Genomic DNA, 121,896 nt, shown 5'->3' with positions numbered 1-121,896 from the left:
TCTGGCTCTGGGGTCTAGCTGCTCAGGTTTAGATCCCTGGTCTTTCTTTACAGTGTGATCTTTGGCCAATGCCTTTCCTCTCTGAGCCTTCATGTCCTGTGCAAGATGCTGAGGATCAATCCCTTTGCCTGACTCAGGTGGGCCTCCAGAGTGATGTAGCACCTGCCCTGTGGTGGTGGCCTGTTCACAGGTCTCAGTGTGAGGCTGAGCCAGGATCACCAACCTTTTTTTTTTTTTAATATTATTTTTGTTTCTTTGTTTTTATGTGGTGCTGAGGATTGAACCCAGGGCCTCCCCGCGTGCAAGGCAAGCGCTCTACCACTGAGCTACCATCCCAGCCCCTGGATCACCAACCTTGTTAGCCATGTTTACTGAGGCTCCTTCCAGCAGGCTCCTGACCCACTGGAAAGATGGCCATACTTGGACTCTGCCTTCCCCTGTGAGCTCACATTCTAGGCGGAGGAGGCAGAGAATAAGCATGAATAAATAAGACATTTCAGACAGTGGTCAGAGTGCATTATAGAGAATATAAAACAGAATGGTGGGACAATAGGTAGAAGGACAAGGGACAAGGGGGCTGCTCTTTTGGGATGCCAGTGGTGGGTGGGGGAGTGACATTTCATCCAAGAGATTTGAATGAAAGGAAAGAGCCAAACACCTGAGGGCTGGGAGAAGTGTTGGCGGTGCACATGGATAAGGAAGCGGGCCAGCATGGCCGGGGTGTGGGAGCCATGCTGAGCCCTGCAGCGCCCCCTGAGTTGGAGCTGGAGCTTCCTTCCCTTCCTGGGGAGCTCCAGGCAGGGCAGGGATAGCAGGAGGGCACAGCTGGCCTAGCAGGAGTTCACCTTCACTGGCTGCTTCTTCACATGTTTTCTGGAAGGCACTCCACTTCCTTTCTTTAGAACCATAATCCCCTTGGTTGACTTTAATAACCAGCAAGAACATTTTTCAGGCTGTTTAATTTTATTAAAACATTCAAATTTGATGATAAATAGTGGCATGGTTGCTTCAAGCCTCAGATACAAGACTTGCTCAGCCATGGACATATTATCGACACCCACTGTCATCCCCACCGGGAACTCCCCCCACCAAGATGTAGTGGAAGACTGTAAATAATCTAATTATTTCTTGTACTTTGGTAAATATGCCAAGAACACCGTAGCTCTCTGAGACCCACACGGAATATTAACTTGGTGGTTTTTCTTTTTTCTTTTCTTTTTTTGAAAAGAAGAATGGATAATAAGTTAGAGCAATTTGAGCAGGCTGATTGAGACCCACACAATCTCAGGGAGGACAAGGGCTTCCCTCTAAAAGCATCGTTAGCCTCAGAGTGACTGTTGTTCAAAATCTGCAATAAGAGCCAGAGACAGGAACAGGGAAGAGGAAGGAGAGGGTGAATCAGCCGCACACAGTCCCCCAAACCCTTGAGCCCATCAGGATACCAGTTAATTTCACAGTGTACAGATGAGGCCCTGGGAACATAGGCAGGGTTCCTGAAGAGGCACAGCCTGTCCCCACCGTGATGATAGCCCTCTCTGAGCTGAGAAGGACACCAGTATATTAGCACCACAGCGAGGGGGCTGGGAGGGGCCGACTTTCCTGGGTCCTGGCCTCCATGTGTTGCCATGTAGCCTGGTGATGCTGAGCTCCCCCTGGGGTGGTCCCAGAGCTGTGTACTCGGAGGTTCCCCCCCCCCGTCAGTCTGGCACAGGGAATCTGGAAGGCCAAGGACAGCGGTGCAGGGCTAATTACAGAGCATGTTAGCGCTGCTGCTAGCATTAGTATTAATTACTCTCCAAAGACTGGAACGCTGCTCTCCTCCACAGACGTGCCCCCGGCATCCAGCCCAGTGTTCACTGGTGTTCTGCATGGGCGAGGGAGGCTCGGAGGCTAAAGCATACCAGGGGAGGCCACATTTCTCAGCTCAAATGGAGCCCTCTTTGCTTGCACGTGGCTCTGGAGAACTGGATTTATCCACACGAAGTGTTGACAGCTTGAGGTCTGACTCGCAGAAGCACAGGCAGATGCAGACAAATGCCAGCAGTCAGAACTCAAGAAAGACAAGTGGCCCCCTAAGAGACAGGCCCTTTGCCAGGAAGCTGAGAAGCTCTGGAAGCCCGAAGTGGCATCTTTAATTCATGGCCCCGCTTTGAGTTTGTATTGCTAAATTTGAATTAATAAACTTTCAACAACAGCCTGAAGGCTTAGCAGAGCAGTGAGCGGCACTGTCCCTAGGCACCATCTCAGGCTCTCGCTCCCATCTCAAAATCTCAAGGGCCAGGAAGGGAGGGGCAGGGAGCTCTTGGACAGTGAGCCTCAGGGTGGTCCTCTGGCTCCAGCCTGCTGGGAGACCATCCAAACAGGAGCATGGGTTTGTCTGAAAAGCCATGTAGCCACAAACTTGACAGCCATATCCCAAAGTGTGATCATTGGCCCCAACTTTGCAGGTGCCCTTGAGCTCATGTTTTGGGCCTCTGGGACACAGGCTGCCCTCTGAAGCCCTGGGGCCACGTGGCCACCACAACAGAGAAGTACTGGTCCTTCCGGAGGTGGCCGAGTCTAGAGAAGGTCTGGTAGTTAAGAGGATGTCATGGCCACTGGAGGAAGGCCAGCTCCGGGAGTAGGAGCAGCAGGGCGAGAGGGATGTCAGGAGGACACGGCCCCCCTCCACGGGGCTGCAGGGACCTGGGGGCGGCTCCAGCCTGCCCCGTGCAGAGCACCAGGGGTGCCTGGTAGGAAGTGGGGCGCTTCTCGGGGGTGTCTGGACTTGACCCGTCGGTGGGCCTCTGTCCGATGAAGAGCAGGCTCTGCCCGCGGGGGTCTTGCTCCATCTTGAAAAGCTCGTACTCCACGTGGGGGAGCCTGATGCCCAGCGGCAGGCAGCCGTTGGTGACTGTGACGTCCCGCTCGGCACCCACAGACCAGGCCCCGGGGCCCCCGCAGCTGCTCGGCTCGGAGAGGTTGAGCATGGCCGCGGTGACCTGGTCCATGGGAGTCACATGGGCTCGCGTGACCTCGAACACCAGCTCGGTGGCGCCGTGGACCCTGGCAGACGGCGTGCCCCTGGAGTAGCGGCCGGCGGCGAAGACGGTGAAGGTGGGCCGGCGGCAGGCGGGGTCCGAGAAGTGGCGGTAGTACCCTTCCCAGGAGCGGCCAGCGCCGTGGAAGGTGAAGAGCCGCGTGAGGAAGAGCACAGCCGGGCGCGCCTCGCAGCCCGCGCTGGCCCAGCGGCCGCCCAGGCGCAGTGGCAGGGCCACCGGGGCGGGCAGCACGGGCGGGTGGCGCTCGTCAGCGCGCGCAATGAGCTGGCAGGCAGGGCAGGGCCGCGCGTGGTGCTGGCAGGGGAGGAACAGAGACCTCATTTGAGGACTTAATGACAAGGTGGGTGAGGCCTGGCCCCTCGGTGCTCAGCTCCCTCCCAACCTGCTTACCTCCTGCCAGAGGGTCTCACTGCTGACCTGTGGCACCAGTGAGCCGTCCCCTGCCCAGGATCTTAGCCTGCTGACTTTCCTACCTGGAGCTCCCAGGGGAAAAGTCTGCAGCTCTTCTGCAGGTTTCAACTCAGAAGAGGTCCCTGAGGGGTTTCTCCAGACCCAGCGAGCCCCTCCGAGGCTGTCCCCCTGTCCCCTTTTGTTCTCCTCTCCCTGCTACTTTCTCCTGCCTCCTCTGACCCTCTTCCTCCATGAGTAAGCACCAAAAAGCTGGGTCTCTCTCCTTGTGCCCAGGGCCTAGCACAGTGCTTGGCTCACAGCAAACATGCTTGGTGCATGAATGAGCGAGAAATGCATGGAAGTCCCCGTGGGCCTTGTGTCTTGGGGTTTAGAAGAAGCTGTCTCCTTCACACCCAGCCCCTGAAATGGGACCACTGATGCCCATCTTGTTTCTCACTCCTGGCTCTTTGAGGCTAGAGCTATGCTAAATGGCTCCTGCAACCACTGCACAGGAAACCAGAGGCAACTGAGACCTAGAGGGTGGGCGGGGAGGGGTCTGCTCCAGCTGCCCTGGCAGGAAGGGGTAGAGCTGAGCTGAAACACAGCCCCGCACAACTTGCTTGTCTGCACAACTTGCTTGTCTGCACAACTTGCTTGTCTGGGTCTACCTCAGTGTAGTTTGTATCTCCTCATGAGGAAAGAGTACTTTTGTCTTTAGAGATCTCACCTTGGAAGGTGAGCACCCTTCCATCACCCCTTGGACAGCGAATGTGGCAACCAAGATCAGAAGCCACAGCTGTGCTTAGGAACCCTCATACTGGAGGTGGTGCCAGGGGGGTAACTGGGAAGTCATCAAGAGCTGCTCAGAGATGTTCATTCCCGTGCAATTTTCAGTGGGAAAACCAGTCACACCAAGTTTTCAGCCCTCTGTTGCCCCAGGCCATGAACTGATTTCCTCTCTAAGGTCTTATTTACAGTTGTCCAGCCTTACAGATTCTCCAGAGGTTGGTTTACAGTAAAACACGTCAACAGGAAACAGACGCTAAATCAAATTGTGTGGGAGTAGTCAGTCTGAATTTTGGAGCGAAAAAGCTCAGTAGAGGCCAAAAAGGAACCAGATACACATATCTTCTTTTTTCTTAAAGGGAGCTGCCCAAATTTAGCCAAGAGCATCATTCTGAAAGGTCAATGGCTTTGGATCAGCCACTTGTCAAAGCTGACCAGGGAACTAGCAAACACTTTTTTGCTAGTTCCTAAGGGAACTTGGGGTCTGGGTCCAAGGGAAAGGGGGCATTTTGAGGACCTGGCTATGAAGTTAGCTTTAGTATATATTTTCATGCAAAAACCCTGAAAGATTCCTACACATTACAGTTGGGTGAGTTTCATGCCAACCAAGTGGCATAGGAAGTTCTGGTTTAGAAAGAAAATACCAGATGACTGAGGGCCAGGGCTCTTCTTGTTTTGGATTGCCATACTTTAAAAGCTATTACTTAATCCTTATTGAACCAAACTTTCCCTGGTTTCCATAATATAGGAGACTATACCATTTTTGGCTTGGGGGATTTTTTGGGGGGGCACTTGGGGATTGAACTCAGGGCACTCAACCACTGAGCCATATCCCCAGCCCCATTTTGTATTTTATTTAGAGACAGGGTCTCACTGAGTTGCTTAGCACCTTGTCATTGCTGAGGCTGACTTTGAACTTGTGATCCTCGTGTTTCAGCGCCCCCCCCGCCCCCTCCCCCCCTCCCCCCGCCCCCCCCCCCCAGCTGCTGGGATTACAGGTGTGCACCACTGTGCCTGCCTTGGCTTGGGGGATTATATATATATATCTCAGATGTTGATGGACCTTTATTTTATTCATTTATTTATATGTGGTGCTGAGAATTGAATCCAGGGCTTCACACATGCTAGGCAAGTGCTCTACCACTGAGCCACAACTCCAGCCCAGCTTGGGGGATTTTGACTCAGAGTTTGAAGACACTTTGAAAAGCTAGGACATGACTGCAAAAATGTTTGCAACAGAAAAAAGCAAATACAAGAGTTAGCCTGAGTGTTGGTTATTGGGATGCTGACTGCTAAGTCTCTACTCTAATTGAGGCATTTTAACCTGAATTCCAACTTTTGTCACACTAATGTACATTGACAGGACATAATGCTTTACATCAAAATAATCCCAGAGCTGCCCCCCCACGGGGGTAGGTGGGGGTGCTAATTGGCAGAGACAAATTGAGAGTCAGCAAGCTTTCAAGGTGAGAGAGCTGAACGATAAGGCATTTCTTCTGTGGGAGATGTTGAAGGGTCCTGTCCCCCATAGACCATTTCCCAGACATCCTTCTGCAGTGCTCTGGAGTCTCACGTGTTAATATACAAGGCCCCCAGCCAGCAGAATCCACACTTGTGTGGAAGCCAAACTCTTACTGGCCTGTGCCTGTTACATAAAGTTATTTCTCAAACAGCACATAACAGTTTCTAATTAACCCCCAGAGGTGACACCAGGCTCAGATGATTTTGGTTGAGTGTTGGCTGATTGATTAGGATTCTATATACAGGCAATGAATTTGGGGATCAAATTGGTTTTAAATTAACTTCTAAAAATGTTCATGTTTACCATCTGGTTTGGGTTGTGGGCAAGGCTCAGGCCCCAGAGAGCATAAGGTAATGACTAATTCGTTATTTGGGGATTTATCTGCAGCATTTCCTTATTTGAAATTGTCTCCCCCCTCAGAAGGGGGCTTGGTGAGCGGACATTTAATTTTATGCCTGTACATCTGGCACTGTTCGGCAGTGTCCACGTTTCTGTGTCTTGCTTCTCAATCACATTTCAGGCTGCATGGGCCACCAGGACTGGCCAGGCAGCAGGGAGGGCAGGGACAGCGATGGCCCCAGAAGTCTGCCTGGGGCCAGGTGAACTGGTTAGCCCCTGTAGCCCTCAGGGGTCTGCCTTCTCCCTCTTGATGGTGGCGGGGGGAGGCAGCAAGCCACTCGCCGCCTTGCCCTGGTTTGCTAAGTGGGATTGAGCGGAGCAGTCTGGAACATTGGTGGCCAAAAAGGGAATGATTTTGAGGTCACTCGAGGAACTCTGAGGCTGATTTTCTGATTACGAGAATTTTGTTGGGTTCCTTCTCTGCTCCCCAGATCCTGGGTTTGGGGGAGGGGGTGAAAGAGAGATGGGAGAGTAGCTGGATTTGGGGTCTGTCTCATCCCCAGGGCCACCCCTGGGGACTCTGATAAACTGTTGTTCCCAGGGGTGAGAGGTTTCCCCATCTAGTTTAGTTCCTTGAGTGTCAAATACACAGTAAGCACTCAGTATGTGCTAAATGATGTGAGGGTGGCCTAAGAGTTCAAAGGGTACTTGGCAGGGATGCTGAGCTCCTCCATCCTCCCCTCCCTCTTCATCTGCACTTTCAGAAAATGCTGAGTGCCTTGGACCGAAGTTCCTGACCCAGTGTCCTATACTAATTTCACATCCACTAACTTTTAACCTTTCTTCTTGTTGTGATTGTAGGCAGCAAACCCCAGTAGCATCTGCTGAACCTCTGTCACCAATGTCCCTCGATCAGTGTCACAGATACAGAAAGTATCATTGACATCCATCACTGCTCAGGCATGAGGGTGAAGAAAGAATTCCTGTTCTTCGTGCTCCCGTGCCACACATTCGGGTTTTAAGATTGAGGAACTATTTTAATGGGGTGGGTTTCCATTTAAATCAGGTGCACTTCATCTTGTGTTTTTAAAGACAGTTTTTTGCGGGGAGAGAAGCTTAGGATTCACCTGCACCAGAGAGGTGGATCTTGGAGACAGAAAAGGTCACAAGGACCACCCTTGTATTGGCTATGTGCCAGGAATACATAATGCAATTAAGATTAACTTTCTTTCTGTTTGATTATCAGGCCAAAAAAAAGGCTACTAAGACTTCTCCAAATTAGGGCGGCACCTTTGAAATGGCTTCCTTTATAATCTATGTTGATGGGCTTCAGGGAAGTTCACTCTGGAGTTGGGGCTGCATCTCACAGAAATCAGTTCATTTTAGACTGGGCCTCCCCACCCAGAATGCAGACCATGAGGATGCATGTTAGAAACATAGGACCCCAGACCCTGCCCAACCTTCACTCTCTCAGATGCCCAGATCCGGGGGGCAATATTGTTGCAACTCCACCTAAAGTTAGCGTGAGGGGGTGTGTCTGTGGCTCTGCTTCCAGGTCCAGGGAGAGGTCTACAATGAGATCCTGAGGGTGGCATCCAGAGGGTACGCAGCAGCCCCAGGAGGAAAGGGGAAAAGATGCCCCTTCGGTTTATTCCTGAGCATCTGTTGGCCAGACTCTGTGCTTTGGCCCCACCCTTGTGAAGCGTTTTGTGCCACAGTGAAGAGGCAAAGGAGAAGGGGAGAAGGGCCAGCAGAGCTCCGGGTTGGGCTCTGTGCTAGAAAATATGTGAAGTGGGGATTGGAAGGGACATTTGAGCTGAGAAAACCCGCCCCGTAAGAATAGAAATGAGATCAGCAGGGCCCATGAGGACCAAGTCTGGAGTGCAGGGACTGTGGAAGACCAGACAGGGAAGACTGAACATGTGTCCTTCTGGAAATAGCCAATGGCCTTGTGAAGGCCTGGAAAGAGAAGTCTCAAGCAGGGGCCATGGCATATCCAAATTCCTGAAGCCAGGGTCAATAATGGGCACTGATGAGACAGGGCAGAAAGGACCTTTGGTAGAGACCAGGTCATGTAGGGCCTTCTGGGTGGGCCCAAAGTTCCCCGCCCAGGGCCCCAAACTCACCAGGGCACTCTGCAGTGGGCGCTGGTAGCCGGTGGGCCTGTAGTAATGCCTCTCCGCCCAGGTGGTGTGGACGTCCCCCAGGTACAGTTCCTCCACAAGCTGGGGTGCAGCCCGGGGCTGTGGTTGCAGGCTGCGTTGCACACGGACCAGGCTGAGCTCATGCATGTTAAAGCCCAGTGCTACCATGCAGTCCCCCTGGGTCCGGGTGCTCAGCAGCTCATACAGTGCCCCTGGCAGCCAGGCCTGGGCTGGGGGCAGCCTCCCCATGCAATCCTGGATGGCTTGGGTCTGATTGAGGTGCCTGATGACATCGAGCAGGGCACGGTGGCTGTGGAAGGCGATGCCCACCTTGTGCAGGTGGTAGTCGGCCTCAGTGGCACCCCGAGTGACCCAGGAGGCCCTGCGCAGGCGGACTTTGCCCTTGATGAGCAGAGAGTGGGTTGGCTGCTGGCAGGAGGCATCTCCATAGTAGAACTGGTAGGCCCGGAAGAGGCGGTTGGGATAGAAGGTGTAGGAGCGGGTGAGGAACTCTGGGCCTGGTCGCACCTCACAGCTGCCGTGGGGAGGAGATGGGTGCTGGGTGGAGAGGTGAGAACGCGTCCTGGGGCCCTCTGTCCTCTGGGCTGGGCTTGGCCTCCCCAACCTCCACTTCTGGCCTGGCCCCCACAACCTCAGTTTCCCTGGCTTGTTTGGGTCAGCCTTACTGCTGGGGTGAGTTAGGACCTTCCACCCACTGTCAGGTGGCCTCCACAGGATCTTTCTAGTTCCTCTTTCATCCTAACCTCAGGCCTAACAACAGGGGGCTTTTGCAACCACCTCGGGACCTGCTGCTCTGTGAGGTCTGGCAGGCTGTGTCCTGTTTCTTCCCAGTGAGCTCCGGCACCCCCACCCTGTGTCCTGGCCAGTGAATGAGAGGTTCAGGAACAAGTGATCAGACAATACATAGCTTCAATTTGGTGGGCCAGATGGTTCTGTGGCAGCCACTTAAGACTGCAGTTGTAGAGCTAAAGCAGATGTAGATATCATGGAAGTGCATTGGCCTGGTTGTGTGCCAATAAAACTTTCTTTACAGAAGCAGGTGGTGGGTAGGCCTTGGCCCCCAGGCTCAATTCTACTGGTGATGCAAACAAGTTCAGAGTGGAAGGGTAGGAAAGGAAAGCCACCTGGCTCCCAGACCCACCGCCATGCCCCCGGCTGGGCAGGGTAGGCCTCTGGGACTTCCCCACTGGGGCTCAGGTGGGGCAATGGGTGGATGTAAACCGCTCAACTGGAATCCAACCCGTGCCCCTGTTTTCTTGGTATTTTATAACGGGGCTGTTGGAGCAGAAGAAATATGTTGTCACCCAGCAAGAAAACGGTTTCCCTTTCTTTTCTTTCAATCTTTCTGCTACTATCAAGGATAAAGGAGCTGGCGTGACTTTAACACCAACCTCATTTTTTTTTTTTTTTCCCAGTGAGGAACAGACTTGGAGCCTTAGGTAGGCCATGAATCTAGAGCAAATCTAATTATGTTGTTTTGTTTCATTGAGTTTCTTTTTACAGTTACTTCTTATTTATGGCAAGTGGCTCTGTTCTTCATATAGGGGTGATATTGTGCTTCCTTTAAAAATAATTATATTAGACTGTAAATGTGTACAGTTTACTGTATGCCAATTATACCTCAATAAAGCTGTAAAAATGAATGATTATGTTTAAGTAAATAAAGGGAGTTGGTTTAAAGAAAAATAGCAAATGAGTACCAAAACAGGTGGTAGTTAAAGATGGGGAGGGGCGCCCACACCTCAAGGGCCACTGACGAGGCCTGGGGAGTGGAGAGATTTGCTCAAGGGATGCAGCAGGTCACACTGGATGTCTTGGTGGTCCCAGACTCCAGAATCTTTTCCACATTCCTCCCAGAAAGCAACAGGGCTTGCCTTGAGAACAGATCAGGGAACTTTCTAGGAAGAAAGTTCTGGAAGAAATTCTAGAATCTGTTTTCTGACTCATCCCTTGGGTTCTCCTATGTCCCCTCCCCATTCCTTGGTTCGGCTTTAGAGTGGCCTTGACAGTGTTGCCTGGACCCCACCTGGACTAGGGAGGGCGGAGGAGCCAGCCCCGGAAAAGCCTGGGAAGAGTTTGAGTGGCTTTGTGGAACTCCCAAGGCTCCTTCCCCGCAAAGCACTACCAGATGTTTGGCAGTGGGGTTTCTCCATGAGCTCAGGAGGCATATGGAGGACACAGAGAGTCCAGTCCTTGACCCCAGAATGGGACTGACCAGGGGCACATCAGGAGGGATGTAGGAGGAGGAGGCCACAGCTGTCCTACTTTCTACCCCAGCCCTGGGATCGGGGAGCTCAGCTGGCTGCAGCAGGTTTGTGGGCCACAGATGAGGGCCCAGTACAGAGTCCAGGGCTTCAGAGTGGCCACCAGCCTCTGAAACGTCAGTGGAGCCTGTCGGTGAGGAGACCAGCATGGGAACACCAGGCTCTTTGGCCTGCCACTTCCGGCCTCAGGGCCTTTGCCCCAGCTGTGCCCTCTGCTGGGCTTCTCTCTGGCTCTCTGGAGGGCAGACTCCTTTTCTTTCAGCTCTCAGCAGAATATCACCCCCTATAGAAGGCTTCCAGGTCATTTGCTTTACATCCTTGGTTTTATTTCCTTCGCTGCAGATCTCGGCACCATCTCAAGTTGCTATCAATTGTTTCTGTTTGGATACTCAGCACATGCCCCACTGCTGAGCCCTTGTGCCCAGCTCACAACAGGAACTCTCTAAGTATCTGGATAATGGGGCTCCATGTGTTGAATTAATGCATCTCCCGTCCTGCTGTCATCGGCAGGGGTGTGATGTCCCAACAGTCCCTGCCCCCAGGTGCCATCTGCAGAGGGGAGGTAAAGCCATGTGCTTAGCACCTACCAGACCTCTTGGGAACTGGGTACACTGTGTGCACACATATGGACACTGAGGCTCGGAGAAGAAGTCCCTCAGCCTAGGGGTCTGTGAGGACTTGGGGGTCTCACCCAGTGGAGATCCAGGGGCCATCAAGGCGGGGGGGCAGAACTGCAGTGATGCGCATGCCTTCAGGCGTGGGTGGCTGGCAAGGGGGCTCCCAGCGTAGGTGGCCACCTCTTACTTCCCCGGTCACTTCTCTGGTGCCAGCTGCAAACCAGACAGATCTGGATCAGAGATGTGTACACCCCAGATACACCATCTGCCTTCCCTACTCTCCACCTCCACCCAGGGCTGTAGCTTGGGAGGCCAGAGGAAGCCCCATAGCCTGCCTGCACCTCTACCTCATTCCCCAGGGTGACCATTCCCTTTTCCCTGCCCATACCTCCACCTTGTCCACCAGGTTGTCCAGCACCCCTTAGACTGCCCCAGTTCTGGAGGTACTCTGCATGTTGGAATTCCTAGAATCAGTTTTCTGACTCATCCCTTGGATTCCCAGTTGTGACCACCCTGGAATGCAGGCCTCCTTGAGGGAGGCTGGCCCAGATTCTTGGGCTGGAAAGCCTCTGAAAATTCGGCTCTGGGATCCAGACTCCTAGAAGCCCTGCCCTTCTGCAGGCCCCCTCCTGGGCAGTACTGGACAAGGAGGACTGAGATCTGAGGAGCAAGGGCAGTGGGACCTCAGTCCTCCCCCAGAGCAGACCTCACTGAGGAACCCAGGTTCTGCTCCACCTCTCCAGCCTTGCTGCCCACACCAGGCCACTTATTCCCTGTCCTGTTCCAGTGCCAGGTCTTTGGTTTGTCCATCTCTATCTGTGGGACCTACACCAGTGCCAGCTTGCTGGGTGGGTGGTGAATGAGTGTGGGCATGGCCCACCAGCAGAGGCCCAGTGCCCATGTAGAAGGCCACCTTGCAGCCTCATCCCTAAGCCTAGGCAGGAATTAAAATGTCTTAGAAGGAGGTGGTCAGAGGGTGGTTGTGAGCAGCAGAGTCACTGAACTGGGCTCCAGGTCCTCTTGGGGAATCCCCCATGTGCTCTGCCCTGACCCTGCAACAATTGAGCCAGGGCGTGGGATGGCTACTATGATTTCCAGGAGTTGTTATGAGGTGCACCCAGGACCTTCAGCTGCTAAAGAGCAGCAAGTCCCTCAGAAACTGTCATCCTCACTCAGAGGCTGAGGCAACCCAGATGGCAGGATGCTGTGGGAAGCTTGGCAGGAGCAACATCCGAGCATTGCAGCATGGGGCTGTGCTCATGGGGCCCGACCCTGGCCAACCGGCTGCTGCAGCTGCTGTCCTGTCTTGTCCTCCTCTGAGCAGTGGCTAAAGTGGGTCAGGAGCAGCTGAGTCTCCAGGGCTTCAGCCCAGGGGTGAGACTTTGCCAGGCAGGGCCCTGGGAAGGGTCATGAGCTGAGAGGTGCCTGGTCAGCACATTCTGCCCTCTTCCCTGTGAGTGTTTGTACTTTCCCATCTGGGTTTGGGGGGCCACGAGGCCCCACACTGCCCTCTTGGAGCTATGTGATTGGAAACAGGGGCCCCAGGCTTGCCGTGCCCTGGTGACCTCTCAGAAAAATGAAGTGGACCAAATTCCTCTGCCCCCGGGAGGTTGGGAGTCCCAGTCAGGGTCCATGGGGTCCCCAGTGCCCAGCTGAGAAAGCAGAAGTCAGGCTGCTGATGACAGGGACGATGACAACAAGAGTGGACTTCACGCACGTGCGCACATCATCCGATCTGAGCTTCACGGTCCCCAGAAGAGCCAGAGTGTGGTCCTTCTCCTCGAGCAGGCCAACGGGCTCATCCAGATGGGCCCAGCAAGATGGGGATTGTGACACTCACGTGTGACAAAGCCAGGACCCACACACAATGTTCTCCTGGTCAACCGGCCCCTCGGTTTCAATCAGCCAAGCTGGAGAAATGGAAGAAAAGAGCCAACCCAGGCCAAGGTGTCCTCCCACGGACATGTTGTCGTGAGAGTACCCGGGGCTGCTCAAGGCAGCAGAGCAAAGGCCTTGGAAGAGAGAAGCTGGCTGCTTTGCGTGGCCCTGGCACAAGGCTGATGTGCCGAGGGGAGCCTGAGCCAGGATGTGGGGGCCAGTGAGGCATCCACATTGGCCCTGTCCTAGTGTCACCCCCACCCCCCAGCCTGCACTGGGACAGGCTGCCTCAAGGTCGGCACCTCGAAGGTTTGGGTGCGTCTTCATTGGAAGACGCCAGGTCCCCCGGATTCAATTCTGCAGGTTAATTTGAACATCACCGGTGTCAATGAAACCTGTCTGCAAGTGTTGATTTGAAGAACAGATGGAAGCAAGGCGAAGAAAAGGATCAGGAGGGGTCAGCCCGACTCGCCTGGTAGGAAAACCGAGCTTGCATCTCGGAGCGAAAGAGCGGGTGGCCCTGCAAATTATATTTTCATTGTTTCATGAAAATCGGTGTCTTGAGAAAATGCTTTCTGTTCCAAAGAAAACAAGCCTCCCCCGACCCCGCACCCCTCCTGAAGGTACCAATGCCGTTTTGTCACGAATCCTCAGATACTGTGTTCCCACTAGCCGCGTTTTGGTTCCTCTTGTTTTTCTGGGAGAAATTAGGATTTAATTATGTTAGCAGATTGTGAGATACGGTCAAGCCTCGCTGTCTTCAGAACACGCACACACAGCACAGGACACGACCGTGGACCTTCTTTGTGAAAACACCCGGGCCAAGCACAAAGCCGCCTCTTGGCCGCGGGCGAAGCCTCGACTTCAAGGTTGCAGAGATAAGCTTAACCAATTAGCAATGACTCCGTGACATTAGCTCAGTTGCAGCTTTTGGGGTGGACTTTGATTTTCTTTTCTTTCTCTCCCCCCTCCCTTTCTCTCTCCCACAGAAAAGTCCTAACTAGATAAACAACTGGAGGCAGATGAGCTGGGGCTGGGCTGCGCAACTTCTTGCAAGGACCTGATAGACGGAGTTAAACACAGGGACCAAATTGATTTTTATCAACCATGGATTTTTAATTAACAGTGGTGTCCACTTACTGCCATTCATTATTTACTGTTTACTCACTAATTAAAAATTATGCTGCTCTTGCACTCATAAGAGCAGGGACATTTGAAATTAGATAGCATCGTTCAAATTACCTGCAGAATTAAATCTAGAGTGCCCAATTGCTCAGACCAGACTCCCAGAGCTGGAAATGTGATCTGCTGTGGTCCACTGTGTGGTCGTGAGTCATAGCAACAGGGACAGGCCACTTGGACATATGGAATCTGCCTAGGGATTCAGGGTTGCGGACACTTGCTGAGCTCCTACTGGGTACCGGTGCTTGGCTAAGCTTATCACCAGGGCATCATCACCATGGTGACGGAGCATGTACCGTGGGAGTCGCCTTGGTCAGAGGCTGTTTCTGCGTCATGGCCATGACCCCTCCAGCAGTCCCAAGGCAGGTGGCGTGTCGAATGCGATGCTGTATGGAACAACGGATCTGCACAGCCACCCACCACGTGGGTCTATTGATGCCCCCTGGTACAGACGAGGAAACAGAGGTTCAAAAGGGTGGGAGGACTCGGCTGTGGTCACTCCTCGGGCAGCTGCTTCTTGGACAATTAAAGAATGCAGCAAATCACATCTAACATAAAATTTACCACTTTGACCATCTGCAGGAGTATACTTCAGTAGCATTTAGTACATTCCCCACACTCTGCAACCACCGTCTCGGTCTAACCCAGAACCTTCCTATCCCCTGAAAGGAGGCCCACACAGCAAGCACTCCCATGTCCCTCTCCCCATGGACCATGGCAACAGCATGGTTGCCACGGACTGGCCTGTTTGTACAGGCCCTCCTCTTACTTGCCGTTCACAGCGATGCTGGCAGGTCAATGTAGTCATCCCCCTGCTACAGAGGCACCCAGAAGGCTTGGAAAGCCACGCCCTGTCCAGGTCCTCTGTTGGATTTCCTCCCAAGACCTGAAAGCAGGAGGCTTGGCTCAGGCAGGGTGGAGGGCGAAGGGTGGAGTGGGGTCCCTCCCTGAGCAGACGCAGAAAGATCAGCTCTTCGGTTGCCTTCCTTTGGGGGGCAAAATGGCATAAAAGAACCATTGCCCCCTGTCCTAACAGGTTGGGGCTGAGGTTGGAGAAGTGCAGCTCATGGGAGGGGGTGGGCGAAGGGGTTTAGGTGCCACCCCGATTCCTTCACACCCCCGTGGCTACGCGCCCACTTCCAGGCTGTTAGAAAAGCTGCTGTGCAGAGCCCACGTTACTGAGCTTGGAAAGGGGGTCCTCTGAAGGGGACTTTCAAATGTTAAGTAATATTTTAAAAAAACCATTTCATAAATCAATGTGTGAGTGGTGGATGTGGGAAGCAGCCTGAGGGCATCGCAGAGGAAGAGAGAGCTGAGGGAGTAGCTCTTACTTCCCAGGAGAGCACAGAACAGCCTGTGAGTCCCTGGAGCTACTGTGACAAATGACCACAAACTGGTGTAAACAATAGGAATTCCTCTTCTCTGGCCTGGTGTGTGGAAGTCTAAGTTCTGAAACCCACGCGGGCAGGGCTGCCCTCCCTTCACCGCTGCCTGGGGAGGGTGCTTCCCGCCTCTTCCAGCTCTGGGTGGCACCTCCTTCTGGTCTCCGCCTGTCTTCCCACTCTGTGTGTCTCCTCCTGTCCACATCTCCGTATCTAGTCTCCCTCTCTTTTCTCATGAAAAGGCACCACTCACTGGTCAGACTCACGGGTTCAGCACAACCTCATTCTACCTTGATTGCCTCTGCAAAGACCCGGTTTCCACATAAGGCCACACTCTCAGGAGGTGGGGGGTCAGGTCTTAAACACGTCTTTTTTGTTCAAGCTCAACCCCCCACAGCTAGGGAGGGCCATCTAAGGACGGGGACCCTCCCGTCACCTAGCCTGCTTTCCCTCACCCCTCTGCTCACACACTGCACACCTACCTCTGGTTTACTCTACTCCTGGTACCTGACAGGCTCTGGATTTATAAGGCTGCCCACAATGGCCAGAACTCTTATTCTGTTAGGGAAGCTGACATTAAATAGGCCCATCGTGGGATACCGTCTCACACCATCTGAGGGTCTTGAAGGAGATTCATGCAACAACCTCAAACTTCTGTGGTTCCCAGCACACTTGGAGTCCCATTCAAGCTTTCCCAAGAGCCTAGTAGGCCCTTTGGAATCAGTTACCTCCTGTCTTTCTTGTCATCCAGTGGGCACTGCTGAGAGCCTTCCCTATGGCTTCCCAGAGATGACCTGGGGACTCCCTCTGCCAAGCACTGGGTGCTCCTTCTGCCTCCCAAGCATTTCCTGGCAAATGGCCCCCTGCACTTCTCTCCTGCTCTGCTCCACCCCCCTCTCCTGTGCAGTGTGTACCACATCTGGCAATTATTGATCTGCTTTCAGTTTTTTGTTTACTTTTATTTTTTGACTTTTCGTTTTGAAATAATTTCAGACTTACAAAAATGTTGCAAAAGGAGTAGATAGTAGATACCCTTTGCCCAGCAGCTCTGAAGGTCGACATCTGACACAGACATCAAACAAAGGTCAAAAACCAGGAAGTTAGCACAGGTGCAATGTTATGAGCAAATCCACAACTGATTCAAGGCTCACCCCCCTTGCTGGCCCAGGAGGCCATCCAGGGTCCAACAGGGCATTTAGTTGTCATGTCTCCTTCAATCAGTGACATGTCTTTGTCTTTCATGAATTTGAAACTTTTTAAAAGAGTACTGGCCGGTTATTTCATAATATGTTCCTTAGTTTGGGACGGTCTGATGTGTCCTCATGGTTAAATACATCAAACGCATTTTTGGTAATCAAGAAGTCTAAGTGATGTTTACCCTTCTAGGTTTATTATTTCAGGAAGTCCCTCTTGTCAATCCACCTTTTTCTGGTGTTGTTCACTGTGATCACTACCTCATGGAGGTGCCTACCAAGTTCATTCACTGTTAAATTATCATTTTTTCTGTTGCAATTAATAATTATCTTCTGAGGATCTAACTAGAGATGATGAGAACATGTCCTTTTGCATTATTTATGCCTCTAACATTTGATCATCTATTGATGACCATTGATGATTCTTGCCTACAACAATTTGCTATCCTTTCCCCACCATCCATCCATCATTCCAGTGTTACTTCTAGTAGTACAAACTGTTAGATATTTATTTTGCTTATAGGTGATAATCCATTACTATGGATATTTTGTTGCTCAAATTGTCCCTGAGTTGGCCACTGAGAGCACTTCCCACTTATCTCCTGTATCCTTTCTACATATTCTTGTTTTGAACAGTTCTTTATTTTCAGGTGCAAGGTGATTTCCCAGGCTCATTTTGTGTTTTCTCAGCCCTGGTCCTGGAATCAGCCATTTCTCTAGGAAGCTCTGACTCATTTCTTGGAAAGTGGTGTTTAGAGACCACAATCTGGGTGCAGGGTGCTCACTATTGGTGGGGTGCCACTCCAGCCTTCTCAGTGTTCTCTCTATCTTCTTTCTTTTCTCATTCCTGCCTTCTCTCCTTTCTTCCCTCCCTCCCTCCTACCTCCCTTCTCTCTTTCCTCCCTTCTTCCCTCCATGTTTCCGCACCAGTATGACTGCTCTGTTTAGGATGGGCCTTTCTTACTCACCAATTATGCCTCACCAAGCTCAGTGCCTGACTGACACTTGATAAGTATTTGTTAAGTCACGGAAAGTTCTTAGAGCCACGCCTTCACATGGGAGTGCTAGTCACAGTGCCCACTTTGAGCTAAACGGAGGAAGGGCATGCAGTGCAGGAGTGCAGGTGAGGCTCCTTCATGACATGGCTTTAGGGCCAGGCAGGAGGGTGCAGTTGCTGGGATTGATAAGAATCTGGCTGCTTGTCAAAAGGTCACCAGTCAAAGAATACCCAGTAGGCTGGTGGTCTGGACCGATCTGAGCTAGTAGAGAGGAACAAGAAGGGAGATTCAAGAGCAAGCCCTGTCAAGAGCTTAGATGGACTGGGGCCAGCCTAAGAATCTAAAGTGGGTGCTTTGTGGAAGGCACCTACTTATCCTGGGAACCTGCCAGCTAAAACAGCCGGACACGATCCTAGCCCTTCCAGGTAAGGTTTCCCCAGCCCTGCAGCATGGCCCGAGAGAAGCAGAACTCAAGCCATAAATGTAAGCCATGGGTGTGGTTTTACTGCATGATGTTTTCTGGACTCAGTCTTCGGTGGCAAAGGTGGACCCTTGTGCTTTCCTGTGCTTAATACTTAATACCTAATACTGAACGTGCTTAGGTGGTGGTCACGTTGAACAGATATTTTACTCAGCCCTAAATATTCTATTATAACATGTAACACATACAGAAACTATGAATGAGATGTTTTATTTGCTTTTCTTTCACACCAAGTCTTCAAAATTCATTGTAAAATTTACACTCACAGCTCTTATCAATCCAGACTGAACACATTTCAGGTGCTCAGGTGGCCTACATGAGGGTCATAGCTACAGCTTGGAAAAGGGAGTGTGTGGGCCGTGGGGTGCAGCATTGGAAGTTTTCAAGTTGGTTTCTGATGACCCCTGAGGTTGTCTTTGGGACAGAGGGGAGACCCTGTGAGTGAGGCCTAATTTCCCAGGCTCAGCTTTGGCCTAAGAAGCCCCACTCTTTGCTCAGATGAATACACTAGGATTCTGATCAACATTTGCTTTAAAAAACGTGTTTGCTTAAAAAAAAAAATCTGGAACATTCTGGTTTATTTCAAATCCCTCAGCTTGAGGTAATTCACCTAAAATGTTTGGATTTGGAAGCTTGTCCACATTTTAAATAAAAATGTCAGCAACAGATCCACCCAAACAATGAGCTCTCTTGATTAGAGGGGCCTGCCTTCCACACACTGAGATGTGCTGACCGCTTGGCCAACAAGCTTCAGAAAGCGTCTGTTGAAATGGCAGCCGTCACTGTGTTGCTACAGCAAAAGATGTGCTTTGCAATCAAGTCACTGCATGAAAGCACAGTTTCCACTGAAAGTCCCCTGAGAAGTTACAGATTGGCACGCTAAGACAGTCCTAGCAAATCACCGCAATTATGACGACAACCTTGGAATTCTAAGGAGCCAGGCCCCCTATTGTGGGTGGCTGGCCTGCAGACACCTCACATGTCCCATGGTGGACTCTGCAACCGTGGGAAACTCAGAAATGGTGTGTTCTAGAAAAAGCATATTCCACTCCCCGCTCCCGCTCCCGGCAGCCTCCCAGGTCTTTGGAATGTGCCTTCCTCTGCAGGGTGACCTCAGAGAGTTGGCCGTTGCCCTGAGGAACTTGGGAAGGACCAGGCAGCTGAAAAGAAGCAGTAGGGTGGGCTTCAGATTGAGAAGTTGTGCATGGAAAGGTGGTCGAGGGGACACGGTATGTTCCTCACTGTCCTCCAGTTCTTAAGACCAATCCCAGGGTGAGCTGGACCCAGGCTTTGGTGGCAAAGGTGGGCCTTTGTGCACTCTTGTGCGTAATATCCGCTGAAAGTCTCTTGTAAAGGGGAGCAGCTGGCCGCTGAGGACACCTCCCTGTGGCCTGTGTTTCGCATCTCTGCTTAGGGAAGGAAGCATATGGCTGCCTGAGTGGGAAAGGAATGGGGGGCTTGGGGAGACCAGATTTGGCTTAGCACGCCAGCTCATCAGCCAGGTTTTTCTGTTTGTTTGTTTAGGAAGGTTCCAGTACAAAAACCATTCACATCAGAATCCTTCCTCAGCCCCATGGTAATGCTAATTACTCTCGCTCTGGCTGGGGCTTCCACCCAGATGAAAACTGGAAAATTCCAGCCAAACCCCAGCTGTTTCCAAACAGCCAAGACATCAGAGTGATTGATGGGCGCATTTCCCCCTTCACCCAGATGTTCTGGTGTCTTGGAGACAAGGCCTCGTTAGCCCAGCTTCAGCACCTGTGTTCCCAGATCTGCAAACGGTCTGTAGACATTTATAATCTGTACCAAATTTGGCCAGGGCTCTCCAAGGACACCACACTTCCGCCCTGGGCTGTGAGGAGGCCCAGGCCCAGGGGGCTCAAGCGAGCTCTTGTAGTGGTACCCAACACCTTTAGGTCTGCTTGGACAATGGGGACTGCCCTGAGGGGTGTAGTAACAGGTCAATATTTGCTAAACAGAACCTGGTCTAGAAGTCTCTCCTTGGATGGAATCTTTATTAGCTCTTTTGGCAGAAGACTGAAGCTTCCATTGTTCTCCAGAACAGGAATTTGGCAAGATAATCAGAAGGTTTGGACATACTCAATAAGAAAGAAGACGTCTGTCTGTATGAATCGTGACAGACGGTCCCCCTGGAACCCTGGAAACCCTGGAAAGGAGGCCTCTCAGAGGCACCACAAGAGCTTAACTCTTCACGGGGCCTTGCGAAACGGTCGTCCACCAGGTCTTCGCAGGACGGGCCAACAACCGTCTCGTCCACCAGAAACAGTCGGGTTTGGCGGAGCGATGGCTGCAAGCTGGAGGTCCCCGTGGGTGTGTGGGTCGGGGATCCTGGAGGTGCAGGGCGGCACCCCAGCGCTGGGGGAAGCACACACTTGCCGGGCTGTTCCCGGGACTCTCCACACGGGGGCCCTCTTGAGCTTCGGTTGGGGCGCCTGGGAGCCGGGCGAATCCCGGCGGCTCCACCGGCCTCGGCCCCCCGGCCCGGGCCACCCGCCTCCCGCCCTCCGCGCGGTCTTCGGGAAGAGCGAGCCCTCGAAGGCCCGCGCTGGGCCCAGCTCTCGTCCACGTGCGGGATCTTCGTGTCCACTCGCGCGGAGCAGGGTTTTGAGGCCGAAGGGCAGCGGTAACGAAGTCGCCCAGCCTCGCTCCTTTCCGAGCAGTGGTCTCCTGCGGGGAGCACGACGGAGGGGACCTGGGAGGCGTGGTCAGCGGAGGACAGAGGGCCTCGAGGCCTCCCCGCGGCCTCTCCGCAGGATGCGCGGGGCCTTGGGCTCCGACGGGAGCCGGGAGAGAGATGCACGAGGAAGATTGTCATTTAGCAAATCAATTTTTCCTCCATCGTGTTGAGATGAAGTCCGTGGTCTCCTTCATACATTCGAAATAAGGCATTTCCCCCGAGTGCCGTTTTCTGAGAAAACCTACTTCGTGTTTCGAAAAACCCATTTTGGGAGAAGGTCCCAGATTTGAAGAGAAACGGTGATACTTAATTACGGCATTATTTTACCATCTAGAAAATTAATGTGCTTTCCGAATTTTCGGGAGGAAGGTGGGCTGTAAGTCCAAACCCTATTTTTGTGAATTACCATACAAATAGGATCCCAAAGACGCAAATATTGGCTTAAGTGTTGCAGAGGAGGCACAGGAGAATGAGTTGGCTTCCTGAATGTCAAATAAACAGGCTTGACTCTCTTGCCTTCCCTTGTGACCCTGAGCCAGCTCTGCTGTCTTCCTGGAGAAGAGGGTCACCACTCACAAAAGGGAAGCTTGGCGCCAACTGGGTGACCACAGTGGATTAGTCACCAAGGGCATCATGGTTACCACTATGGTAAAAAGGCATGCATTTCTGGAAAGTTCTAGCGTTTGCACAGCCTATGTTTAGGTGTCCTTCATAACAAACATTTAGGGTTTATTATCTTCATAATAAACATTTAGGGTGGGCATTGTTACGACCCCAGAAAACAGAGGCTCAGGAGAGAGCCCGCCAGTTACTTGCTTCTCCCATGCAACTCTGTATAGAAAAGCCCAAACTTGAAGCCACCTTGGGTAGCCATAAACCCCAGCCTCTTTCCTCCAGGACTCACAGCCCCTGATCTTTGTTTGACGTTTATTGAGCACCTACTATGTGCCTGAGCACAGGACTGTAAAGATTCTTTTTCCAGTGCTCTGGGTCTGACCTTCCAAGCTAGGCCCGGAACAGCCATGTGTTCTGCCTGGTGCTGGCCCAGTTTGCCTGAGGGAACTGGAGAAGGAGGGGCCTTGGGGGGCTCTCACTGTCTACATGTTCCTTGAGGGTCTTGCAAGAACAGGAGCCGCCTGACAGATGTAGCTGTGCGTAATGGGCGCTGAGGCAGAGCTGCGAAGGTGGCCGAGAGGTGTGAAGCGCAGAGATGGAGAGGATGTAATTAGTCCTGGGCCTGTCGGCCTGGGGGAGGCTGTGGGGAGAGAGGCAGAGGCAGGGGGCCATCCAAGCTGCCGGAAGGCACGGCCACCGCTCCAGGGGTCAGTACTGTATGTGACAGGTGAGATCACTGTGTTCTCAAAACCGGTGCACTGCAAAGAGCATTGTGCCTCCTGGGGGGAGCCTGCTATTCCAGGGGGGCATGATGGACGTCTTATGTTTGATTAGTTTCATGTCTATTTTGACTCAATTCAATAACTGACACATCAAGTCTGGGATGGTGTTAGGATGACACTAAGACATAGAGGGATAGATTATTTTTAAAAATAAGTGAAAATGAGTTAGTTGATTTCAAGTGAAATGCTGACTCAATTATAGGACAGCAGCTATCAGAGGTGACCAAATTGGCGGTCGCCCACAGCCGCAGGCGGTCGGGGGCCAAGGCTCTCAGGCCCCTGTTGTGTAGAGGATGACGTGGTACCTGGGTGCGGGTGGCCGGGGGGGAAGGAGGTCTTGTGGGGACACTTCAAGTCCTGAGGAGGCCAGGTTGAGGCTGCGGGGTGTGGACAGGAAAGCGCCTGTGGGGGGAGCTCGTGGTGCGGGTACAAGCCTCAGGCCTGGGGTGGGGAAGATGGGGTGCCATCCCTGCGGTGGAGGTCTGGGGAGTGCTGTTCTAGGGGCTTGCTCTTTGAGCACCCAGGGAAGGTGCTGGCTGGGGCCAGACCCTTGCCCATCGCACACACACAGGTGGTGACAGCATCCCCAGGACAACAGCTCTGCAGGGAAGGCCAGGGGGCTGAGGGGGGCTCTCAGAGGGGCAGGAGCTGGAGAGCAAGGAAGTGGGACTGCAAGTAGGACTGTAAGTAAGACTGTAAGTAGGACTGCAGGTAAAATGCAGGATGCCTGGCTCAGTCTGACAGCCAGATACACAATCAAGTATATTTTACTATCACTGCATCCCAGATTTTGCATAGGTGAGGGTAGAAATGTGTCCGTGGACAGAGAAGAGAGGTCAAAGTAGAGGGATGGTGTGAGAGAGATTGTGTTTAATGGTTCAATTACTATTTTTGTATAGATTCTTTAAGACCATACGCAGGGTGAAAAAATTAAATCAGAAAATCCAGAAAAGCACTAAGATGATTTGATTTCAAGGTCACCTCCTTCAGAGTGGATTGTACCACCTGCTGGTGTTCATCCCTTCTAGATTCTGGGCCCCAGGACTCCAAGGGGCACAGAATAGGGACTTGGGTCTCCTCTAGACTCTGTCTCTGCAACAACGCCCCATCCTCAAGAGGCAGGCAATATGTTTTTGTTGAATGAATGAATAAATCTCTCTAGGCTCTTCTTCTTTTCATACACATATAATGTGTATTTATTCTGTATTTTTTAGAAAAATGGGATTAACCTGTATGCATTATTTGAAATCTATTGTTTTAACTTCATAATAGATTTTAGAGATCTTTGCAGAAGGTTGATTTTTTTTTTAAGACCAGAGGGTCTGATGCATATTCATGGTATGCGAGGAGGAACCGGCCAGGATGAGGAGGCAGAAGCAGTGGCTGTAATAACCCGGGGAAGCAGGTGCCCTAATCAGCGAGAGTCCAATAAAAACAGGCTCCACTACTCAGACAAAAGCAGGACGTGGCTCGCAGTGGAATTTTCAAAATGTATAAAAAGGTGTAAAATGAAAAGTGCGAGGCGCATCCTACCCTGAAGCCCTGGTTGCTTCCTCCAAAGTGAATCATTTTCACAGTTTCTTGTGCATCCTCCCAGAAAATGGTTTCATGCCGATGTCTGCATATAAATGTGTATGTTTTTTATTTGGCTATTAAAATATTTTTATGAATGCAATCTTTCTATACACATCGTTCTGCATTTTGCTTTTTACACTTAAATTATCAGAGATTTTTTTTTCCACCTGAGACTTATTTCTTTTTGGAAAAGACAAAACAATACTCCATTATATCAAGGAAGCTTGATTTAGGATCTTAGTTAGCCTTTGCTCTGTCGATGGCTATTGAGGTTGTGATCCTTCCCTTTTCTCTCCATCTCCTCCTTCTCCTTCTCTGATTTTTTGCTATTATATCTTTGTGTAAATTTTGTGTGTTCAATGAAGATGTTTCTAACAGAGAGGCTGAATGTGCATTTAGCATGTCAGTACATTTGACCAAAACCATCCTCAAAAAAATGTTTCAACTTATCAATGATGTGTGAGAGTACCTGTGTATTTATCCTTTTGGTCACACTAGATATTATCAAAAATAAAATAGGATATGTTCATTTTTGCAAGTCTAACAGATGAAAAATTATAAGAGAAATTCAAAATTAATAAAGATTTGTGGTTAATCACACTTTTTGTGTGTGTGTGTGTGTGTGTGCCTACAAATGAATAAGGGACACGTATTAATGACTGGTTACTCCACTGCTGTGGTTTATTCTCAACACCACCACTCTGCCTCGGGCACCTGTCATTCTGATCATGGCCTCTTGCTGCCTGCCAGGCAACAACTCTGTGCCTGCAATCATTCTCCACAGAGCTGCAAGCATGGTCTTTAAGGGCCATAAATCAGCCCTCTGCCTCTGCAGTACAGCCATCTGAATCCTCAGAGGAACTTCTCCTTTGTGCAAACCAGACTTGACTTAATGACACTTTTTCATAAAGCAGGGAAGCTTCGAGTTCCCTGGACCCCAAAAGTGCATGGAAGTGGGACCTGTGGAAACCTTCCTAAGGGCAAAGTCAGTGTCAGCCTTGCCTGTGGCATCAGGTTGGGTGAATAGGGGATGGGGTGGTCTTAGGTTGCTGGTGCTTCTTGGCTCCTGAGATAAGCAAATATGAACACTCTTGAGGAAAGCATTATCATTTTAGATTCCAATGTTTTCACAGAGTCAGATCAAACAAATATGAGTTCTCAATTAGAGATCACCAAGTATACAAGTAAGCAACCCACTGCAGAGTAAGAATGAGCAGAAACAAGAAGTTTATATCCCAAGACCATCAGATAATGGAATTATTTATTACAAAACACATAATAATATGTATGAAATGTTTAACAAAATGAAATGCGAAATTAAAAAAAAATAAGCAAACAACCTTAGCCTATAAAAATGACCAATCAGATTTTTAAAAGAATCAAGTAGAACTTTAAGAAATATAAACAAATTGTTGAAATAAAAATATAGTGACTGGATTATGGAGCAGATTAGACACAGTTGAAAAGGAGATTAGTCAACTGGAAGTTAGATGTATAGGAATTATACCACATTCAGAAAAGGAAGAGAAGGGCCTGAACACTAAGAAAAAAGGGGCTAGAAGACAGAAGAGGTATATTGAGAAAGATTAACTAATGTCTTCCAGAAGGAAAGGAAAGAAAAGAAAAGGTAGAAGAGAATGAAGAGGTAAAGGGAAAAAATCTGGTAACATTTTTGGAAATTATAAAAGACAGCAAACCTCTGGCATCAGGAATCTCAGTGAGCACACCACAGGGTTAATGAAGAGAAACTAACACTGGAGTCTACCTAACACCAAAGACAAGAAAAAGAGAAAAGGACCATCAACTCCAATTTGTATATCTACTGAAATATCCTTCAAGAACAAGGGTAAACAAAGACACCTTTCAGACGAACAATACTGAGGGTGTTTACTGCTCTATTAATTGTCCCTTCTGAATAAAGGGATTTGAGAAGAAAGAAAATTTATTGGAAGGAAGGTCTAATTTTTAAGACAAAATAATGAATAAAGAATTTGAATATATTATGTTTAAGGAAAAAATAAATCAAACAATAATCTCGAATTTTGTGGCATCACAAAAAAGAAAAAGAAGAAAGAAAGAACAGAACTAAAAAGTTGGAAAAGAGGAACATGTAATTTGAGAGAGGGATGATTAGGTGGTTGTTCTAAATTCCTTATGTTAATCAGGGAAAGGGTTTAGATTAATTAAATTAATTAATTACAGGAATAGCCGCTAAAACAATGGAAGTATTGTATCATTTCCAAACCGGAAGAAAAAGAAAGAAAGGGCAGTTACAAGAACGAGTTCAGAAAACGAATCCCTCAAGTATTAAAAAAACCAGAAGCAGACAAAGAGCACATGAAGTACAATCTGTAGAAAAGATGACGAAAACAAACTGAATACATCAAACCATTTACTTGCCGACAGAAACCATCAAGTTGGTTTGAAACCCCCAGCTCTGTAATCTTTACAGTGGACACACTTGAAGCATGAGGACCAGAAAGGCAGAAAACAGATGGGTGGAACTTACCAAATACTCAATCAAAGGGAATTGGATGACCATACAAAGCCAGATGAAGCAGGACACACAACCCCAAACAAGATTAGGGATGTAGGTTGTCACTCCATAAAAGGTCCAATCTACCAGGAAGCCCGAACTGTAAAATAGCATCAAAATATACGAAGCAGGGCTGGGGTTGTGGCTCAGTGGTAGAGCGCTTGCCTAGCACTGGGGAAGCCCTGGGTTTGATCCTCAGCACCACATAAACAACAACAACAAATAAAATAAATGTTACATTATTTAAAAAAAATATATATGAAGCAAAGATTGCTGTAGATCAAAGGAGACTTGGACAAATACATCATCATTGAAGGGATTTAGCACAATTCTTTAAAAAAAATGTTTTTTCCCCCTTTGGAACCCAGGTCCTCATGCATGCTAGGCAAGGGCTCTGCCACTGTGCCCACCTCCTCCCTGTAGATGGAAGAACAAGGGAGATGAAAGATGAGTAATAAGGCAGAGGATTTAAAAACACAACCAAAGAGTTTGACTCACAACCTGTGTGCATACACAAGTGTGCGTTAGAATGCACACTCCCTTTGAACATTTTAAAATATGCAGCATTTACAAAAACTGATCCTGTGAAGGGTCATAAAATAAATCTCAAAAAAATTCTAAGAATTGGTATCATGTAAGCTGCATGTCTGATCCCAGTGCAATGAGATGAAAAGCCAGTAATAAAGAATTTTTAATACATGAAAAGCCAGCAATTGGAAACTGAAATAAAACACTCAGGCATCAAGGAAGAAATCAAAATCCGAAATAACTCAGATGTTAGAACTAAGCTGAAATTGAAATAAGGTGCCTCCAAACTTGTCCAACGCCGAGAAAACAATTCCTTGAGGTAAACCTATAGACGGGCTTAAAAGAAGAAAGTCTGACAGTCACTCTAACTTAAGGAGTCAGAGAAAGAAAAAAATAAATCAATTCAAAGTAAGAAGAGAAAAGAAATAAGAAAAAATAGAAGATATTAATAAAACAGAAAACAAAGCTCTGACACCTTAATAAACTAGAACCCTCTGGTGAGACTGATTGACAATGAGAAGACAGAGGGAAGAAGAGTGTGCGTGGGTGTCTGGGGAAGAAATGAATAATGTCGGGAAGGGAGCCACAGGTCCAGGAGAAAGGGTTTTTTGTTTGTTTGTTTTTTTATTGTCAACATGTACATCTGTATCTACCTGTGTCTTCCTGGAGAGTCCTATAACTGCTGAAGAAATTGAGTAGGGATTTAAAATATGCCCCCAAGAAACATAAACAAAACCCGAAACCAAACCAAAGCGAACAGCAAAAGGAGCAGTGATCTTTTGAACTTCAAAGAAACAGACCCCTTCAAGTTTGCATGAACGATTCCAGAGAGCAGAAAAAGGGAACAATGCCCAACTCAGTCTGAGTTCTCATTGCCAAGGGCAGGACCAGCCCTCTCAAGGAAAAGAATGCAAATTATATTAAAACTCATGTTTGGCATAAAAGTAAATATTTGTGTACTTTTGGGCTTACTTGTGTTTTTGTGGTGCTAGGGATTGAATCCTGCATGCTGGGCAAGTGCTCTATCACTGAGCAACATCCTCAGCCCCAAATATTTATTTGAAATAAGAAAAGCATAATAAATTATACGTCTCATAAGCCGGCAAATATCACAGATAGCAAAATCTGGAAAAATACCACAGTATTTTAGACAATCAGCCACTCCTGAGTTCACTCTGATGGTTTTCCCTGCGTTTTCTGGATTGCGCTCTGATTGTCTTTTCATAGGACAAAAGCCTCGCTTTTCATTTTCAATGGCGAGAGGAGAAAGCCTATTCAGTCCTCTTCTTCCTTTGTTGATTGCAATTTTTTTTTGTTATTGATATTGAGTGTTTTTTTTTTTTTTTTTTTAGTTCCGCAAACTCATTATTATAATGCCACGAGTTTCGAGGTTGTTACCAGGTTTTGGAAACCTGTTAGGTTTCTTCCCCCTGTGAGTGTGAGACGGGCAGGCGGCAGCTTGCTGCAGTGGGGCTCTGGTCCGTCTACTCCATCTGTGTCTCCTCCACCTCCTGGAGCTGGACGACTCCTCCACAGTCATCGTCATGCCACCATGGAGGGGACATGGTGCAGCCTTAGAAGTTAGCCACAGGGAGTGGCTGCAGAACACACACGCCAATTGTCATGCAACTGCTTCTGACACTGGATCCCCCAAATTCCTGTGGTCATGCCACCAATTTGCAGCAAAGGCTTCGTTAAGCAGAAAGAGGTTGGAGTAGGACAGAAGCAGGAATGCAGGGTGGTGGGAAGAGATGTCTCGACTGATTAATGTTAGAATATCTTTTGTTTTCAATGTTTGCAAAACTTCCATCCCTGTGAAGGCACTGCCCCCCACCCCCCACCCCAGGTTCCTCACCCTGCCACCTCTGGGCTTTGGAAAGGACTCCGCAGGAGAGGAACCATTAAGTCCTTGAGGATAGTGAGAGAAAGAAGAAACAGAGTGAGACGAGAGCAATCTTATTTAGGGCCTGCTTGCTATAAGTCCTGAGTAAAAACTTAGTAGATGGCATATGGAAGACTATGACAAAATGTAACAAAAAGATAATGCATATGTCTGCGTGGGGGTCTATCTCAGTGAGGCAAGAATGGCTTCCGTCAGAAGGATCTGTGAATGTCAGACACCACGGTTCACAGATTAAAAGACCCATTCATAGATGCAGAAAGAACATCTGATAAAATTCTGCACCCATTCATAATCAAAAGCTCTCATCAAAAGAGAAATAGTTTGATATGTTCTTGTGCTGATTAAGGGCATTATCAAAAATCCCTACAGTAAATGATATTTTTTTAACGGTGAAATACCAAACTCAAGACCTGGGATGAGACAAGGACACCATCATCACAATGAATGCCAATTACTTCCGGCATTTTACCAAAGGTCCTGGCAGTGAAACACAAAAAAGAAATAAGAGGCTTAAAGATTAGAAAAGAAACAAAATTATCACTATTTGTAGATGATGTGATTGTCTGTGTAAAAACTCAGCATCTACAGACAAATTATTAGAAATAATTTGTGTTTAGCAAGATGTGCACAAACTGATGATGTTCCCTGGCAGCAACCAGCAGCTGGGGAGAGACCACTTGCAGCAGCAATAAGGACTTCAAGGTCCCTAGGAACATACTTCCTCAACATAAGCAGGGTGTGCTTAGCGGGGATTATAAAAAAATTTGAAAGACATTAAAGAAGATGTAGATAAACCAAGAGAGGCACATTCCTGCATAGAGCATACCGAGAGACATCTGTTGTCTACCCACTGATTCAGACATGATGGATTCCATTTGGAATCCCAACAGGTCCCCTTATTTTATGTTTTTAGGTTCTTGACAAGATGGCTATAAAACATAGGACAGAGCCAAGGTAATAGGAACTGAAGGAACATAAGATATAGGGGTGTCTTGTATCAGAGACCGAGATCTATTGGAAATTTGAATAATTGCAATGCTGTTTAGTTTGCAAAGAGATAAACAAATTGACCAAAAGAATGGAATACTGAGCTCAGATCTTGACTCGGGGAGTTTCTGTCAGCTACAGGGAGCAGAAAGAGAGGGAAGACCCCTGCTAAGTAGGGCTGGGAGGATTGGCCATCCACCTGGAGAAGAACAAGAAGTCAATTTCGTCCTCAGCTACACCCCCGAACCAATTTCCAAAGATCAAAGACTTAACATAAAAGGTAAAGTGCTAAAGCTTTTAGAAGACATGGAGTATTTTTATGATCTCTGGAGAGTAAAGGATTTCTTACACAAAATGCAAAAACTACAAAAGGGATTGAAAGGCAACTTGGTAAATATGACTACATTAAAATTAGGAACTTCTGTTACTCGAAGGACCCCACAAAGAGAATGAAAAGAAAATGTCACAAACGGGAAGGTGCCTGCCACACAAGCAAAGCCAAGGAAACGTAACCGACAGGCGTGCAAAGGCACCTCCGACCTTAACACAGACTGGCGCATAGGGACACTGGCACGGGACAGGAACTGGGACCTCACAGACGAAAGTGGAGCGCAAAAGAAGATGCAGAGAAACTTCCCCTTGTGAGCATCAGGGCATGCAAATGAAGACCAGAAAGGTGATACTTTGCGCTCCTTGGAGAGGCAGAAGTTATGAATTCCCAAAAGTCAAGTGTAGGTGAGGATCCAGGGGAACCCTGCCACTGGGAGCATAAGCTGGGCTAGTGACTTTGTAAAACGACTTTGGTGAATCAACTCTGTAGACGTCCCCAGCACGAGCACAGTGGTTAACGAACATTTCCTGTGATTCTCAGTCAGAAGTTCATTTGATGTCACCACCTGGTATGCACACTCACGCGGTGTACACAAGTACACTTGCATATGATGGGCACAGAATTTCCAGGAAATAATGCTGACTCTCCCGAGGAGCCACCACTTGCAAGTACCCTCTTTTCTTCCATGTGTGAAAAAGTGCCACTTGGGTCCTGCTAATGTGGTTTCACCACTCGTTAGGAGATGGTGACTCAGATGCTGGCAACGTGTGTACCAGGCAATGAGGACAGGAAGGTCCTTCACAGCCGGCTCACGACAGCCAAGGCTGCACCCAGACGAGCGCCTTGAGACAAAGGCTCAGGAAGCTTCTTCACACCCCGGAATATTATCCAGTGGTGAAAAGTGGGTGATGCAGCCACACCTGATAGAGGCTCTTAGCCAAGCTATCGGGGGACAGGAGCAAGTGCTGAAGCACAGGTGCTATCAGCCGCCCCCTGTAGAAAGCCAAGAACACACAGGGCTAAAAATATGGTGTGTAAGAGCACCTTGCTGGAAAAGGCAGCCAGGGAGGAAGAGGCAGGAAATTCATGAAGACTGGGTGCTCAGAGGCACGGGCAGCGGGGGTTTGTGGTGAGGGTATTTCAAAGTGTGCATTCTCCCTAGTCAAGGCTCCATCGAGCCTCCTGCTGAGACCCTTCCCCTTCCAAGTCCTGAAAAACCCACTCTGTGCCCAGGATTCCTCTCCTGCCGTGTTCTCCTTGCTCAGTGCTCTCTAAACTGCCATCAGTTTTTTGGTCACGCTGAGCCCATGCCAGGCCCCAGCCCTGAGCTCACAGCTGCACGATTGTGGCCCTGATCCCACTTCTCCAAGCTTTTGGTCCCTGAGCCTTGTCCGGGCCTGGTGCTCCCACGTCCCTCTTCCCAGCACCAAGCACAGACTGTTCAGAGTGGCCCGCAGAGCCAGGGCCAGGCAATGCAGACGGTGCTCATCCTCCTGAACACAGACATCAGGGCTTTCCTACCCAGTTCTGCTCCCCAGGGTTCAAGAGTGCCAGTGGGTTTTCTGAATCCCGTGAGGGAATATCAGAGGGTGCAAGTCCTGGGCAGGGGCCGGGTGTGGGAGGGGCACCAGGCGTGGAGCGTGGCTCCAGGGGGACTAGGGGCCCAGCCCAGGTGCATGGCTGCTATTCAGGGTGCTGTGGGGACACATGCACCTCTGCCAGCCACGGGCATGTGCCATGCTGGGTGTGGGGGTGTACTGAGCAAGGGTGGTCAGCATGGGCCCTCAGGCCTCTGGGCAGACAGTGTTGCCCCACTCATCCTTTGAGGGACCTGGTTCCTTTAAGTAAGACTGGGGGCTCCCTGGGTTTGGGAGTTTAGGGACCTGAGGTAGAGAAGCAGCTGAGGTGGCCTGGCTGAGGAGCCGAAGCTACCAGGACACTAGTCACATTGGATTAGGGTCCACCCCAATGGCCTCGTTTTAATTTGATCCCCTCTGTTAAGACCCTGTCTCCAAACAAGGTCCTATTCTGAGGTCCTGGGGGTTAGGACTTCAACACGTGAATTTGGGTGGGTTGGGGGACACAATTCCACTCATAACACTTAGTTGGGCAGCGGGACCCGCCTGCAATCTCTGAACGCATAGTCACCGCTACCGAACGTCTGTGGTGGCAGGCCCTGACAACAATGTGGCCAGGTTTACTGGGCGGTCTTCTGGTGTGTAGGCACATTACAATGATGTTCACACAGTGACGAGATCACCTCAGAACATGTCCCATTAGGCCACAATTCACATATCAAACGATAATCCATACAGAGACTCAAAGTGGCCCTTTGTCCCTCCAGCCACAGGCAGTAACCACTGTTAGTGGTTTGAGTCCCCTTCAAGATCTTCTTCTAGGAAGAAATAGACATAAATATGTGTTGGAGGTGTGTCAGGCTGTTTTTAATATAAATTTAAATCCTTGTTACAGTGAAAAAATCCGTCTAATGAAAATTGTGTTTCAAAATAGACTGGGGCGTTCTTCGTGCTAAATACATGTTCTGTGTCTCATTTGCAATGGAAAAATCCTTTCTTTCAAAAAGAATTACATTATTAAGAGGCCTTACAATACAAACCACATTTTCCAGTTCAATAGCGCACAAGGTCAGCCAAGCAGAGACTATGTAAACTAGCCTCGAAGCCGCTTGTCGACAGCCTGGCTCCGAGCAGCGCTGCAATCAGTGCCCTGAAATGATAACCCCCAAGCCCACCCTTCGGCAAGTGGACCGTATTGAAGGATGCTTAACTGCTGTGCCAGCCGTGGCATTTCCTGATTAACAAGGATATGATTTCTTGAAGGAGGAAAGAAAGGATCTTGTTAATATTCTTGGTTTTCCTGAATTGGTCCTTCGCAAAAGAAATACCACCTGCTGCTGGTCTCGGGGTTGCTGATGGGAGCCTGCAGGGACAGCGAGGCCCCAGGGGGGGAGAAGTTCTGTCTGAAGTGGCCACTGGATTCCTGCTGAACCCCAAGCCCGGCTGGATACACATCTCCTCCCCAGCACCCTTTCTCTCTATCTGCAGGTCGACCCCTGATGGCGGGTCCCAAGCTACAGAGCTTTCAGAACGATCCCTCCGTTCTGTGTGACAGCCCCTCACTCCTGGGGCCCACCTCACGCTTGGTCCTCTGCAGTGACATGGTCGGCAGCCAGTGTGCTGCTCTTGGCTGCTGAGGCTGTGAAGCCCTCTCTCCCATGGCCATGTCCTCTCTGGGAGCCTGTGCTCCATCAGTGCCTATCAGGGTGGCCAGTTGCCACCTGGGCTCCAAGCACTCCGGCTCCTCATTTCATTTAGTTCTTTAGAATACAACAGAGACCACAGTATGGTCACCATGGCCAGGTGGAGGGGCCTCTGCAGGAGACACAGGTTGGTTTCACAGCTCTGACCAGGCTCCTTCTGTTGTGTGGCTGTGCCCCGACCCTGGGCATGACTTGCATCTACTGGGTCCAGCTGGGCATGGAGCGAGTCTGCATTAGTCTGCAGAAAGGGAAGCAGGGGCAGGCACGTCCTTCCAGCTGGCCAACCCACCGGCCGCAAAGAAGTTGCAAAGAAGGCTGGGAAGGGCTCTGCCACCTCCGGACTGCCACGTAGCCAGGTAAAGACAGGGCTTCCAGGTCAATGTGAAGGGAAGCTAAGGGATCCGGAGAGGCAGCCCTCGGTGTCCCCCACATCTCCTCTGACTATGTCCATGGCAGGACCCGTCTTAGGAAGACTATTCTCCTGCAATAACCCTTTCTCTCTCTTCTGGCTTACCTCCTCATGGCCTCACCCCTGTGGTTTGGTTTAAAGATCAGTCACTTGACCCTCCTTCCTCATCCCCAAGGGCCACTGGAGAAAAACCTTCAGATGTTATGGGACCAGAACAGCCCTGGGACAAACTGTGGCTCCTCCTTAGCCAGCTCCTGTTCTCTATACCTCAGTGTCCCTTCCAAACCGTGTGGCCCTGCCTGCTCCCGCCCTGTGGGTGACTCCCCTCCACATCTGGGCTGTGGGAGACTTTTGAGCTTGGGATACCCCTTAGCACGAGCCCCTCCCTGTCCCCACCTCCCCCTCTTCCTCCAGCTCTCAGCCTTCTCTGATCTGCTGATCATTCTTGTGAACATCAAACCTGCTCAACTTCCTCTCCCACTCCCTTGCCTCAGTCTGTTCATTTATTCTTCCAATGGATATTCTGTATGTGTGCCTGCTCTGGACGGGATGTTTCCACCTCATACATCAAACTCAGGTCTCACAAATGCCTGGCAACTCGTCTACCCTGGAGTGCAGCTCAAGATATTTTTTTTTAAAGACTTAATACTTTAGTTTTTAAATAGAGCTGGTACTTATGGGAAAAAAATTAAAAAGTATTATGTGGAAGGCCTAAAATAAAGCTTCTGTCTCCTTCCAGCCTAGTCCCTCTCTCCAAAAGCAAAAACTATTTCTAGATTCTTGAGCATTGGACCTTTTTCCAGATCCACATCTTTTTTTATTTTTTAATGTGCCAGATCCACATCTTAATCACAGTGAACATGTGTTCTTAGAAGGACCTCAGGCCATTGAAAGTCAATGAATTCGCAGTGGAATTAGTCATCTTCCCAGTGCCCATTTAGACACAAACATCTAGAACAAGGAAGCCACCAAAAGCTACCAGGCAAACCCTACTGTCAGCTCCCTGTCGGCTGTCACAATATCCAGAAAATTCTACCTTTCCTGGATGTTTATTTATTTATTTTTATGTGGTGCTGAGGATTGAACCCAGGCTTCACATGTTCTATGCAAGTGCCCCACCACTGAATCACAACGCCAGCCCTTTCCTGAAATTTTAAACTTTCCCGCTTCTCACCAACCCCCTGCTCTTGCTCAAACTCAGCTTTTGGATGTTGCCACCAATGGTGGCAACTATGCAATGGCCAGGAGAGGTCATGTATCCATCATTTATACAACAATAGTATTTATAACATCTACTTTAAAGATGGCCCCTGGGATGAATCGGAACATTTCTAGTCCTGTTCGAAGCCTCCTGGGTGCTCCTCCTCTGCCCCATCCATGGAGGAGAACACGATCCTGAATTTTGGACAAATTATTCCCTTGAATAATTGTGGTTGACTTCAAAAATGTAATTCTACATTTGTTAGTTTTTAAGGGCCTCTGTTTGTGGCTGAGCTGCGTCCCCAAATTAATATGTTGATGTGCTAACCTCTAGTTCCTCAGAATGTGACTGTATTTTGGAGACGGACTCTTTAAAAATGGGATAAAGTTAAAATGAGGCGATTCAAGATGCCTGAGTAGAAGCAGCTGGTGTTCCTTGTTGCTCTGTGGCTTGGGATTCAAGCAGCAGGAGGACTGCTCTTCAGTGGGAGGTGAGTAAAAGAGGAATGTCACTAAAATTCAATATTGGACAGTCAGAGTGTCTTAGAGACTCAGAAATTTGGGTGCATTAAACAAAGAAGAAAGAGTACCTGGAGCTGAGCTGGTTACATGCTAGTGGCACTGGCTCAGCACAGAGGGAGGGAGAACACGGAAAAACTAGACCAGGAAAGAGACCCGAGCTTAGCTGACCCACATAGTGCACTGTGCACTGGTGCTTGGAAAGTGCTCTCTGTTCTTCAACTGGCTGTAGAGCTGAGCTGGAGCCATCTTGTGATGGCCATGCTATTGCTGCCGCGGCACAGCCAGGAGATCACCGCAAACACTGCCACACTGTCCTGGCAAGTACCTGTATGTGGCCTCGCAGAATGTGAGTGAAACAGGCATAGAGAAGATTGTACCCAGGGGAATTCAAGTGGGAATGTTGCTGAAAGCTCCATCCTTGTCCCCCGATGCCAATCCAATGACAAGGACACAGTTTTGAGAAAAAGGAAAAAGATGGTTGATTGCTTTGCTAGCAAAGGAGAAACACAGGGGATTCCTGTCCCAAAGGCTGTGATTCTGCGGACCCGCAGGAACAGATGAGGTGATTCGGAGATTAGGGAGGAGAGATCAGGAAGGAGAAGGTCAGGGAAAAGAAGATCAGGGAGGAAAAGTTGAAGAAAAGATTGGGAAAAACAACAATAACAACAACAAAAATGTAAGTTTCAAAGCCACAAGGGATACAGTCAAAGCACCAAGTGAGCCTCGGTTACAGGAAAAGCAAAGGGGAGCCCAACTCACTTCTCCTTTGAATGTGGCAGCTCACGTGACCAGCTGCAGTGGGTCGGGAATCTGCAGAGGCAGGTGTAAACCCATGGTACTAAACCCCAGAAGCCTGGGAAGCCTGTGTTCATGGCCAGCAGAGGGGTGAAGGATTGGCTCCCCTACCCCGTGAGTAGAATCCTTGGGAGACTCCTGAGATACCAACTCCCAGCAGAGATTAGTTAGCAACTGCCAGGCCCTCTACATACATTGATCTAATCTGTCCAGAGCAGAAATCGCCCAACTAAGCCCCTGAGGCCTGATTAGACCTAAGCCTGATCCACTGGTCCTCCACTTGCAGAACTCTACAGCAGCCCCATCCTGGGAGTGCCCTGTTCTGGTCTGTGTGGCCCAAACTCCAACTGACAGTACTTCTACCCCATCCTATCTCATACAGGTGAAGGAGAGCTGACTTATTTCACCCAGCTTTAGGCTCAGCCCACTCCAACTGGAAGCTCAGAAAGTAATGCAAAAACAGTAAGAGGTCGACAACCCCTGGCTCTTGCTCTCTGTCTCAGTATACAGATCAAGAAGAAATAGAAAGACACTTGGGCATAGACAGTGACCATCCATTCTTGTATACTATTTTGACCACTTCAGTGGAGACAAATCCATCAGTTTTCTTCTTCTTTCTCTTTTGCTCCAGGAATTGAACACCAGGGCATTTACACTGAGCCACATCCCCAGCCCTTTTTTAAATTAAAAAAAAATTGAGACAGAGTCTTGCTAAGTTGCTGAGGCTGACTTCAGATGTGTAATCTTCCTGCCTCAGCTTCCTGAGTTGCTGGGATTACAGACATGGGCCACTGCCCCGCCTGACATTTTTCATTAAGAAACATTTTCTTTCTTTCTTTTGTTTCTTTTTTTCTTTTTCTTTCTTTTTTTTTTTTTGTGTGTGTTCTTGATGTGCTGATTGGTTTGGGGACTTATATGTATAAACATATTTGTTTATTTTTTCTCATTTCTAGCATTTTTTACATGTAGTTATTTTTCCTTGCTTTGTCTTTTGAGGGTTAGGATTTTAGGGTTGGTATATTTTGGTTTTGTTTTGCATTGTTTTCATTTATCTCTTTTCTTCTCCTGATAACAGCCAAATTCTATTAGTCTCCCTTTTAACTCCCTTTACTTTGTTTCTCCTATTTTTTCTCTTTCTTCTTTATAACCATCACCTGCTAAATCTCTTCTACATTCTCTCTGTTCACATTTTGAAACTGTAAACTCTTTTTTACCTGTCTATCACATTCTTTTCATTAATTAACTGTATTTTAGTATCTTTTAGAATTGGCTTATATAATTTCTGCCCTCACCATTAATGCTGATAAAATCGTTACTGCTATGGATGACACAGTTGACACCTGCTGTTTGCTTTAAAGCTAGATATAGTTCATGGTTATTGTTTCTATTGTTGATAATTGTTGACCCCACCATTCCTGTTTTTCATGATAATTAATGTTGTAGAAGTCATAGCAGGAACTGAGTATTTATTTTGGTGCTATGTATTTGGTTGCATCAGTTGTTACTACTGTTTGTTTTGCCCTATTCTATGAGGTGCTGCATACCTACAGGGACACTACCAATTCACAGGGTCGAGGCTCCATTGTTGAACTAAACCCAACCAAAAGACAGTGCATCTCACCCACAAATAAATGACGCTCAGTCTTCAGCTATACTTTAATACAAAGAAGAGTCAAAAACCCAAACTAACAACCAGGCCTCAAGTAGAAACAGAGAGGGGCCCCCATATCCCACCAACAGATATCCATCCACTGCTACAGCAAAAACAGAGAATTAACACAAAATCTGTGGGTACCATACCTATGATGGGGTCTCAATCTAAATCACTCTAGACACTTTGGTAAGTAAAGACTATGCCCTCCAAAGGCCCACACATAAGAGCAGAAGAGAAATCTGTTTATCCAAACAGATGCATATAATCCAACACAGAAATACAAGAAAAGTGAAAAAAAAAGTTAGCATGAAACCTCCCAAAATTTGTAATTCACCAGCAACTGACCCCAAAGATACTGAACTGAATGAAATGTCAGATAAAGAATTCAAAAAATCATTATAAGAATAATCAATGAATTCCAAGAGAACACAGAAAAACAACTGAATGAATTAGGGAAGTCAGCACAGAATATTAATGAGAAATTCAATAAGGAGATAGAAACATTGAAAAGGAATCAAACAAATCTTGAAAATGCAAGACACAATAAATCAAATAAAATGTTCAGTTGAAAGTCTCTCTAATAGAGTAGACCATGCTGAAGACAGCATCTCAGAGCTGGAAGGCAAAGTGGCCAGTCTTGAACATTCAGGCCTCTTAAAGAAGAGAAAATAAGTAACCAAGATCAGAATATACAAGAACTCTGGGGTAACAGTAAGAGACTAAATTTAAGAATCACTGGAATTGAGGAGGGTTGTGAGATGCAGGCTAAGGGAATTGATAACCTCTTCAAGGAAATAATAACAGAAAAATGTCCAAACCTTGAGAATGAGATGGACCTCCAGACACAGGATACATTCAGAGCCCCAAATAGACAAGATCAAAAAAGAACTTCTTCATGACACATTATAATTAAGATGCCTAACATACAGAACAAGGATGGAATTCTAAAATCCTCAAGGGAAAAGCATCAGGTCACCTTTAGAGGCAAGCCTATCAAAATCACTTCCAATTTCTCAGCACAAACTCTAAAAGGCAAAAGGGCTTTGGATGATGTGTTCCAAGTCCTGAAAGAAAATATCTGTCAATCAAGACTGCTATATTCAGCAAAGTTATCATCCAAAATCAAAGAAGAAATAAAAACCTTCCAAGATAAGCAGAAACTAAAAGATTTTATGACAACTACACCAGCATTACAGAATTACTTAACATAATACTCCACACAGAAGAAATCAAAAACAAACCAAGAGTTCATTTGAAGAATTCCTAAGCCAATGAGATACAGGACCAAAGTAAATGTTATAAATAAATCAAAATGGCATGAACGAATAAACATCTCTCTGTGATCACATTGAATGTAAATGGTCTCAACTCTCCAATTAAAAGACAGGCTGGCAGAATGGATTAAAAAACTATATGTTATTTGCAACTATATGTTGATGCAAATAGATGTTATTTGCAAGAGACTCACAGGCAAATATGGTCACAGGCTGAAAGTGAAATGATGGAAATTAATATACAATATGAATGGAACCTAGAAGTGCCTACTCTCATATCTGACAAAACAGATTTCAAACCAAAATTAATCAGAAGAGACAAAGAAGGTCAATTCATACTGTAAAGGGAACAATCCAACAAGAAGACATGACAATAATGAATATTTATGCCCCCCAAATGGGTACAACTAATTATATAAAAGAGACACTACTCAAAATCAAACCCTTACATAGACCTCAGTACAATAATACTGGGTGATTTCAACACACCTCTCTCACTATTGGATAGATCAACCAGACATAAACTCAGTAAAGACTCTTTGAACCTGAATAATATTATAAATCAAATGGACTTAAATGACATCTGTAGAATATTTCATTCAACAATAGTTGGATACACTTTCTTCTCAGTGGCTTGTGGAACTTTCTATAAAATAAAGAATATTTTAGGACACAAAACAACTCTTTCAACTACAAAACAATTTGTTATAATTCCTTGTATCTTATCAGATCATAATGGTAAGAAATTAGAAATCAACCTGAAAAAACCCTACAGAAACTATATAAATACATGGAGATTGAACAATACACTTTCAAATGATAAATAGGTGCTAGAAGAAATCAAGGAAGAAATTAAAAGACTCTTAGATTCAAATGAGAATAGTGATACAACATATTAGAACCTCTGGGACACTATGAAGGCAATTCTAAGTGGAAACTTTATAGCTATGAGTGCCTATGTAAGAAAATCAGAAAGATCCCAAATAAAAAATCCTAATGATGCATCTTAAGGCTCTTGAGAAAGAAGAAAAACCAATTCCAAAACCAGTAGAAGGAGAAAAATAATTAAGATCTGAGCCAAGATTAATAAAACTAAGAATAAAAATAATAAAAGATCCATGAAAGAATTGGTTTTCTTTGAAAAGATAGACAAGGTTGATAAGCCCTTAGCTAAAATAGCCAAAAGAAAAAGAGAAAAAAAATTAATAAAATTAGAGATGAAAAAGGAGAAATCACTACAGACATCACAGAAATCCAGTAGATCATTAGGGACTATTTTGAAATTTTATCTCCTAACAAATTGGAAAACCTAGAAGAAATGGATACATTTCTAAACAAATATAATCTGCCCAAACTGGTTATATATGAGATAGAAAACCTAAACAGATCAATAACTAGCAATGAGAGAGAAGTAGTAATACAAAGCCTTCCAATCAAGATATAGGATCAGATGGATTCTCAGCTGAATTTTACTAAACTTTTAATGCCGAACTAATGTCAATACTTCTCAAATTATTTCATAAAATAGAAATGGACAGAATACTTCCAAATTAATTATATGATGCCAATATCACACTTATACCAAAAGGACACATCAAGGAAAGAATGCAATAGAATAATATTCCTAATGAACTTAGATGCAAATATACTTAATAAAATAATGCAAATCATATACGACAACATGTTAAGAAGATTATATACCACAGTCAAGTTGGTTTTATTCCAGAGAGGCAAGGATGTTTTAATGTGCACAAATCAATAAATGTAATTCATCACATACATAGAAATAAGGACAAAAATCACTTAGTCATCTCAATAGATTCAGAGAAGGCCTTGGACAAAATTCAGCATGAATTCATGATAAAAACAACAACAACACAAAACAAACCTAAAACTAGGAATAGAAGGAAGTCTACCTCAACATCATAAAAGCTATGTATGAAAAACCCAAAACAAACCTCATAGTAAATGGGGAAATGCTAAAAGCATTTCCATTGAAATCTGGGACAAGACAGGATGTCCATTCTCACCATTCCTGTTTAACATATTGCTAGAAATTCTAGCCACAGCAATGACATAAGAGAAGGAAATAAATAGGATAAAAATTGGAAAGAAAGAAGTCAAATGATCTCTCATTGCAGATGATATGATCCTGTACCTAGAAATGAAAGGAACTCCCCCAAAAGACTGCTAGAGCTAATAAGCAAATTTGGCAAAGTCGGAAGTTACAAAAATCAACATACAAAAGCCAATAGCTTTCCTATATACCAACGACAAATCTACTGAGAAACAAATCAGGAAAACAATTCTATTTACAATAGCCTCAAACAAACAAACAACAAACAAACCAAAAACTAGGAGTAAATTTAATCAAGGAGGTAAAAGACCTCCACAATAAAATGTATAGAACACTGGAGAAAGAAATTGAAGAAGACCTCAGAGGATGGAAAGACCTGCCATGTTCATGAATAGGCAGGATTAATATTACCCAAATGACCATGCTATCAAAAGCAATATACAGATTCAATGTCATTTACATCAAAATATCAATGACATTCTTCACAGACATAGAAGAGTCCTAAAATGCATTTGGAAGGATAGAAGACCCAGAATGACCAATACAATTTCAAGCCATAAAAGCAATGCTGGAGGCATCACAATACCTGACTTCAAATTAGACTATGGAGCTGCAGTAACAAAAACTGCATGGTACTAGCATAAAAAGAGACACATCGACCAACGGTGCAGAATAGGACACACAGAGAGACCCACACATCTGAAGTCATCTGGTCCTTGACAAAGGAACCAAAAATATAGATTGGAGAAAAGACAGACTTTTTAACAAATTGTGCTGGGAAAACTGGTTATCCACATGAAGAAGAATGAAATTAGAGCCGTCTCTCTCACTCCGTGCAAAAACCAACTCGAAATGAATCGAAGACCCAGAAATTAGACCAGAAACCATGCAAGTCCTAGAAGAGAATGTAGGGTCAACACTCCAGCTTTCCGGGATAGGCAACAACTTTCTCAACAGGACCCCTAAAGCTCAGGAAATCACGCCAGGAATTAACAAATGGGTGCATCAAATTAAAAAGCTTCTGCACAGCTGAGGAAGCAATCAGCAATGTGAAGAGAGAACCTAGAGAATGGGCGAAAATCTTTGCTAGTCACTCTTCTGACAGAGGATTAATATCTAATGTATAAAGAACTCAAAACCTTTACACCAAAAACAAAAACAAAAACAAACCCAAAACAAAAAACCAAATAGCCCAATTACTAAATGGGCAAGTGAATTAAACAGACACTTCTCAAAAGAAGAAATACAAGTGACTAACACATATATGAAAAATTAGCAATCAGGGGACTACAAATCAAAACTACCCTGAGATTTCAGCTCACTCCAGCCAGAATGGCAGCCATCGAGAATATAAACAATAATAAATGCTGGGGAGGATGCGGAGAAGAAGGAACGCTTTCACACTGTAGGTTGGACTGTAAGTTAGTAGGAGCACTATGGAGATCAGTATGGAGGCTCCTCAAAAGACTAGGCATGGAACTACCATGTGACCAGCTGTACCACTCCTCAGTATTTAACCTGAAGAATTAAAGTCATCTTGTTACAGTGATCCATGAAAGCCCATGGTTAGCAGCACAATTCACAATAGCCCAACTACGGAATCATCAATGGATGAATGGATAGAGAAAATGTGGTATATATACATAATGGAATTTTATTCAGCCATAAGGAAAAATTAATTATGTCATTTGCAAGAAAAATGGATAGAACTAGAGACCATTATGTTAAGTGAGATAAGTGATACTTAGAAAGTGAAGGGTTTTATGTTTTCTCTCATATGTGGAAGCCAGAAAAGAAAAAGGAAAAGAAAGGTAAGGGATCTCATGAAAATTCAAGGGAGATCAGTAGAGGAAAGGAACCACAGGGTGGGTGTCGGTGATGGCTGGGGAGTGATATTGGCCTAATTATATTGTTTGATTGTGTGTATGTATGAGCATGCAGCAACAAATCCCATCAGCATGTACAACTTCAAAGCACCCATAAAAATGTGGGGAAAGCAATTAAAATGAGGCTTCAGGGAGGCTTGTGTGTGCCAGTTGGACTGATGTCCTTATTAGAAGACAAAATTTGGACATACAGAGAGACGGATGATGTATGCACACAGAGGACTGGCCATGCAAGGAGGCAGTGAGAAGCCTAGCCAAGGAAAGAGGCCTTAGCCTCTGGCCTCCAGAACTCCTGTTGTACTAAGGCCACCGACTGGTGGCACTTTGTAATGTCAACTACGGGAAGCATCAACCTCCACATCCAAACCACCCACAAGTCCTGACCATCCTGACTCCATATCCATGTTACCCTAGAGATAATGCCTCCTTCTCTCCATCCCTCTTAACACTACCAAGTCCCTGTCACTGCCTCCCAGTGACACTTCTCCACCTTGCAGCTGGAGGACCTTGCACTGAAAACCTGCCGCTCGCCTCACAGAGCCCTTAGTCCTGCCTGACTTGGTACCTTCGGGGTTGGCTCCTTTCCATCTCTTAGGGCTGGGCCTCATCGTGGTTCCTGAGGAGGAGCCTCCCTAAGCAGCCCCTCGGTCCTCTCTGACCTCTCTTCTTATCACCATTTTCAGCACTTATCCCATTGGGCATTTTCTGGTTGACTTATTTTCCACTCCACCCTTCCAACTGGAATAGGAACCCCCCCTGAGGGCCACATCACATCCTTTTTGTCCCTGGGACATACAGCGGCACTTGGCGGGTGGGCAGCACCCACTAAATGCTTGCTGAAGAGCTGAGCACCTGAGCAGAGAGCATTCACACCATCAGGCTGAAGCTATAGGAATCTATGGAGCAAACATGTGCTCATTCATTTAAGCCATCCCGAAGATAAAAACAAGCTTGCCTTTGTGCTTGGGAGTTAAAATAAAAGATAAGAAATTTCTGGGCTGGGGTTGTGGCTCAGCGGTAGAGTGCTCGCCTAGCACCTGCAAAGCTCTGGGTTTGATCTTCAGCACCAGATTAAAAATAAATAAATAAAATAAAGGTATTGTGTGCAACTACAACTAAAAAATAAATATTTAAAAAAAGATAAGAAATTTCTAAGCAAATGACCCATGTTACTAGGAATCCGTTTCAGCCACTTACTAATGAAAGTCTTTTTTGCACATGCTTAGCACTGCTCCAAGTGATACATGTCCTGGTTGAATCCCCTATTGGATTCGGGAGATTACAGACCTGACCTCTCTTCCCTGGGCCCCTGTCAGCAGCAATAATGAAAGTCCGGGTGGGAATGGACTTGGCTTTACATGGAACCGGGGACTCTGACTTTTCTGAAAATCAGGCTGCCCCCAACCACCCTGGAGGCTCCATTATGAATGGGACTCCTTCAGTCCTTGGAAGCCTGAGATGGGGTTTACTAGAAAGTTCCATCCGTCACTCACTTGGGCAGGTTCTTAGTTTCTCTGAGATTGATTTTGCTGCTGCAGAGTCGACTCTCTGCAAGAAGCAGATAAAAACGCAAAGGTATTATAAGAGTGTGGGAGAAATAATAAATTGGAATGCTGCTCGGGTAAAAGCCCAGACCCTCTCATTCACCAGCAAGTCGGTTTTAATTTCAGTAACTGTGGGTTGCTGTAAAGGAAATAGGAGCCCATCAGAATTTGGTTAAAGCTGATGGGCCAAACAGTAGACTTCAGTTTCAAACTATCTAGAAACCACACCCAACCACCAAAAACACATGTTAAGACAACTCTAATTGTACATTTCAAAGAACAAGTAATTTTGTTTCACTGTGGTCATTGCTAATTCCAATCTAAACACACCCATGTCCTGTTCTCTGTATTTGGGAAAGTGCTTGCCCCTCCCCCACCCGGTATAATTTAATACTGAAGCTCAGGGAGGGCAATTCAGCTTTTTTTTTTTTTTTAACTGTACCCCAAGCTCTGGGTGTGGTGGACAATGAAAGCTTGTGGCATGTCCACTGTTAAGCTAATTACTCAGACAGCATGGGCCTCAAATGGGCATTGGAGGCATACTGATTAGATGCTTTGGATGTAAGCAACAGAAGGACGCCTGTGACCCCTGAAGGCTAAAAAGGATTCCTCAGAAGAGCGTGGGTACCCAGTGGACCAAAGGATGCTCTGGGAATCCAGCTGGTAGCACCTACTCTGCTTTTCCCAGGACCTCTTGTAGGCGTAAACGCATTTAGCGTCTGCTCATTGTTTTTAAAAGTCAGGGTCCTGGAGCGATCCTCCTGTGGGCACAGCTACAGATTTACCTGCTTGGTGGAGGTGATGCCCCCTGACTGGCAAGCTCCCCAGGATTGGCATCCCTGGGGGATGGGTTCTGTAGCTAAATAAAGGTCCCTGCAGGCTGGGTAGGCACAACCATCACTAACTTGTTCACTGCAATTTTGCGTGAAGCAGTCCATGGCTTGCGGTGAGGGAGGGATGGGGCAGGCAAAGGCTCCATTGTCCATGGAACTAATAAGTATGGTGTGTCGCCTGGTTTGGTGAAGGACCCCACTCTCACTGGTTCATCTCTGTAGTGGGCAATGGGTGCCCATGGGCTGACCATACAGAGAGATTATTAGCATCTCAGGACCAATAATCAGGAAACAGTGAGTTCCAGGTTTAGCTAGAATCTCATATGATTCCTAAGCAACCAAGATCCCACCAGGCCTCAGTATCCCAGGATTTCTAACCCTGAAGCACCCTAGTCCAGTAGCATCCAATTCCTCAGGTTCAAGTGTTGATAATAACAGCACCTAAGTGACAAGACAGTGTAAAGAAAGAATGCAATGCTCCTACAGGAATCAATCAGAACAGTACCCAGTGGATGCTCACAGCAGTCTACCCATAGCTATAGTTTGGCCTCAATCACCCTACAGGAACTCCATTTCCCTGTTCTGAAGTCCTGTCCACCAGACTGAGGATAGGTTACTTGCAATCCATTCTCAACATAGCAGGGAGGACACAGGACCCTATCTAAACATCTGGATGTCTGAGTGTTCCCAGATCAACCCTCAGGAACACAGCCTGCCTAAGAGCATTCCTCCAGCCCAGGACCCCTAGCAGTATGGGTGATCTTTCTTCTGATACCAGGAATTGCAGCCAGGCTAGGTTTCACTTCTGTAACTCCAGCCCCTGTCATATCTTAATCAGCCTCTCTAGCTGAGTTTTAGCTAATTTAACCTGGGAGACTGCAAACCCAGCCTCTTTCCTTGGGATCCCCAATCCCACATGGAACTGACCCTATGGGAAATACAGGAGAAAAACTTTAAGACCCAGAGAGAAATCACCCACAATTCCACCTCCCAGAGAGAATCACTCATTTTTTTTTTGCTTTCTTTATGTACTTAAAAAAATAAGGACAACCCCCAAATGAAAATATACTACACTCTGTTTCTTGAGTTAATATGTCATAAATATATTTACATGTGCATAATTCCCTCAAAATTTGTTGAAGCTGGGGTCTCTTGTTGGGTGTTCAGGTTTTGGTTTCCTGGTCTTCCTTGCCTCCTGGGCACCTGGGTGTTGCTTGACTCTGTTCCATTGACCTATCAACTACTGAATGATCACATGACTTCTCCAACCCCCACTTCCCAGAAACACTTAGTTCACCCCTTCCACCAGAGAGGACCCTTTGGCTGCACCTCAGGCAAAGGCAACCCGAGTCCCCTGTGCCTTTGGAAGCAGGAACTTGGGCTCATGATCTCCTTTTTTATTCCGCACCTCCATCATGCTGTGGCCAGTCCAGCCACCATTTCTGACCCTTGCTTCTCAGCCAAGCTCCTCATGTCCCAGAGTGCCTTGCAGCTAGGGTGAAGCAGCGGCATAGCTTGGCTCCAACACTGTCACCCATAAGGCAGTGTCCTGTTGCCTTAAAAAATGACGTGGGTGGCATCTACTGAGCACTTGCTCTGTGCCTGGCAAGGTTAATGTTCGCCTCCGCAAGCATGGAGAGATTGTGGCTTTGCAAATGAGGAAACCGAGGCACAGAGGACTAAGTTGCGGGCAAGTTAGTGGGCAGCTGGAACTGGAAATGGGCAGCTGAATTCCAGGGCCCCGTGTTTCTGCAGCCTCTGTAGGTGGAAAATAAGGACCTTCTCTCTTCAACACTCTCAGATTAGCATTTAACTGGGGATTTACAAAACTGTTCATGCCAGCACGTCTATAGTGTCCCATTGCAGTCTTTCCAGTAAGGTGTGCTGGGGAAGCCCTGAATTCAGATGCCTGAGAGCATGTGGCTTCTGGTGCCTGGACTTCCCTTTAAAAATCATGTTCTTGCCAACAAGCTGCAGAGAGGGATCCTTATGTGAACTTGAGTTGAACTTTCCCTGGATGGGGGCAATTGAGGCATGAAACTCAATGGCCCACAAATCTTAGCCCCTGGGCTTGGTGGCTGGATGACCTGGGTGCATGGGCTCGTTTCCCCTTCCCTGACACAGCGTCCACCACAGGGAGGTGTATAGTGTGCGCTGTCTCTCTCTCTCTCAAACACACACACACACACACACACACACACAGGCAGCTCATACTCATATACATACTTGAAAGTGGACATTATGGCAGGAGTATTGGCCACCTGCTCTCCCCTCTGGGGAAAGTGCACGTCTGCTAATGGCCCACATGTGGCTGCAGACGTGTCAAGGGTGTGACCATGCATGAGAAGAGGAACAGCAGTTCTATTCTGGGAACTTGGGTGAACAAGCAACGAGCTGGGGAGAGCTGCGCATGTACAGGCGACAGCTGCTTTCCTGTGTACAAAGAGCACTTACAGATCAATAAGAACAAAGATTCTGTTCAGAGTCCAGTATAAAGCTGGGCGAAACCTATGACCAGGCAGTTCACTGGCAAAGCAATCCAAGGGCCATAAAACCCAGACTCTTTTCCTGTTTCCTAGTGACATGAGTGCAAATCACAACTACCAACCTGGCCACTGCAAGATTCTTAGAGTGCTAACGGTGAGGGCTGGTGGGATGTAAGCAATTCCTGCCTTTGTAGGCCACCCAGACCCCACGACCCTCCAGGACCTGGCTCGCTGACCTCTGACATGGTCCACCTCCTGGCCTCAGCCCCTCGCGGCCCAGCAGCCTTCTCTCCTTGAACACATTCCTGCCCTCCTGCGGGTCAGGCCTCTGCGCTCCTACCTGGAGGTTCCTCTAGCCCCGGTTAACACCTCCTCCTGTTCTCAAGGTCCAATTGACCTGTCTATCACCTTTTTAGGAGCCTTCTTCAACCTCCCTGATGCTCCTGGACCTGTTCTGTAGGCAGCTCTTCAGTCTTGTAATTACTTCCACCTTTGAGGATTAAATGCCTGTTTGACTTTGGTTTCCCCAGGGGGCAGGGATCCATCTGACTGTCCTTCCACCTTCACCATTGCACACCAGCAATGGCACATGCAGAAGGAGCCCGATACATGTCCCCCAAGTTGAGACTCTGAACACAGCTCTTCCAGACAGTTCCTCTTCCCCCACCTGCCTGTCTGTATTCGCATTTCACATAAGAACATTGGTGACAGAGAAAGGCCTGGGCCTTGCCCCACAGAGCTTCAGGGTGCCCTACATGGGAACAATAGGGAATTTTGTGGCTGTTGTTGGTATTATCACAGTAGCCAAGGAGGCTCCTGTGGGCACATAGGACATCAGAGAGGGAAGAAAACATGGCACTTGCCACCAGGAATGAACATGAGGTGATATCCCTAGCTCCAGCCAAGGCAGCAGCGCCCTGTCTCCTCCTTCTCTGGGTCTAGGGAGCTCTGAGCAGGGTCAGTGCTATGGTAACAGCACGGGACTAGCAAGTCCTTGGTGTTAAATACCTACCACGCATCAATCCTACTTAACCCTTTCAGCTCCCCAAGGCCACAGCTGTCACCATTCCCCATTCACTGATAGAGACACAGACCCAGGGAGGCTCAGTGGGTACAGGTGACAGGTAGGAACATCATGAAGCAAGGGTGGGATCTAGTGTATTTCCAAAAACAGTGTTCTCAAGCTCTCTGCAGCACACAAAGTGTGCTAGTTTCAGCCCAGCCAGCTGACTTCCAAGTGCACGGGCAGAAGACTGGGGACGGTCTGCCCCTACCAGTCACCTCAGTGCCCCTGGCCTGCCGGTCACCACTCCAGCGGGCCTGATATCCTTTGGGACCAGTCTTCCCACATGGCCTGTCCCTTTCTTCTTTCTGCCATGGATCTAACTTCCTAGGTGTTAGTTTTTCCACATCAAGGTCTTTTGGAAACAATCTGATAATCCATGTGGCGACAGGATTTGGCTTTGCACAAAAGTCATTCTCACTTAAGGAACAACAGCACCAAACCTCCAGCTACAACTCATAACTGCCCCTGAACCACCTTCAGATTTAGTCCTCCCCAAGAGGCCCCTTGCTCAGCTCAGATGCCCCAACTTCACTCAGTTTTGCAGCCTCTTTTTCCTTTGCAACAGGCTCCTGATCTCCATGTTGACCTTGAAAGTGAACCTCCCTATCTTAAAAATTGTAACAGGGGTTCTTTCTGGCTTGCAGCTCTCATGAGCACAGTTGACTCCCAATATGTTGCAAAAATATTTCTTCATGTGTAGCTTCTAACTGGTTTGCCATCCAGATGGTTTTGAAATCAAGGAAGCTGCTATATTTGCCTTGAGCTGGTTATTTTGAATTTAGAGATTACAGCCTTGGTCAGAAGATAAGTGAAACAGCTGCCTGGGATGATTTGCTTGCGACTTGCCAAGCGGCAAGATGAAGTTTCCATTGATAATTTTGTTTTAAATAATTAATATGATTACCCATCTCTATTCATATTTAATTTTCAGACAAGTGTGTTTTTACTTAATTTTCTTCCCCATTTTTATTCTGGGTTTTGAAGCTCCGCATCAACAACTAATTTATTACTGTACAGCCTGTGATTTTGTCCTAGTTAATCTGTCTCCAAATGATAACTTGCAATCACAAAAAATATATGGCTAGAGATGAAAACAGGACCAAAATCTGAAAAAAAAATACAAGTGAGAAAAAAAAAAACAACTTTGGTTTCTCTTTTTCCCCCTCAAGCATAAATTGTTGAATAAGGAGATTTTTTAAAAGCCAGAAATTACTGAGGAGGGAACCAAAGCTGGCAGCTGGAGAGCTGGCCTGATACATCTGGCATCCTGGGTTGGAGGCAGGTTCGCTGCAGCGGGTAACTGGGTGTTCCGCAGTCTCCCTCCTGTCCCGAACCCGAGGACATTGTCAAGTACAGATGGAGGGAGAACAAATGGGAAAAATCAACGTCCCCATTAGAAACCACCTAGGCTGTGTTGTTTTTCCTGGGGCCCCGCTGTGCCCTTGATTTCCTGATTGTTCAGAGCAAAAATAACAAAGTCCACCCAACCTGCTGATTTGGACAAAGATTTATGTGAAAAGCTACCAACTGGGGTCAATCTCTCCATACCACACCAGACCAGTGGCTCTTGGCAGGGGACAATTTTGCCCCCAGGAGACACCTGGCAATGTCTGGGGACTTTTTTTGGATATCACGACTGGAAGGGGGTGCCACTGGCAGATGGCAGGGAGAGGTCAGAGATACTGCTAAACAGCCCACCATGGGCTGGACAGCTCCGCGTCCCCAACAAAGACTCTGGTTCCAAATGTCACTTAGTCGTGCTGAGGTCCCGACGCCCTGGCGAGGGTGTGTGTGTGCATGTGCATGCGTGCTCAACCTGAATGTCCTTGATAGGGCACTCTGGGTGCCATTCTACTCCAAGCTTCTAGAACCTGGACACCAAGTTCACATGCCTCAGCTCAGGTACCAAATGATGCAAGTGGCTGAGGGATTAGCTGGGCTGTTTCCTTTTAGGAAAGCAAGAGGATCTTGCCATCTTGTGATGCAGCCAGTGGCAAAAATGACATCTGACAAAAGTACCCCGTGGAAAATGGTTCCTAGGGCTCCTGCTGGTGACCGAGCCCTCTTGGCTGCTCTCCTGCGGAATCTGTCTGACCTGCTATAGCAAAAAGTCACCAAGGAATGAAGCAGCAGGACTCCCCAAGAGCCTTGATGTAAACTTCCAGTGACTTTATTGGCATGTCGAGAGACTCGGGCCTGCCAAAGACAACAACCCTGCACTGTGACTGAGAATGTCGGCTCCCGGGGTAATGTGTCCTACCAATCAGGACTGCCCTGTTCCCCAGCATGGGAGAGCTGGGGGCCGGGTGCTGCAGGAGTGGATACGGACACAAGGTTTCCTTGTCCGCGCATCTCAACACCCAGCATGGACTCTTCTTGGCTATCCCTGGATACCCTTCCGGTCCTGACTTTCTAGTAAGTCAACAGGGTTGTCTCAGGCCTATTTTTGCCAAAAATAAGCACTTTGTAGCCAAGGATAGCTGTGTGACCTCTCACTTCCAGCTGAGTAGGGAAGGCAGCCCTTAACCAATGTGCCTTTTGAGGGGTGCATCTGCAACTCTTCAAACTGAGCACACCCTTCCCTTGACCTTCCTTACGGAACCTCTGTATCTTCTCAAAACATCTTGTGAAGAAACCAGGCTGTAAGAAAAGCCTGGGCTCAAAGAGCTCCTGTGCCAGAGGTGGGCTTTGTTCCCTGCCTGTGGGTGGAGTTGAGTGCCCACGGGTGTGGGCAGCACTTCATGGCCATGGAACTGGCTGCCATTCACGGGACACTTGATTGGTCCCAGGGGTGCCAGGCAGCAAGCTGAGGGCTTCTCTTGCACACCCTCTTGCAATCCTTGCAGTGATCCCCAAAGGCAGGAGTCTGCTGAGCCCATCTGAAAAGGAGGCAGTTGAGGCAGACAGGGCTGGCAGCCAGCGGCCAGCGCTGATGGACACACGGATAGGGCTGATGGCCACACACACAGGTTGAAATAAAGCTGATCTGGGTTTCCAAGCCAGAGGGTTTGACTCCAGGGCCAAAATTCTTAGTTCTTCATCATGTGAGGATGCTCGGGATGAGCCCTGGGCTGAGCCACACTTCAACAACTGCTGTTGTTATCATCATTTTTGCCAACAGTGACTGGGCCCCCATAATGACATGCCACACTCAGGTGGCATTTACAGAGTCCCCACCCCATGAAGAGCCATCAGGAGGCCACTGTCTTTTCTACTAAGTTTTTCAGGGGGTCCTTGACTCTTTCTGCCAGGCCCGATGGGCACCAACCTGGGCCCAGTTACACTCCACCCTCCCCTAACTTCTCCAAAGCTGAGTACCGCGAGGTCCACAGATCAGCGGTCCATTCCAGCAGCACTCCTCTGAGTGACCTGGGGTGATTTCCCCGGCTCTGGGGGGTCTCCGTGGACCTGGGATACTTCTGCAACTTGTTGGAGGACTGCACCCCTGGGGCCCTACACAAGGAACTGCTCTTGGCCTATGGAGGCCAGTCCCCAAAGACACAGAGTGACAATTCCTCCTGCCTGGGCTCCTCTGCAGCAGGGCTGCAGAGGGGCGCTTAGAGCACAGCAGCACTAGCCAGGCGGGGTACAGCAGTCCCTACGACCTCAGGGAAAGTCAGACTGTGAGCTCTCTCCCTCCCTTCTCTTCTCAGGCGGTGAGACAGAGTGAGGGGGGCGGAGTGGCACCTACCTCCCAAAAGCACCAGCATACAAGCGTAGGGCAGCATGGCTGCGGGCATCCCGTTGGGGCTCTCAGGAAGTCCTGGAGGCGCGTGCACTGAGAGGGGGCGAGGGCGCGGGGTTCTCTGGCGGCAGCGGACCCGGGCGTCCAGGCTGGGTCCTGAGACAAAGTTGCAAAGGTCCTGCGCTCCTGCCCCTGTCGGCTCTCACACGCGCTCACCCTCCCGGGCTGCGGAGAGATCTAAGCGGAGCTGCGCACTCATAGGTCCAACTTGCCAGAAGAGGTGGAGACAGCCCCCAGCGTTGCGCGCTCACCCGCGCAGCGCTCACAGCCCTCTGGAGCAGCTCCTCCTGCCATTCAGACCCCCGGCAGACCCCGGCAGACCCCGCTCCCCACCCTGGCCCTTGCCTCCGCCAAAGTTTTGCAGTGGGCAAGGAGGCCTCCCCAAACCCTTGACTCCTCCAAGCAAGAGTGGTGCGCTCCTAGAGCCAAAGCGCACCCCTAGCCAGCAATTCCCTGGAAGGGGAAGGACGTGGGGGTCGGGAAAGCTCCTCTAAAGTCCCGCTGGGTCCTAGGACCCCTGAAGTTTTTGTGTAGGCTTCCAGACACTCTCGGAAAAGTTGTGTTAACTTGGAACCCAGCAAGCAGAGGAGCGCAGTGAAAGTGGCCAAGCCTGCTGCCCAGAATCCAACAGCCGCTCTGTAAATAGCGGTCCTCAGCTCCGCAGAGCATCTAGGCAGTGTGGAAACACAAGGGCAGGCGTCTTCCCACCCCTCCTCCTCTTACTTCCTCCCAATCCTCCTCTGAGTGAGTCTGTTCAGGGAGGTAAGGCACGTGAGGACAGACAAACTGGCTCCTCCTACCAGCACCCTCGCATTGGACATCCTTGGTGGCATCCTATTCTGCAGGCAAGCCTGAAAGATAGGTGTGAGGGCACCTGGGAAGAAGACTTTGGCCTTTGTTGGTTTTATGAATGGGGTGGGGGGAGCTGGATTGCTCCTCCAGGCCTGGAGGTCTTGCTGCTGAAGTAGAATGGTGGTGTGTGTGTGTGTGGGGGGGGGCGCGGGGAGACCTGTGGATCCCAAGGACCAGCTTCTGGTGCAGCTGTGAACTGGGAGAGAGAGAAAGGAAGAAAAGGAGAGAAATGGGGAAGGAAGAAGTGAGTCAGAAAAGGAGGAGGGAGTGAAAGGGATCAAGGATGGAAGAATGAGGAAGGGGGGGAAGGGGGGGGCAAAAGAGAATAGGGAGACATAGAAGAGAGTGTGCTGTTCCCCTGGGGCAGGGTGGGGGAATCTGTGCCCTGGGGTTGCACGAATTAATCTGTGCCACTTTTGTGTGCTGATCATCCCAGAAGAGGCTAGGACATTAGCTTGCCTTGACTTTTTACCAGAAACTTGAGCGATACTCTGGGAGTCATAGAGCCCTTCGCCATCCACCTCAGGACCCTGTCCAGGCCTCCTGGCCACCCTTGCTTTCCTGCTATCCAGAGGCAACAGCAAATACAACAGAGTGGGACCACAGTGTGATCTTATATAGTTGGAAATGTGAGGAAAGTGAGCGGTTTCCTTCTCAAAAGTGACAATTCCCCCTATTTCTGTGGATTACCAAAAGTGGCATGAGGCTCAAGGTGGCCTGCTGAAACTAGAACTGGTGAGAACCTTCCGTCAGACAGTGGCCACATGCCTCACATTAAATCCAAATAAGAAAGAGATAACTTTTATGGGCCAGAGGAGAGTTGTATAGGGTGATTATTTGTAATTGCATAATTATGACTGTGAAAATTATGTGTCTTTAAATTTGCAAAATTTATAATTACAGATAGTATAAACACTACATGTAATTCTGGCCATGACTGCTGAAAACTGCCCTCTCTGGGCTTCCGAATGTGGCATTTCCAAGTTTCAGGCACAGTCGAGGATTCAAGTATTAATGATCTGTCCTAGGGAGTGCAGAGTCACTTTGATGCGGTGTGGTAGGGGTGGGGGTGTCATCTTTCCGTACTTGTAGAACTTACTGCACTGTGATTACAAATAGGAACTTCTCCATAAAATATGGTGTGTGTGTGTGTGTGTGTGTGTGTGTGTGTTAATAGAGTATTGGTTATTTGTAAGAAAGGAATTTCCAATGACTCTTGAGACTATGGTGTGGGCTGGGGCTGAGTCTTTTTCACCCAAGTCACCCAATGAGAAAGGCAAGCACTGATATTATTAGTCCCATTTTACAAAATGGGTAAATGAGTTGCTAGAGCCTGTACTACTGTCCTGATGCCCCACAGCTGAAGGGCAGGAGGGCTCCTGCTTGTGATCCCTGTGCTGTGTCTCTCCACAGAGCACTCTGTCTCACCATGGTGAGGAGGGCTCCAAAGGCATTCTGCCCTTCACAGGTGAGGCCCCAGAAACACAGGGCAGGTGGGTCACTGGTACCTACCTCTACCGAGGTAGCAGGCTGAGCTCCAAACAAACAAAGCAGAGAAAGTGGACACATGGTGTCTGAACGGGCTCTCCTGGAGTTACGGGAGATCAGGTGAGTGAGGAAGAAGGAACTAAAGCTGAGACTCATTTATTGGCTTCGAACATATCTTTATTTTTAACAAAGAAAGAAAGTGGGAAAAAGAAGGAAGGAAGAAGGGAGGGAGGGAGGGAGAGCTATGTTGTCCAGACTTTGCATTTTGTTACGGGGCACGCACTCAGCTCCTGACCTCTTTCTCAGATACAGAATAATCACTCAAGAGGATTTGAAGTGGCAGCAACTCTAAGGCCATTTCTGGGAGGAGTCCTGACAGTGCTGGCCATAAGTCACAGCCAAGGGCATTTTCACAATTTGACCTCCAGACCTGGCCTTTCTGGGCTGGTAAATGCAGGGGGCCTCCCCAAGTGATCAGAGCTGCCTGGGGCTTGGGGTGGACACAGGGTTGTCTTACTGGGGTCAGATATAGGGGCTTGAGGGGGTGACCATGAGCCAGATGTCCAGGAGTGGGAGAGAGGAGGCCAGCCTTCCTGCTCCATGTTCCCCTATCTCTCCCCATAAACCACCTAAACCAGAGTCCAGTGTAGGTGGATGGGAAAGCATGGAGGACAGGCCCTTTCTCCTTCTCCTCCGCTCCTTGTCCCTTTAAAAGTACAATGAAAAGATAAGATCACCCCAGGAATCCTGCTAAGAAACAGGCTGTTTCTTCTGCTTGTTATCAGAGCTGTTTATCAAAGAAACAGCAGTGCCAGCCTGGTTATCCAACAACTACACACACTCAGGCCAGCCTCCCAGGTGGCTCTGGACAAAGTGAGGACCAGGCTGGAGCAGGATCCAGTGTTCTCAGACCCTGAAACTCTAAAGAGGAGTCAGAAGTCACAGAGCTGGTGCTCCATGGAGCCTGGATGAGAACTTGTCTGGGCTTGGAAGTCTGGCTTCTCAGCCTGACTATAAACTACCTGGGTCCTGAGTGGTTTCTTGTCCCGCTGCCCCTGGAGTAGGCTGTGGAAACCTCTTGGGCTGCCTGGGAACTTCTTCCATCAGTCCTCTCACCAGCCTCTGCCTTGCTTCATCTGACTATTATGTGTTGTGAGGAGTGGCATTGGAGGACTTAAGAACACATTTTGAATGTACAGTGAATTGTAGAGTGGATGGCTGAATGAGTATGATAGATGGATGGGTGGTTACCTGGTGATGGGTGGATAGATGGATGGGTGGTGAATAGGTAGATGGGTAGGTAAATGGGTAAATGGATGAATGGACGGATCATGCATGTGTGGGTGGATGGATAGATGGATAGGTGGGGTAGATGGATGGATGAATGGATGGTTGGATGGATAGGTGGATGGGTGAATAGGTAGATGGATGAGTAGATGGGTGGATGGATGGGTATGTGGGTGGATGGGTGGATGGGTAGGTGGGTGGATGGGTGGATGGATAGATGGTTGGATGGGTGGATGGATGGTTGGATGAGCGGATGGGTGGATGGATGGATGGATGGATAGATGGATTGTTGGATGGGTAGATGGATGGGTGGATGGGTGGGTGGGTGGGTAGATGAATGGGTAGATGGATGGGTGAATAGATGGGTGGATGGGTAGATGGATGGATGGGTGGATGGATGGATGAATGGATAGAAGGGTTGGAGATTGGGTGGATGTTGTCTAGCATTGTAGTTATCATAATTATTTCTCTGGGGGTTTCCCAAGTTGAATGGTTTGTTGATTTTATCCTCACATTCATTAATTATTAGTAATAGTTTATCCACTCAGTAATTTATTAGCTTGTCCTTGGATTGCCAACCCCTAAGTTGAGGAGGACTCAGGGCACTTACCCACAAAGGAGGCCTCATATAAGTAGCCACAGGACAACATGGTGGGTTGGTACTTAAACTTTGCTGGGCAAAGAGTAAACACTTATTCTCATGTCACCAGCCTTGTCTGCCTGGGGGTCTGGTGCTTTTTCTCTTTAACTTTTGGGTTTGCTGTCAGCCCAGCCCTCTAACTAATGCCCTGGCCCTGTGTTGTCCCTGTGGCTACTCAGAGCTGGTTAGTTGTGGGATCACCTGATGAGCAGTGGGGGCTGGGTATCTGTAGTCTGGTTCACATGACCCCCAGCTGGTTCCCGCTGCTCATGGGTGACAGAGAGTCTGGAGCTTTTCAGATAGAACAGGGTTTGCAGACAGTTGAAGGAAGAATTCAGTGGCTCAGTTCATTTTACTCGACAAGCAAGGAAATTCAGCTGAGAAAAGGTTTTCTTGGTGTCAGGTTGAGGAGCACTGCCTGCCTGGAGCAGGATGGAGCATTTCACAGAGTTCAAGAGGCATCACTGCAGAGGTGCGTGACTGTGGACACCCTCTCTGAGCCTAAAAAGTGAGGATCCTCTGAGGGTTTGGGGGAGAATCTGGTAAGGGATGCAGGGAGAGCTCTTAGGGTGACGCTGGTGGTTGTAGGTCCTTGGTAAGGGAGCGGACACCGCCCATGGTTTCAGTGGACTGTGGGTGAGCACCTCCCATGTGCTGAGACTCCCTGCTGGGGCTCTGCACTACAGGAGCTGGGAGGCCCTGAGAGGTAATCAGGTCCCTGTCTTCAAATGGCTCTGTGGGTGTATCGTGGGAGGAGAGGCCCATCCTGAACCCTCGCCCTGGCCGGTCTCAGCAGCTCTGGCACCAAGTGTGTCATCATAGTGCTCTCTGGATGGGTGGGATGGGCGGCCTGTCAAGTGTCTGTCACGTGAGGATTGCAAGGAGAGATCCCCAGCTATCAGAGCAACAGAGGAGACACTCAACAATGTGGAGAGATCTAGAAAGTGCAGCATCTCGTGAAGGAGCAACTAGAGGAAGAGCTCAATCACAACTGCACACAAACACCACGTGTGAGCATGCCTCTGTGTGTGTCTGAGGCCACGCATCAGACATATTTGAGTGGATGTCTTTTCAGAGGGTGCAGAAAGAAACAGGCAAAGGAAGGATGAAGAGAAACATTTATAAGAAAACGAGACTAACAGGGTCCTAACACAGACCAAGGTCATCAATTAGTGCAGCTTTCTGTGTCTGAAGTCCAAAAGTAAGAGAAGCAAAAAGAGAGTCTAATCCCCACTTCTGACTCTGGGAAACCGAGGCACAGGCAGGGGTTGAGGAGTGCCAAGATGGGGCTGGGTGTCATGATTCCTCTTGGCTTTTCCTTCACACCACTCTGCCTAGACCACTGAGGATATGACCCAACCCAGCTTCTCACACCTGCTCATGTTTGTAGAAGAGCTGCTTCAGGTGGGGTCCACCTCTACCTCTCCATTAGCAGGTGCCAAGGCAGGGCAAGCCTGTTGGGATGGATTTCCCTGCTTTGCTGGAGGAGGGGGAAGAAAGAACTGTTCATCTGCATGGCCTTAGACTGTCGATTGCGAAGTTTATTACTGGTCTTCCATGTAAAAACCAGTACATGCTCCTGATACAGAATCTTGATAGTGCAAAGTTTATCATTCCTTTTCCATTATAACATTAACAGAGCTCCTAACATATTATTTGGAAAATACAAAGTAAAAAGAGAAATGAGAGTCACACATGCTCCTGTCACCTGGGGACAACCCTGCCTACACTTAGATGTATATTCTCTTCTGCATTTTCGTGTGTGATTATATATATATATATATATCTTATAAATCATATATATATCCCAATCTATGATGAAATGCAATACCTAAAAAAACACCAGTCCCCCAATTTCACCTTTTGGTTGGTTTCCACCTTTAAGGAACTATTAGGTGCAAGGCCATGAGTGGGGCGGGGTCCCAGAAAGATAAAAAAAAAGTCATATATATATATTTTTTTTTTCAAAATATCTTGTGGGTGGGATTTGGCTTGTTTTGTTGTGAGCCTTGTCAGGTAGCTATTTGTAAACTTTTTTTCTGCTTTTGATTTCAGTCTGGGGACAGCAAAAGGATCTTAAATAGACATAACTACAGGTGCTGGGTTTGGGGGTTCTCCAGGACATCCCTTGCCCCCAGCAAGGGGGTGGTGATGTCCAGAGCTCCCAGTCAATGCAGGGTTGTGCGTGTGGAGGGGAAGCTTGGCAGAATCCATGGTGAGGAGAGGACTGCTTTCTGCGGGCTGGCTGCCTGGTTTGGGGGCCTCAGGGAATGGGAGAAGCAGGATTGGGGGACAGGGACATCTTTGAAGTGCTCACAGCACAGCCCAAGCAGAACTTACTTATTTTTTACCCTCCTTCCTTTTTCTTTTTCGGTTTACAATTAACATGCGGGGCTTAGTCTCCACCCCTCCTCTTGAAATGGAATTTTTATCTCTTGATTCATGCTACAAGATAAAATCCCTGTTTATCCAGTTGCATGAATAATTGATAAGTTCTCTCCAACTTGCCAGAAGCAACTTAGCAGTCTCGCTTTGTGGCCTGGAATCCCTGGCAATTTCCGGCACACCAGCAAGAGACCTTCGCACAGTTTCTGTGTGGAGTCCACCGGCTTCTGTCTCCAAGATGGGGGTTTATTCTTGATCCAGATTTGTGAGCTACAGATTGGGCACCCAGGGTCACAGTGCCAGGGATGCGGGGTGGGAAGGGAGCATATCAGTGTCCACTTAGGTTTTCCGAACTCACAGCTGTGACAGGTGTGAACTGGGTTCCACTGGGAGCCTGGCGGGCGGTTAGTTTCGGAGTTCACAGCATTAATTAACTCTAATCTTTTCCCTGACAGTTTAAACCGGGCCCAAGACGTGAAAGCATTTTCTTTCCTACATATTTAATGGACTTAATGAGATAACAAGAGAACCTGTGTTTAGGCTCCTTAATGCACTCGCCCTCTGGACATGTTTCTATGATAAACGGCAGTAGGGTGTTATTTATGTGCTTATCTGGGTTTATCCTTCTTTAAGCAGGTCAGCACAGCAACCTGTGATATTCAGCTCAGCCTGCGCTGCAGAATGGCCCCATCCTTCAAGGCCAGGCAAGTGCATCCTGGCACAGTAGTGAGGGGCAAAGTGCCCTCGAAGAGAGGGGCTGACAAGGCACCTGCCTCCGCCCAGCTCCACTTGGGAGTTGTCCCACTGGGCTTCCAGGTGACAGACATGAACTTGATGTGCCTGCGACTTGCTGCCTCTGGGGCTGGCACGGGGCTCTTGTGGAAGCCTGCTGAAAGGAGCCTGTGTCCAAAAGTCTTGGGAACTGTACAGTTGCCACAGGGGACACAGGGCTTCGATTTAAGCCACTCATATTTATCTATACAGGCATCCATTCTGTTTTCGCTTTCGTTTGGAGACGGTGGAGAGAAAATTAATTTGAGGCTGATTTTTTTTTTTTCTGATTTGTCTTCCCAACGCTCCAGGGAATTAAGAAACATGCCATCGGTTTTGCAAACAATTTGAACAAACTAAAATCTGGTGTCCTGCCACCCCCAGGGTAGGAGGACCTGGAGGGAGGCCTCGGTTTTAGTGGTCCCAGTCCTCCCTCTGGGTCCTGCTGGCTGTAGGTGCAGAGCTGTGGAGACACACACGGTGTGTGTGGACCTTCTCCTACCACGCGTCTCACAGTGCCTGTGTTCGTACACGGTGGCTCCAGAGAAATGGGAGCAAAAAAGGCTGCTTGGATCTGGTCCTGCGGGGAAGCTGGTGGATGTCAGTGGGCTCCGACAGACCCACCTGCAGACCTGGAACACCATAGGCATTCTCTGGAAGCTGGTTCCCAGGCTGGCTCTGGGTGGCCTGCTTCTGTGTCCCACCTCAATGCATAGAGTGCTGCTCAGTCTCCAGAGCTGTGTGGCTTCTTGGGAAACCAAGCGTATGTGGATTTCAATGATCTATCCTTTATGAGAACTGTGAGGGTGGGGGAGGGGAGCAAGGCACCCTGCTGGCCATTCTGCACCCAGCATGGGCGGGATGGGAAGCCACAGCCCTACCGCTCCCTGGGAGGATGCGGTGTCTGCTGGTATCTGCCCATAGAGAGTACACTGTCACACTCTGGTTTTGGTGTTCGAGATGTACGTTAGTTGGACCACACTAACTAGGCATGGGGTGACTATTCTGAGAAAAGGAGCTGATGTGGGTGAAGCCCTAGGCAGAGCTTTGCCCAAGAGGCTGGGACAGTGCTGGTCCCGCTGGTGAGGGGAAGAAAGGAAGTACGACAAGCAGTTCTGGCTGCACTCAAACACTTACACCAGTGTGGCCTTGGCCAGTCTCCATCTCTCTCTGGACTCAGGTTGCTGGTCCACAAAGCATCCAGAGCACACTGGAGGGCGGCAAGCAGTGCAGATGGGCCCCCGCCGACCCCGCGAGTGGGGTCTCCTAGCTCAGGCTTCCTGCTTCTCTTCGGTTTGTTACAAGGTAAAACACATTTCTCTTACAGAAATATGTAAAGCACAGAAAAACACACCCCTGGATCACTCATCAACAGATGCCCCCAGCCAGGGGGGAGTGAACCTGAGGCGGGATCTGGCTGGAGATGGGCCTTTCTTCAAGTGTGATGGGAGCTGTGGGAATCTGAGCCTCAGAGTTTCAAAGTCTGTCCTTGGTCGTAGGCATTTCTGCCAGGAAAGGTGGATCCTTCCAGTCTGGCTGCAGACACGCTCTAGAGATACTTGCTCCCCTGAGGAGGGGGGAGGTCAGCTATGGGGGTGGCAGAAGGTGCAGGCTAGGGAAGGGAGGCTCAGAAAGGAGGCTGGAGTGCTCGTGCTCCGGAAAGGGGGTGCAGTTCTGGGAGAAGGCGGTGGGCCCCAGCCCTGGAGGCTCCGTGTGAGTATAGCTGGGATGACTTTGGAGGCTCTGTGGAGCAGGGGGCAATACCACTGATTCTTCTCAGCTGTGGCATCATTTAGGAGCAGGCTCTGCTGGGTGCAGGCACACCTCCCCCATGGCGGGCAATGGCATGAGGGTGAGAGGTGCTGGTCTGGGGGCTAGCAAGCAGGTCAATGTCTAGCCAACCTTTAATTTCTACTGTCCTTAAAAAGGAGTGGATATCTTCCATTTGCCACAGGAGATTCTACTTTGCATTGTCTTTTTCTTCCATTTTTTTTTCCTGAAGGTATAATTTACATACAAGAGAGGCAAGCTTGTTTAGTACAGCTTTGAATTTTGATGACTGTATACAGCATGTAACTAGAACACCGCGTGTGTGAAAAACAGAATTCTGTCACCCCTCAATCCTCCCTTGGGGGTGACACCCTCCTCATTCCCAGTCCTTGGCAGCTAATGAGCTCTGTTCTGTTCCTCTGATTTTGCCGTTTCCAGCATGTTCCGTAAATGGAATTGCAGAGCCATAGCCTTTGAGTCTAGCTTCTCTCACCTGGCAGGATGTGTCTGGTGTCCCTCCAGCTGCATAGTTCCTTCCTTTGAACTGAAGAGCAGCATCCAACTGTGGGGACATGTCACAATTTGTGGAGGGACATTAGAGTTACCTTTAGACTTGACGGCTACATAAAGCTGCTGCACACGTCACGGGTGGGTTTTCATGGGAACACGAGTTCTTGCTTCTCTTGGGTGAGTGTCTGTGTGGGACACTGATGTGTTGTGTGATGAATGTGTTGGACCCACAGGAGGCTGCCAGGCTCCTTTCCAAAGTGGCGGGACATTCTGTGCCCCCAGCTGTGGAGGAGAGCACGTTGCTCCGCACCCTCATCAGTACTGGGTATTGTTGGAAATTTTGGGGTTCGTTAGTCTAATGGGTATGTAGTGGCATCAGACTGTAGTTTTAATTTCAATTTCCCCGATGACTGATGACATTTAGCCTCTTTTCATGGGCATATTTTCAATCCATATATTTTCTTTGGTGAGGTGTCTGTTCAAGTCTTTTGCCCGTTTTTCATTTGCCTTGCTTATTTTCGGAGATCAGCCTTTGAGTATTCTTTACTTATTCTGGACTCGAGTTCTTGAAGAGACATATCACTCTCTAATCATTTCTTCCAGTTGGTAGCTTTCTTATTAATTTTCTTAATGACGTCTTTTGAAGACCGTGTTAATTTTGATAAAGCATCATTTATCATTTTTTTCCTTTTATGGATCACCCAACATTCTCAGTAAGTCTGGGAGCCATCGAATGTAATTCTATTCTTTAAAATATATTATTTTATTCTGTCTTGATTCTGCTTTTTCAAAATTGTTTTGGTTATTCTTTCTTTGCCTTTTCTTACACTTTAGAATCAATGTGTTGATTTCTACCAAAAGATCCTGCTTGATTTTAGATTGGAGATGTGTTGTCAATAAAAATCAGTTTGGAAGAGTTGACACCCTGACAGTATTGTCTCAAGCCCCATCAACAAAGCACCTCTCTGCAGTTATTTAGATCTTTGGTTTCCTTTATCTTTTGTTTGTTTGTTTTCAGCACGTAGAGCTTGCATGTATATTGTAAGATTCATACCTAACTATTCCATGGGGTTTAGTGCAAAAAAATTCAATTTCCAATTGTTCATTGCCACTGTATAGAAATACAAATAATTTTTGCATATGGATCTTGAATCCCGGGAGCTTGCTAAACTCACTTTTCATTTCTAAGAGCTTTTTAACAGATTCTTTGGAATTTATGTGAAGATGATCATGTCATCTATGCACAGGAGCAGTTTTTTTCTTCCTGAATGCCTTTTTTTTCCTGTGGCCTTATTGTGTAGAAGGGATGAGCGTCAACACCCTTGCCTTGTCCTTGACTTTGGGGAATACAGTCTTTACCATGATGTGCAATGTTAGCTGCAGGGTTTTGGCAGATGCCCTTTATCAAACTGAGCATTGTTATCACAAATGTGCATTTATAAAATGCTTTTCTTTGCATTATATGTGATTATCGTGACTTTTATTCTTTAGTCTGCCGATATGGTGAGTTATATTGATTGACTTTTGATTGTTGAACTGGCCTTGTGATCTCTGATTGAACTCCTCTGGTTTGTGATGTGTTGTCCTTTTATATATATTGTTGGGCTTGACCTGCTTTCATCTTGTTGAAGATTTTCTCCATTTCCACAAGCGTTTTTGGTCTGCAGTTTTCTTCTCCGGTAAGATCCTTGTCAGGGTTATGATGGTCTCATAGGATGAGTCGGGGAGTCTTCCCTCCTCCTTTATACTCTGGGAGAACACGTGTAAACTTGGAATCCATTCTTTTTTTTTTTTTTTCTTAAACATTTTGAGGAATTCACCAGTGAGGACATCTGGGCCTGGTGTTTTCATTTTTGCAAAGTTAAATTGCACATTTAATTTCCTTAGTAGATACAGGATTATTCAAGTTATCTATTTCTTCTTGAGTGAACTTTGGCTATTGGTAAGTTTAACCACATCCCCCCATTTAATCGAAATTGGCCAATTTGGAGGCATGAGTTGGTTGTAACATTCCCTGATTTTATTTATACACACACACGTATATTGTGTGTGTGTGTGTGTACTAGGTATTGAACTCAGGGGCACTCAACCACTGAGCCACATCCCCAGCCCTATTTCGTATTTTATTTAGAGATGGGGTCTCACTGAGTTGCTTAGCACCTCACCAGTGCTGAGGCTGGCTTGAACTTGTGATCCTCCTGCCTCAGCTTCTGGAGCTGCCGAGATTGCAGGCGTGTGCCACCGTGCCCAACCCTTATTATCTTTTAATCTTTGCAATATGATGCCCAGTCCTTCTTGGTGTTGATAATTTGCTATTCTCCTTTTTCCTTGCTCAGTCTGGTGTTAGAAATTTGTTAAATTGTTTTTTGTCTTTTTTTCAAAGCAGCAGTTTTAGGTTTCATTTTTTGGTTGTCATTTTTCTGTTCTCAATTCTATTAATCTCTGCTCTTCTGTTTATTATTTCTCGCCTGTTTATGACTCCATTTTACCTTCACTATTGGTTTATTATTTTTATCTCTTTAAAAAAATTTAGTGGTAGCCTTAGGTTTTACAAGCTGCATCTTTGATTATAAACTCTAACTTCAGATACCACGAGACGCACGCGGTCTGCCCAGGAAGCGCCTGGCAGCCAGCGGTGGTTCAAGGCTTTGTGCGTTGGTGCTGTATGTGTGGAGGGTTCACAGTCGCTTGCCACAACCTTGCCACACCTGTTTTGGATGGGATTGTCTACACCAGGTGTTGATGGCCTTTTCCTGTGAGGGGATAGATGGCCAACATTTCGGGTCTTGTGGGCTCCATGGTTTTGGTCACGACATCTCCAAGACCTGCTGCTGTCGTGGGGAAGCAGCCACTCACTACAACACAGAAATGAACTTGTGGACTTTGGTTCTATATAATCTTTATTCATAAGAGCAGGCAGTGGGCTGCTTTGACCCTCACATTTACACACATTTGGGGGTAAGTTTGGGGCTTATCGTTTTTTTTAAATTTTAGTTCTTTTTCCCAGTATTGAAAAACTGAAAAAAAAAATTTTTTTTCCAGATTGAAACTGGGGGCTGTGTACTGCCAAGCTACACCCCCAACCCTTTTTATTTTTGTTTCAAGCTTTGGAAGTTCTACAGGCTGGCATCAAACTTGGGATTGATGCCTGGTGCTTTTATTGCTTTAAGGAAGTAATTTTCATTGTCATCTGAGTCACCTGATTTCTGATAAGTGTAATGTCGTTCTTGTCTGTCTCCCCTCACCTCTGATGCCCACCTGTGAGACAGTCTCTTTACCCTTAGGTTCTGCTGTCTTGTTTTGGCTTAATTTCCCTGGTTGGTGTTCTCTGAGCTTCCTGGATCTGTGGTTTAGTGTCATTAGTTTTGGAAAATGCTTTGTGTGTAATTTCAATTATTTTAAATTATTAACCTCAGTTTCACAGCCTGGAATGTGGTTTGTTTTGGTGGCTGTCCCTGGTGTACTTGGGTAGAGGTTTATGAATGTCAATTAGTTCATTATTCTTCAGATAGGCTGCTCTGCCTCTCCCTCCTTCTGGGATTCCAGTTGCTCTTCAGGAAGGCTGTGTTCTGGGGCCTTGGACACGCTGCTTGCTCCACGACCCTGCTCCCCAATGAATTTCTGTTCGGGTCATGGCCATCTGCCCTCCTTGGGCCCCTGGTGTGATCTCACTGTGCAGATGCACTAACATAACAGGTCTGTCAAAACGTCCTTCCTCTTGGTCCCTGTGGTCTGTATTTCTAGTACTCCCATTTGGTTTTCCTCCCATGCTTTCCCTCCTCTGTGGACGTGTCCCATGTGGTAACTGTGCTCTGCTCACTGGCACCAGAGTCTTTGGTAGGACCCTATTGATTGGCTTTTGTTGTCACAGAAGGGACAGTAGCAATGATGCTCTCCAGCCACTGACATCTGAAGCAGTCCAGCTTCTTGTAAAAATAAAAAAATTTCCAAAGAATAAATGAATAATGTGAAGCAAAGTTAATACTATCAAACACCTACATCGTGGCTGGGTGAGGTGTGATCTGGGGAACATGGGCTCCAGCCAGGCCTCTGGATCGGACCCCCACTTCTCACGTCCCACGTGATCTCAGAGAGAGATTTGACGAGTCTCAGTTTGTTTCACCTTCTGTACAGTGGCCACCAAATGTCATCTATTCCAGACTCTCCAAAAAGTGCTTGGCTGATTTAGGTGCTCCATGGATGGAGAGGTCCATCTATCTAGATGTGAAGACTCTCTTTGCAGTGGGGAAAGCAGCTGCACCCCTCTGAGAGAGGAGGTGTTCTCTTCTGTGGGAGTCTCTCTCCTGGACTCTGGGCGATGTGCATGTGTGTGTGTGTGTGTGTGTGTGTGTATGATGTCACTGGCCAACTTCTCTGAAATAGCATCTGCCTCTTCTCCCACCATTGGAAGTCATCCTAAGGCAAAAGAAGATGTGGCTCAGGAACCTTTCATTTAGAGAGAGAGAAGGTGAAGTCTCCAGCCCAGGGCCAGACCTGCAAAGACGCTCAGAATCCTGGGGAAACAAGAAGGAGAGCTGCAGAGGGAGCCACTCCCTGGCCTGGTCCCACTTTTGTTAGCCATGTGTCTGGGTGACCTTGGGCAAGACCCTGGTCTTCTCCAGCTTCCATTTTTCATCGAAAGACGACAGAAATCATTGCTGCCCTCACTGCCGCCTAGGATTGTTATGAAGTTGAAACAAGACAACGCCTGTGACCATTTCAAAACTCTACAAACCTACAGCATTAGTGTTAAAAATGGTCACTCAAATCTGTTCTGAAAGGTTGAAGGATATGTGAGAAGTGGACCTTGGGGCCTCCTCAATTATGGTTCAGAAGTAGTCGCAGTAGAGTCGGGCGGCAAGTCATCAATTCCTCCCGTGTTTCTTTCCCAAGGAGGCACTAGGAGTTTTGCGGCTGCCTGACATGTTTCTTAACAAGTTGCCTCCAACTGGAGAAACATCAGTAGCTGTCGAGGCCGCGGTTTGTCTGGCTGATTTATACAAATCGGTGAAACAATCTCTCCAGCCTGTTCTTTGATCTTGGTTTGAAGCGAGTCAACTTAAACACTCGTGGGAGCTGGAAGGAGATCCTTCACATAAATGTGTCCACAAATCTTTCTCAGATGCTCAGGGTGAGGCCTCCGCCAGTTGCTTCCAAGGCCTCATCCATCACGACAGGGGGAATAAAAACTCAAGTTATGCTTTATTGATCTTATGATTGCCACCCTTGACCCCGCTCAACCCATATCCAACTGCGGCAAGAATTTCCAACCCAACTTTGGCTGGAGAGGACTGTGTTTCCTCCACCCTATTCCGCTCTGGCTCCTGGGCCCTTCTCTCTGCTCAGGCAGTGAGGCATGTTCCTCATGGGCATCGGGTTGCTGGGGGTGCATCTCTGGAGCCCACTGCCTGTGCCTGAGAACAGGCTCCAGCAAGTCATGGAAACCTGCCCCCACCTTGGTTTTTCCACTGATAAGTTCAGATGGTGTATTGGTAAGGATTATTCCAGACAAATGGAATCGATGGGATATTTGTGTGGTGGGGAATTGCTTCCGGTTCAGGAAGTCAGAAATCTGCTGGGTAGACTAGCAGGTGGGATCTTCCCGGAGGCTGGCCGCAGTCCTCGGGGAAGCCTCAAAGTCTTTCCCACGGACTGATGGAAGTCCCAGAATACTGAGGATGATCTCTACTTAAAAGTAGACACCAACCACAGCTGTTGATACAGGCCATATGCCTCTCAGCAGCACCCAGATTTGTGACTGAATCATTAAGTGCAGGGGCCTGATACAGGTGCAAACCAGATATTATTTCTGCTGATTTGTCTTTGGAAATCTGAATTGAGTCCCCTACCCTTCTTTATTTTCTTGTTATTTTTCTGCTGCCAACCATGTCATCTGTCCCATAGGATTTGCCTCTGTTTGGATTTTGCCAATTACATACACATGGTATCTCTTACCATGTTCCACTGTCCCCTGTGCTTCCAGAAAAACCTGTTGCTAGCTCTCTTCATCTCAAAGTTTGAGGAGATTCACATTTGATTTTTTGGCAATTAAAAAAGAAGCAGTAATCAGAGTGGTGTGAGCTTGCAGGCACTGTCCCAAGATGCATGTGATGGTGAAATCTGTCTGTAGGTCGGCATGATGTCTGTCTGATCAGGGGCTTTGGTCACCAGCCTGATCCCTCTAGGATCTGCTGCTCCTTAGCCTCTGATGTGACTTTATCAGCAAATAGGAATCCTCAGCTGGATCCATTCTTTCCCGGGGTTGCAAGATATGATGTTAGAGGTCCTTTTCCCTCTGAAGTCACTAGCTGGGATTTTTCTATGAAGAATGTGACTTCATGTGGTTATCCTGAATTTTAGTTGGTAAAGAAAAGGCAGAATCTAGTTTAGATCTTACTTACTAGTTTTCAGAATAACAAACTAAATCTCTGGCAACCTCCAAAGGTGACGAGGGAGTTGTTGTTTTTAATTTGGATTCCTTTATGAACTCAGACATAAAACATATTTGGGGTCTTTAAAAATTTTTTTTGTAGTTGTAGATGGGCAAAATGCCTTTATTTTATTTATTTTTTTGTGGTGCTAAGGATGGAACCCAGTGCCTCACTCGTGCTAGGCAAGTGCTCTGCTACCAGCCCCAGCCCCAGCCCCAGCCCCAGCCCTAGCCTGTATTTGGTGTTTTTTAATCCATTGCAATGGTCATTCTTTTAAAAAAAAATATTTATTTATTTATTTTTTAGTTGTAGTTGGATCCACTATCTTTATTTCATTTATTTATTTTTATGTGCTGAGGATGGAACCCAGGGTCCATCCTCATGCTAGGCGAGCGCTCTACCGCTGAGCCACAATCCCAGCCCCTGGTCATTCTTTTTGATATTCAAATTGTCACATTCTTGGCCAGTGAGAGCCTTTACGGTTGCTCTCTGTGCCCCTTCACCATCTTCCCTCCTGTCCTCAGGAGGATCTGGCGATGAAGTTCCAGGCTCATTTTAAGTTCCAAGGAACCCCCTTCTTCTAAGGGGAGCTTGTCTGGGGCAGGATGGACATTTGCTTCTCCACGACGCACTGGTCATGGCTCCTAGGCTGCTCAGTGGACAGAGTTAGGAAACAGGGATGGGGAGATGTGTCACAACTGATTCCAAGTTTAAGAGGACAGGAGTATCACTTGGTCACTTTGACTTTATATTTGTGTTTTCCTCGAGGCTGGAAATACTTAAAATAATTGCTTATTTTACACACACACATACACACACATATGCTTATATATATCTATACACACATATATGTGTATATGTTTGTATTTTTTCAAAATAACAATACCAACACCATTACTAACAATGTAATTATTCCTAAGACAATTTAAGATTTCCTCATGAAGATCCTTTTCTGGTGGAGTAAGCCAGGGGCTGCCAGATATTTTCTTATAGGGCTAAAGAAGAAGTGTCTTCAGCTTTGCAGGTCTCGCTGTCTCTGTTGCAACCACAGCTCCCTTAGCCTCCTTATCCAAGGCTTTGCTTCCTCCATTTCAGCTACCTATGGTCAACTTCTCTGAAAACATTATATGGAAAGTTCCAGAAGTAGCAATTCTTAAGTTTTGAATCACATGCTGCTCTGAGCTGTGTGAGGAGGTCTTGCGCTCTCGGCACCTTTCTGCCTGGGACTTGGTCCTCCCCTGGTCCCGTGTGTCCCTACTGTGCGCTACCAAGTCGGCTTCACAGTGCTTGTGTCCAAGTGACCCTTGTTCTATGTAAAAATAGCCGCAAAGCACAAGAGACACGGTGCTGGCAATTTTATTACAGTGTTGTGTTATCATTGTTATTATTTTAACCTCTTACTGTGCCTACTTAGTTACACTTTACCATAGATGTGTTACACAGGACAAAACACAGCAGCATACAGGATGTGGTACTAGCCAGCTTCAGGCACCCACTGGGGGTCTGAAAACAATCCCCTTGGGACATGGGGAGACTTCTGTATTCAGCCCTGCCACCGCAGCACAAAGGCAGCTGCAGAGACAATGCGGAAATGAGTGGGCTTTGTCACGTTCCAATAAAACTGTATTTACAAAAAGAAGCTGAGGGCTGGGTTTGGCTCACTTGCAGGACATAGTTTGCTACCCCTAGCTTAAGCCATTGCCCTGATAAACACACTCAAGTTTCCTCTTTGCCGTTTTTAGGGACTTGCCTTTCTCATTTAAAATTTCTTTTTTTTTTTAATTATACAACTAAATTGTTTTAAATTAAATTAAAACAGAATTTGTTGGCTTATTATTTACTTATTACTTATTATTATGGGAAGTTTAAGTCAAAATGATTTCAACCCTGATCATCGTTCAGACCAGCACTAGCCTACGTGGTATTTTTTATGACTTTGAAGACGGCACCTCCTCTGGGCAGACAGACTGCAGGTACCCCCTGCGTGAGCGGCTCATGCCTTTGTGCAAATTCAAAAGAGATGCCACTTCGGGTGTGTGGTTTGGTGGTCATGGTATGGGATAGCTGGAGGACCCCAGGCAAGTGCACAGCTGTATTTGGCGGCTGTAGGTGGCTCTTTCAGGGCCCCTCATGTGAACTTCTTGGGCCAAGAGCCTCCAAAGGGAAATGGAGAAGATTTTACTAGGAAAAAGAGTGACTTAATTCTGAGCAGGAAAGAAGCTCCCAGCTATCCTGGTGGAGTAAGCCAGGGGCTGCCAGATATTTTCTTTTCTTTTCTTTTTTTTTTATTAGTTGCAGATATTTTCTTAGAGGGCTAAAGAAGCAGTGTCTTCAGCTTTGCAGGTCCCACCACTTCCCTTTGCTTCATTCCACTTTCTCACCAGGAAGCTCTCGCCCCCGAATGTCCATTCCCTGCTTGCAAAGCCCATGCAGACACGGCTCAAGGCCTGTGAGAGCCTCAGATGTGGGTCCTCATCCATTATGAGCTTAGTGGGCATTGGTTTTTCTCTTCAGCCCCCGTCTTAATCAAGAAAGAATTACCCAGTGCAAGGCATTAGGGTTTTCTTTTATATTGGGCTCATTTAAAAAAAAATTAATTTCAGTTCAACTTTTAAGCGAGGGAAGAGAAAGGATAATTGTGTGGCGTTTCCTGAAAAGTTATGAAAGGAAGCAGAGGGTCATTTTTCAGAGCTCTGCTCCTTGCAATGAATACTCATCAGTCTTGGGTCTTTCATGCATCTCGATGCTGAGCTGGGAGCCCTGGGAGCCCCGGAATTGGCCGACTGGGCTTGGCTTCCAAAGATGCTGCTCCGATTCTGCTATTTGCAAGGAAGGTGTTTGGAATTAGGAAAAGAGCCAGAGGGGAGGGCAGACCCTCCTCACAGTAGGGCCTGCCTTCCAGGTCCCTGGGGTCTGCCGGGCAGGTGCCTGCTCTCCCCTCCCCCGCTGCAGCCCTCCCTTCTGCTGGGTCCTATTTTCATTCGAGTCAGTGGTCACGTTGTGCTCTCAAGCCTGGGCACTGATGCAGGGATTTTTCAAACTGTAATTTATCATGTGGATGAAGGTTTTATCTTTCGTTTGGTGCCTACAACATTGGGGTTCTAATTCCCACCCCAGGGCCGGTTCCCCGAGGATCAGGGCAAGCCGTACCTAACCTTTCTGTGTTAGTTTCATCTCCTGGAAAATAGAGTTAATATCTACCCTGCTCGCAGGAGCACAGGAATTAGTCATTGTTTCCAGAGAGCTCATCTCCTACCTTTGCCAGCACAAGGCAATTTCACCAACAGCCCCAAATGATAGCTGATGGCGTAGCTGCCGATGAGCCTGTTCATTATCACCGTTTCCATCACCAGGCTCCCAACCAATACTTATAAGGTCGCCACTCAATTCATAAATCCAAGGAGCTGTCATAGCACCGCAGCAAGCGAGGATCAGAGCTGAGGGCCTGGAAAAAACCTCTCCCCACCCAGCCCCACCAGCCTTCATCCCAGGCTGGGCAGGCAATCACAATGGAAATTAGAGGGTCACAATGGGATGTGGCTCCATCCCTTTCAATTTCAGGCTATGATTAATCTCTTCTGATGTTATTTTATTTGAAAGAATAATCTACAATCGGCCCCAGACAGAACCAACTCTTTCAAAGAGAAACCCATGTGAAAGGAAGCGAATGTTACAGAGAAGAGGGGTGCGACCTCAGCGGGAGCCGGCGGCTATTGAGGAGAACACGGGAGGCCCAGGCCCCCGTGGATGAAGAGCTCTTTCTTGTTGAAGCTCTTTCTCTTTGAGAGTTGGTGATTCACAGTCTCATTCGGGGTGTAACTCCATCAAAAATACATCCAGTTCCAAGAGTTGCCAACAGAGTGGGTTTTCTCTGACCTGGGAGGCCCCGCACAGCCTCTCCTGTCTGGGGAACTGGGTGTGGTGTTTGCCCAGGAGTGGTGAGTTCCCTGCCTGCCTGAGTTGTAAACAGTCCACAGAAAGATCTTTCTAGAGGCAAGCTACTTCAGTGTGTCTGGAAGTTTCTCGAAGGTGGGGTTTCTCATTGGGCTGCTAGTGACGTTTGGGCTGGATTACTCAGTGTGGTGGGGGTCTCTTGGGCATTGTAGGATATCTGATGCTGTTAGCAGCCCCTTCCCCTCCAGTGTGATGACCAAAAAATGTCTCCTGACAGTTTGGGGTTGGAACAGACAAAACCACCCAGGTAGCCTCTGGGGAGCTGTGCATTCCCCGAGCCCCTTCAATGCCACCTTGGTGCTGTGCCTGTCAGAAGGGAGTTTCAAAGTCCAGGACTTCTGGCCGGGGGAGCAAGCCCCTGGGGATGGCAGAGATGGAGCCCTTCTGACTGGAGAAGCATTTTTCTGCCTTTGTGCGCACGTCTGCCCGGGCAACCATGCTACAAGTAATTGTGGCCTGCCTCCCAGGTGCCCCTGTGAATTGTGCCCGCAAACCAGGTGGTTAATCAGCTCTCCAGCCTGCTCACAAGTGTCACTGCCTAAGCGAGCATGTAATTGCCAGCTCGCACCCTCTGCCGCGGGCAGGCAGTAGGATGGGTCGGAAATGGGGAACTCATCTCAAGGGGGGGTGGACACTGGCCCTTGGAGCATGACAGCAATACCAAAGAGTTGGTGTCATCTTCTTAGGACGCTGGATGCTGTGTCTGGTCTTCACTGGACACAGCTACCAGACCGTGCAGGTGCAAGGACCACCTGACCTACTGTGTGAGGCAGCGGCCCCCTCATGCCCTTTGTTAGCTCTAAGCAGGCTTTCATTTGGAGACCTTGCTCCACACCGAATCAAGCAAATTAAAACACACCCACACTTTAACTATAATTTATTTGCAATAAAGATATTTGAAAGGAGTTTAATGGTTTTGCTTCTTAAATTATCTGGTGTTGGGTAATTCATCATAGTCGCAATTACCTGTGATTTGCCCCCCAACCAATCGGCATCCTTAGGAATTCTTGCAACTGTTTTCTCAACTGTAATGAAGTTTTTATGACTACTACATCACGAAGCCTGCATCCAGCAAGCGTCCGGAGGCTGCGTTGCCGCATTTGGCAGGTGCTTAATGAAGCATTTATTAATTTTGATTTTGCAGCTTTCTTGTTGAATTTCAGAGCTGATAATTTCACTCCACACAGCCCGTACTTGCACAGGCCCCAGAAAGACCTGTGTTTAAAGCTCTGAGGGGGATCCTTGCTCTGTCTCTCCACTCTGTGGAGGTGAGAGGAAGGTTCCAGAAGCTGCTGAGCAGTGGCTTTGCTGCAAAGAGGGCTCCCCTGGTGGTTGGAGTCGCTCCCAATCTCCTCTTTCTTAGTCTTTATGGTGGTAAAAATTAAGTCCAAACATCTGGAGATCCACATGTGTGATTTGCAAACATCAAACGAGCGTTCGCTCCCGTTTCTTGATTAATTTATTGGACGTCAGCTTTCTGATCAGCCTGCCAGCTGGGCACTTTACTTTTCTGTTACAGCAAACGAAGTGTAATTGCTGGGTCGTGAAGCTGAGGGGAGAACAATGAGGAATTAGACATAATTGGGGGGCATTTCCTGACGAGTCACAACACCAAGCCGGGAAGGGATCAGCCAGTGTTTTCTTTTCTTCCTTTTTTCTTTCTTTATTTTCACAAAAAGGGACATCACGGTTATTCACAGTGAGCCGAGCTCTGCTCCCTGCTGCTGTCTGATGCTGGCATGGCTCCTTCCCTCCAGCCCGAGGTCGCCCGTCTCCTAGATGCTTATGGCAACAGTTAAAGATATAGGAGGGGACAAGACAATTAAAGATGTCCACAAGTAGCTTTAGGGCTGACGTTATTGATGCCGTGTGATCAATAGTGCTGTTTTTATTTGGATTGCTGGGTAAGAACAAGCCTTAGGAATCCAAGGCCACAAAATTTAGAGAGCCCAACAAGGGGACCGTAAACCCTGCTGTAGCTGGCGTCAGGCTGGGAATGGTGCTGATTTAAAGGCTTTGGGTGATGGAGCGAGTGGGTTTCCATCAGCCCGTGCCCAGGAGAGGGGATGCATCTGCCGGCTTCCCGACCTGGGTGGAGCGGAGCCACCGTAGCAGGGTTTGGCTGTGGTGGGTCCGATGATCCTGGGCTCCACCGACGCCTGGGGCGAGCTCCGGGAGCAGCCCCCCACCCAGTAGCACCAGGAAGCCCGAGAAATCCCTCCTCCTGCTCGGCTCAGGCTTGTTTTCACGGAAGGGATTTGAAAGAGAAATTTCATCAATAGGAGCCGTAGATTGCAGTCCTTTCCGGATGACCTGTCTGGTCATCGGCTTTCTGATAATCACCACAGCTAATATTTACCGGGCGCTAATGACACGCAGGGGCACTGCTGAGCGCCTTTCACGTCCTGTTTGTTTTAAAACTTGCGATGACATGCCACACTGTGCTTCGAGGCCTGTCTTCTGTACCTGCACAACAGATCTGGCAGCCGCTCGTGTAGCACTTGAGGGGTGGCAGGTCCACAAGGAGAGGAGCCGAAAGCGCAGAACGCTCACAGCCTTCAAACTGAGGGCCAGAAGAAAATGTCACCCATTTAATTAACATTTTTACATGATTGCATGCTAGAATGATAGCATTTGGACGTATTTGGTTCCATAAGATATGTTATTAAGATTATATTCTTTTTTTTTAACTTTATACCTTCATTTTTCCTTTTTTTTTTTTTTAAAGTCTCTGCTAGAAAATAAGAAATTTCATATGCGGTTTGCATTGTATTTCTATTATGGGACTGTGGTCTAAAGGAAGAAAAAAGGCACAGAGAGGTAAAGTAACTTGCCCCAGGTGACACTGCATGGGAGTGGCAGGGCCTTTGGGATGCTAACAGCATGACCCCAAAAGGGTATGCCCTTCCCCCTTGGGTTTCTGTCATTGACCCCCTGTCCCTGCAAATTCTGGCTGAATTCAAAGCCCCTCTGTCCTCAGTTTCCCCGGCACCATCACCAGGGTCTCCGGTGTGAGTTTGTACCTTTATCCAAGGGTGAGGACAGGCCCATTTGGTACTCCCTGGCACACAGTGGTGTGATGTGGGAGAGGTATGTCAGCTTCTCTCTTAATGCTTAATTACATTTAATTAGGAATCTTGTCACATTCTAGCCTGCAATTGGACTCCTGGGGCTATCTGCTGCAAAGATTTTTGAAAACTCTAAACTTTGTTTCTTACCATTGGTCCATGTGGTTAATGGATCTGAATAGGAAAGATTGCATCGTCCTTTGGACTTGGAACAAGAGGCAAAAGGAGAAAAGTAAGCACAAATAGGCTGAGTACCAAAGAGGGAGGCTGGTGAGATCCTTCTTTTAAGGGGTGTGGCAGGTACCCTGAGAATTATGCCTGCCCCTGATGTCTAAAGGTGGTCTGCATCATGGGAACAGCATGGATTTGAGACCCCCAGTTCTTTTGAATTGGCCACCCTGTTCCCTGGGTGCCTTCAGGATGGCTGAGTGGCCCTGATGTCTGGCCCTCTCCCTCTGGTTGAATAGGATTCTTGTAGAAGGGGATACTTGGGAGAAGGGGCCCTTCTTTGTCACCACCATTAGGTTCCTCATGGATATCACGTTAGGAGTTGCAGCAAGATGGACATCACCCATGCCGTCCCAGGAAGGAGCACCTCACAGCCCCACATTGGGCATTGAACCCAGAGTCGACTAGCTGCAGGGCACCCCATACAGAGCTTTGCAGTCCTGGATGGCGTCCTGCTGCTGACATGTATAGCTGGCTAATTCGAGGCAGATCTCCCCACCCCGCTGAGCCTGGATCCCTCATTTGCAAAGTGAGTCTCATCATATCTGCCCTGTCTCCCTCCCCGAGTGGCTAAGAGGTTCCGGCAATGCAGGAGAGAGTGATATGAAAATGTGGGTAAACAGAAGAGTGGTATTTAAATGCACACTATTACCATAATTGCCTTTGTATTGTGTGTACATCTCATCTCCCCAATTAGATGTGAGATTCTCAGTGACAGCCACCGCGTCTCACCCCTTTTCATATTCCCCGCACAGCCAGGATGGTGTTGAACATATGGCTGCTGCTCAATAAATATTTACTGAATTGAGCTGAATTTCATTTTGGTTCCAAATCACCCTAAAAACATCATCAGGTGCAGCCCAAAGGTTTTCTCAAGGAGAAGGTGGCACGAGGGTGGCTGCTCAGCCTGGCTCTGTGGCAGTTGTCAGAAACGTCTGTGGGATGAATGGATGGGGGAATGAATGAATGCCCGGGCTGTTTGCTTTACTCTCCAGGCTCGGGGCTTTGACAGTAGCTGTGAAATGTGCTGCTGCCGCTCAAAACCGACTTCTCTCTCTTGCCCTGCGGGACAGACTTTCCATTGCGTGCCTCGGCGCAGATCCGCTTTCTATTAAGCAGTCAAACATAATATAAAATTGCCAACAAAAAGATTGTTCCTGGATTAATTAATCTCCTTTTATATAGGGAGAGACATAAAAGCATAAGATAAGAAAAGAAAATGAAATTAATCTTATACTTTCTATGGCTGCCTGTTAATTTCAAGCTTTCCTGCATCCGGGTGCCTGTACTTCTGCTCGGTGTCTGGATTGCTTGGTACTTAAGTGAAACATCTTATTAATCATTTCCCAGGAATGCTGTGCAGCCAAAGAGGGGGGGGGGAAGGCATTCGGGAGCCACAATGAGTTTATTTTTATAGTAATGCATACCTTATCATCAGGTATGGCCAATACATCAAAATGATAAGCCAAATTTGTATACTATCTTACACAGCTATCGATAAATCACGTTAACACTAAGCTGCCGAATCAATTCTTCCCTGACACCAACCTCTCCGCAGAGGAGAGATTTGAGAATAAATGTGGAGGTAACCAGGGAATAAAACTGTCTGAGAAGTTTCACAAAAGAGGCTGAACTCGGCTAATCAGAAAGTAGATGCATCTTTAATTCAGAAATGACCGAGCAACAATTCAACAGTCCCGAGGACAAGCAATCTCTCAGCCCCTGGGTTGAAACGGATGGCTCCCATATCCTTCCCCTGCCAAAACTGCATTCTCACGTCTTCCAAAATGTCCATTAACCCCAGAGGACATTCCAGCTGGCCCTTCACCCCACTGAGGCGATGTAAATAAAATGATTATCCAGTCCACACCAGCGTCGAGATTGCTAGGCGCTCCTCCTGGCTGAGCAATGCTTTCTCTCCTGGCAGTCCTGTCTAGAGATTAATCCACGGACCACCAGGCGCCATTACCCACGATCTGTTGGGGCTGGCTGCTCTCTGTTAGTGAAGTTGGGGATGGCAATAAGCCATTTCTACCCGCTTTATCATCTGGAGACCTTAGTACATAGTGTGTCTCTGGTGAGTCCTGCTAGTATAACCTGTTTGGAGAATTGCTATTATTATTCTGCAGAAGCCAGTACCCACCCAAAGCCATCAGCACGATGCCTTGAAGCCTTGAGATCAGTCCTCCATCTCCACTTTGAAGTTGTTGGCAGCGGCAAGACTTTTATTTCAGCCCAATGGCTGTTTTAATTTTAAGTAGTGAACTATTTTCCCCAAACACTGAAATCCAAAGGCTGCTCTTCAAATGAAGCACAGCTTGGGAGGAGGCAGGAGGCCTTTGCCAGAGGTCCAGGGACTGGCGGGTGTGGTATGAGGCGGGTGGAGAGAACCTGGGGGCTCCCTATGGAAAACTTTGGGCTTGGTTTGAGCCACTCTAAAAAGTGCCCAGTGAGTGGAGCATGGGCTTCTGGCAGAGAAACCTACAGGGAGGAGCCCCAGTGGCCTGCAGGAGTGGACATCACCCATCCTGTGTTGCTTACATGTGTGGCTCCCTCGGGGCTCTTCCTCAACTGTCCACCCTTGCTGGCTGAGGGGCCCTCCCAAAATTTGTAGCCTGCCTGGGTCCCCAGACTAACCCTAACCCTCTACTGGGCTTCTGTGGACACTTCCCCTGCAGTGTGTCTTCCAACCCCCTTGTCCCCATGGATGACTCTTCCCCGTAGTTTAACCTTTGCTCTCTCGGCTGGAGTGTCTCCTCCAAGGTGCAGCCTGAGTGTCTTCCCCTGGACCTGCTGCTGGTTCCTGCTATTTATTTACAAGCTTGCTGCTCTTTCTGTCTGTCGGCATCCTCAAGGAGACGGGGGGCCCCCAAGACACGATCTGCATCCTGCTCATTTGAATTTTCCCTTCCCCTGCAGGGTTGAAGCACAGTAGGTCTCTGCAAATATTTATGAACTGAATGCACATGTATTCAAACCTAGGAGATGAAGGAGAGAGATCAGAGGGAGGATTTGGTAAACAGAAGGCTCCCAAAGAAATAGCTTCCAACTCAAATCCATCTTTTCTAAAAATTTTTAATTTTATTGTAGTAAGAACACTTAACATGAGATCTACCCTCTTAACAAATCTTAAAGTGAATTGCAAATTATTAAATCAAATGATGATTGGGAAAAAAGAGTTGAAAAGACACTCAATATTCATGTGCTGCCTTGGAAACGTGTTAATTATCATTATCTTCATCACGTGGCTGTCACGGAGGGAGCGTCCAGGTTGGGCTAAGCACTGTGCCAAGAGCTTTGCATCTTATTCCAAGGCCCTCCCAAGAGCCTCGGAAGCCAGAGCTGTTCGCACCCACACGTTGTTGGAGGTGAAGTGACTGCGGAAGCCTTTCCTATAAGCACCCATCTACATAACCCGAGCCGGCCATCGAGCCCCCGGAGGACTCTCTCCCTGCCTCTTGCTCCATGCTTACTCTCTCTGGGTTTCTAAAACGGCTGGACAATGCAGAGGCCTGTTGAGGACACTCTGCAAAGGGCACATTCTTTCTTTCTACCCTCATCAGAGCGTTTTCCACCCACTGGTGTCCTCTCCGTCTCTAGGATGATCAGTCATATGTGCTGGCCACAGGAGGTTCGTGTGTGGGCTGTAGTTGGTCACAACCAGGCAGGGACTTCACCTCAGAGAGAAGCTAATGGCCCAGTTTAGGGGGGCACAAGCCCCTGACCTTGGATGGCTAAGCCCCAAGCGCTAAGCAACGTTGCGGAGGATGCCTGTGCACTAACAAAGCATAAATATTTGGTCTCTATTGAGGGTCTCCAGGGCCATGGCAAATGCACACAGTCCACCTGCCTGTTAAGGAAGCAAAAACACACAGAAAAACAGCCCTTTGAATCCATTCTTCCCCATAGAAACAGCGACCATGTCCTGATCATTATGTCTAAAAAAGCAGTAGATACGAAAATTGGATTTGGTTGGAGCTGGATTTTAGCTGCAAATGGGTGGTTTTTAATAAAGTGCCTCATAGCAACCGATCTGTGAAAAGCTGCTACTTAAAAGCAAGTTCATATGATCTCAGAAAATGGCTCATCCAGACAGGGCAGCCTGCAACTGTTCATTTATCGTCGTCTGTGCCAGATCAGATACGCCAGGGCTTGTGGAGGTGGGGGCCTTCTAGAAAGTACCATGCACTGGGAGCTAACAGCCTCAGACTGTGGGTGTGATCAGGTAGTGGATCACGGGCTCCTCACTTTAGAAGGAGGGCTATGGTGGGGTGGGAGACTGGAGGAGGTGGGCTCTGCTGTCTGCACAGACCCCCTGCCCGTGCTGGGACCTGGGACTTGTTGGTGAGACTTGGGCCACAGAATTGTACCAGGGTTTTGCTGATGGACAGGTGGACCTGGGCTAGGTCCTGCCTCCAAGACTTTCTGGCTGTATGACCTTGAGCTAGCATCTTGCCACCTCTTTCTCTTGCACACACACGCACACACACACACACACTCACACACACATCTCCCTCCTTTCAGATGCGACGCACATAGTGTGCAAGCTCATCCATTTCAAATGTGGAGCCCCAATGGTTCTCACTATATTGAGTCGTGCAGCCCTAACTCAGTCCATATTCTGGAACATTCTCATTGCCTCAGAAAGAAACCCCATGCCCTCTGGCAGTCATCCGGTCCCCTGTCCTCTCCAGCAGCCTCTAGTCTGTCCCGGCAGGTCGTCCATGTTGGACATTTCCCATGGACTCAGTTGGTGGCCTCCCGAGGCTGCTTTCCCTCAGCAGTGTGTTCAAGGCCCGTCCCTGGGCAGCATGGGCGGGTGCCTCTCTGTCTTTGTGTGCAATTCCTCTCTGACCTTCAGACTCCTCCCTGGCTGAATGGGGCTCCTGCAGCCCAGGGTGGCGCCTGCTCTGCTCCTGACTGTGATCTCACTGCGGTGAAGCGCGACTTCATGAAAGTGCTTCTTAGGCTCTTTCATTTGTACCCCCCCAAATCTGTGGGAATGTTGGATGCTACTGTATTTATCCACCAGCAAGGACGATTCCTTTCTCCCCCTGCAGGAACGCCCGTTCTGCCCCATAGGAAGCATCAATTTGCATTTGTCTTGATAATCACAGGGACACCATTTGCTTGTACTCGTTGAGCTTTTAGAGAGACTGGGCTGTGTTTGGGCTTTATTTACAGCAGCCACTATTAAGGCAGAGAATCGTCACCCTCATTCAACGGATGAGGTAACTGAGGTTCTGGGACAATGCAGCCTTCCAGGTCCTCTGTAGAAACTTCCGCTCTTCTCTAAATGTCTTGGGGATCAAGAAACATGGTTGACTTGGACTTGACCTTCCCCATACCAATCTCTTGAGTGGGCCAAGCCGCCTTGGAGAAGCTGTGGAAGGAGTGAGCTGGCTGAGCACACGGCTGCCCAGGCACCCAGACTCCTGGCCCCCAGGAACCCAGAGATGTCAACAGAGGGGGCCAGTGTGACAACAGGGCTGGGGGTCTCAGTGGGCCCAAGCAGGCCCTGGAGAGGGATTTGGAAGAGGTTCCCCCAGAGGTAAGGCACAAAGCCTTCTGCAGCAGGCGGGGGAAGCTCGGTGTACCCTTTGATTAACTGTGCTTGAAGGAGGTAGGTGGAAGATGTCGCAGGGGCGTGGGGCGGGGTGATTAATCCTCCTATAATCTGCTGGCCGCAGTTTTGCTGTTGCAGGAGGTTTTGCCAGAGAGATCGATCCGGTCTTAACAGAGTGCTGAAATGACGTGGCCACTCTGTTGCGAACTCTGGAGGGAACTAGCCCAAAGGGAACCCACCCTCCTTGTGGGTGCGGACTGGTGTCTCCCTGGGACCTTCTTGGGAGGGTGCCATGAGGTTGGGTTTGGAGGAGGCATGAGAGGAAAGCAGGATGAGCGAGGCCTGGAGCTGGGGCAGCCGAGTGGCTGACCGCAGGACATGGGGCCAGTGGGAGAGAAGAAGGCAAAAGGAGCACTGAGGTCCCCGCTGTCCCCCAGCCCTGCCTTGTTGGGTAGGCACAGGGAACCTTGGATTCCATTGGGGCTGGGGGAGCTGGTAACTGCTTTGAAGGTCTTTTGTGTTTAACCCTCCGCCCACAGACACGTTTCAGGAGCTAAAAATGGATTCTCCAAGGAGTGGAGGGCAAAGCCACTCCCGAGAAGGTCCCACTGAGGGAGGCAGAGGCTGCCGCCCTCTGTCATTACCTAATTAGGAAAGGGTGGGGGCACCCCAAGCTTTGAGGCCCCAAGAAAGACCTCTGGCCTGGCTCCGCAGGCCGTGCTGGCAGGGCCTAATTACAGAGAAGGGTCCTGCAAGTGTGACGTCACCTGCAGGCCGCTGGGACGGTGCAGCTGGCGGGATGGGGTGGGTGCCGTGGCTTTAGCATCTAGCCATGGGACTGAAATATCTGCAGCCACCACCAATGGCCTGGCCCGGCATGGCCTCTCCCTGGGGCAGTGCAGTGGGCTATGGGGTGCGGGCATGGACATCTCTGAGGAGCCCCAGAACTACACACTATATCATCTGGGGCCACAGCAGGCTCCCTCGGTTTCATGGTCACACGGAAGGAAGGAAAGAAGGGAGATGGCTGCTCTAACCCGAGGGGTCTGCAGGGGGAGGTGGCACCATCTTGGCCTTACCCAAGGGTGCCGAGCAGGGGAGAGCCAGCTCCGTGTTTTCCCCGCGGACAGGCCCAGTCAGGATCCCAAGTCCCAAGAGGGTCTGGGCAGCCACCTCCATCCCCGATAGGGAAGGGGAAGGGGCCGAAGGGTAGATCTCTCCCTCCGTTTCTAAGTTTTCTCATCTTAAGTTTTTGTTCTCTGTAGTCACTGGGGAGAGGTGGCAGAGTATTTGCTTTGAAATGTAAGATGATTTCTTCAGGAAAAATGATCAGATTCCTCACGACCTCTTGTTCCAAGGAGAAGAGGCAGCGCTTTCTCATTGCTGCATTGTATCATCCTCCAGCTAAAACCGTCTGAATGTTCGCCAGGGCAACAAAGAGAAGATGAAGTGCGATGACTCAGTCCTGGGTCGTGAACGCTCAGGAAAGCAAGGCGACACCCCCTCCTTCCCTCCCTCTGGGCTCCAGGAAGGAGGGCTGGCAGGACCACGCTTCAGGCCTCCCAGGGGCTAGCGTGCTCCCCACTCAGCGCTCAGCCGCCCAGCCCCAACCCTGAACCCAGGGTCGTCACCATCTCTCTCACCTGCTATGACATTCTCCTGTTGAAAAAAAATCCTGGATGAGGGAGGGACTGAGTCCATCACGAAGGCTGAAGTCAACATCTAGCAAAAGACGTCAACATCTAACAAAAGCCACGGCCGGAGCAGAGCTTCGGGGCGCCGTGTCAGTGGGCGCCATGACCACCCTCTGGGGGAGCGTTGGTACGCGTGCTTCCCAAGTGTGAATGCTTACCTTAGGCACATTGCTACGGCTTGGGGACTTGTGGGACTGGGTTTGGTACACTGCTTTCATCTGCTATGACCCTGCTAGCATCGTTGTCACCAAGGACAACCTTAAAATATGGCAGTGAGCAGCCCTCCCCCCGTCCAGTCAATCACCTGTCCAGCCACTTCCTCAGCCAGCCAGCCATGTGGTCCAGCAGCCATCAGCCCACCATTGCTCTACTCACCTGTCCATCCACCTGCCAGCCTGCCTATCCACCCATCCATGCACCCACCCACCCATCCATGCAGCCACCACCCATCCATGCACCCTCGTGCCTACCCACCCACCGTCCATCCACCTGCCAACCCACCTCTCCACCCATCTACCCTTCCATTCACCCACCCACCCGTCCATGCACTCACTGCCTGTTCATCCAAGCAAGCGGTCATCCAGCCAACAGACGCTTACCCAGAGGGCCTTTCCCTACCCTGTGCACAACACTGGGGCTTTGGCAGACCTTCAGCAAGTCTTCAGGGAAATTCTGGTCCAACACCAGACTACCTCCCATTTATACAGAACCCGATTTTTGGATAGAAGATGATTTTTCTCTGTGGAGGAAATTGCTAGGAGCTCAGAAAGGGAGCAGCTCCTCTCCTCAGGGCAATCCTTGAGGACTTTGTGGGGGAGGTGGCATTTTTACCCAGGAGATGGGGGCTTGGTGTGGAGAGCTGGGTGCTGTACCAGGGTTCCTAGAGAGAGTCTGGGATAGCCTCCCTGCCTCCTCCACTTCTCTGCGTCTCTGAGTGGCTGTGTGATGACTGTCTCAGGGACAGCAGCTGCCATTACTGGCAGGAGCATCGCTACGAAGGCCTGCTCTCCTGCCACTGCCTTCCTGTGGTGCTGGTTCCAGAGCCTTGACTCTGCCTGGGCTCAGAGGCTGGAGCACAGCTGTGATCTTGGTGCCTGCTCACCAGGCCCCAGAGCGTCTTTAGCTGCACTGGGGTGGGAAGGAACTACTGCCCAGCATATGCACCTGGGCCCTCGATACTGGTTTTCCAGAACATTCTACCATGCACAACATTGTCCAAATCCCCACACGCACCCAGGGGAGATGAGATTCTTGGAACCCTGCAGAGAAATCACACACACTTGCCCAACAAAGCCACTTGCTCACCATTCAGTGCTTATGGAGCGTGGAGTGGGGCTCAGGTCCTGGGCTTGTGGAGTAGAGGTTAATCAGATAATCAGGCCCCCAGGCCCTGGGCAGCCAGGGAGCCAGGCACCTGGGCTCTTGTGGATAAGAAAGACAATACATCAGGTGTTACACACTGTGACAAATGTTCAGGAAAAACAACCAGAGCCCTGTGCTACAGGGTGGATTCAGGGAGGATGGGGCTAGACGTGGTGATCAGGGAAGGTGTCTCAAGGAAGTGACATTTGAGCTGTGACAAAGAGCCAGCCAAGGGAAGAGCTAGAGGAGGGACATCCAGTGCAAAGGCTCTGGGGTAGGTGGGAACTGAGTCATTTTGAGAAGCAGAAAGGTCATTGTGGCTACCGGCTCTCAAACAAAGCAGGAAGTGGTATACAAAGTCACATAAGATGTCCGGGGGTCAGGTCACATCAGGCCTGCAGGTCAGGGGAAACAGTTTTGATATAATTTTAACTGCAGTGAAAGCTACTGGAAGACTCAGGTATGAGAGGAATCGTGTTTAATTTGAAAGTCTCCCTCTGGTGTGGGATAGTATGGAAGCTGGGGGACTGGTGAGTCATGAACAGGTGTGTGGGCACCTGGGGATGGTGGGGCACAGGGGATGGTGAGGCACCAGGGAGCTAGAAGGCAGAGGAGAACTGGCACTGTTTGGGGAAGGGGCTGCAGGGTCCATTGATGGGTCTGGGAGAAAGGAGAACAAAGGAGCCCTCTAAGGTGGGTTTGAGTAGCTGTGTAGCTGTGGCTCCATTTCCTAGGCTAGGGGAAGGTGGGGAGAAACAGATTTGGGAATGGAAAAATCAGAATTGTGTTGTGATCGTGTTGAAGGAGAGATGCATCTTAGACACAGGGGGCGGGCACTGGAGTTAGTGGAGGGACTCTAAGGCAGGAGAAAATGGGAACTAGCAACAAAGAGAAGCAATCAGAACCAAGAGACAGGATAGAGGAGGAAGCACACGATTGAGTTGGGTCTCCTAGATCCAGCTATGTCTGAAGCCTGCCCACCTCGGACTCTATTTTGTGAGCCAATCAGGCTCTACGTCTCTTTGTTTCTCCTCAGTCAGTTTGAGCCAGACTTTCTTCCCTGGAAAGAGTCTTGACCCAGCACAGGAGGCATTTTAGGCTTATGGAAACACCTTGTCTTTGCTCTGAGCTAGAAGTGCTTCCCCCAGGTGCCAAGACAGGAGGTGGTGAAGGGATGGAAGAAAGAGTGGACTTTGGCACCAGACAGACCCAGGAACTGGTCCCAGTTTTGCCTATGACTGCTGTTCGACCTTGGACAAGGAGACAGGCTTCTCTGCCCCTCCACGTCCTCCCATCCTCGCTTGGATGGGTTAGGTGAGGGCAAGATGAGAGGCGGGAGAGGGCCAGGCCCGCGGCTGGCGCTGGCAGGTGCTTGGTGAGGACCCGCTTCCTCCCCCTCCACCACACACGCTGATTAAAAGCTCAGGTTGGCAGTTATTAATGTCTTTGATTAATTAAACAATTGGGAAACAAATTAATTATTACTTAACGAAGGCAGTTTGGACGACACAATCTTTGAAAACATGAGGCCCGGCGGGGAAGAGAACAAAAGTCGTCCTCGGCGGCGCGGAGGCAAACCACTGAAGGAGAAAATCTTCAAGGTCCTTCTCATCTGGAAAATTTGCCTTTTCTAGCCGGGCAGAATGTGGCTCCCTGCAGATAAATGTTGACTTATGGTTTGAGCGGCTTATTATATGTCACGGTGCCTTCAAATGGCAGTCAGGTAATCGCCCTGGTGTCACCTGCGTGGAGTTTATCCAAGGCGAGAGGCACAGGGGGAGACGAGGGACCCAATCCTGCCACCTTTGCCACCAGTTGCTGCCGCCATGCAGGTTAAATCTGCCCATCAGGGTCTCCGGGGTCCCCGGCTGGCCCTCCCCAGCTCTGGCCCCGGGTGGTGGCTGAAGAAGTGGCCGCAGCAGCCCACACCGCCTCTGCGTGGAGGTGCCCTGGGCTCTGAAGGGGGTGGTGGGGGTTGTGCTGGAATTTCAAAACCACCCAAGTTTTTCGCCTCATTAAGTTATCATTTGCTTCAAGGAAAAGTTCCCAAGTCCGAGCGCTGGTGATGTAAGCCCCTGTCCCCAACCCATCACTTCCTGGCTGTCTGCATCACTCAGCCGGGGGCTTCTAAGGAAATAGTATCTGCCGTTCCCGGGCCCGATTAATGGCCAGCATCTCTTGAGTGCTGGCCATTAGGTGGCTGAAATACTGCCCATGATGGCCTCCCTTCTTGAAGGCTCCACAGTGCTTTATGGCCTTCTCCCCCAAGACCTGCCCTTCCTGGGTGTGGGAGAAATTCTGTTTTGTCTGGTCATCCAGAACCTCCCCGGGGGCTGGGGAGTTGAGCTCCTGCCTGGGTCACATTGACCCAGGTGGGCCAATAGCAGCTGGGACGAGGGGAGGGGTCCAGGGTCACCTGCACAGGCGGTCTGTGCCATGCTCAAATGGCCAGTACCAGTACCACGTCCCCTCCTGGGTGGAGCCAGTTCTTCAGCCTCATCCACCACAAGGTCAGGCGCTCCATCCACTCCATGGAACATGTCCGTGGTCTCTGCACTGAGCCCCTGACTGTCCTGGGAGCCCCCAGGGTCCCTGCAGGCCCCACCAGGAAGGAAGTCGTAATAGTGATGTGTGCAGTAGAGGCAGGGAACACGGGGAGACCCCTTCAGGGGCTTCCACAGGAGGGGTCTGTCACCCCAACAGGACACAGGAGGGCCATATGCTGTGACAGGGGGCTCCCAAGCCCTTGCTCATAACGGAGAATGTCACCCTCTTGCCTTGGCACACATGGCAAGTCTACGGTGCTGGATCCAATGTGGATTCCCAGGGACCACCACGGATCCAGGTGTCAGCACTAGTCAGCCACATCATAGACACACACTGTGGGGCCAGGGTGAGGACCCTTGGGTAGGCCATCCACAGAAGGAAGGCCATCTCCAGGGCTGGGCCTATGGGGCTGGGGAGGGTCCCTGGGGGACAGGGCCATCCTGGGTTTCCAGCTGCCCTTTCTGGCACCCATGATTTCCTGGACCTTTCTTGCTTGAAAAGGCCATGGTTCTGGAAAGGCCAGACACTGTCATTCAGCAAGGATGGCTGGGCAGGGGGTCGGCCGTCACCTGGGTGGATGGCCAGGTATGAGATGGGGCGTGGGCGAGTAGGTGAGGGAGGTTGTAAAGGTCACATCTCTGTTCTCCTCTTTCCTTCCTCATGGTGACAGGAAGTCCTGTTAGGGCTGTCAGGGGAGTGACATGCCACTCCTCAGTGTGTGAAGCTCTGGCTGCATTTTGGAAAGGTGAAGCTTTGTCCAGGGTGGTGACCAGTCAGGAGGCAGTGTGCGCCAAGCCCAAGATGCTCAGGGTCCAAGACAAGGTCAGTGGGGAGGAGGAATGGGGAAAGGCTAGAGGCCTTGCAGCAGATGCTCTTTCTCCAATAAATCCTCACTGGGCTCCTGTGGTGGGCCTCATGCCCTAGTAGGTACTGGGGCAAGAAAAGCAAAAATGATAAGTCACTGCCTTCAAGATGCTCACGCTCTTTCGGAATAAGCAAAACCCAGTTGCACAGAGTGTAAAATTACTAATGTGGGCTCTCCAAAAGAGTGGCCCAAGATATTGGGACCAAATGTTACAGGGAGCCGCAAGTCTCCCCTGAGGGAAAGGCATTTGATCCAAGAACTAAATAACAAGTAAGGGACTTCACTAGTGTGGAGTCCAGAGGTGCAGTGGACAGAGAGAAGCTGGGTGGGCAGGACCTTGGGGAGGCTGGCCCTTATGCTAACAACAAGAGGGTTTTCAGTAAGAATTGTGAGCATGATGAGATTTTCATTTGTGAAAGATTGATGCCTACTTTGACCACTGTGGAGTAAATAGAAAACTGGACCAAATATTTGAAACAACTCTTGTCAAACATTAGATAAGAGGCAGCCTGGCCTGTAAACTCAGAGAAGGAAACACACCGGGAGAGCCCCACCCCCAAACCCTGGCTTCTGCCTGGAGCCCTTTTCCCATCTGTGGAGCAGGAAGGTGCATCCTAACCAAATATGGCTGTCTTGAGAAGTTGGACAGACACACAAGGAAATTTGGGGAGGCCAAGGTGGTTAGAGTGTGTGGGATAGAATTATATAGAGGGGGATGGTGTATGATGGAAGCAATTCAGAAATTTGCAAGGTGTTGAATCTCAGCTGTGCAGTAAGGTGCACATGTAGAGGGTGAAATTTTATGAATCTGTGCCAAAAGTGACTCGGAAGCTCTGAGCTGAGAGGTTCTGGGATGGACACGATGCTGGGAGGAATTTGAGTTCAGATAAGGCATGGTGAAGAATCTGTATTGCTCAGTCAGGGCATTCACTAGGGAAACCTCAGCAGTGGCCCCAAACAATTTCTTGTGTAAAGCTTATGTTAGACCCACCTGATAAAGATTAGAAACAAGTCTCAAAAGGGTCCAATTGAATCACAAGTTCATTTTATCTGGAAATTTTTTGCCCCCAAAGTCTTTATTTTACCATCTGCCTATCAAAATAAAACTCAACACTCTTTGAAGGAAAACAACAAAATCCAGAAACTCAACAGTGTAATTACCATGATGTTCAGCATTCAATCAAAATTTTCCAGACATGTTAAGAAGTTGGATAATGTGATGTTGGTTATAGGACTCTCTCTGAGTTGATGTCCTGTGTGCAGCAATTTTTCCTCTAAGGGCATTTTCAGAATGCTGTGTTCTTAACAAAGGCAAGGATACCACCTATCTCTGTGACTATGGTCCTAGCTTCCTTTCTTCATGCCCTTTCAAGTGCTACCTCATCTTGTCTTCTGGCACAGAGCCTGTCAATCTCATTTACTTTGGGGTCTCCAGTTCTGGCACAGTGTTGGGATTCAGATCCAAGGGGCTGGATGCCAGAATATTCTTAAGCACTAAGCTGACCATATCAACCAAGAGCCCAGAAGTCAGTACCATACTGTGCACAGGCACTAACAGAGGAGGTTGTAGGACAGGTGGACTCCCAAGAGATGGCAGAACAGGGTCTCAACCTACAGGTTCTGATGGCAGAGAAAAGCTACAAGCCCAGTTACAGGTGCTCAAGGGAACCTGTCCAGGCATAACCTGGTGGGAGGGCAGGGAACTGGCTCTAAAACAAATTTCATGCTAGACTGTGCAGGGCCGTGAAAGCCAGGCCAAAGCACTGGTTTGACCACACAAACAGGCACTAAAAGGCAGGGTGCCCAAGTGCCATGCTAAAGTACCCACTCAGGGCAATGTTATTTGAATGCAAACAGCCCACGCAAATGAAGACCACTTAACCAGAGGCAGGGCACCATGACATATTCCCCCTCCCCTTGCAGAGTCAGGGCCAGAAGGCAGAAAAGGTGACATAATCTGTGTCCCCCACTGCTCCTGGGGTCTTCTGAGGTCTGGAGATCTCTTTGCCTGCCTCCCTGCCCCTCTTTGAGAAGGCTCAGCCTTCCTTAGTGGAATTAAGTGACCACAATGAGTAGTAACTTCAGACAGGGGACAAGGACCACTGGTAACTGTGCGTCAATATCTCCCGGAATGCCCCCTTAGACATGAAATCCCATTGCCCACAGCTGCACCAGGAGTGGGGAAAGCAGAGAGCAGAAGCCCCAGCATGTCCCAATGCACTGTCACCTCCCTGGAGGGTCCTTCTTTTGTTCCCTGTGTGTCCCTCTCAAGCAGATTGGCCACAGAACTTGCAGGATCTGGTGCAAATTGAAAAGGCAGGGCTGCTTGTTCAAAAAATATTGAGACATTCAAGACGGTGATGGCAGAAGCTGCACCGAGGTTTGGAGAATGCTGAGGGGATTTCCTTGTGGCTGGGCCTGGCCCATGCTGTGCTGATTTCAGAGTATCCCTGCAAGCCCCAGATGCTGATGGCACCCCCCTCAGAGTTAAGTGCCCACCCCCGGGGCCACGCTCCCGGAGGCTGTGGCTTTGTGGAGCAGGCAGGTGGCTGAGCCTGTTTCTCCCAGGGCTTGCACACGTGCTTCTTCCCTTTGTCTCCACTGTCCCCAGCTCTGAGCCTGGGGACCTCATGTGCTCCAGGAACAAAGGCTGGGCCTTCATTTGTCCCCTCAAGGGTTCATCTGAGCCCACAGTGATGTGCCCAGTGCCAGGGTCATGGGGGCAGGCATGAGGGTGAGAGGGACCCACTTTCTGGAGGCTCAAAGACTTGTTTCTGGTCCCAAACTCTTCGTCAGTTTGGGCAAGTTGCTGAGTTTCTCCTACACCTTCCTTCCAGGTTGTGGGGAGAGTGAGGAGTGGGACAGGAGGGCACCTGCCGCCAGGGAAGGGGACGGGGAATCCCATCCTCCTGGTTCTTCTCAGCTGCCTTAGATGGGAGCCTCCTTCCACTTGCTCCAGCCAGGACCTCACTGGTCCCTCCCTCGGGTTTAGCCACCCTGCAGCCCCAGAGGTGCCCTTCTAAGGGACGACGTCTCCCTGTCCCTTTCCAGGCAAGTCCTCCTCATAAACGCCTCCTGGGCCTTCTCTGTAAACAAATATACAAAACACAGCTGTGTGATACTCTGACCGACTCTGTCTCTTCTGCCTGGCTGGAAGCCCCGTGAGGACCGGGCAATTCATGTGCTCACTATCATACTCTTGGTGCTTGGCACAGGCTGGGCATAACGACTTGCTTGAGAAATCTTGGCTGTATGAACACATGTGCTTCTGGGTGGTGGGCAGGGAGACGAAAGGAGAGGGAAAGAGAGGGAAGCGAGACAGGGAACCCCAGGCCAGCCTTGTGCCCGGGGCGGGGGCTGGCCAAGGGGCCCAGATGTCTTGGGCCTCGGACCATCTGGCCCTGTGGTCAGGGCTAAGGATTCAGGTCCTTCTCCCGAGGGCACTGGGTGTCTCTGAAGGGCATCACCGGCCGCTTGCAGCATCCAATTTGCATTTGAGGAAAATCGGCGGCAGCTGTGTGGAGAGTGGATTTATAGCCTGGCTTCTTTGTTCAACTCCCCAGAGCCATTTTCTTCTTTTTTATAGGATTCTGCTTGTTAGGGACCAGCCAGGAGCTGATTGTTTCTTCCTCACTCATTTTGTGCCCTTGGGTGACTCCCACTTCCCTGTGGAAAGCAGGCGAGGGCCTGGCTGCTCCTCCTCCCGGAGCCCCTCCTGTCCCCTCCCACCACCAGGGTGCCCCTCCCTCGGGTCTTCCTTGGGGAGCTGGAGGTTCCTGGTCTTGGAGCACACAGTACCCAGCTGTGTGCCTCCAGGGTGGCTTTCTCCCAGTGACCCTTGGTCTTTCACAGGGCCCAGGTGGGCTGCCCTCTTCTGGTCCCCAGGACAGAGAGTTGTCCGCTGGGCACTGTGGTTCCTATTCCCCCCACTACACCCGTGTCCTCTCCCCTTTGCTCTCTGGGGTCACCCAGGACTCAGGGCAGCAGCTTGTGCTCCTGGCCATCCAGGGGGTTGTTCCCAGAAATGCAGACAGAAAACCTCCACTCGGCTGCGCCCTCGCCCCCGCTGCCCCCTCGCCCCCGCTGCCACAGCTCTGGATTTGTGAAGCCCGAAGCCCAACTCTCCTGTGCCCTCCGGGAGAGGCCTCCCTGCATTTGGAGAAAACACCTCCGTTTTGTTGTTATTGTTTCTCTGGAAAACAGATGAGGGCTTGGCTGGAAGTCGGAGGGCTGGAGTCGGAGGGAACGCAGTGGTTTATTGCCCTAAGGAAAACATACTTCGGTTATGAAGTATCCCCCTTGAAATCTCACTTGACATTCTGTAAAGAAAGAGTAACGTTTTTAAGAAGTTGGCTGAGCCACCTAATACCTTCCCTCCAAACCGAGGTCCTTTGGAAAGATTAATGGGGAGCTGGAGACAGGCGGGCACAGGAGTCTGCCTGGCCCGGCCTGCTCCCTGCCCACGTCGTGGGGCACTGGAAGTAGCAGGCAGTGTCCTGCAGAGGCCTGGGCAGGTAAGACTTGCTTAGGGTTGTGACAGCTGCTGGCCTCCACTCAGGGACCTTGCTGCAGACCCCAGGCCATCTCCCCTGGCCATCTTCCTGAACTCTCTTTCCTACCTGGGAGGGAAGGGCAGGGTGCTGGGCTGGGTGTTGGTGGGCATTTATTCATTTAATTTTTCTGTGGAGCTGTGGATGGAACCCAGGGCCTTGCAGGTGCGAGACAAAACCCTGCCTCTGAGCTACACCCCTGGTCCTGTGGGCATTTATTCCTGGAATTAAGGATGATTTTCAGAAGCTATCTCCTTTCACACCACCTCCTCCTGCCACCTACTTAAGAAATCCAACCCCAAGCAGGCTTGGGCAGGTCAGCTGTGCTGCCTGGTTGAGACCCGTTATGAGAAGCAGCAGGAATTTGGGGGGGGGGGGCTAGAGGACAACTTTGAAAGGAAGTATCCCTTAGGTTATTTGCCAAACGGTCTGCTGGTTAGAATTAATTGTGCACGCGTAGGTCTTGGCTCCTGTCCTCATAGATGAGACTACCTTGTCCATGGCCACATAGACGTGGTGGGTAGGGCTATGAATTCAGCAGGGTCCCCTCCAACAACCCCTGTGGGCTCCTGAGTGCCCACAGAACACTTTCTGGAAATATGAGGGTGACAATGTGGAGTTTCTCTTTGGGCTTCTTTCTTACCTATTATAGCCAAGTGGCTGGCCATTCTGCACGGCCCCTGAGCTCCAACCCAGCCCCTTGGGATGGACGGATGCTCCTTGGCACTGTGCATGTATTTGAGGTCCCTCCTCCACCTGTGAAGATAATTTTTTTTATAAGGCATCATTCCATGGAGATTGAATTTCCAGGACTCATCTGAGGATGAGGACCATATCCGAACTCTAAATGTTATGAAAACACAACTTTCTGCATCTGGAGGGATCCCATGTGGCCAGACCCCTCCCCCACCCCCAGCTCAGCCACCCACCCTCTCGAGCTGGCCGTGCATTGACTTCTCAAGGGCTTCCCCTTAGTGTCCGAGGGCAACTCCTGACCCGGATAAAGTCTTCACTCACCCTCCGACCTTTACAGAGAGGCAGTGCTGTGTCCCCTCTGGGGTCCCCGAAATAATAAATCACCAGAGGATCAGTGAGAGATGAGGCCAGGCAAGGAGGCAGACAAAGGACAAAGGAGGGACAATGAATCTAACTTCTAGGGAGCAGTCGTCGCTGTCGTCTTCTTCTTCTTCTTCTTCTTTTTGGCAGTAATTTTTCTGAAATGTGATTATGATCCAATAATACAAATATCAACATCTGGAATTCTGCATTCTAAATCCCTGTCGGTTCTGTTCAGAAACGGAATGCTAATCAGGCTCTCTCCCCCTTCCGTGGGAGAACAAGGCACTCCAGCACAAGGCTGGAGGGGAGAAGCCTTCTGCCAGTCCTGGTGAGGAGTGGTCACCTGAGGACCCCCAGGGCAAGGCCATCAATCACACCCCTGCCCTCCAGCGACCGACAGTCCAAAGAAACACAAAGGCCTAGAAAAAACACTCTCAGGGCCAGCCAGGGTGGAGAGCACAAGAAAGAAGGCAGGCTTATTGAACATCCACACTTGTCCTCTGCATTTCCATCTGGGAGAAAAATATGAATTCTAGACCACGAGTTTGAAGACATTATTTTTTCTGAAAGTGAGTCCAGGGAAAGAAGCTCCGCTCGCCAGGAGGCGGAGAGGGCCGGGTGCGATCAGCGTGTCTGCTCCCCCCGCCGGACCTTCACAAAGCCTCACTGCTGTGGGCTTGGAGGCTTTTTAAAATTTAAACCTTGAAAATCCTTCTCAGGACATCAAAGAGGTGGGGGGGGATACATTTCCCTCCCTTCTTCCTTACAAATCCAAGTTCCAGAAAATCCACAGTCTGTCCATGTACCTGAGCCGATGAACAAGGAAGAACTGAACTGAAAGAGACAAAAGGGAACGCCTGTAATATTCCTTGAAACCATCTTCTGGAATGTTCTGGGGGAAATGTCGGGGACGTTTTCTTCCAGTGCTGTTAGAAAGCAAAGATGCTCCCCTGGGATGAGGAAAATCTGCCTCCGACTCCTCCAAGACGTGACTAATCCTTGGTAGTTATTAATTTTTAACTGTGTGTGTGTGTGTGTGTGTGTGTGTTATGGGGGATGGAACCCACAGCCTTGTGCATGCGAGGGAAGCACTCTACCAACAGAGTGACATCCCCAGCCCAATTTTTTTAACTTTTGATCGTTTTTAGTACCCAAGCTTGTCCACTCTACCTCAAAGGTACCTAAGGCTCAAGAGACGGCTCCAAACAGTTTTGCAAACATGTAAAGAAAACAAAAGCAAAACCCAAAATCCCTTGGTTTTAGGGTTCATTGCTCTCATTCTGTGGTTAGGCAGCTGGGGTGCGGATTTAAGAAAATCACCAGGGACCCTGAAGAGACAGAGCCGCTGTCTCCACCCCAGGCCGAGGAGTTCCGGGGCAGATGTTTGCCCAGCCAGAATTCTTTTTGATGTGCATCTCTCAAGCCACTGGTTAAGACATAATGTGGCTTATGCCCCCCAAATCACTGAGGTCAGAAAGGAGTCACAAAGGAGTTTGTAAATCTATGAAAGTTTATGCCTTGGGAGACGGCCGATCTTTTATTTTTCTTTAGATAAAGTTCATTGGACAGAAGTCCTAACTAGGGAAATAACAGCCCTATTATGATTCTGTCCTCAACCCCAGCACAGAAAGTCACACTTGGAACGGGCTTGCCATCAGACTGTGAGGCAGAGAGCCCTGGCCGGGCCAAGACTGCTCTTTGGGGTCAGTCATCTCCTCTGGATGGGCCAAGCAACCTCCTCCCCCTGGGCATCTTTACTGAGAGCTAGCAAGGAGGCCCTGGCCATGGCCCTCCTAGCAAACTCATTTTGGGGTGCCTGTTCCTGCACAGGGGCTGTTACATTTTCCGTTTTCTAGCTGGGAATGGAATGTTGATACTGTGTGAATGTTTTATTTATTTTATACGTTTTCCTTGGAATGTCTACGTGTGGCCACTGCCCCAGCTTGGCGGTCTCTTGATTTACGGTAGTTATAAACATTCCAAAGTAGACATGTCAGTTAAATGATACCATAACATTATACAGTTACAATCCTGTTATAAATGTGCCCACAGTAAAAAAAAAAAAAAAAAAAAAGCCATTTTCTGTGCCCCTCCCCCACCCCTTCCTTCCTATACTGGTGACTTTGGAAGCCACCAGCTCAGTAGAGCAAGGGCAGATATGGAAGGCACAGTGGTGGAGTGGCCTCCTCACCCTGGCCCCACCTTCCAGAGAGTACGAACAAGAAGCCTCAGTGTTGATGCCCAGAAGCAATGCACCCCCCTGGACACATGCCCCCGCCTCCTGCTTTCCACTGAAAATCAAGTTTGTTCCCTTGATGGAGGCTCTCCTGGAGATGGTGGCTGGCGGGAGCCTGGAGCTGGCCAGCCTCCCTCAGTCCTCAGCCACTGTGCTCCTTGCTAACACGAGGAGAATGGCTCATGTTTCCTAAGAGCCGCTGAGAGAAGGACGGAAACCTCTCTGGACATGGCAGGGTAGAGAGACTGGCCTGTCCCAGAGCCCAGCTCAGGAACCCCCCACGGGGGAACCTGGGGTTCCTCACACTTCCCGTGGACAGCCCTGGATCACAGGCTGCTACCCTTGCCCATGTTGACCCCCAGAGATGTACAAATCCCATGACCTGGGTGAGGCCAGACATCAGCTAAGGACTTCCGTTCTTTAGAGGAGGGTTGGCCTGTGCCTGCTTTGTGAATAAAGTTTTATTGGAACAGCCATGCTCATCCGGTCACGCCTCGTCCCTGGTGTCCTCTGCGCCCAGGGCTGGCTTCCTTGGCATGTCTTGCTTCCATTTCTTGACTTCGTGATGACACGAGACCAATTCGCCTTTAATAGAAATCATACTTCTAATTCTGAATTTTGATCTATTTCCAGGCTGTGGATAAAAATAGGAATATTTTCTCATGATGTTGAATGATGTGCTGTGAGCTGCAGCTCCCAATCACCACCAGATGCCAGGAATAGCCACAGACACTGTGTGACCAGGGATTTGGGATATTGTGTTTTGCTTCCCCATCCCTCATGCTGCAGAAAGCCCACCCGTGCCCCCTGCGTCAAGTGTGTTCAGTGAATCATTGACTCAGAATATTTTCAAATTAGGAGAGATTTGTCGGGACAGAGTCCCATCTTAGTTGAGGTACATCTCTAGTTACAATGGAGACTGTCTGGTCCATGAAGCTGAAAGAATTCACTGCTTGGCCCTCCACAGAAAAAGTGTGCTGAGCTCTGTCCTGAGTGAACTCAGAAAGTGAAATCTGTCAGGTCCACCCAGGGCAGGGTGGAGGAGTGTCAGATGGCAGGGGACCCACCCACACCCACTTCTGCCGGCTGCACAAACCAGGCAAGACATGCAGGTCCCCTGGCTCAGCAAACCAGAGAGAGAGAGACAGACAGACAGACAGATAGAGCGCGCAGCAATGAGATGGATGAGGTGAAGGAAAGATGCACTTGAGATCAACACAAGCTCTGGCTACTGCAGGCCCGGACTGCCCTCTACATGTGGAGGGGTGGCCGGGGACCACATTCAATTGCTCTTTCGTGTTGTCTTCTCTTTTTTTTATTTTTTAAATATTTTTTATTTGTTCTTTTTAGATATACATGACAGTAAAGTGTGTTTTGACATATTACACACACACAGAGCATTCAGTGGTTGAGCATAATTGTGCAGTTACCCTGGTCGTGTATTCATATATGAACATAAGAAGGTTATGTCCAATTCATTCTACTGTCTTTCCCATTCGCATTCCCTCTCCTTCCCTTTGTTCCCCTTTGTCTAATCCAATGTACTTCGATTCTTCCCTCCTCCCCACATTGTGTGTTAGCATCCACACATCCGAGAGAACATTCAGCTTTTGGTTTTGGGGGACTGGCTTATTTCACTTAGTGTGATAGTCTCCAGTTCCATCCTTTTACTGGCAAATGCCATAATGTCATTCTTCTTTATGGCTGAAGAGTATTCCGTTGTCTCACATTATCTTCTGCACAGGCTGGGAGGCAGGTACTGTTGAGATCTCTGCCTCACACATAAGAGAACGGAGGCTCAGGGGGGCCCAGTCATGCATGTCCCATGAAACAGCACAGCAGCCCAGTTTCTCTCCACTCAGGGCCAAGCATGTTAGAGGCTGGCTCCTTTCCACCTGCCCGGGCTTTCCAGTTGCCTTTACATGGTACGTCCTGGGCCTGGGTTAAGGAGCCAAGGGGGCTGGCAGGACTCGCCTTTCACAGTGCACAGGTTCTGGGGCTGGCCTGGGTCACTCCCCTGCTCCTGCTCTGAGCCTACTTTCCTGAGAACAGGCTGTTAACCTCCAGAAGCAGCAAGGACTTCACCCCTCAGGGAAGGAGCAAAAACTCAGGCCAGTAACTCAAACAGGGGACACAAGCTTGTCTCTCTTCCTCACCCAGCATGTCCAGGCCACTGGCGTCTACCTCTGAAGAGATCAGGCCGTCATCACCACCACCATCTGAAACGTCCCCCAGGTCGCCACCTTCCCTTATCTGTATGGCTGTATAGTTTTCTGTTTTCCCTAGAACCCAGCCACTGATCTGTCCACTCATCTACCCCCCAACCCAGCCATCCACACATCCACTTATCAATCTCAGCAAACCCCACCCAGTGTTTATCCCTCCCTCCCCCACTGCCGTCCCGTCCACCATCATCTGAGCGTCTCTGTGCCCTCCTACCATGTGTTCAGTGGTCGCTGTGACCCAAGCACTGTGTAAGCCTAGCGTAAGTGGAAAAAATCAGCTTCTCTGTCATCAGAGAATTTCAAAGTAAGAAGCCCCACGGGTGTGTGGGGGGGCTGTCTTGAAAGAGAGTGACATCAGAGAGGGTTTGGGGACCAATGGGCCTCAGCAGGGAGGTGATATGTGGTAGAGAAAGACCACATTGTGATCCTTGATCTGTGGGTGACGGGGAGTCACTCAAAGTTATGCTAGGGCAAGGCCACTAACCAGGACTGGCCTGGTAAACTGAGGCATGGTCACCTCCTGTGAACCAGGGCTTAGAGGCTGAGCTGAGAGAGGGAGGGTGGGAGGTGAGAAGGCCCCTTCCCTTCCCTGGAGAGAGGCTGTGAACCTTCCTGGCATAGAATCAGGAGAGGAAGGATCGAGGCAGAGGAGAGGGGTGTGTGGGTCAGTGGGAGGAAGCTTTGGTGGTGGAGGTGAAGTGGCTCAGAGTCTCCAAGGGAGGTGAGCAGACAGGGGAGAGGAAGTTGGGTGTAAGAGGTGTTTTTTGGCACTGAGATGGGGAGGGGGGGCTTTTAATGCTGCTTTGGTTGTTCTGTCAACAATGCCAGCTACAGGGGAGGGTCCCTTGTGCTTCCCGGATGAGCTTCGGCCATAGGCTGTGCATCTTTGAGTCAGTCTCCCTGCGGAGCCAGGACCAGGTGTGTGCGGAGCACCCTGGCCTGGCTGGCACCTGGACTGCCACTGTGATGCCCCCTCCCTCCACCTCGAGGCTGCCGAGGGCAGTTGGCCACCTGCTCATCTCTCCCTTCTCCAGCCCCTGCCCCCAGCACAGGGCTGGCCTCCAGTGTGTGCTCAGTAAGGGGCCCGGGGTGAGCCTCCCCCGAGAGACCCCGGGAGAGGCAGTCTCGTGCTCTTGCTCAATTCCTACCCTGCTCCTGCAGGGCCAGGGCAGCTGCTCCCCTCCGGCCACTTCAGGTTGGAGGTTCATCTTCCTGCACACACGGCTGGCCTCGCCCCTACCTCCATCAATTCTCCAAGGCCATCCAAGGAGCCTCGTGAAAGCAGATATCTACAGATGGCTTGTGGGACCTGCAGGCGAGTGCCGAGCCTCTGCCTCACCGCCTTGTGGTCTGGCCCCTTATAAGAACATCAACAGGCCAAGTGGGGTCCCCATGCACACACCCAGGCTTCTGGAGGGCCTGTCTACCTGTCTCTGGGCTGCTGCCTGTGGCCAGGGTAGTTATGGCCAGCACCAGGTGCAATTGTGGCCTGGGGCTTCTCAGCCTCTCCTGTCCCTCTTGCTAGCTCTGTGGTCATGGGAGAAGGCCCTGTTTCTCAGCCTTAGCTAATTCTCCTGCAAAATGGGGACAACAAGGTGCCCACACACATATGAGAAATTACCACCACATGCTTTGGACGAAGGTGGCCTGAGTTCTGAGAAGACACCTGACACTGGCTTTGGAGCACGGTCCCCCCCGCCCCCGTGGGGTGCCCAAGAGGCCGTGGGCAAGTGATGCTCTTTTCTGTTTCTGTCCCCACAGGTATAGAAAACTGCTAAGCCTGGCCAGGTGGCCAAGACTCATCCCTCTATGACAGCCTCCCTTGTTTACACAACGAAAACCACAACACGAAGGTCACAACTTTGACCTTGCCTGCCCGCAGCTTCCTGAGGTCATGTTAGAATGCCATTTGGCAACTTCAGGTGCTACCTCCCGGCACCCAGACGCAGGAGTCCTCTACCAGGCTGCACCTCTTTGCCTAGTTTTCCTCTCCTGGCCAACCCCACTGCAGGCCAGGTGATAAACACTGTGGCTTTGTGGGCCCTACTGTGTGTCACGGTTACATGGCTCTGCTGCTGGAGTACAGAGGCAGCTGCAGGCAGCTCAGAGCTGAGTGGGCACCGAGGGCTCTGAGGACACTGTTACAGTCGCTGGGTGGGTAGGATTTGGGCCAAGGGCCTCCGTTGATGGCCTTGGCGCATGTCAGTGTGTTGGGAGCGATCCCGGCTGTTCGTGTCATCTTTGGACACAGGAGACGGGATACTCGTGGGTGGGAAAGTGAAGGACTTCGTGTGCACCTGGGCACTGGCGGGAAGACCAACACTGGCAGGAAGGTCCCTGAATATCCTCCTAGTGACCATACCCAGGGGACTACCTGGTCCCACAGGAGATAAGTGGAAACGGAGTCCCCAGAGTGAGGGAACCAGCCCCAGTGGTTCTCGCAGAGGCAAGGTGCCAGCTCCAGGGGCTTCCAGAGGCAGAGATCCTGTGTCACAGCCTGTGCCAGGAGAGCAATCTCCAGCTTCGATTCCGTCCAGATGAGTTCAACGAACCTTTATTGAACATCTTCCATCACGGTTGGCCAGTGACAGGTGCCTATAAACCAGAGCTCCTGCCCTCAGGGAGCAAAAGCACTGATCCTATAAACCACCCAGATGGGAAGCCAGCTCGGGAGTGCCAAGCCCGCCCTGTCCCCGTGGAAACTTCCAAGGGCTGCCACCTCAATGTTTTCTGGCAGGAACTAATCAGGGCTCACTGGTGCTCCAAGCCAGACTCCCCTTAATGCCTTCTATAAAGAGCCCTATGACAGCGGGACCGGGGATGTTACAGCCTCCTGCACACCAGCTTCGGGTGCCTGCTGTTCCTATGTCCCTCGGCCAATAAATTAGATTTAGATTACAAGGAGAAGCAAGACGGCCCAGAGCGTGAATACCTGACAGTCGCTGTGGACAGAGATGTCTTGATTTAGACAGCTAAATGGCCCGGCCGAGAGGCCAGGAGGGCGCGGGTTGGCACATAAAAGCTCGCACCGTCTGCCACAGACCATCTCCAGCACACAGGCCTGCCGGCAGGGGCCCAAGCTGCCAGCTAATTGGCACCTTGGATTTGATGTCACGCTCATCTCCCCAACCCAAATCATTCCCCGCTACAGGTTATTGATCCCTGTTGAGGAGCGTGCTCTGGCTTTGATGCAGAGGCCCCTCATCTGGCTCAAAAGTTTCTCAACTTGCGGCATTAATATTTCTCAAGTACCTCTGTGGTACTTTTCCAGGGGCCAGGAAAGCTAGTGTGCAGCATGAGTTACCGCGACGCCTGGTCCAGGGCGCGCGTCAGGAGGGCCGTGGATGAGCAGGCAGCTTGGCTTGCCTTGGGCAGAGAGGTCCACTCGACCATGTGCTGCTGGGGAGCCTGGTGACTGGCATCGGGGCTCCCCACATTTACCTGGGGGAGGATCACCTGGCTGTAGATTCTGACTCAGCAGATCTGGGCTCAGTCCTGGGACTCTGGTATTTGAAGGGCTTCCCAGGTAATTGCCTGCAACCCCCAGAGCTCCTGGGGCTCTTCTCCAGAATCTTCTACCCAAAGAGTTTCCCTGAGGTTGACACTGGAGAGGTGATGTAGGTGCCACCCTCTGCAGGAGATGGTCTGTGGCAGACGGTGCCAGCTTTTATGTGCCAACCTGCGCCCTCCTGGCCTCTGCACTTTTTAGGTGGCCTCTTAGGGGGCTGGTCTCCCTGCTGGGCTGGGGGTCCTGGAGGGCTGATCCTGGAATACACCAATTAAAGGACCCAGAGGAAGGGGAGGATGGGGAGGAGAAGAAAGTTCCCTAGAAAGGACCCCACAGTACAAGAGAAGGCCAGGAGACATGGAGGAAGCCGGGTGGGGGTGGGGAAATGGGGAGAACAGGACAAAATGTGCTCAAGGAGCACCTTGGGCAGGCGGGTCACGAGACACTCAGGCGGCGGTCGAGGGAAGGTCGCCCTCCACTCCCCTGCAGCCCCTCTGCCCTCCAGCAAAATGGTCCCAATGAATCCTGGGTTTGAACTGCTTTCTCCTATAAACAAGATCACACCGCTCCTCCACAGCTGGCCTTTGCCACTCGACCGTGTGTCCCAAAAGTCTCCCTGAGTCTGTATCCAGAGGCCACGTCCCTTTTTGTAAACAAAGTGCTCTAGTTTTTAAAGTTCCATCCCGCATCACTTTTTAATGGTGGTGAAGCAGACACCACACGTGGGCCCTTTCAACCATGTTGAAGTGTGTAGTTCAATGGTGTTGGGTGCCCTCAGACTACTGGGCAATCAGCACTGCTTCCAAGTTCCAGAATTCCTCATCCTTGTGAAGGGAAACTGCACCGTAGGCAGCCCCCACCCTTCTCCCCACCTGCCCCACCCAGCCCGGTAGCCACGCACCTGCCTTCTGCCTCCATGGATTTACTGTCCTCGGTCTTTTGTGCAGATTAAATCTTATAATGTGTGTACTTTGGCAGGTGATTTTTGCTCTCAGCATGTGAGGTTCACCGTGTTGGCACAGGTATCAATCCTTCACCCCTTTTCATGGCTGAATGATATTCCATTGTGGGGAGAGACCACATTTTGTTTGTGGTCTCCTTTGGCTTTTCACCTTAGAGCGGTTGGAATGGGACCGCTGTGAACATCCGTGTGCATGTTTTTGTCTGGACACAAATTCCCCTGGGCATCAATCATCAGGGAGTGGGATCACCAGGTCCCAGGGCAGCTCCACTTGAACTTGCTGGGCCTTGCTACTGATGGAAACTGGTGCTGTTGAAGTTCTTGCCATTGTGGGCCCATCGCTTCTGCAGAGAGCTCTGTAGATCACAGTGCTGGGTGCCGGGGGCGCACATTGAGTGTCAGGGACACTGCCGCCATGATCCCTGACACATGGAGTGAGGCGTCTCTCTTCCTCTCCTTGTCCATATTGAACACGATCGCTATTGACAGTCTCTGCCAGTCTCAGGGTGCAGCATGCCACTGCCTGTCATTGTAATTGGTATGGCCATATACTTAAAGGAGTAGGAGTTAGCTGGGAGGGTGGGCGATGGAGAGGCCTCAACGCTCTGGAGTTGGGAGGTACCAAGTTCATTGTGTGGCTTTTATTTACAAGGTGTTAGAATGCAACTCAAATAGGTCCACACTGGAAAGGGACACTAATAGCTCCTTAACCAGAAGAGACCAGAAGTGACAGCTTCAGGTATAGCTAGATCCAAGTACTTAAGAGCTGTCATTGGGAATTGGACCCTCTTGCGTCTCCTATCCTGCTTTCTTCTATGTTGAACTCTGTCACCTTGATTGGTGACAGAGATGACCATAGCAACTCCCTGCTCTTGTCCCCCAGCTTGGCAAACCCTGGGCCAGAATCTCTTCCCTAAGGGTTCCAGTGAAAGTTCCAGGGCTGACTTGGATTTGGTCATCTTGGGTCACATGCCCACTCCTGGTGTCGGAGGATACCGCTGAGTCTGACCTTCACCGTGCACATTGAGAGCAGGTGAAGGTGATAAAATTAGGGTGCTTTCCAGAGGAATGGAGGCCTGGCTGCTGGGCATGGTATCTCCCCTATGGGGCGACCCAGGGACTGGGCATCAGCAGTAGGGAGTAGCTGGTGCTTCAGGTCAAGGGGGCCATCCCCTGGGGACCACAAGAAGCAACACAGACCGGTTTGGGGAGGGCAGCCCCACTCCACGTCCAGCCCCTCCCTTTGCCCACCAGGTAACTGCTCCTCTGCAGAAGCACCGAGGCTTCCCTGAGCCCCTGGGACAGCCCTGCGGCCACCACAGTGGTTTCCCTTTTTGCCTCAGCTGCCAGGATGCAGGGAGCCAAGCTTGAGCAAGGAATCCGTTGCCACTTCCCTGTGCCTGAGTGTTGGGCGGTTTCTCCCCCTCCTCGTGGTGATCACGATTTTTCTCTTGCTAGTTCACAGCCTTTTTCATTTTACGTGTCGTTTATCGTAAACCACCTCAAATCCTTTTTGGAAGCAGGCAGGGTATAAATTATAAATAGATTTAATTTAAAAAGCTCAACAGGGCAGTTTCTCTGTGGGGTCCCTGCAGCCGCTTCTGCTGACATTGCTCTCATTACCTGGGGGTGGGCCGGGGCACTGGCGAGGGCTTAACCCTTGGGGTGCCACAGGCCTGAGGAGGCCACACAGGTGGCCCGAGTGTGCCCCGTGGTGCAGAGGGGCTGAGCCCAGGTGGCAGCGGGTGACCCGTGTGTCTGGCGCTCCAGGAATCTGCTTCCTGCAGATGCCCCTGCGCTTGAGCTGGCCTTCCCTCGTTTTGCTCGTTTACAAACTGCAGGCCTTGGGCCTCCACGGAGCAAAGACAGTTCCCGTGCCAGGTCGTAAAGTCCTGGAGAAATGAGGCCAGAGCTGTGGCGGGCACACAGGCGGGGTCCCAGAGCCAGGTGACATATTTCACTCCTGGTCATTGGGCTATAAATGTAGGCTTTGTGCTCAGCTGGCTGAGGGTCCCAGGGTGTGAAAGTGGGGAGGCTCCCCTCTGAATTGTGGCCAGCTGCCCTGGCTGTGTGACCTCAGGGGAGACACCAACCTCTCTGTGCTTCCCCTTCCTCATCTGCAGTTGGCATGATAGTAATAATACCTATTCCAGAGGGCTGCTGGGATGATTATGTGAATTATTGAAACATACCCAAGGGCCTCAGAACAGGGCCCAGCATTTCAGGAGAATATACCCCCTCTTTGCTATAGTTCTGCTCTTTTACTTTTCAGGAACACACACTCCCATAAGGATCATTTTTGCAATTTTGACTCATTGACTCCTGACCTATCCTGGTCACCCAAGAAGTGGAGGCAGAATCAGAGATGTCTGTTCCTCCATCTCAGGTGTGCGCCCAGCATTTCCTTTGCACCTGGTGACAGCTGGGCAGACAGGTGTGGCGATGCCCCCCTGGAGGCCCATCAGGCTGTGCACAGGAAAACCCATGAACAACCCCACGACCAGGGTGTGTACCCAAGGCCGGACGGGTGCAGAGGCCGGAGGGGTGAGAAGGGTCTCCCTGGATGGCCGGCAAGGGCAGAGGTGCAGGTGGGCTGGAGCGGAGGGTCTGAGCAGAGGGTGGAGGAGGCGCGAGGAGTCTGACTCTGCAGGTTAGAGCAGAGCCGGAATCCAGGGAGGTCCTTTTTGGACACCCCTGTCATTTAGGGAGCCCACCACACCCAGGTCGGTTGACCATAATCATATACCAGTGAAGGTGAGATGCGGGGCTGCAGGGGCCCGAGGCCCTGGGGGACCTGAGCTCGTGACCTGCCAGCCGATCAGGTTGCGCGGGGGCTGCAGGGCTCGGCCTCCGAGCGCCAGGTCTCCGGTGCCGCTGCCGCGGGGGCGCGCGGCTCTAATGAGCAGCCGAGGCTCTGTTGACGTCATTGGTTGATGTTTCATCGGTACCGAAAGTTTGTGTGCATTAAATATTCATGCGCCTCGCGTCTAGCAAGGAGAGGATGGTTCTTTCCCCACTTGCCCCAAGCCAGCTATACAACTCCAGCTTCCAGAGGTGGTGAATTGATTCATTTGCTTCTCAGAGAGCTTTGCCTCCCCTCCGTGGGGACGCCAGGCCTGGAGGACACAGGAGGCAGGAAGCAGGCCTCGTGTTCTGCCCTTACGGAACTCGCAGCAGCGCAGACAAGATTAGCACAGGCCGAGCGTGAATGATGATGGAGGGGAAGTCTGTGAGCCTGTGTGCTGGGGATATTCCTTTCAGAGGCTGGGGGCTGGGCAGAGGGGCTCTCCGCCCTGGGTCAAGCCGAGTTAGAAAGCTGCCCATGCTGCTGCAGGACTTGTCAGAGCCTTGACTCGGTGCTCACATGGTGGCACTGGATGCGGGGAGGAGCGCCTAGGAAGCCGCATGGTGCCTTCCTATTTGCCCAGTGACTACTGTCATCCTGGAGCACTTGGAGGGAGGAGAACCCCTCACAGAGCTGCTCTGGATACCTGGTTGGGTGGGAGGGACGTGGACTCTGAGGTCACACAGAGGGGAAATAGAAAGTCGGCATTGAGACTTCAGATGAGGGTCTTTGGACTCCAAAGCCCATGCCACCCTCACTGAACCCTTCCCCAGGACTGCCATGCCCCCAGGTCTGCATGGGGTCCTCGAGGGGTCTCTGTATGCCCACCACAGATCCTCAGGGTGACCTCGAGCCTCCCCATCCACAGTGCCCAGCTTCCTGTATTTCCTGGGTGAGGCTAGAAGGCTTGAGGGACCCAGTGATCCCCCATAGCTGGACTCTGGCAAGGCCTTGGTCCTTCCCCAGGTCTGGGGATGGGTGGGGACCTTGTGCCAAAGCCCCAGCTAGCCCTGGACTTCCCGGCCTGTCCCCACGTGACTGTAGTGTTGCTGGGGAGGATGGAGGACCTGGGACAGGCACCTCTGCCAGGTTTCTCGGGTCGCTGACGGCAGCGCTGAAGGCTCAGCACCCAGGTCCAAGCTGCCTGGCTCTGCACAGTGAGCATTCTTCTGCTCTTGGCTTCTGTGCAGAAAATGACACCTGGCCCCGCCTGCCCTTCACGAGGGCTCATTTGGTGTCCCCACCACAACCTGCAGTGGGGAGGGTGGACCAAGGAGAGGCTCGCTCACCTGGCTGGTAGGAGTACGGGCTTTGACTAAGACGGTCTGGCTGCGCCCCCCACTCCTCTCAGGACTCCGTCACCCCACCCACACCCTTCACTGACGGTGACAACCACGTGGTGGGAATCCCGCCCCAGACCTCACACCATGAATCTAGAAACAGCTCAGGGGGTCTCAGGGCTGTGCTCCTGGGGCTCCGTGGTCCCACTCTAGAGAAGTAGAATGTCTCCCGGCAGCACCTCCCCGGCAGATCAGGCTCCGTACGGCAGCCTCTCAGAGTTCCCAACACATAGGACAATGAATATTTGTTGGATCTATCTGCCTATCTATCTATCACCTATTAATCTATAATTTACCTATAATCTCTATCATTTGTCAATTATCTTCCTTTCATCTATCAGCTACTATCATCTCTATTTATCTATGACCTCTCTGGTTGGTCAGTTCTCTACCTGCCTACCTGTCTTATCACTATGGACCCTTCCTCTATCTACTACCCTCTACTTATCATAAGTATCCATCATCCATCCCTTGTCAATCAATCATCTATCTTATCATCTATCCAGCTATCAATAACGGGCCTGCCATCTGTCCTCCTTTATCTATCTGTCTGTCCACCCACGTTCTCAGTGAGAACAAGATCCTGCTGGACACGCTGCCTCGTGACTCCCGCTCCCCTCAACAATCTATTATAACCACTGCTCCTTGTCAATAAACACGACTCTCCTGCCCCCCTTCTTGCGGGCAGGATGGAATTGCCTCGTGTGAATGTGTGGTCATTTGTTTAACTGATTTTCCTTGGGACGTTCGGGCTGCTTCCAATTTTTCATTATTGTAAACGATGCTGCGGTGGCCGTCTCTGGGCTTGGCCTTTGGGAACAGCCATAATGATTTCTTTAGAACCGATTCTCGAAGGTGGAAGGGCTGAGTCGAAGAGCAAGTGCCTTAAAAAAACGATTGTTTTAATGTTTTAAAAAACGCTTTCGATGGATCTTAATGATGCTTGGTAACTTCCATCAATAAAACGACACCCATTGGGTGATTTTTACCTGCAGTTCTGTTGGGAAGAGAGAGCTGTGGTGGAGACTGGTGGACAAAGTCCCATCAGTTGGGAGGTGGCCCTGACGCTCAGGCTGGGTGAGAGACCGCTGAGGAGCGCACGCTCACTGCCGAGGGCTGGTCTCACTGCAGGCACCTGTGTGGGCACCTGTGTGGGCACCCGTGCAGCTGGGGTCTGTGTCAAGGTGGCGACTCCACTCTGCGTCCTCCGGCTGCCCCAGGTCTTCGTTGCTGCTTGCCTTGAGCACTGTGGAGTCTTTGGAGACCAGGGCCCCACTGTTCAGGTCTCTTTGCTGCTCTGGCCCCTGGTCTGTGGGCAGGCACGGTCTCTCCTCTCTGAGTCTGCTAGAATCTGGAGGCCATGTACTAAGTGATTAAGACCATAAATTTCTAGAATCAGGTATCCTGAGCTGGAGTCTCAACTTAACTGCTTACTAGCTGTGGAGTCCAGGGAAAGTCACTGAACCTCTCTGAGCTTCAAGCTATAGTCCCTACAAGGCCCAGGATTACAAGGAGGGTGTGCAGTGAGATCCAAGAGACCTAGGAGTCTTTGCCGCCCGGCGGAGCACATGCGCAACTGTGTGTGGCTTGGCCCTGAGCACTTTGGTCCACATGTGCTTGTCCCGAAGCCAAGGGAAGGGACTTGGGGCACGGCAGTGGTGGCTGTGTGTCTTCCCTTGTTGGGAGGCACAACAGAGCCAGGCATTTGCTCCCTGGTGTGCATCATGCTTTTAGTACTCAGCAGCTGCCCACAGCGAGCCAGCAGGCACCAAGGTCTGCTGGGCCGATGGCAGAGGGCTAGTGGCTGGAGGCCTGTGATAAACACCTCCACCTGAGGAGTCTCTCTGGGGGACTGGGAGGCCTGGCTGTGTCTCATACAGTCCTGGGCAGACAGGAGACAAGAAGGGCCCAGGAGAGGAAAGGGTGATTCTTTTTTGTACAAAAAGATACCAGCTGAGACATTGGGGCACACTAGAGCATGTTTCTGGGGCAGCCAGAGAATCAAGGCAGGTCGCTAGCAAGGCTCCAAGCAGCCTGGGTTGCTAGGCAAAGGGCCGCGGACACAATTGATTGGCCTTTGGGGGCTGCAGTGTTTATGCCGCTCAAGGCGGAGAGCGGCAGAAGTGGCCTGCAGAGCTGCCCCGTGGTGTCAGGGCCACAGCGCCCGGTGGGGGAGGAACAAGCCAGGCAGGGCTGAGGCGAGAGGCTGGCTACCCAGCTCCTCGTGCGGGCTGCTGGGCTCAGCTTTCCCCTCCTGCCCCTGCCCTGAGCTGTTGCCCTCACTAGTCCTGGAGTGCACAGGGCAAGCCGGCTGTGCAGAGGGCTCCCAGGCAGTGCCTGTGCTTAGTGGACCCTTCTGGATGCCATTGTCACACCCCTGACTCCCAGCCCCTCATCAACACCCCAGCCCCCAGCATCCTGCAGCAGGCTGTCCATAATACAGGTGCAGAATGTGAGAGTGCGGCCGTACCCATGCCAGGGGGCCATGGGCCTCCGTGCTGTCTGGGGCACTGCATGTGTATGGAACACACAGGATCAAAAGTCAAAACTTGAGCTCAAATCCCCACAGGGCCATTTCACCCCCCCCCCCCCCCCCCGCCATGTCACTCTATTTCTCGAGACAGACCCTGCATGTGAAGTGGAGTGACTCTGCCTCCCCTTTCCAGTTTGGACTGAGAACCTGAATGTGATATCTGGTAAAGCACTTAGCGGGGGCAGCAGGACTGGCAGCGGGGCTGGCACGGGCAACTGCTCAGCTGCTCAGAATACCCAGCCAGGTTACTGCTGCTGTCATTATGGATGGAGAAGGGGCTGGCAGTGGTTTGGGGATGAAGGAGGGGACACCTCCCAGGGCCCCTGGGCAAACAGTACCACCATCACAGGGGCACTGAGGAGCCATCCTGAGTCTTCTCCTCAGCTCTGCCAGGTCGGTGCCTTCCACAGCCCTGCAGAGGGGGGCAGGATGAGTCCCCCAGTCTATGGATCAGGACGTGGAGCTCACAGGGAAGGGTTTTGCTCTGGGGGCAACCACTGCTCAGCACAGGACAGTTTGCACACCCAGCCAATGTCTGTGGTGGCTCCTCCCATCCCCTTCCTACCTCCCAGCTGCTGTTGAGGTAGCTGCTGTCATGAGCCCCATCTGCAGATCAGAAACTGAGTCCAAGGCAAGAGGAGCCAGGCAACCTGTAGCTTCTGCATGGCCAGGAGATCCCCTGAGCTCTGGGCAGGTGGTGAGGGGCAAATTCCTCTTTCACTTCTATAGCATCAGCCCTCAGCCTGCATCGCTCCAGACCCCCAGGCCCTGGCTAAGGTCCATAGTCATGGGACAGAGCCTGAGGGGGAGACTGGTGGCTGAGGAATGGCCTCCAGTCTGGAACCTGTGAATATAATACCTGGTCAAGCAAAAGAGACTTTCAGATGTGATGAAAGATCTTGCAATGGGGAGTCATCTGGATTATCTATGGGGCACAGGGCCTTGGAAGAGGGAGGGAGGAGAGCAGAATCAGAGAGGGACTAGAAGAGGCCATGCTGCTAACTTTGAAAATAGAGGATGAGGCCATGAGCTGAGGGGTGAAGATAGCTTCTAGAAGCTGAAAAAGGCCAAGAGAAAGAATCTCTCCTGGAGCCTGCATAAGGGAGCAGTCCTGTTGACACGTCAGTTTAGGACTTCTGACTTCTAACTGTAAGCTAAAGGATCTGTATTGCTTTACAATCATGAAATTCATTTGGAAAAATAAGAGTTAGCCAAAAGCAGTAGCCAAATCATAGCCAAAGCAATCTTTACCAAGAAAAGCGAAGTAGGAGGCATAACAATACCAGACCTTAAACTATACTGTAGAGCTATAGTAACAAAAATGACATGGTACTGGCCCCAAAACAGATACGTAGACCAATGGTACAGAATAGAGGACACAGAGACAAACCCACATAAATACAGTTATCTCTTGCTAGACAAAGGTGCCAAAAACGTACATTGGAAAAAAGATAGCCTCTTCAACAAATGGTGCTGGGAAAACTGGAAATCCATATGCAGCAAAATGAAATTAAACCTCTATCTCTTACACTGAACAAAAATCAACTCAAAGTGGATCAAAGACTTAGGCACTAGAACAGAGACCCTGTGCCTAATAGAAGAAAAAATAGGCCCAAATCTTCACCATGTTGGCTTAGGACCTGACTTCCTTAACAAGACTCCTAAAGCACAAGAAGTAAAATCAAGAATCAATAAATGGGATGGAATTAAACTAAAAAAGCTTCTTCACAGCAAAGGAAACAATCAAGAACGTGAAGAGAGAGCCTATAGAATGGGAGAAAATCTTTACCACACGCACCTCAGATAGAGCATTAATCTCCAGGGTATACAAAGAACTCAAAAAAACTTAACACTGAAAAAACAAATAACCCAATCAATAAATGGGCTAAGGAACTGAATAGACACTTCATGAAAGAAGAAATACAATTGATCAACAAACGTATGGAAAAATGTTCAACATCTCTAGCAATTAGAGAAATGCAAATCAAAACTACTCTAAGATTTCATCTCAGTCCTGTCAGAATGGTAATTATCAAGAATACAAGTAACAATAAATGTTGGTGAGGATGTGGAGGGAAAGGTACACTCATAAACTGCTGGTGGGACAGCAAATTGGTGCAACCACTCTGGAAAGCAATATGGAAGTTCCTCAGAAAACTTGGAAGGGAACCACCATTTGACCCAGCTACCCTACTCCTAGGTTTATACCCAAAGGACTTAAAATCAGCATAATACAGTGACGCAGCCACATCAATTTATAGCAGCTCAACTCACAATAGCTAAACTATGGAACCAACAAAGGTGCCCTTCAACAGATGAATGGATAAATAATTATGGTACATATACAAAATGGATTATTACTCAGCCTTAAAGAAGAACAGAATTAAGGCATTTGCATATAAATGGATGGAGCTGGAGTGTATTATGCTAAGTAAGCCAATCCCCCCAAACCAAAGGCTGAATATTTTCAGATGCTAATTCACAATGGGGGGTTGGCAGAATAGAGGTACTTTGGACTAGACAGAGGAAAATGAAGGGAGGGGAGGGGCTATGGGGATAGAAACGATAGTACGATCAATCAGACATCATTACCCTATATGCATGTATTAATATGTGACCTGTGTAACTCCACATCATGTACAGCCAGAATAATGAGAAGTTATACTCCACTTATATATGATGTGTCAAAATGCTTTCTACTGTTATGTATAACTAATTAGAGCAAATAATAAAAATTGAAAAAATAAATTGCTATCTGTAATATACTAAATGACAAAACATGATCAAATATTGCTATTAAAAACTTCGTTTAAAAAAAGAAGAAGAAGAAGAATCTGTATTGCTTTAAGCCACTGAACTTGTGGAGATTTATCACTGCAGCCAGAGCAAACCCATATGAACTGATCTGTAAAAACGTCCAACTGACCTCACGTGGGTCTTCCGTGGGGCTCTGGGTATGCTGGAAGAATCAGGAGGTGTGAGGACAGACCGCAGCTCCGGGGCCACACCTGAGCCACCATCTGCACTGCTCTTGGCCATCCCCGCCCAGGCAGCTGCCGACAGGAGCAGCTCTGGCCCCTGCAGCCTTTGGGCTGCCTGTGCTCCTGCACAGTGACCAAGGTACAGTGCTTTCTGGAAAAGGAGTGGGAGAGAACTTGAGGGGGGGGGGGGTGGTCTTTCCCAGAGCTGCTCAGAGCCTCACTTTGCAAAGCAGGCAGGGTGGAGCTGCTGCCATCCAGCTACTGGTAGGCAGTGCCACCACAGTGCCCTCCTCGCTGTCCCCTTCCTCTGTACCACACAACCGTCTAGCTTGCCCCTGGCCAGCACGGATCTCTCTTGGGCATGTCTTTGATTTCCCAATGGAGTCGGTTGTGTTTGAAACTTGTCCCTCTGCCCAGTGGCTCAGTGGGGAGAGCATAGGCTTGAGGGTTGGGGACCTGCATTGGATGCTAGGTGATGTCTTCTGCTAGCCTGGTGGCAGAAGCAACCTCTGAGCCTGGCTCTCAGAACCATAGCCCTCCCGTGGGATACGAGGGGACATTCAGTCTCCCCAGCTCTTCCAGATGTCAACTAGGTCAGTCCATCTTGGTGTCCCCAGCACCTGGTCCAGGGAAGCACCTTCTAAATGTCTGTTAAGTGAAGGAAGCACATGGGAGGCCCAGGTCCAAGCGCAGAGCCTGGGCAGAAGCAGCTCATGGCTAAAGCTGGATAGGGAGGGTGCAGCCAGGCCCCAACCCACCTGCTGCCAGTCTTCCCGTGCCCTCCTCCCAGGCCTCTTTCAAGCTGCTTCTCAACACCTTAATGTTGACACTTCTTGGTAGGCTTTTAAAATTGCTCTATAATTATTTTCAAAAAGCATCTTTGCAAATTGGGCCTTTGATGTCCAGGAGCACGGCATAGGTGCCTTTTGTATTCTGTAACCCGTGGGCCTTGCTACCGGGAAGCTGGGCAGAAGCCGAGGTGCTCCTCCGCAGTGCCTGGCCTCAGAAACCCGTGTTGATGAGTGAATGCTGGGCGGGTGAAGGGGTGACATGAGTGTGACCAACGGACAGGGGAGCTGGAGAGCAGTCAGTGAGCCTGGTCTTCTCTGCAGCTCAAACGGTCTTGGAGCAGGTATGTTCTGTGTCTGCATTTGCTAACCCTACTCTGTGGCTTAGCAGTTCTGCCAGATGTGTCATTCAAGACATTTGGAAAAGGAAATTGGTGTGTGTGGGGGGTGCCCCTCTGGCCAGAATTGCCTGGAAAATCATGGTGTTCTGCCAAGTTAGACAGATCTTCTGACGGGGCTTCTCAGAGCCTTCTATGCTAATCAGCCTTGCAGATCCAGGAGCATCAGTGATGCTCTTTCCTCCAACTTATTGACCAGGGGTCCGTCTTCCAGGGCGGGGGTCCGTGGAGCAGGCTGAGAAGGCTGCTGTAAGGAGGAAGGAGCCTCCGGCTGGTGGGAGAGCAATGCATCAGAGAGCATGGCCCTACTGACCAACGGCTCAGACTCTGCTGGCCCCAGGAAGCTGGCCTTGACTCTGCCTGCAGCAGAGGTCCTTGATGGACAGCCTCAGAGCCCTGCAGTCATGAGGAGAGGTGTTGCTATCATTGCTTGTCCCCGGTGACCTGCCTTAGTTCAGAAGAGCCAGAAGGTCCCACAGTTTTCACCACTTTATTATCTTCTGCACCCACTAGGTCCATGCCGTGGGCCACCCTTCCTCCAGAAGGGCTTGTCGAGGGTTAATCCATAAGGTCACTTGAAAACGAAGCCATTATTCCCTTCTTAAAGGTTAATGTGTTTTTTCCTGGAGTGTGTGAGTAGAAATTTCAAGTATTCCACATTCTTCATGGAGCCGGGAGAAGTCCTAAGCGCCTTCAGAAAAATGAGCCCTTGGAGTGTGAGCCTGAGAGCCCCAGCAGGATGATTGGTCCCCAGGAAGTGTCACTGCCTGCAGAAGGGTCCCAGCAGGTCTCAGGGAGCTGGGGCCCCTCCCCACTTGCCAGTCATTCGGGGCTCCCTATGGCCAGCCTCTCTCGCCGGCCCAGCTCCATGTGTGTCCTTGTGTGCTCAGCTTAAGATAAAACAAGAACCAAGTCCCTATTCCAAGTGCCCCCTCAGGTCAGCGTCCACCCTGGTCCCATTAGCCATGGTCACCCTTGGCTCTGCTGGGTCCCTCTCCATGGAGAGGAGGACTGAGCAGACCACACCCCAGAGGGCTATCCAGGCGCGTCCTCCCCTGCAGCGTCTCCCAGGTGCCTACCTCAGTCTGCAAGCGTGCTCTGCACCTCTCCACCCCCAGCGCAACTCTGGCTTCCAGGTGAAGGAGCGGCCACGTTAGACCTGCACCTCCCTTTGTAAAGACATTTCCTGGGGTTTCCTGGCTCATCTGCTACCACCCAAGTTTGCTTTTGAGCTACAGAGGTGACAGGGCTCTTCTGGCCCACAGTGTCAAGAACACTACCATCTGGCCCTGTTTTCTCTGAGTCCACCATCCATTGTCTTTGGGGACTGCCACACGGTGTTTGCTTAGCCCTCAGGAGGCCTCAGGAGATATCAAGCACAGTGACAGTCACACCACGGTTGTGACCCAGAAACATCTTGAGTCCTTTAGCAATTGCTCATTGAGGGCCTCTGCACTGAGACACAAGCAGTCCCCTAGGGCCAGGGCAGCCAACAAGATGCAGAGCTCTCCACACAGGCTGAGGGCATCTTCTAAACTGACCAGGGCTCTCACCCTGGGTGTCCACAGGTGAGGATTTGGTACTCCAAAGAGCAAATGGGATCCCTGGCACAGGAAGTGCAGTTTTCTGAGGATATTCCCCACAGCCAAGCATCCGGAAGAGAGAAGGGGTCAAGGATGAGCTCAACCGGTCAGCTGCTCATCCCTGCAGCTCCAGGACCTGACCCACCCAAAGGCTGGGGTTGGAGACTTTGGTCCTCACCCCACCTCCTTTGTGGAAACAACAGCTCATTCCTTATTCCATATCAACAAAATACACCCAGACATACCATCACCCAGAATAAAAGACCATATTTCCCAACTTCCCTTGCAGCTAGATGTGGTCTTGTGTAGATTTTGGCTGATGGGATAGGAATGGGAGTGATGTGAACCATTTCCAAATTGCACTCTCACCTCCTTGCCCCTTTATTCCCTCTCACTTGCTGGAATGCAGATGTAATGGTAGGGACAGGAGCAGCCATTTTGTATCTTCAGTTGGAAGCTATGTGCTGGGTGGGATACAGAGAATCAAGATAGAAGGGAACTGAGTCCTTCACCATCAACTCTGGTCTGTGAACTAAAAGCTTTATAGGAGAGAAAAATGGGTTTCTGTGTTGTTTGAGCCACTATCATTTTGGATCTCTGTTGCAACAGCCAAACATATAAGCCCCAGCAAGGGCTCCATGTAAACATTCAACCCAGATGAGACAGCAGGGATGCTACCCAAGTGAAGCCCCCTTTTCTCCCACTTGGGAACTCTGGGTCCAGCCGGCTGCTCCCATCCAGGGCCAGCATGGTGGCTGCCTCCCCCTCTGCCTGGGAGGGCTTCTCCACCTTGCTGCTTCTGCTGCCGCCCACGCCATCGCCCACACCATCTCTGAGCTGGAGGAAGGACTGGGGAGGGGGGGGGAAGCAGGGGTTCTGCCAGCGAGGCCGATGGAGACTTAGTCCTCCGCAGCCCCCTGACCTTCTCCTTGGCCTCCCGCCTCCCTGCGAATGGAGGCAGCCTGCAAAGAACCCCGGGTCAGCTGCACCGAGGGGCCGCTGGGAACAAAAGACTGTCAGGGATTGCAGATGGGCCTACTGCGATGTCAGCATAATCATTCACGGCCTGGCTCATTTGGCCTCTGCAGGCGGGCGGGGCGCTCTGCTCCGTGATCTCAGCCTTCCCTAGGCGTCCCAGCCCCGTTCCCATAAAATCATAGGAGCGCTGCCAATTAGAGCCCTGCCAGCCAAGGCCCCTCGAATGTGATCAGCCATAATAACTTAATAGCCTTAAGTTTGGGAGGCTGCTTCTGAAGCTCAGCGTCTTCGCCCCCCGTAGCTGGGCTAATCTGAAAAGGCTCTGCCAGCCCTCCCCACGCCAATTATCTCAGGCTCCCGCTCCTGCAGAGGGACCTGTCTCCACAGCCTGCCTGGCTACTTAGCTGACAGGCACGGGGTGGGCCTGGCTCCCCGCTCTCCACCTAGCCAGCGTCCCAGCCCAGATTTCCCCAGAGAAAACAAATCGCAGGATACAAAAGCCTGGGCCTTCACCCCACACAGCCACTTGCCCCCCCCCTCCCCAAGCCATCAGGAAAGTGCCCACTGGGTGTCAGAGATCATTCGAGAACAAGAAGGACTATAACCGGGGAGAAACTTGAATATGCACCACTTTGTGTTGGATCAAGTGTACCACACAGCTGGAAGGGAGGCTGGGCTGGAAAACAAATGTTCCAGTGTCTTTATGAGTGACCTCCAAGTTTCCACGGGCTTCTAATCCCTCTGTCATAATTCAACTTGTTGGCTTGGAGATGTTGCTGTGGCCGCTGGAATTCCATGATCTCCCAGAGGCTCTGCAAGCCAGCGCGGTTCCCTCCACAGCCAGCACACAGTCCTGTTCCTCTAGTGGGGTAGGAGCCCGAGTTTCCATCTGGCGGGTGGAAAACCCCTCTGAGCTGTGTTCTAGAAACTGGATCCAGGCAGGCACCAGGGAGAGACCTGGGCGGGGGTGGGGTGGGGGTGGGGGGGTGGGAAGGTCTGCCACAGGGCAAGTGGCCACTGTTTCAGAAAGAGCTTACCCCTGGGGGAGAGGGCCAGGGGCCTTCTAAGAGATGCTGGTAGGACCAGCCCTTAGCAGTGGCCCAGCCACCCTCTGTCAGCCACCCCCTCGCAGTTCATCCATTCAATGACCTCCCTCCGTCATGCCACCATCTGACTTGATTGCTCAGAGCACCTAGAACTCACAACCTAAATGCAGCTTTGGTTTCCCCCAGGGTGGCTGGCAGCTTCGAACATGGCTAGGGCTGTCTTGCTTAAGTGCAGATCCCTCCCCGTGAGTGAGGCTACGCCTGCTGCACTTCCCAGCTGTCCCCTGTGGCCAAAGTGATGGTTTAGATTGGGTTCCAACTGTGACTTCTACCTTGCTCTTTCTATGGCTTCTCTCACATTCTCACTGTGAGGATGGAGAGGCCCTGTGGCCAGGAGCTCCTTTCTGTAGACAACGGCCCTGTGGCCCTCTCTCTCCCACTCAGATGTGAGCCCTGTGAGGTCAGAGCTGCTATTTGTCATGTGTGCTAGCCTCTGGTTGCTGCTGTAACAAAGCACCACACACTAGGTGGTTTATAACAACAGAAATTCATTCTCTCACAGAAAACCAGAGGCTGGAGGTATCTGCAGGGCTGCCTTCTTCTGAAGGGTCTTGGTCAGAGTCTCCTGTGCCCTCCAGTTTGGTAGCTCTGGACCTTCCTTGGTTTTTAATCCAGGATAATCTCATCTTGAGACCCTTACCTTAATCATGTCTGAAAACACCCTTTGTTCCATAAAGCCATAGTCCAGGCTTCTGAGGCCATGTCTTTTAGGGGCCACCATTCAACCCCCCTGTAGCTTGTTCTCCTCTGCATTTTACCCTGGGGTCTGTGGCAGTCCCAGGCATTTCTGAAGGCGCCCAATAAATACATGTTGATTGAATACGGTTAACTCCATGAGCCCACTTGCACCGGTCTCTTCTGGAGGGATTCTTAGAACACAAGGGGCTGAGTGGACCCACTCCCAGAGCTGCTGACCCGCAGGCCCACAGTGCCGTCTGCAGGGGGCAGTGGGGCCTGAGTGGATGGTCTTGCAGGTTCTCTCCAGGGGGCCCAGTGGAGGTCAAGATTCACCCCCCAAATAAAATTTGTGGGTTCTGGGCTGCTTGTTCCACAGAGAAAGAAGCACAGGGTGAAGATATCTTGAAGCACCGCCATTAAAATGGATGGTTAGCCAGGAAGACTCAGGGTTGTTAGGGGCTCTCCCCAGGCACAGCCTGAGCTGGGCCCCTTGCTCAGGTGTCCTCTCAGCCCAGCAAAACCTGAGGCCTTCCTCCCACCCTCCCTCCTTTCCTCCTTCCCTTTTCTTTTTGTAAAAAACAGTTGCTTTGAGATGGAATCCACATATACCCATGATGAGTTGCACTATTCAGTGGTTTTTAATATATTCACAGGCAGGTGAAACCATCATCACAGTCAATTTCAAAACATATTCATCACCTCAAAAAAGAAACCCCATGGCACCGAGCTCTCCCACATCTCCCAGCCCCAACCCGAGATGCTCACTAATCTGCTTTTGTTTTTGGAGGGCTCATACCATATGTGGTCTGGCTTCTTTCACTGGACAGTGTTTTCAAGGTTTAGCCATGTTGTTGAAGGTATCAGTACTCATTTCTGTTTATGGCTGAATAATGAATATTCCATTGTTTGGATAGACCACATTTTGTTTATCTGGTTGTCAGTTCTTGGAAATTCAGGTTCTTTTCCGCTATTGTGAATAATGTTGCTATAAACATTCATGTACAAGTTTCTATTTGGACATATGTTTTTATTTCTCTTGAGTATATACCTAGGACTGGAATTGCTGGGTCATGTGGTAACTCTGTTTAATCATTTGAGGACCTGCTACACTGTTTTCCAAAATAGCAGCAGCATTTTAAATTACCACCAGCGGTCCATAAGGGCTCTGGTTTACCCACCTCCTCTGAGAGCCATCATCTGTCATTATTTAACATTTGATGCTAGCCATCGGGTATGCTGTGCAGCGTCTCATGGTGATGACCACCTCTTTGTGTGCTCATCGGCCATTTGTGTATCTTCCATAAAGAAATGTCCTTTTGCCCATTTTTGCCCATTTTTAGATTTTCATTATTGACTCTTAAGAGTTCTTTATGTCGTCTAGCTGCAAGTCTTTTATCAGATATACAATTTGCAGTTATTTTCTCAGCAAATTGTATATGATCACAGTACAGAAGGTTCCCTCCCACCTCTTTGTCCTCGGGCTCTCCCTGTCTACCAGTCTGGCCCCTAGGAGCCATGGTCTGTCTTCTGTTCTTACAGTTTTGCCTTTTCCAGAATGACATGTAAACAGATCCAGTTGGTGCATGGACTTTTGTGTCCGCTTCTTTCAGCCAGCCGAGTGCATCTGATGTCCCTCTGCACCGTGTGTGGGCAGTGCGTTCCCCTAAGGCCACGCCACCACTGACTGAGGAACGTGGGCTGCTTCCAGCCTCTGTGATCGCAAATGGGCCACTCTGCACGCTCACTTGTAGGTCGCTCGCATGAAGGTGAATTTTCATATCCCTTGGGTTAGTGTGGGAATGCGGGATCATGGAGTGAATAAGTTTATGAGAAGCTGCCCAGTGGTTTTTCCAAAGAGGCTGCAACATTTCGCATTCCCACCTGCAATAAAGGAGAGTTCTGGTGGCTCTCTCTGTCGGCATTTGGCATTGTCAGATTTAAATTATTTTTTCTATTCTAATAGGCATGTAGATATATCTCAATATGGTTTTAATTTGGATTTCTCAAATGACTAATGATGTTAAGCATGTGTTTATTGTCTACTCATTTATCTTTTGTGAAATGCTGGTTCAAATCTTTTGCCCATTTTCTTGAGCTTTTTGTTTTTTGATTACTGTGTTGTGAGAGCGCCTCATATATTCTGGACATTTGTGCTGTCAGGTATGTGTCTGGCAACCATTTCCTCCCAATTGTATTAATCACCCATTGCTACATGACAAATGGCTTCCAAACTTGGCAATTAAAATGATAAACATTTATTATCTCACCCCATCTCTGTGGGCCATGCATTTGGAAGTAACTCAGTGGGGTCGTCCTGCCTTGGGGTCTCTCAGGCATTTGTGGTTAGGGTCTTAGGCAGGGCTGTAGTCTCTGGCTGGTGGTTGGTGGGGCTGGCCGGGGGTAACAGCTCTGCAGAGGCCAGGTGCCACCTGGGTGTCCTCCCAACATGGCTGCTGGCTTTCCCAGGGAGTCCTCTGAGAAAGTCAGGCAAGGCTGGGGTCCTCCATCTCACTCAGAGGCCACACATGGTCATTTCTACAAAAACCTACACAGATCAGCCCTCTGCCCTCTGGGAGTAGATCATACAGGCAGTGAAAGAATAGAGGCAGGACCACCTGAGTAGTGACCACCTATCTTCATCTTCTTAACCACAACTTTCAAGGAGCAGCCGCCTGGTCACTTGTGTTGTGAGAGCAGCCGCCTGAGCCTCAGTCACCTTATCTGAAAGGGGGATGGCCTCTTTATGGAGGAGGTGATCTCTTTGAAGGCATCTGAGAGGGGCCTTGCTTCAGGCTCCCCCAGGCCCTTCATCCTCTCCTTCAATTCATTTGCCGAGAACCTTCCTCCAGCTGTTCCAGAGCTAAATACTTGTGACAGCTGCCTTCGTGGGGCTTCTTGGGGAGGAAGCAGACCCAGAGCCACGCGAGGAGGCCTGGGTTCATCAGAACAGCGGGTGACTGAGCGCACCCAGGACGGACCTGCGGTGCTACCCTCCAGCTCGCAGACCTCACCGATCCAAGGGTGCCAAAGACGCGCCATGCCTGGGCCTTGCAGCTGCTGAGGACCTCCAGACTCAGGACCCAGGGACATTGGCGGACCCTGACCCCTTCAGCCTCAAGGAGGGCGTTGGTGGAGCTGGGTGCTGAGGGCCTGGAGGAAGGCCCCAGCCCGGCGCCTGGGGGGTGAGCAGGCTGCACAGATGACGCTTCCTGCAAGACAGGCCCGGAGGGACCTTAATTAGATTCCCGAACCTGAAGTTTCCTTGAGATGAAACAGCCCCAGGGCTGTGAGTGCGGAGCATGGGTCTGTGTTGTGTCCCCTTCCCAGAAACTGCCCTGCTGGGCTGGGGTGAGCCGAGCGCTGCGGCCCGCGCCCTTCTCCTCCGGCCATCTGCCAGCGCGGGCGGGAAGCCGTCCCACCGGGGCAGGGTGCGCGGTTTCCCGCTCGGAGACGCCAGGTGTCTGCGCCTGAGCCCAGATGGCCAGGGCCTACCGGGAAGGCCTGCCTGGTGCGTGGGCTTCGCCTGGGTTTCCGCCCGCCCTCCACCAACCTCTCCCAGGGGCCCCACAGGCCTGCTCCAATGCGCCTAGTTTCCGCACCTGTGCAAAGCCAGCGGTGACCCCAGACGGTGCCGCTGGACGGAGTGGAAGCCAGGAGGGACTCGCTGTGTTCTCATGCGGCAGCTAGGAGCCTGGCTCCTGGGTGTCCAATGCGGACCCCCAAAGGGCCGTCCAGGTCTAGGAAG

General features: G+C 49.8%; 1 protein-coding gene across 1 annotated transcript; it reads right to left on the bottom strand.

The window, feature by feature from the left end:
* Positions 1-944: 944 nt before the first annotated feature.
* On the bottom strand, positions 945-53,147 carry Apcdd1l (APC down-regulated 1 like). Its single transcript, XM_046433990.2, has 4 exons — positions 52,911-53,147; positions 11,199-11,337; positions 8,205-8,757; positions 945-3,335 (listed from the first exon to the last, which is right to left on the bottom strand). Exons 1-4 carry the CDS (start codon positions 52,957-52,959, stop codon positions 2,589-2,591), a joined length of 1,488 nt encoding a protein of 495 aa, XP_046289946.1. The 5' UTR covers positions 52,960-53,147; the 3' UTR covers positions 945-2,588.
* Positions 53,148-121,896: the final 68,749 nt, after the last annotated feature.

Source organism: Marmota monax, unplaced genomic scaffold, assembly GCF_021218885.2.
Source record: "Marmota monax isolate L192 unplaced genomic scaffold, Marmota_monax_Labrador192_F-V1.1 WCK01_AAM20220418_F8-fsc00014, whole genome shotgun sequence".
Taxonomy (NCBI): Eukaryota; Metazoa; Chordata; class Mammalia; order Rodentia; family Sciuridae; genus Marmota; species Marmota monax.
The sequence above is the reverse complement of the archived record's forward strand: the minus strand, read 5'-3'. Positions and strand labels throughout refer to the sequence as shown.

Coding starts and splice junctions, on each gene's coding strand:
- Apcdd1l (XM_046433990.2), bottom strand. CDS start 52,959: ATGCCCGCAGCCATGCTGCCCTACGCTTGTATGCTGGTGCTTTTGGGA. Junction 8,758..11,198: donor GGCCCCTGGATCTCCACTGG/GTGAGACCCCCA, acceptor TCCCCACGGCAG/CTGTGAGGTGCGACCAGGCC. Junction 3,336..8,204: donor GCCCACTGCAGAGTGCCCTG/GTGAGTTTGGGG, acceptor CTCCCCTGCCAG/CACCACGCGCGGCCCTGCCC.